Raw genomic sequence first — 121,048 nt, forward strand, 5'->3', positions numbered from 1 at the left:
GAAGTTCAGCCAGCCACTTGTTGCTGCTCCAAAGTTGCGAGCCAGATTTTAAGTAAAGTTTACTAAGCTTTTACGGAATCATACGAATTTATTAGCATGCACTTTTACAGATTATTTTGAGTAGTTGTGTATGAATATTTTATTTGTTTTAAGTGTTTCTTCATAATTTGTACTTACATTGCTATAAAATGTCGAAAATCTTAAGACTACTTTTGAAGTTACCAATTCATAGACATTACCCTACACTATTGTTTTATACAACTTCGTTATAGTGAAAACTAAAACCTTAATTATCGTCGTATCAATTCTCTAGACCCACTTCTCAGGGCTACGACTTTAGAAATTTGCATTTTGATTGATGCAAACGAATTAATCAACATGGCCCTGGTCAACGAAAGTGGTTGAAGAAATGCTTTCACCGATCGAAGCGCCGGCGAATTTAATTGGCCACTGAATAAACTTCTTTGACATGGCAGATCGGTACCGCATTTGGACCATAAACAACCGAATCCATGAGATACACAAGGTGCCGAACTTTTTATTCACTCCACTCATTCACCCATTCGCGCATTCATTGATGATTATCTTAACGGTTAACAGAGGTTCCTCGCATTTTATCACCCGGGATGATGGCGAGGAATTTTGATGTGAATGTTGAGCAGAACGGAAAGTCATCTGGTAATGCTCCATGCTGTTCCCCCCCCCTTCCTGTCCTCACTGCCAATCAATGGCAGAACTAAAAAAGTGCGAAAAATGTGAAAAGTAAGGCTTGTACAAAACGCTGAAGATAAGACTCGCAGGTTTATTGTTATGTCATACACTGCAAAATAAATATGATATATCCATTCAATAAATAATTAAGCAAAATAATGTATGCACACATTTTACATTAGAAGCTCTTGAGAACATATTGTAAGACCATGGAATGTCTTTACTTACCGAGTCGAGAGCCGTTTTTCCAGTGCACCGCATGTTGTTCCTCCATCTCAGGTGAGTGTGTCAGGTGCAATGGGCTGCTTTGGATGGCATGCTGGCGTAGTACCGAGTGTCGGCGAAAAGCACATAAAGCGAAAAGAAAACGCAGACGAAAATAAACTCCGCAAAACCCGACTTGGCCATGTATCAAATGTCTTTCAAAGGTAGTTAAACGCTTCCTACTCCACGCAGAGCCAAGTACCGCGCAGAGTACCTAGTTGGGTCAGAGTGAGGCAATAAACATAAACCAGGCCCAGCCTTCCGCCTCTTTCGCACTCCCGAGGCCCCGAGGTAGGGTACCATCCAAACCGACTGGCCGGCACATAAAGTATTTATAGCTGTCGCTGTCCATCGCTACTTTCGCGCGACTTCCTTCTAACTGAACTTGTGTAACTGAATCTTCAGTGGCCAATCCCCAGTCTCCAGTCTCCAGTCTCAGTCCTCAGTCTCGGTCTCCCCTGTCTTCTGCCTCTTTCTCCGGCTGTCACTCCCTCTCTTTTGCGCAATCTCCCACCTTCAATCGCTTCCCTATGCATACAAATTAACGTTTTAGCACACGTCGCGCTAAGTGGAAAAGTTTGAGCGAGCAAAAAGGCTGACAGGAAGAAAGAATCAAAGAGCTGGAAATCAGAAGACATAACAAATGGGAAGAAAGCAGACAGGAAAAAGTTAAGTACTTGGGACAACAATTCCAAGCAATGCAAATGGTTAACCCATTTAGACCGGGAAATATTCCGCTGAACTTTAAAATGATTATATTATTATTAATTATTAGATTTCAGAGTGTAAGGGAAAAGAGAATTACAAATTTCAAATTAAATAATATTTTATGTAATTTGCGTTAGATTAAAAATAGGATTCCTCGGAAAGGAACAGTTAAGCATTTTAACACTTTGTGTAGTATTGGGTACTAGGTTATGGGCGTTATTTTAAAAGAAATCATATTTACTTAGCCCAGAAAATAAAACCGACTAACCCTAGAATGGGTTAACTATGCACTTTCCATGCCCTAGACTGAACCCTAGGCCCTAGTCGAACTTGAAATCGGAACCCGTTTACCAACCCCTCCCGAAAACAAGTTCTACCCCAAAAGCCGAATGCAAAATGTGGAAGACGACGACAACTGTCGAGAAGTGCAGAACAAAAGTTTGCCGCTAAATTTTCGTGACAGCTGTTGAGCAGCGACAATAAAGAGAGCGGCGAGAGAGATATTGCCAGTACGGGTACGAGTACGAGAGAGCCGACAACAAACGGTAAAGCTGAAGCAGCGCAACTTCGGCAAGCCAGACTCAGAGACTCGCGGCTCAAAGCGTGCGGCTCTCTGCTCATTCGCGTTTCAACCTTCTGCACAAACGGAGTGGCGCTCGAAATCGAGGAGTACGTGAACTGGCCATAGGCTGTGTGGTGTACGATCTTACGAACGTCGGCGATAAACTCGAACTCCGAACCCCCGCTCCCCGCTCCACGATCCACGATCACCGAACCCCGAATCACGAACCTCGAATCACAAATTACGAACCTCGAACCGTTGAAGCGGGACCTCGAAGGGCAGCCCTTTGAGCCTTGTCTAAAAAACCGAAACATTCAGTGCGATTATGTTGGTAGGGGGGCCCTGCACTCCTGCCACACTAAACAAACTATATATGCAGATATTCGTGTGTACATAATGGGTCACTGGAGCGTGCGATATGCCCAAAGTGACAGCAGCAACAACTGCGGCGACTAAACGTGCGACTCATGCGCAAAGCAACTGACAGAAACACAAAGGCGACAAAAGCGAAAAACGGAAAGAACCAACGGCAGTGGGGGACCAAAGGGGTGACCAGGTGACCGGGTGCACAGGTGAACAGGTGTCAATGTCAGCCGAAAACTAAAGCAAGGCTGCTACAGTGCGAGTTCCAAAGGGGGTACCAATTAGGTGCACACTCCTACTAAACAACTGTTTTAAAATAACGAGCTGAATAATTTCTGTTGATATTGCTGATGGTCTAAGGATATGTGTAACTTTAAAATGAGTGCGATGTAATGATTAAGCAAAATTGAAGCTTAGATAAAAATGCTAATCAGTGCAGAATTCGTGAGCAATTGCTGGAACTGTTATTCTTTATCAACAACTTACTAAGAAAACTAAATAAATGACGCAGATAATTACTCACTAAATGAACTTAAGTAAAGAAGTAAATGAACTTATGGTGAAGTGAACCCTGGGAATAGTTACAATAAAAATATGTGAAGTGTACCCTTCACTTCTTACTTTCCGCAGTTCGTTTTATCGGTTGACCACTGTAGTTAGCGTGCACTTGGCTCGAACCCTGTGTGCAACCCCCGATTGTGGAGGAATGGCCACAGGTTGCACTTCCGCTGCCATTGATTTTCTGCGTGTGTGCTTTAATTTGTTTGTTCGTTATTTTCTAGCCACGGCTGTGAAAACAACTTTTACAAACCAAAAAAAAATGTAGAAAAAAATCTGAAATAACAGACATTTCACCCGTAAATTGAAAACGAACAAAAGTGAGCAAGTAACAGCGGGAAAAATGAGAAAACTGAGATAACCGAAACCAATCGGACAGCATCGGTTAACAGTATTAACCAGCGACTGGCGGCGTCTCACTGCCAACTTCCGTTCATTTAAGCAGATTGTTGTTGCAGCCACCAGGGGCAAGAGGCACCCCCCTTTCGAGGTGGAGGGGGGCCGCAGCTCAGTTCACCACAAAAAGAAACTCCACAAAACGCATCATTGGCGTGGAATTGCTTTGACTAATTTCCCAATGAATCGGCAGTTGCGGTTGCGCCCTGTGGCTCCAATATATGTATACATATATCTATATACATATATATATGGGTCCATGTGTGTGGCATGGCTATTAAAGTTGGCCGGGAAGAGAGTGTGAAACCGTTAGTAGGAGCTACTCTGACTGCGGGTCACCCGCTCCTCACCCGCAGCTTGATAAATAGTTTCCCTTCAAGTATTTGCAAATGTGCACTGAGGGAAAATAGTGACCGACTTGGCCCAAATACCAGTGAGAATGGCTTAATTTAGTGCCGTCTCATAGAAATCAATTGATGCCACAAAGGTCTTACTCATGATGAACTTTGAGGTTTAATAGTACAGTACTACTTATAACTTGACTAGACTTAAGACTTGCCTTGAATTTATATATATGGGAAAGCTGACACTTTTTTTTCCTCTGTACATATGAGCTGTCATAATTAATTGAGCCATCATCAGGCAGGCGAAGCTTGAGCACGGCCTTCTGGCCAGTTCTCCGGATGGAGTTGACCCATTTGCCGGCGACCCAATTGCATCTGAAATTGTTGTCTAATTAATCATCAGATTAGTTAGTGTAACAACTTAATTCGACATGCCATGCGAATGCCGCAAACAATTGTGTGAAAATTGCACAAATGCAACTTGCAGATACAAAAACAGGCACACCAGATACATATATGTATGTGCAGGTAGATCTGATGATATTGGGCAACACACCTGGAATGGAAATCAATTTCAGTTGACCAACCTCTACGAAAATGATATGCAAAACGCCGGATTTAGTTTGGTATGCATGCAAATGCACTTTTAATTGCCGCATTGTTTGGGGAACTGCATATCATGGTGTTGCACAGCCCAGCCTATCTTTCGAATCCGCAGCAAATCCCATTCAGAGAATTTCCACACATCCAGCCGGGTTTCACTCGAAACTCTAAAGAAATGACTTCGGAGGCCCGCAGGCCACCACTTTTTGTTTCCCTTGTCCAAAACCATCAACTGAGCACTGAAAATGAACAACGAACACTCTGGAAACCGAACAACAAGTGCGTCGCTACGCCGGCCATCCATCCATCCATCTATCCACGTATCTGTCCATCCATAGATACTTCGGCAGACGTACTGTCAGCGTTTCAAGTCTGCCATTTAGTTGGCCAAGAGCAGAAATGCTGCCTGCTGGCCGAGAATTTCTCTTTTCCAATTTGTGTTGGTTGTGTGCGCATTTCGGTTTCGGCCAGTTTCGCTTGCCAAATAGTTTTTGGGAGCCTGGGGCCTCCGGCTTCTTCCAAGATAAGCCGCTGAGCCACTTAACCCATTGAGCCAAATGGGTTAACCCGCCCCTCGAATCGATGCGAATCGCAGCACTCTGCGTAATTACGTGCCAGAAATTAGCATATTTGGGCGTGCGAACTTTGTCTGAAGTGCACATTTCACTTTGGGTGCAGCAACACACTGAGATACAAATGTATCTCATGAATATACGAAGTCGAAGGTGACAGACCAACGCGGAGAATTCGGGGTAGCTTTTTCGAGATGTGTAGCGATGAGGCATCGCCAGATTCCAGGTTATCTGCAGCTGGGCGGGGGTTCGTTATCTGCCGTCGCATTTGTTTATGGGTCTCTGCCGTAAAAATAAACCAAAATTCCTTTGATTGCAGAACGAAAACAAACGCTCCCAGGCACACACACACGCACCATACCAGCAGCACCCCGTAGGGGAAGTCTTGAATTTGTGTATCGCGTCGGCTGATAAGCTGCTCCGTAAGCGACTTTTATTTTCGGTGGCCCAAGTGGAGGCAGTGCGGCAGTGCCCGCTTCCAGTGGCAAAACAATGCTCGTAACTGGCGCGTAATTAACACACAAAAAACGGGCTAAAAAAAAGCAGCAGTGAAGCGAATTTGTTTGCCAAAAGTGTTTCTTTCATGTGCGTGAATGGAAAACAGTGCCGCCTGCATGAGACACTGAGTGCGGAAATGGAAATGGCCTAGAGCCGCTCCCGATTCACAAGCAACGGATACACACACACACACACACCGCCCAGCGGCGACAGCAGCAACATGGCAGGTGAAGTGCTCCTAGTGCCACCAGCAACATCGCCAGCAGGATGCAATACCAGCAACAGCCAGGAGAGCAGTCCCCATCCCGATCCCGTCCAGCAGCAGCTGAACTCCAGCGTGGACAGCGGCATTGCGGTGCTCGAGGCGGAGTCGCCGACCTTGAGGAGGCGCCAGCGACTGCACCAGTGCCAACGGATCCTCCAGGTGTTGCAGCGGGATCAGCTCACCCACCAGCAGCTGCGCGATAGATTAAGGTGAGTCAACAACATTAAGTCCAAGGCAACATATTTAAGAGCCAGTTTATCAATCTTCTGAAGCATTCAGTCGATCCATTTGATATCAGAAGGGATATATATTAATTTCCATCATTTAATTCGATGACTTAACTATCTGTACCATGTGGCCAGAACGGAAGCCACTGGCAGCTGGGGGATTGGCCTGAGCCAACTTGGGTGCGCATGGAGCCCACAATGTTGCATCGAACTGCACTGGGTGCATGCATCTGCATCTCGCAGACTGCGGGCGGATATCAATTTATGCAAATTTGCCGGCCTCAAAATGGAAATGACAAAATCTCGGGCGCAGTCAGTCAGTCAGTCACTCAGCCATGTCATTCGTACAGCCAGAAGTCGTTCCGTGAGCAGTCGGAGTCTTCTGGGAACTCTTTTTTAGACAATTGTCATGGAGAAACCCGCTGCTTCTGACCACCGAGCTTTCGAATGAGTTCGCAATTTGGTTGGGAAACTGTGGCGGGGAAGTTCCATTAGAATGATAATGACGACCAACCCAGTTCGGCGATCGTAATTGGAAAACCTCTTTGAACTATATTGTTGTCTGTTCACTTTATAGTTGGATAATTGCACTACATAAACGTATATAACTATATTTTTGATGGAGAAACAATTCGGGCCCTCTTCATTCTTGTTTTTCTATAATAATTCAAGATATCATTTTATCATTTTACTTGAAATACCCGTTCATTTAATTACGAATAGAGCATTCCGGAATCGACTGGTTAGGCTGTGGAGCACCCAAGTCCCAAATCTCTGGCCCATTCCATGATAATTTCGCTTTTCCACACGTTGCCCGAGGAGCGGAGTGGCAATCTTATCGAATGTTTCATAATTAAGTTGATTAATGCCAATTAATTGCCGCAAGCTTTGCATGCCCAATGGCAGGGCCAATCGATTTCGTAGGTTTTTTCTTTTGGCCACAAACTCTTGCCACCAACCAAGCGGCGGACATGTGACTGGCAGCTGCCAAGTGGCATTTGCAATTGCATTTGCATAAGGTCCGTTGGACAACGTGGAATGCCAGCGAATATTGGACGGGGTGGGTGGCTCATAAGTGTCCATATTTCAGCGGCTCAATGGGGATTTGCCTGCCACCCCCCACCCTCGGTTGCATGGCCAACAAAGCTCTGACCCAGTGCGCCACTAAGGGCCAGTTCCAATTTGGTTACTCGCCCGCAACGCACACAAATCCTAAAAAAAAAAAAAAAAATTAAAAAAAAAATGTAAACCCTGGAAACATTCGGCCCTAGATTCAACCCAATTGGATAGAGTGTACACCCGTTTGTGACCTCACACCCAAAATAGTCTTGACACTTATCTGCGACTTTTTCGTCGCATACCGAGATATATATATAGTTATATATCTCCCGACGCGAGCGGAACTCTTATCAAATCAACGGTCGGTCGGTCGGCTATATACGCGATCCGCCATAACGAAGTGGACAAACAAAATCCAATATAATGCCCATATACCCCAGTTATATATATTGTGCAAAAAAGTAAACAAAACCGAATTCAACTTGGCTAAAACAAACCTGTCGCCGCTCCACTCGCAGTCGGAGTCAGCTGCTCCAATCGCCAGGTTAACTTGACTTGAAGATCGTTGGCACTGGAGGCCCTTATCCACGTGATCTTAATCTGTTTGTTGTATGTTTTGTTTCAATTTGTGCGTCATGCAGTCGGGATTGTCAACGGTTTGGCCTTTTTGAAGATGGAGCTAGGTGATCGGCGGGCGGGCGATGGCAATTAGCGGACTGAGCAGCATATTGCCCGAAAAGTGATTGATAATCGTCGTTCGTAACTGCAAACAGAAATAACAAGCCAAGCGAAAATCGAATTGTGTGGTAATTATTTATTCAGATATTTCGCCAGTGAAGTTCACTTCGGTTCAGTGGGAAGATTCCACTCCCAAAATACTACTAAAAAGAAAAAACAAACCAATTTACAAATAAAACCCACATCTTTAATGCCAACTGAAGTGAATAGCACGATAATTGAATACATCATTCTTAGAACCACGCACACACACACAAAAGTGAAGCTATAATTTTTATAAATATTAAGATTATGCAACTCCCCACTTCTATAGAAGATCTCACTGAAAAGTAGCAATACTGTCGATAGGAGCTTTGCTAAAAACACATACAGACATTTATCAAGTTTAATTAGTGCTAATCGCAAAGTGCAAAAATAAACACAAAGAAAAAAACTTAGGCAAATAAATTAACGTATAAATAACTGCTAGTACGTGATTCGAACTGCAGACAAAGTTTTTCTAAACTTCTCTCAAGAGATTGCATCTAAACTACGAGATTTGCATACTTAAATGAATAATGTTCTTTGAGTGATTTATGACAACAATTTCATTTATCGTTCTTTGCATTATGCTGGAAATTATTTACCTCCAATAGTCACGACCAATTGCACTGAGTTGTACCCAAAAATATTTATTTACGTGATGTTTTCGCCGGGAACTAATTGTATTACACGTTTACCTATTTCCAATGCAACTGAATACCCGAAACTTAAATGCCCTGCACAGGGTATGATTTACCCATACAACTTCATGTCGAAATCTAGGCAATTTAAGGCGAACAAACAAAACTTTTGATAAGGCTAAGGCCAAAGTATGAATTGGCCGAAAACCAGGTAAAATGCTAACAAAGAGATGATAGCCGCACATGGAGAATTTTCGGCTCTGATAAGTAGTAAAAAATAGTTTAGTGAAGTATTTCATTGATTCAGTATAGTTACGGTTTTCAATGGAGGTGGAATTAAGTCAGAGGTGCTTCCGATAAGTGTGTGTGCGTGTGCTTCTGATGCAAATGCCGCGCAATCGATAGCTTAATTGAATTCAATGCGAACTCCGCAGTGCCTGAAGCGCTGGATGCGCCCCTACATCTGCCTCATGGAGCTGCCAATCAACCGACCCGGAAGCGGGAACCTGCTGCTGGGACTCACCTCCGTGGTGGGTCTCATTGGAGGCGCCTATCTGCTGCAGTGTGGCGCCCAGCAGCTCTTGGGGTGAGTTAATCAAACGGGGAGATAAATCAAAACATGGCATCCGATGGATACAAGTTCGGCTACGTGAGCCAGCGCTGCAGATACAAATGCAGCGCGAGATAAATCCGAATAGAAACTGAAACTAAACTTTCTTGACTGCAACTTCAACCCGGTTACGTGGCCATCGTTTCGCATGACTTGATTGCGTTTGCGTGTGGGAAATGGCCGAGCTGGGGAGATTTGACATAATTGTTGCCATTTCTCCAGTCGCCGTTTTCCACCAGCTACCATTTGCCATTTGCTACTTGCCCCGACGACGGCGATGGCGATGCAGTTGCTCACTTTGGGCATGGAGTGCGTAGCTTCGCCTTAATTAAGGATTGCGCAATCGCCGCCACCTGCCTCCAATTTCTGCAGCACCTGTTGTGCCTCGGTCCGTTAGACGTTTCATAACACTGCCAGTCCAGACCCAGACGAGCTGTCATTGACTCCTCGCGAATCCGGCCACAAGAACGATAGAATCTCGAAGAATGGCCAGCGGAAGTCGTTGGCCAACAAAGGGCACAACTTTTACCGCCCCCGCCAGCTGCTTTTTCCTTTAAAAGCGTCACAAATTGGCAATCACAATTGGCCATGGCTAACAACGCCCACAATTGTTGGCCTTTCGTCACCTTTTCAATGGCATCTTAATTAGCCGTTTTGTTGACAACGTTGTTTGTATTATTATTGCGACGGCAGTTACACATCATTTTTCAGTGTATTAGGGTAATGTGCGTATCGAAACTATAAGGCTCTGGGTAATGCATATATTTAGTTTTTTTTATATTTTTTAAGTAAAGAATACGTACATCATAAATTTGTATCTTAACATCACAGGGTGGAGCAATATTCTTATATATTTAAGCAAGGAAAAGCCTTAAAACATAAACAGGAAAACTAAAGTTTATATGAGTACCATTTTCTTAGAGCTTTCAGTTCGTTGAGTGAATTATAAACTTATTAATTTCCGGGTCTTAAAGACGACGTTTAATGAAGCCAAACGAGTTGTGGAACTGTGGAAAGTCAGCTGCTAAATGCAATTAACTCTGGCGATGGCTGAGTTTAGATATGCACAGAAATTCTGGGTTTTATTCGCCATTAAAGTGAGAAGAAACCAGTTATTTTGGCCTTGTGGCAAGTGAAAAGCCGCGAAACGAAGTGTTTTTAGTGCTTTCAAAACCAATTGTGAGAACAATAACAAGTTGTGGAAAATGTTTAAACTAATGCGATAATATTTACTCACTATTGGGCAGTATTTGCTTGTGGTAAAGGCCGTTGAAAATCGTTATCTTCGTAATAAAGCATGCTTTTAGGCTTAGGAGTTTAATTTGATATTAAATAAATTGAAGATTTGGCGAGGTGAAATATAAAGATATATTCGAGATAATTCATGAATCCATTTAGATACGGTTGATGATGATCTCACGAGAGTCGGATAGTAAACTCGGAGATAATGAAATGATTATTACACTCATATCAATAAAACAATTTACGATGCCACTTGCTCGCTTCTTCTACCAAGAATTTATTAATCTCCGGCTCGAAGTTCTGGGAAATTCTGTAGATTATGCTATCAATGGAGCGTTTGTGAAAGCTTCTGGCCCTGTTGGGATATTAATAACCTGACACAAACTGAGGGCTTGACGCTTTCTTGTGCGGGAATATGCTAATGGTGGACACATGAGACTCACATACATATATTAACCCAGATTCCCAGCACAGATTTCTAGGGAATCTCGAAATCTTGATGCATGAGATCGCAGCTTGAAAACTTCCACGGGCTTTATGCGGATGAAAGTGTTGCCGCTCCGTGGCGCCATTTGTTGCCAAAATAGTGATTAAAACTCGAATCCAGCTAGAAGTCGATTGATTAGTTTATAAACCGCTCACAGCATGCATACATTATATATAGTATTAGTATTTGGCTAGACAAGAACCTAGCCAACTCGTTTGCGGAATGTTTCTCACAATTAGCATTTGGAAATTAATGAAGTTCAGGCCGAGACGGCGAGCGGGAAAAATATTGCCAAAAATAAATTAGTCGACAAATGAATGCAGCAGACAGGCGATGATGCTCGATGATCTTCGACCACGTATGTGTAGCTCCTCCAAAACGGTTCCTGCTCGACCAGGTTTCCAGATCTTGGATCGGATCTGATCGGACCACACTAATCGGAGAAGAAAGGCGATAAATCTGCATGGAAATGTGCGCAGTCATGGCTCCCAGTCCGCCACATAGACATGTCGACCCGTCCGACGGGATCGTGTGCAGGGGGACTCCAACTTACGTCATTGACGAGTTTGTTTAGCGCTAGACAGAGAGAGAGAGGCAGAGAGAGAGAGACAGAGAGCGAGAGAGAGCGGCAGTGGATTCCCGCTCTCCACGATCGAAACCGGCATGGGTTACGGCTGTGGCTGTGCCAGTGCCAGTGTGGTTCTGTGGAGAGGCCACAGCTCCATAGCTCTGGCTATGTGGAGCCATAGAGACCCGATGTCTCAGCTGTTGACCGCCGACTCTCAAAGCCAACTGCGCATAACAAAGGCGAACCTTGTGCGAGAAAGTTGTCAGTGTCGTGGGACGCGGATCGCGATTTGATAGCGAATTGGCATTAAGTGCTTCCATTGGCGAAATCGGTTCAACGCGAGTGCCATGCCAAATCCTAGCAAGCCCAACGGCGCTAATCAGTCGACAAACATTTCGAATACCTGAAAACCCGATCCGGACACCTGGAGAACAGCCCCGCAGACCACACCACACGGCAGAGAATCAAGCACAGATCCAGCCGTCGATCGAGTTCCAGGGAGAATGCTCTTCTCCGCGGTGGTGTTGTGCCAGGTGGAGCGGCTGATGTGCCTGCCCATCAGCTTCGCGGTGCTGGGCTTCCTCTTCATGGCCTGCACCATGGAGGTGGTGCTGCTCAAGCTGACCACCACTGATCCGGTGCTCGGACCGCCCGCCGAGGATTGGGAGGAGAACGGGGGCCCGGATGGCGAGGAGCAGATCTACTACGAGAATCTGGAGAACAACTACGAGTACTGGGCGCGCAGGAGGATGCGATTCCATCGACAGCAGCAACAACAGCAGCAGCAGCAGCAGCAGCATCTGCCCACTTAGAAGACTTAGGCTTAGACTTATATGTGTATATTTTGAATTAGATCGGTTTTAAGCGGCTATACTGACTGAGCATCTCTCCTACACCTTGTGCTTTCAATCGCTTTCGTCGGCCTGTGCTGGTTTTTTGAATGTTTTCGATGGCCGTGTACGGTTGGCTTTTTCCTTAAATTATATTTGTTTGTTTGTAAGCGAAATTGCGAATTTTGCCATTTGAATAAGTTGAGCGGCGATCCGCTGGCCGATTTCTCATTTCGAGCACGTACAAGACACCCAGGAATTCCCTTCTTCTCTCTTGTGTAAGAACTGTAAGTGACTGACATAATCCGAATGCATATCGAGGCAGCCAGACGCACTGCCTCTTAGATTGTAAGCTGTGTGTGATAGATGTACATGTATACTTTAAGCCAGGCCATTTCGCCTAAGTTGATTAAACTCGGTTCGAAGCCCCATTGCCTTTTTGTTTGCCTGGTCCAACGGGTTTGCGTTGTTATGCAATTGGCGGGATTTAACAGCCGGGAGAAAGTCAATTGCCCCATGCAATTGCGTTTGGGTGGGGACTGCCCACTACATGCTAGTCGGTCCAAAAGCCAGAAGCAGCACGATCAATGGCTACCGACTAATTGAGCTGAGTTTCAGCCAACGACCTTCTGGCCGTTGAATGACCCCGGCTAATCACCAGAACCGCGACCTAACTAATCGTCTGGTTTCCACCACCATCCAAATTCTCGAAATAACGCGCGCTTCCTTCCGCCTTGTCTCTTCCAGCAAACTAGCCAATAAGAAGTGGAGGAAGGAGGAGTCCAGCAGCGAGGATCACGCCTGCAACGTCTGCTGTGCGGACCTGGATCTGAGCAGTGCCAAAAAGTGAGTAGAAATACCAGTTTGGCATTGTTGATGTTACTGATATCACAGCATTTCTGCCGAAATCTATTCGTTTGTTTGAACAACAATCTGGCTGCTTGAAAGCCATATAATAAATAATTCGAACAAACACCTATGCAAAGTATAATTTGCAAAAGAATTTGTTGCTTTCTCCTGCATCGTTTGTAGGTATTCAATCCTCTCTTCAACGAACTAAAAAGAAATCAAATTTATTTATGCAAACAAGTGTAGTTAAATCTAAATAACTTTTTTATTATTTCGATACCTCCAGAACTTAAACCTTCCATTTTAAATAGTAAATTTCCATAAAAGGCTCTAAGCTCATAAATTAAAATCCCTTTAAGTGACCTATTATTCAAGTAATGATCTGGGAAAACCTTTTGCAGCTACGTGACATGTTGCACCTGCGGAAAATCGGTTTGCCGCGGGCCGAAATGCTCCGACTGGCGGCCCAAGGACGCCAAGTGGGAGTGCCAGCTGTGCCAGAGCTCCAAGGAGTCGCTGGCCCACACCTCCTCATGGGTGGCCGAGCAAATGTCCTTCAACCAGCACAAGTTTGTCTATCCGATGAGGGCCAGGAGCGAGGTGTACATACCGATTGTGGGCGATGGCAACGACAGCAGCATGCGTGAGTGCGATTCCGGGAAAGGAGTACTTGGACTATCTAGTCTATACTTGCAGAATTCGAGAGCGTTAGCCAGATTGGACAAACCGCCCACATGGACGAACGGGCCAAGATCCGCGAGTATGTCGAGGAGATTGTGGCCGAAATGCTGGGCGGCAATTTGGACCACGTCAAAGTGGGGCAGCTGTCCAAGAGTGAGAACTGTAAGTACCCAGATTGCCTGAGATTCGATTAGAGCAAATGCAATTCATGCAATTTGTGCAAATCAAATTCAATTGGCGCGGCAACATTTTTTGAAATCTCGCTACATACGTATGTTGCCAAGGGCTTAGCAACATTTGTTGCGGGCTGGCGAACGATAACTCAAAGCATACTTTTAGGCAAGCTTTCAGGTGAGAGCTTGCTGAAAAGACTTTCTGCCTCCTGTTTGTTTTGTTTGCTCATTAACCGATATTTGCACCCCTATTTGACACACACACATACACACACATCACACACACTACACACATGCAATCAGACTTGCAACTCTTTGATAAATTCCATGCGAAGCTGAGTAACCTGCTTATCAATGTGGAAAACAGTTTGTGGGCGCGTGCACTCAGGGGAGGTAAGTAATCGGTAATCGATAGTCACTAATCGATCGAGCACGCACGCTGTAATCGCCTGTTTTGTACGCTAACCTTTGCATCGATTACTATTTGTTGTAGGCAGTATTTTTGAAACTGTGTTTAAATTTTAGTTTGCTGTTATACTTATAAATGTATATAAGAACATATATATCTTTTATTTTATCAATGGTCAAATCTCAAACAATATTATATTTGAAAAATGAATTGTCATCAAGTGTTTTACATAAGGTTAAGTTGGAAACATTTGAAAAATAAGGATTTTTAGGTCAAAATTCTTTAAATTTATCACTGATTTATTATTTTAACAACTTTGAACTTGACCATTTATACAACTTTGAGCTAAGCAGAACATATCTTAAAATAAAATTTATTAAATATACACGTTTTTCAGTAACAAAGTACCTGCTAACTATTCAACTTATCACGTAGTTTTCACTTAAAAAAAGCGTATATTAATCGTAACCCAGTAATGTGTATTTCCTACCCTTGATAAAAATTGCTGTTTGTATGTTGAGCCACTCCAACAAAGGCCCTAAAACAAATCTATGAATCAATGAATGCGGCTGTAGTAAAGCTCATATCTCCTATCAGTGGGTCATAACCAGGGAGTCCAATTAAAATGGCAAAATCAACAACCTGCAGCGCTCTCGCTCCTTGCAATCTCTGCCTCTCTTTTCAACTCACTGAAATCGCGGTCAATGCTGGTTGATAAGAAGCGGCAAAGAGTCAGTTTGTCGGTGATAAGGCCGTAAAGCTCTGATAAGGTTTTTTAGCTATTGAAGTGCCGATGACAGCGAGAACATTATGATACTCCGCCTGCCAGGTACTCTTTCGAGTGCGGCGCTGCCCAAAGTCCCAGCCTCAGCTCAGATGACAGACAGCGATAGGCATTAATCATACGCACCGTTGGCGGCTGTTGCTCACCAACAGGTTTCGTGATTGGAAAATTGGCGTAAATGTCTTACTTACAAGACCACTCAAGATGCTGTGTCTGAACACTCGATTGATTTGGTCACGCTCCCAGCTTAGTTCGGCGATTTGGGCGATTTGGGCGGCAAAACGCCTGTAAATTGGTGAATTGCAAAACCAAAACTGCGCCACTCGACCAAATCTCAACACCAGGCCCACTGTGCCCATACAAAATACAAAAACTTGAGTGTGTGAGTGAGCGAGCGTTTAGACGCTCGCCGCTTACCGCTCGGCAATCGCACGGAACGTAACTTCAGTTGCCAGAAGCGACGCGTCGCGATCGTAACGCCAATTCCGCTCCGGCCCAAAAAGTCCGTCCGAAACGCGTGTGATAACATGGAATAAGCCAACAGCATACCTCGCGTAGTCGTGCATAGAACAAGAATTTCGGCCAGCAGATAGAGGAACTTTTCCAGCTGCCAGATAAGGCCCTAAGTCAAATAGACCAAGAGCAACGCATCAAGTGACGAGCTATCTGCAACCTTGACCCCACACTAAGTTGGCAAAAAACATACATATAATGAGCAAAAATTGAAATCAATAATCGTGAGGTAAAACAAAGCGGCAGACGAGGAAGAGACCCTAATCAACGCTAATAAATATTAATGATCCCCCTCCATCCACGGTGTCCCCGCTTGGAGCTGGAGCCCCCCATGTGTAATCCCGAGATTAACAGCGAATTATGATCGTGAAAAGATGATCGCTGACTTTCAACACGCTTCCGTAACCCAAATCGCTCTGCAGTTTATCATTGACCTTAACTAAGTAATGTGTTATCCACTTGTGCACCCAACTTATCGCTGGCCAGTTGGCCGATCGAAGTCGGAGCAGTCTGAAGGGCCTTTATCGAGCACTTGAACCCGCAGTGGTAATACACAGGCATGGCGGTGAAATTAAAAATGAAATAAAGTGGAAAACAGCGAGTGATAATTGCCCGAGTGATTTCGCCTGAACCCTGAACTTTGGAGTCGCACAATAGACTCGGCGGAGATCGAGAAGTGATCTGTTCCGATCCGGTTGGTTCTGTCCGTCTGTCCGTCCGTCCGTCCTAGGGGCCAGTTTGTGGGTCTATTTCCACTGGTGACTCGTTCTGGATACGAAAGTGTGCGTCTGTGACACCTTTTGCACACCTGAATGACTAACGGGGGACTAGCTGGCCAGACATCACTAGATAAAGAAATATGGGCGGCATTGTAACGCAAAATAGATAACTCGGGGTTATTCATTATGCGATGTGGTATTTACCGCAATACGTTAATAGACGTAGCGAAGTCAAAGGAGAATGATAAATATGCGAACCATAGTCGCGATTTTCAGCCCCACTGGAGTTCGGGGAGCTCCGGCTGTTCAAGCGTTTAGAGGAGGCGGTGACATATCAAATTTATGTTTTCAGCTCAATTAGCTGAACAATAAAGCCAGCAAAAAAACCAAACTCAAATATGTGCTCAATATAATTAGCAGCCCAGCCGACCGTTATATCAATGAATGCTCCAAACAAAACCGAAACACAAACGTGAACGTAAACAAATAGGCGAGATATCCACGATTCAGCCGTATCCGATATTTGCGATTGTATCTACATATCTGCATATAGATATATGCATGCAGCATGGACTTCACTTTGGGCCTAGTCACTGGCATGTATGCCGTTTTGGCCGTAATTGTCTTTTACGTGGTTTACGTCATTGAGGTGAAATTAGGTATGGCTAAAACACACACACTTACACACTTACTTACTTTCTTCGCCTTTCACACGCCCATAATCACTAGTCTAGAAGTAACCGAGTTTTCACTTTTATTGTGTTTTTGTATCGATCTCTGCTAACCAAGCATATCTGGTTGTGGCATGTGGTTTCGGCTGGCATTCTGGGTCTTGTAAATTCTGCTCACAATGCTCGGTACTTGCTTTCAGATCTGCCGGCCATCGTAAATGGCCACACCAACAATAATAATAACAACAACAGTGCGGACTCCGAGCTGGCCGACCTCTCGCAGACCCGACTACGCAGTCTCATCGAGACCATCATAGCGGAGACCCTGCGGAGCTCCTCCCTCAGCGCCAGCGGAGCCGTCTCGGAGATCAGCCTGGACACCAGGTCCCACGTCTCCGAGCTGGCCAATGGCAACGGTCTGAAGCGACGCCATCGCACCGAGCACTACTTCGAGCCCAAGATCTACCAGGATCTGCTGGCCACAGCGGTGCTAAATAAGGTAAGCTATCTATCAATCCGCTCACCACCTGTGGTGGTACTACCCCATGTGTTCCATGCCCCATCCCCGGGAGAGCCGGACCATTTCCGCCATTTAACTGGCCCATTCCGGCCAGTTTTCGCTTTCATTCGACCTGCACTTGGGCGGCTTCGATATTCCAGTTGGCCCATCGCCCCAACGGACCAGGCTAATTAGTTGCAGTCCATTGTCTTGCGCGTGCAGACGTTTTAGGCCACCAACTGGTGCACATAGCGGAAGAATAGCTGAATCAATTCCAAAGCTAATTGGATAAATCAATTCGGAACTTGGAAAGTCGCATAGGTTTCATCAGCCCACCACTCAGGATCATGGCTGATCCAGGCGATGAAGTAAATATGGGTGATTGCTGAAGTAATAAACGCGGGTAGCTGGTGAAATGATTCAGTGAGCCATATCAGCACTGGTACTCCGATCTTATCACTGCGTCACTAATCCAGTCAGCATTAAACTGACCAATTGCCTTATCGGATTCTTCCTCTGCAACGTGGCCAGTAATTGACTTCGTCACGGCACTCAATCAATATTGGTCTGGTTAACGATGACGAAACGAGGGAATGGTCGCCAAGTGTCGTTGTAGTTAAATATTGCCGGGTATAATCAGCTTAAGGGCTTTTTTCCTTACAAGCAAGTTGACCCACAACAAATCGGAAAATCGGAAAATCGGGAAATCAGGGGAGCTCTGGGGTTCAACAACACTACTATTGCTATTGCTATTGCACAATGCCAAGGTCTCAATGGGTTAAAATTTTGCGGTTTCTTTGCCAGATTGCGGATAAGGAAGGGAATACAAGGCTGGCGGCGGAGAGTACGCCGGACTTGAGTGGTCGCCACATTGACGAGAATTTCAATGCCGAAGCGCTGAGCACCACGTCCGGAAGCTCCATTGAACCACGGAGTGATTGCAGCCTCACCGATCATGAAATCGGACTGGATGTAAGGGACTTATCACTTGTAGCTTAAACACCTGGTCAACCCTTCATATTTGATTGCAGAATGGCAAATCCCAATCCCTGCAAACGGACTTGGAAAGGGAATCCGTGCTAAGTGACTATATAGCCGCACACATGGTGCCACTGCCGGACTTTTCAGCATCCGTCACCGAATCCGAGGATGGTAAGTGCCTACCCCTCCAACAAGCAAACTATTTCCCAGGTATACAAAGGTGCCTTCACTTCCCTTCCAGATATTGGATCCATATCCTCGGGCATGATCGGAGACGGAAACTGGGAGGACAACTGGCTGTTCAAGAAGAAACGCAGCTCGGCCACTCCGAGCAGCATTGGCATGCTGGTGCCGGCGCCGAGGGAGAATGTACGTGCCCAGATTGGGGATAAGACCACGGACGAGGTGAGCGATCTCTCGGAGATTGGTTCGGACATCGAGGAGAGCTCTCTGGATCTGCTGCGCTGCAACGATCTCAACGATCGTCTGCTGAGCAAGCACCTCATTGGTGGCCAAAACACCAAGATGGTCCTCGACGAGCTCGTAGATCGCACCAGTCTCACGTCCCACACATTGCCGGAGGAGAATGAGCCCGCATTCACAGAGACAACCAATGAGTTTGTGGTGTCCCCGATGGCCATGCCCTCTGATATAAAGGCGCCATCTCCGACGCCACCTCCGCCACCAATGATATTCCAGGATGACTTGTTGAACGAGGAGACAGACCACACTCCCATCGCAGGTAACTTCCATGAACTTTTCCTATGTACATACCTCCATCTATAGAATCTCATTACTCTTGCTATGACTTAACTAACCCCTAACCCAGATGATTAGCTCGCTAGATCGTTGATAGCTTCTTAGGTGTAGCCTGCCCGGAACCCCTCCTTCAGTATCTCAGTCCACTTGTGCGTGATCTTTAAGCACCGGCATTTAGCAGTCGTTTGTGTTACAGCCCAAGGCGAATCCGAGGAGCTGTCCAGCCTCGATGGCTGCACTGGCTTTAGCACAGTCGAGTACATCGATGAGGGGCAGATGCACGATACTGTGCCATCGGTGATCGAGATCTTGGCAGCCATGGCCCTGGGACCCATGCTAGCTGTTCCGGCATCTGAACAGCCTGGTGCCATGACACCCAGTGAGATGCACACCCTCAAAGAACTGAGTGACTTGGCCCTCGCCGAGATCAACGCTCGCACCGTGGACCTGGTGCACGCCCACTCACTGGACATAATCGAAGAGGAGAACACAGAGCCTTCAGAAGCTGGCCCAGAGCAACACCTTGACTTTGTCCCACATCCATCGCTCGAGGAGATTACAACTACTGACCAAGCGGATGTGCTTCCACCTCCTCCACAATTAAAGCTAATATCTGAGATTGAACTGCTGCCGCCTATAGAAATTGTCCAAGATATCAATTGTATGGAAACACAGTATCCTGCAGTAATTGTCCCTGAATTAGAGACTCCAGGACAAACGGCGCCTGTGGAAATTGTTCCGGAGATAAAAACTGATGATGCTACTCCTGTAGAGTCCGTGCAGATTGTGCCAGGAATAACACCTCCATTGGATATTGTACCAGAAGACCAATCTAACGTGGAATCAAATCAAGTAGTTCCAACAACAGAATCTGAAGTTGTCCATGTGCCACTGCATGTGGAATCTGGTCCAGAAATACCAGTGCCATTTGAAATCGTACCAGATCCCGTGGTAATGGTTGACTCCGAACTACACTCAGTGGATCCACCAGAAGCTATAAATTTCGCTTCGCTGGACTTGGAACCGCCAAAGCCTTTGGATTCCGATCCTGAAACTGTGCAAACTCTAGAACCTATCGAGCTCAATCCCGGAGCAGAATCTATCGGAGAGGATCAGGGCCCCGTAACCAACTTGGTTCCAGGTGATCCCACAGCAAGTTTATCAGAACAAATTCCGGAAATGATTGCAGATCCCATAGCAACGACACTCCCTGATCCTAGTCCTATACCTGTCCTAGTAGACAATGGTACACAATTGGATGAACTAGGAACAATTGAAGCTGATTCACATACTACATCAGTCCCAATGGAAACCGTTTCTTTAGTGGAACCCCAGGTGCCTGTGGAAGCTGACGCCGTAGCTCAGTCCGATCCTGTGAACTCACTCGAGCCGCTGGATAATGTTTTAGAGATTCCACCTTCACCAGTGCCAATAGATTCAGAGCCTCCAAATATTGCAGCCGATTCATCGCCACCTTTAGAAGTCGCAGAGCCCGGGGAATCAACTACTATAGAAGTTGCTACAGTGGATTCACCACAATCTATAGAGACGGAACTACCAACGGCCGTGGAAAGTCTAGTCTCAGTAGGATTGCTTAAAGACGGTGAATCTGTCGATGTCATAATAGGATCTGAATCTATCGTAGTAAACCAACCACAAGTTGGAGAAACTGTTGGACCATCAGCTTCTGTGGACATAGATTCAGAAAATCAAACAGTGGGACTAGTTGTCAATGTTCCAGAATCGCAAACAATTTCAGAAGAATTCGTATCGACAATTGATACGATAAGTCCACCATTTCCAACTGAAGTTGCCGTTCAAGTAAAGTCCATTGACGTGGAAACTTCAGAGACTCCAGAAGATACAGAACCTGCCTCAGTTGAACCACCAGAGCCCGTGGATATTGTTTCGGAAATACACAATGTCCCAGTTAACTCATCTAAGCACTGTGAATCGGTCCCTGAAGCGAATGTGAATATACCACCTATGGAAATAGTTCCACATGAGAGTAGCCCATCCATGGAACTTCAAGACGAATTACCTCAAACATTGGAATCTAGTGCAGTGGATCACACAGCAGCACAGCCCGTTACAGTTGATCCCTTACCGGTTACAGAAGTTGGTCCGGACGTAGTTCCTGTGGAACCCCCATCGCTTGTGGAAACTGACCCAGAAACAATGGCAATAGAAAACCTTGATCCTATGGAAGTTAAACCTGAACCAGAATCTAGTACAATAGAAAATCTGACTCCTATCGAAAGCTTATCTGAAGCGGAGTCCATCGATGTGAAAACCCAAATTAATTCGTCAAATCATATTGAACAGCCAACCATATCAGAAGAACCACAACCGACAGTCCCAATGGATACTACACAGCCTATTGAAATCGTTGAAGAAGTAGCATGCAACACCATAGATTTGATAGCCACCACTGAAGCTGTTAATGTTGATCACTCAGAGCCTGGAGAAGCAGCTCCTATAAGCGAAGTACTGGAATTCCATAGTTCTGGAGGAGATCTCCCTGAAGCAGACTCTCACACAATAGAACCATTACCAGCGGAAGTGATCGAAGTGGTACCTACAGTATCTGCAGAAACGCTGGCTCCATCTGAACCTGTTGAGGTAGTTTCTCCATCTGCTATTGTATTGGATATCCAATCCCAATTACCGGAACAACCGGAGCCCATGGAAAATGCAACTCAAATTGAAATTGAGGAAATGGTATCACCAGCACCCGTGGAGATTGTTCCTACCACAACAGAAGATTTACACCAAGCTGAATCCATAGTGGAGACCGTTTGTCCCGTTCCAGCAGTAGAAGAAGTGAAACCCATAGAAGGTTCAACAGCTGTTATAGATAAGGCACCACAGATAGCACCTATTGAAGAAGAACGTTCTCAACATTCGGAAAAGGAAACACCAGAGTCAGGGGAAGTCGGTTTGGACTCACCAAATGTGGCTGTTGTAATAACCACGACTGTTGAAGTAATTCCTACGGCTACGGAAGCTGTCACTATCCCTACATCAGATGAAGCATCAACAGAAATGCCTGAACCTCCTAAAAGTGATTGTGAGACTGCACCTCTGGAAGCTGCAGGAAAAGAACCAAATGAAGCTATAGAGACGCAATCGATCACTGCTGATATCACACTTCATGAAGAAATTGTTTCTCAAGATGGATATCTTGAAGCCTTCGAACCGCCAGCATCAATAGATGTTAATACCCAGGAAAACCTTAACGACATGGAATCTAAAGAAGGTTTAGAAGTTCCTGTAGATGTACCACAATCTAATAAAAATGAAACACTGACAGAACCCATCGCAGTGGATGAGGCAGTACCTGAAGAAGTCGTTCCCCAATGTGCAGGGGTCGAAGTAGAAGTATCAGATCCAGAAGAAGCAACGCCTGCGACCAATAATTCAACTTCAGGTGAAAATCCATCAGTGGCAGTGTCAGAATTGGTTGATGTAGAACCTACACCGCATGAGGAAATACATACAGAATCCGGTAAAAAAGATTTCCAAAAAAGTACTGTTGCAGTGGATTTACTTGAAGGTAATACGGAAGCCGAAGAAAAAGTGGATCCCCTACCGGTTGGAGAAGATGTTACTCCAGACATAATTGCCATAGACCCCCCATCTCTTGTGGAACTTAGCCCGGATACACAAACAATGGCAATAGGAAACATTGCTCCTTTGGATATTATTCCAGAACCAGAACCCATCGTCATTGAACAAACGGTACCTGTGGAAAAACTGGAGTCTATCGTAGTGGAGATTGAGCCTGTAGCAATTGATCAGGCAGCGCTGTTGGAACCATCAGTTTCTGCAGAAGTCCAAGATACAGTTGAATCAGCACAGCAACCAGTTCCAGAAAACGAATCCGTCGAAGAGGATTCACTAAAAGTTAGTATAGGTGGAGAAATAGTTTCAATGGATCCTATTACGCCTGCTGATGTGGTTTCTGAGCAGAATTTCCGCGTTGAGGAACCAATAACTTCTACTGAAGCCACCTCAGTTGAAGTTATACCTTCTGAACCATTCAATACAGTGGCTGAATCGCCAACTATTGAAGATACAACGCCGGAGGAAGTGACTCAATCTGTGGCCGTGGATACAACAGATACCGAAGTCGCATCGGCGGACCCCGTCCAAGTTGATCAAAAGGAATCACCTGTTCATGTCGAAATCGTTTCTCAAATCGAAACTAGCGATCCACAAGAATTACCAAAAGATACTGCGCAGGTCGAAGGTGATGCAGTGGATCAGGCAACCCTTCCGAAAGATTCGGAGGCAGATTCTATCGCAGTGGAGCCATCTATTCCTGTCAAGCAAAACGAAGATTCCCTAGGGGATCCACTAGGAAGTGCAGAGAATGTGTTAGACATAGGACCTGTTGACGTGGATAAATCGGCCCCTGAGGAAATTTCTGGGACTGATTCTGTCGCAGTGGAACTGTCGGATCCTATGAAGCGAACCTTAGATTCTTTAGGAAACACAGATTTGGTGGCAGAGACAGAATCTGCAGGCGCAGATACTGAAATCTGTGTGGACCCAAACACTCGTGCAGAGATTGCAAGCCTAGAAATCAATCAACTGGAAATAGTAACTTCCGAGGTGAAGGAGGAGCCGTTGTTAGAATCGACGACCATCGATGAACAGCCATCGGCTGTTTTGGAGCCCTTAGTTTTGATTTGCCAAGCGGAATCTCAAAATCTGGATCGCGCACTACCAGAGAACCTTGTTCCTCAAGAACAATCAGTTCCTACATCGTTACCAACTAATTTAACCATACAAACACAACCTACGGACTTGGAGACTCAACCATCTACGGAACTTATTCTAGAAACGGAAACTGTGGATGTAGAAGAGGTGCAACCAGTTGACGTGGGAGATTCAACAGTAGATAAGTCGCAGGAAACTAAGGAAATGGTTTTGGAAGTGGAGAGCTCCAAGGGGGAACCTTTAGAAGCTACCGAGTTAGTCACTCCGGAGCCAGTTGTGTACGGAGTACCTAATTCCGAAACGGAATCTACCTGTGCAGATTCAATGATATCTGCTAACTTGGTTCCACAACTAGACTCAGTTCCTTTGTCTGAACCAGAGAATTTGGAACCGCATGCTTTCGAGAACCCCTTTCCAGAATTAGTTTCAAGCACTGAGGATTTACTAGAACCTGCACAAGTTCTTTTACAAAAAGATCCTGTCGATATGGAAAACCTACCCTCTCCTGTGGAAGCCACTACTCAATCTGCAGATACAAACGCCATAGTTCCTGTGGAAACTATTATGAAACCAGAAACGGAAGCCCCATCGCCTATGGATGTTGAAACTACTCAAGATTTACAAGCTGAAGCATTGGAACCCCAAGAGTCCGTGTCTGCAGCACCAGCAATACCAGTGGAGGTTGTTCCTGTAACAGAACATCTCACAGAGGAAACCAAAGATGAGACGGCAGAAATGGTTGCAGAACCAGCCATCCCAGTGGAAATTGTTCCAGAAGAACAACCTCTATCATCAGGAAATAATGTTCCGGTGGAAAAAGAGACTTCATCCGTACCAGTTGAAGCTGCTTCAGATACAGTATCTATTCCAGTGAGTGTGGACAGCGTGGAGCAAAAGGAGAGTAACGCTAGTGAGGAACCGCAGTTTGGTGAAGATATTTTAAAGAAAGATGATGTAATAGTAGAATCAGTAACTGCGAATCCGGATTTATCAAGCGATACCCAACTAGCCAGTACAGACCAAGAATTAAAGGATCCGGGAACAGAAGGTATACACAATCATACATCGGTAGACTCCACCAATGGCGATTGCTTCGCCTTGGGGAAAGCCAGCACCCACAAGTATCTGCGAAGACAGCCCAACATCCGAGACACACCACCGAGCGATGCAGACTCACCCAAGAGATCCGAGCCGGTCAACCTCTTCGGGACCATTTGCAAGTTTTACATGAAAGACAAGCGACTGCTGGCCACAATCGAACGAAGGCGCCGCCGCTCCTTGATCATGCACAAGTACCTCAGCTCCTTCGATTCCCTGGATGACAGCATAGACGAAGTTGCGTATGATTCCCATTCTAGCCTCTTTGAGGAACTGGACGAAGTTAGCTTAGATTCCTCCAAGGACATTCAACCCCCAACGGGCAGGGCAGCGACTCCAGTCTCTGAAGTTGACCCCATTCGCTTCGTAGACAATTGCTTTGCATTTGAGACTGATAAGACTGAAACTGATATGGTAGATGATCTTAGCATAGATACGGATAAATCCGAATGTATAGTTAACATGAAAGATATGCCTAAGAGTGATGTAGATACCAAAATTGAATCTGACAATTTGGATAGTTCAGATACACTGACATCTCCGTGCATTGTTAGTACAACAAACCGAGATGAGTCGCCGGACTTCCAAAGTAGAACTTGCTTAGATATTGACGCATCAGATAGCCCGGAAGATCATTTAAAGCACGTAGAAGTCGATGTCACTGTAGGTGATAATGTAATCTTAAGACTAGATATGGCCAGCCAAACGTCCTGCGATATGGCCGATGAACTAGAAGTAGACGCTGACTCCACCATTGCGTTTAGTTTGAGCGAAATCACATATAACTTTATCAATGAAATTCTCTTCTCAGATCAATTAGGTTCTGAGTCCATTGAAAGTGACGAGAGTGAGCCCTCCACTGCCTGCGAGACATTCAACGCAGATGGTGACTCCGATCAGGAGTTTGTTAGCCAGAGGGTCTTAGTCCTAGACGATCGGCGATCCCTTAGTACTAACACAAGCTCTAACAACAATGTGCACACCCACCTGCATCTTCCTCTAACCCAAACTAACAACCCGACCTCGGGAAGCAGACGCACCAATGGAAAACTAACAAATGGTTCCCTTCGATGGTCGGGTAGCTATGCCACCGAGCTCCCAAACGGTGGATCCTCGGGTGCCCAACCAGACGACGTTGCCGACGACGATGTTGTACTGTTGCGGCGCTTCGTGCCAGGTAACACTCGGTTGTGGCCATAACTGTCATCTCTCGGTGTTTGTTGTTGTCCCTCCCCTACGTCTGCTTAAATACGTGTTTATGTTAGCCAGGCTCTACTGTCCTTTGTGTGTTGTGTCGTGCCGTCGACGGTTGATAATTAGCATTCGGATCAGCCGACCTATTTAACCATGAAACAAGGGGAACTTAAAGTAATTACTAGCTGTCTATGGAAGTCTCTCTTAATCTCAATAACAAATGAAAAACCGGCAATCTCGTAATATGATTAGGTTTTGGAAATATGCCTTATGTATTAACAAGTTTTTGTTTGATTTCAAAGACTTAGCCATTCCAATTCACACTTCCTTGTAATCATAATAGTGCCTAGTAAAATAAAATATTTACTCCTTTTAAAAGTTGTAATAAAGAAGTTAACTACGAATTTCAATCGAAATCAAACAAAAAGAGTTTTACTGGAGAAAATTCAAGTTTTTCATTTGCAACTGGGAAGATCAAAAACTTTTAAGAGAGAATAGCTTAGCACAAGTTAATTACTAGTTAATTACTTTCCGTTCACTGTGATTTTCAAGTTCAGACTCCATAAATTCCTAAACGACCTTGATCCTAACCATTTCCAGGTTCCATTGCGGAACGCGAGGTGAAGAAGTGGTACAACGCCGTTGAGATGCCAAACAATCCGTACTCCCCGGAGGCCCTGAAGCAGCGCATCAGTGGCACCCAGGAGCGCTACATGGATGTGCCCAACATCAGTCCGAGTGCTGAGCAAAAGGCACTGGCGTCGGCGCTGACGGAAAATCCGGATCCGCCAGCGCCCAAAGCGGATTATAAGCGGTAAGTTTGGGAGAGAGACACCTACCAGCGTGTGCTAGGTCTAAGTAACTTCTGTGCATCTCTAATCTTTAGCTATAGCCGCGACTACTACATCAACAATGCTCCCACATCCCCTGACAGCACGGGGAGTGGAAAGGCCGCCACGACCAGCGCAGCCGAGGATGTGGAGGACATCGTGATCAACGAGGTAAATCAAGAACCAGAACCACATCCACCGCATGGCCGCATTTCAAGTGGCGCTCAGAGCACCGCTGCCGACCTCTCTCATTGGACCCTATCCACGCCAGTGCGACGCAGTAGCTCACTAAAGTTCATTAACAGCCGCCCCTTCCACTCGCCCTCCCCCTCGCTGGGCTACGAGAGATCGGTGCCCCTCGAGAGACCTTCGACCTCGGCGTCCCATTACCGCGAATCGAGTTTGGGTTTGGGTGACGACGACGACTTTGACCTGAGATCACAGCGCTCCTGGCGCAGCAGCTACAGTTCTCTGCCCAAGCGACACACGCAGTCCTCGCTGAGCCTGCACAGCAATGGTAGCGGGGTGTCCTTCGGCTCGTCCGTGTCCAAGAGACGTCCAGCGGCAGGTGGGCCCTCCGCCGGCGTGCTCACCCAGTTCGAAAAGCAGCTGCTGCACAAGGACCTCAAGCGGAATAGCTTCCGGGCGGTGTCCGCCACGTCCAAGGACTTTGTCATGAACCCACTCTTTGAGAGCGAGCCGCTGGGCGGGAAGACGGTCCTGCGGCCGGAGACGGAGGACCAGGGCGACTCGGGGGTGGACAGCTGCCTGAACGGCTTCAGCGGTGCGGACGCCAAGTACAGCAACAATAGTCTGCTATTCTAGGAACTCTGGGGATCGTTTGGGTCATAGGCCCCACGGATATTTGCCAAATTACGCATAGCTTAGTCAAACAAACAGATGTTAAACACTAGTCAGTATAGCAAAGCCAATTTCTCTGTACATAGCAATTAGGATGGGCATCGGCGGGAATAGAAATTACAAAAATACAACCATACTGAACACGGGAAATGAGGCAGGCACAGAATCTCCCGCACTGGAGGGGCAACCTATTCCTACCTTTCCACTGCACCAGCACCTGTTGCACCAACCACGCCACGCGAATGAGAGGGTCGAGCTAGTGTTCTGATCGTAGCTTTAGTTAATACCACTTACGTAATGCTAATGCCCTAGAGTATGCAACGTTTGTTTTTAATCATTATACTTGCTGTTAATTTTATGAAATAATATGATAAATCCTGTACCGTATCTGTATGCACACCGCTAACGCTCTTTCCAACGAAACACCATACACATATGCCTAGCGATATCTAGAAATCTATAGTGCAGTAATTCCAAATAAAGCCAAACAATAAACCAACCAACAAACAAAGCCAATACTGAACCACTGAAACAAATGTTTTTAGTATCCGTATCCGTATCCGTATCCCAATAATCCAAACGAATTGGTGAGTACAAAGCCGGGAATTAACCGAAATAGCCATTTAGATCTGACTAACAGCATTTGTTTCGAAGTCAAGTGATTGTAACTACTTGTAAATGATAAATCTTGCCTGCATGCTGCTGCCCTAGCGTCCACCAAAAAGTCCACCACATCTGCTAGACTCTAGATCCAATCCACGCCTACACTAATACTGAATACTAAAACGCCCACACTTCTTATTTCCATCGAATCCTAACCACGTACACTAACCAACAAACAAACCAATGTAAAATCCCAAATAAGAAGACTTTACTCGTTGAGTTTTTGTAAGAAACTGATTTTATTTGGAAATATCTTCGGTTTAACTAGGTGACATGAGAATCGCATCTTAAAGTAAATGGCCTACGCAGAGACCTAAGTAAATAGTCCCCGCCTTATCGAGGTCCCACGCTCGGGCACATCTGCCTATCTTGAGCGGCGAGGACCTTATCTGTGGTCTCCCACTAAGGGACTATTTTAGGAGGCGGGGAACGATCTCAAGTGACTGACTCATGTGGTGTGCACATGTTTTTGAGCAATGCACCCATGTCGCCTTAGATAACAAAATCCTAAATATAATTTATCGCTCTCGATTCATTTACATAAGATATGAACGGAGCCCAAAATTGTAAGTCTTTAAATATATTCGTGTTCATGTGTGAACATTCTGCCAAAGGGCCAGCAAAGCTGAGATGTACATTAGTATATTAGTTGCATTTATAACAGTAGTGGACTGTATTTATTTGATATATGTTCATTTATTTTGCAACTAAGATTTCAATGGGCCTAGTTTTTCTGGCTTTTAATTTTATTGGATTACAATTATGGTTTATATTATTTTTAATTCAACAATTTGTACTCAATTAACTTATTTTAAACATTTTGCTTTTTCTATGTAGAAGTACATTTTCTATTAAACAACGATATAGTGGACTGTATATTTTTATTTGTTATATTATTTTATTGTTTATTTGCTATTGATATTTATAGTACTGGCAACGGACCTGCAAAGGTTATTGCTTGCATTCTTTGTTGCACAGCACATTCCGTATGAAATATATTATTAATACTATCATTAGTATTAAGGCAATAATTAATCCAGCATGTCCGGAAATATGATGGAAATGTAAATCTTTCAATTTTTGATGGTTCTCTTTCATAAATTTAATTTCATTATTCAATCGTTCAAATTCCTCAGTATGATTTAATATTGATAGTTTCAGCGGATCCCAAATAATCTTCGGCACTTCACTAACTTCTCCTATATAAGGTGTTGATAATAATTCTTCACTTTCGGACTGAATGTTATGGTGGGCAACTAGAATTTTATCGTCGGTTCTTGCCGTACAATATGGCGCAATGCTTAAAACTCCTTGCTGAGGCAAATCAAACAATTCAATTTGAGAGCCAGTACATTGCAGACGGACTTTTGAATTCGCAGGAACCTTACCTGAGAATATTTGTATTTAGCCTACCGTGATTAATATCAATCAACAGGCTTATAATGCCTGCTTGAATTTTTTCGCCTTCTTCAATCAATGAGTGTAGCTGTTTCGTAATCATAAAGAATTTTATTGATTCCTTATAAACATAATAATTTTCTTTAAGAACTTCTGTCATGTTCTCAATTCTTATTTGCATACTTCTAAAATTGGAGTTAACATCTTCTGTTGTTCTCTTTAATAGAGTAGAAGTTGAATCAACCACAGATGTTTGTTTTTGAATTAGTTTATCAAGGTTGTTCTGGTTATCTAACAAATTCTTCATATTTTCTTCTAATTGCTCTCTATCATCTTCATCCATTATACCAAATAAAATATGATACAAGGAACCCATAAATTCGAAAGGAGCACGCTTGCTTCTAGATCTAGACTGCATCATAAACAATTTATTGTTTTCTTCAAGTTCCGATCTTGGACATTCCCGATGTCGCTCTAGTTCGTCTTTTTGGCTCTTGGTCAGCCTCATTTTTGTCAACAGACTTTATTCCTTCCAAGGGACAAATTTTAGTAATGGGTCTAGTGATATATCCTTCCTGCATCTTTACTTTAGCCACTCGGACCTTATCATCATTCCCCTTATGCACCTTTTCCACCTTTCCTAAAGGCCATCTTGCAGGATGACAATTCTCATCCTTCAATAAAACTATTTGCCCTTCTTCTATATTAGGAATTTCCTTTTTCCATTTATTCCTTTGCTGGAGCGTATGCAAATATTCACTTTTCCACTTAACCCAGAAATCTTTCTTCATTTTTTGGATAAGTCTCCACCTATCCAAATTTCCGATTTTTTCATCTTCCATTGGTTCGACTATTTCTAAAGGTGGTCTTCCAATTAAAAAATGACCTGGTGTTAAAACTTCTTGTTGGTCCTTCTCACTAACTATAGTGTATAATGGCCTTGAATTTAAGCATGCTTCTATTTGACATAAAAGAGTTGACATTTCTTCGTAAGTCAAAATAGTGTCGCCGATTATACGCTTTAAATGGTATTTCATTGACTTAACTCCAGCTTCCCAAATACCTCCGAAGTGAGGTCCTGCCGGGGGAATAAAATGCCAATCAATCCTGTCCTTTTCAAGCTGCGCTGCAATCGTTATATTTTCTTGTATTGCATTAAATAACTCTTGATCTAATTTTCTTGCAGCTCCTACAAAATTTGTTCCGTTGTCTGAATAGATATTGGAACATTTTCCCCGTCTAGCAATAAATCTTCTGAGTGCTGCTAAAAATGCGTCTGAAGTTAGATCGCTTACCATTTCTAAGTGTATGGCTTTGGTGGCCATGCAAACGAATACAGCAACGTATCCTTTAAATGTTTTTTGGCCACGATTTTTTGAACATTTAACATAATAAGGACCTGCGTAATCTATTCCAGTATTAAGAAACGGGAATGTCATCGTCACTCTATATTTTGGCAAGTTACCCATTATTTGCTGAGCTGTATTTTGTTTATACCTTGCACACGTTACACATTCTCTTAAATACTTTTTCAACGAATTTTTCAACCCGAAAATCCAATACTTTCTTTGGATATAGTTTCGCATTAGGTTTATCCCTCCATGCAATGTTTCCTTATGAGCATTTTTTATTAATAAGCTTGTTAGGTGGCATTTTTCTAAAATGATTGGATGTTTAACATTAAATTCTGCATTGGAATTTTGCAATCTTCCTCCAACTCTTAGAACCCCATCCTTGTCCAAAAATGGATTCAATGACAATATTTTATTATTTGTCTTGATTTCCTTTTTGATTTTAAGGCACTTTATCTCTTGCCTAAACTGGTATTCTTGTTGTTTCTTAATAACAATTGTTTCCGCTATTCTTATCTCCTTTACTGAAATAATTGATGAATAGGCTTTATTTCTTGTTTTCATCTGCACGAATCTATTTATGTATGCTATTATACGTATAAGTTTTTCTATACTGGAATACCTTTCTATTAATTCGTAAATAGGATCATCTATTTTGTCATTTAATACCGTATTTATTAAGACAGGTTCTTCTACAGACTGCTGCCGAGGCCAAAGTTCTTTTGGGTCTGCTAGCCATTTCGGACCTTTCCACCAAAAATCACAGTTGATCAACTGGTTAGAATCCACTCCCCTGGATGCTAAATCTGCTGGATTATCCTCTGACTTAACATGATTCCATTCAGTATTTTTTAATTTCCGAATGTCATCCGTTCTTCTTTTTATAAATTTGATCTTACTTTGACCACTGTTAATCCATGCTAAGGTAATCGTGGAATCACTCCAAGCATAGATCTCCATTATATTGTCAATTGATCCTTTTAGTCTTTGGATTAATTCACTAAGCAGGTGAGCTGCACACAGCTCGAGTTTGGGAATTGTCTTCCTATTTTTTATAGGGTTGACTCTACTTTTGCTAGCTATTATATTAACATGAGGTCCTACTTTAGCATAGACTACTGCAGCATATGCTTTTTCGGAGGCGTCCGCAAATCCGTGAATCTGAATGACTGAAGAACTGTTTGAATTAATCCACCTTGGGATTCGAATATTCTCTAACAACAATAAATTTTCTTTATATTTTTCCCAATAATTTTTATCTTCTATGGATAATTCCTGATCCCATTCACTTTTATTTATCCAAAGTTTTTGAATAAAAAGTTTTCCTGAAACCGTGACTGGTGCCAACCATCCTAACGGATCAAATATTTTTGCTAGCGTTGATAACACAACGCGCTTATTTATATTTTTTGATTCATCATTACAATTTACGCTGAACTTAAATAAATCATTTTGAGGTTCCCATTTTAGTCCTAAAGTTTTAACACATTCATTTTCGATAATATTGAGAACCTTATTGTCCCCTGTGTCCTCCACAGTGGTTAATATTTTGGAATTGTTGGAAATCCATTTCCTTAAGTTGAATCCAACTTTCTGCAATTCATGGAGAATTAATGTTATTAATTTATTAGCTTCTTCTACCGAATCAGCTCCAGTCATTAGGTCATCCATATAGAAATCATTCCTAATTATTGCACTAATAACTTGGTTTTTACATTTATCTGCAATATCTACCAGAACCCTGGTAGCCAAATATGGTGCAGATGCAGTTCCGTAAGTGACTGTGGTTAATTTATATGTTTTAATTTTTTCTTTTGGAGAATTTCTCCATAAAATATATTGATATTTTTGATCATTATTATCTATTTTAATTTGTCGGTACATCTTTTCAATGTCTGCCGAAACAACAAATTCCCATTTTCTCCATTTAATAATAATGTCAAAAATATCTTTTTGAACTCGTGGCCCAACCCACATTATGTCGTTCAAACTTTTGTTATTCGTAGTTTTTGCTGAAGCATCAAAAACTACTCTCAATTTGGTCGTAAGGCTTGAATCTCTAATCACTGCCTGGTGCGGTAAAAAATATTTGCCTTCATCACTCACTTCAATCATGTGTCCTAAATCCATGTATTCATTCATGAATTTAGTGTAGTCAACCTTAAGTTTTTCATTTCTTTTTAGTTTTTTCTCCAGATTCATGTAACGAGCTATCGCTTGTTTCTTTGAATCTCCTAAGGTGACATCCTCCTTGAATGGAATTGACACAATGTATCGCCCATCTGAATCTTTTTTTGTCGTTTTGATAAATTTATTTTCACAGATTTCAGACTCGATATCATCTTTTTCTTCTTCTTCCACTTCCCAGTAGCGATCTAACTCTTTTATTTCTATTGTTGTGGCTACAATGGTTTCTTTTCCTTTGGATTTTTTACATCCAGAAACTATCCACCCGAAATCAGTTTTTTGCCCAAGGAGACCGTCTATTTTTATAACTCCATTTTGCAGAATGTGAGTATATACGTCTGCTCCAATGATTAGATCAATGCGACCCGGTTTATTAAAATCGGGGTCGGCTAATTTAAAGTTCTTCCATTTTTTCTGATCAACATTAATCGTGTTGACTGGAAGTGCCTTCATAAGTTTTGGGAGAATAATTGCTTCAATTTCTAAATTTTTCGGAGAATTTCTTATCGAAATAACCGCTTTGTGCTTGGAGATGCACGTTCCTGTGGAAGATACTCCACTTATTTCAGTATGAGACCGAAATTTTTTCAATTTTAGAATCTGTGCAGACTCTTCTGAAATAATTGTGCTTTGAGCGCCACTATCAATCAATGCTCTTAATTGTTCAAAGCCTCCATACCTCGACTTTACTTGAATCAAGGCCGTGGCCAACAAGGCTTGACCTGTTGTTCTACACGTATTCACTTTTTCTGGATTATGACCTGCAAAGTGAAGTAACGTGTGGTGAGGTTTACGACAAGTCGAACAAAGCTGCTCGCTTATACATTTTTTACCAAACGGATGCCTCAGACATCTTAGGCAAATCCCATTTTTTCTTACCCAGTCAGACCGTTCTGCTGGATTCATTATTTTAAATTTATGGCATTGAATTAAATAATGCCCTGGTAGTTTGCAATATGCACAATTGTCACTATAATTTTTATTCTTGTTATTATTAATCATTTTCTTTACAGGTTTTACTTCCTGTGAGAATGATGATATAGAATTGAGCCTTTGCTCTAAAAAGTCCATGACATCAGAAAGTGCCTGTATTTCTTTTGTCTTTTTAACATGGCTTTCATATAAATTGAGTGATTCTTTATTGAATTTCCGAAGAATTATGTGAGCGAAAATTGCATCCACATCTTCTGGTAATTGTGCCTTTAATTTTATAATATAAATTGACTCGTTAATCGTGTCAATAAATGTCTTTATTTGCTTATTGGATTCTAAATTTAAATTTGGCATATCCATAAGCCTATTCATATGATCTGAGAATATGTTTCTTTTATTCTCATATCGCTTGGTCAAAAACTCCCAAGTGGCTTCATAATTTTCTCCAGAGCCGAGCAGTAAATGAGTAACCACATTTCTGGCTTCTCCTTTTAATGCTGACTTTAGATAATTAAATTTGAGAGAAGGACTGAGATCCTCTCTCACATGTATGAGCTCTGTAAAGAGTTCATTAAAAAGATCCCATTCTTTGGAATCACCAAAGAAAGTGGGAATCTGTATTTTAGGCAGGGTTGGTAACTCCTCCGCCTTAACAACCGTCGACATTTCAGCTTTATTTATTGTGCCACTGAGTCGACTATTAATGGCTGTAATAATATTTTGTTTGTCAAATTCAAGTTCGCTAATTTCTTCTTCGAATAGCGAGCTCTCAAAATGACTATTCACCTGTTCAATCAGGTTATCTATTTTATGCCATAAAAATTCAATTTTATTTTTCCTTATTTTAAGGAAATCTGGACTACTGTCTATTAGTTTAGACGTATCTTCTAGATATACTCGAAATTGGCCAACATTATTTCGAAATGCCTGCTCTACTTTTAAAGCGTTGTTTTGTGCTATACCCTCTTTTTCAGGGTGACCACACATTTCAAGGTTTAATGTAGGGGGAGGGTTTGATTTAGGGACAGTGTTTGATTTAGGGAAAGTGTTTTCTACCGACTCGCCCTTAATTTTTTCATTTTTATTTTTAATTTTTTCTAACACCATCATTATTAAATCATACTGCTTCGCGTTAAAATATTCATGATCGACAACGCCGATCTTTAACAAATTGCTATGATTAGCAATGAAACATTTTTGAAGCTCATTTAATTTTAGAATTTCTACATCTGTTAATGTTGGTTTTACTTCCAACTTTCTAATTTCCAAAATAATTTCGGACTGCTTCTTAAGGAATTGAATAGTCTTTTCTGACATCATTTTGAAAATTTTTTGTAATTTCTTAATATATATAGTACGTGTATATGTATTTTATATGTATTTATATATATATGTGTGTTTGGATAAACAGAAAATTCTTGTTTTGACTTAGCTGATGTCGTTGTTGTTGCTGCTGCTGTTGCTGCTGTTGTTGCTGCTGTTGCTACTGCTGTTGCTGCTTCTGCTGCTGCTGTTGTTGCTGCTTCTGCTGCTGGTAGAGGCTCCTTTGAATTCGACTTCCTTCTCTTCTTTAAGGCTCCGTCGATGTTTAAAGATGATTTTTTTTTTTATTTGGCACGTTTTATTATTTTTGTAGTCCAGTCAGATTTTTTGTTTTTTAGCCATTTATTTCGGCATTTATGCTCTTTTGGCATATACACTGCACTCTATTTATGAGCTGATTTAATGCTATTAGAGCATTTATAAGGCACTGTTTTCAGGCACTTTTTATTTAATTTATGCTCTTATGGCATATACACTGCACTCTATTTATGAGCTGATTTAATGCTATTAGAGCATTTATAAGGCACTTTTGTTATGCACTTTTTAATTTCACAATTGCTGATGTATGGCCTCAAGCACGCCTTACCACAATTTATAATGGTACACAAAGCAACCTTTAGCTATAGACTATAAGGTGCTTGTTTTAAAACATAAAAGATTCTTTTGTATCTTTTTGCTTTTTATATTTATACTCTGTTCCTTACCTTTGGTAGGGGGAAACAAGAGTCACTTATTTTTGCTACCTTTAGCTGTAAGATGCTTAAAGGAGCTGGCCTTTCTCTGAGTTCCTTACCTTTGGTAGGGGGAAACTGCAGAGTCGATTAAAGGCTCGATTGACCAAATGTAAAATCCCAAATAAGAAGACTTTACTCGTTGAGTTTTTGTAAGAAACTGATTTTATTTGGAAATATCTTCGGTTTAACTAGGTGACATGAGAATCGCATCTTAAAGTAAATGGCCTACGCAGAGACCTAAGTAAATAGTCCCCGCCTTATCGAGGTCCCACGCTCGGGCACATCTGCCTATCTTGAGCGGCGAGGACCTTATCTGTGGTCTCCCACTAAGGGACTATTTTAGGAGGCGGGGAACGATCTCAAGTGACTGACTCATGTGGTGTGCACATGTTTTTGAGCAATGCACCCATGTCGCCTTAGATAACAAAATCCTAAATATAATTTATCGCTCTCGATTCATTTACATAAGATATGAACGGAGCCCAAAATTGTAAGTCTTTAAATATATTCGTGTTCATGTGTGAACACCAACACGCACCCACCAAAACCACTGTCAACTACCAAACCGATAATGTTTTACCAAAAGGCTCGAAAGGCAAGCCAACCTGCCACTGAGCAGGATCCGCCGCAGGAATCGGTATCGGTATACAAAGCCACGCCCGTCCAAGTCCTGGATGAGTCCCTGGATTCGCAATCGAATCCCTCGCTGTACTCCCTGCAAACCACGACCACAAACACAAGCGATGAATCCGATACGGTTCGCATTTACGACTTTAACAAGCAGGAAACAACGATTATCAGGGCTGCTCCAGCGGAGCAGCAGGCCAGTGACTCCACCACTTCCTCCATGGAGTCCGCCCAGGCTGCTCCACCTTCGGTTTCTTCATCCATCGACTCATCAGTGTCCCAGAAGCGGGAGCGTCCTGTGGTTCTTCAGTTCGGCCCAGGCGATTCGGCGCCAACATTAGGATCGCCTGCTAGTACGCCCACGCGGGGATCCACTCCGCCTGCTTTTAGATTCCTGCAGCCCAAACGTCGCCTCATCGATCCCAGTCAGGTGCTATCCGTCGACGAGGATGATGTGGTAAGAGTAACTCGGATGGTTGACTTGGTAACGTATGCTAATGCAACGCCCTATTGTTAGCCTGAACCCACAACTCCTGCGGCTGAGAAGCCCGTCATCGAAGATGAGGTGGCCCATTCCATGCCATCTGTTAAGGCTCTGGCGCAGGCGTTCCTCCTGACCAGCAAGCACACACAACCCCAACGAAGATGGCGGGCCAAGGTAAGGAAAATTATATGAATCTCAACCATTAACAGGTAGTTTAATCAAGTGGAATGATCCCCTTTATAGGTTAGAATAGCAGCCCCGCCAGACACTCCAGATAAGCCGAACACGTCACTAGCCAAGCGGCACAAACTGGAGCACGCCGTCTCCATGGCAGAAGTAGCCGATGAGTCTACGATCGCCTCGGACTTATCATCACTCGAAACGTTAGCTCTCTAGAGAACCTTGGTCGAGCTATTACTATTCTAGATTGCATCTCATTTCAGGGATCCTTCCATGCATTCGGAGGCCACTCCACCTATAGCCTCACCGGCGAGTCCTGTGCCCGTGCGCCACGGATTCCTCCGGAGCAATATTGCTTTCTTTGAGAATTTAAAGTTCAAGTGAATATGCGAATGCAGTTTTGCTGGGTGCGACCATTGGTTGATCTTCCCGGAGGGGAAAATGCAATACAATGGCGAAGCACCAAGCCGGCCATACTCCAAACCAAATCTTCGCCAAATACCATGTGCCATGGCCGCCATTTCCCAGTCGAAACATCACGGAAACAAAGTACTTAACTTCAGTTGGCCGTTAGCATGCGCCATTGTTAATTGTAGTTCGTATTTACTATTACATAATTCTTATATCCATGGATACTATTTATTTAGCTCTAAGATATGTATTACGTACTTTTTAGGCGTAAGAGAAACTTTCCCAACTTCAGCTGAATAATGTTACACCTTACCCGTACTAGTTTAAATGTTACATAATTGTACTCAATAAAACATATAGAAAAGCAAAACTGCGGGGTTACGACTTATATTCACAGCACAATCGGATCTTAGGATCTTGCATTTCGTGCTGCCAGGAGTGATGTGGTGCATAGACAAGCCTATTCATCTGGGAAGCACCCAAATCGTGGTAATTTAAAAGTTCTGTCGACAAATACCTTATTATTTTTATCAAGAGTCAATACAAAGTTACGCGCATAGGTATAAAAATAAATTCCGTCGCCTGGGGTTGCATTTGAAATGCGCCAGGCTCATCTGAGAGATTGAGGGGATGCCAGGTGAGGGGTGCCGTTTGGAATGATGATCACTTCGGGTGCAGACATTACCCAACTACTGTGCACTATGGTTGTGATGTGGATGCTCTGCCAGGTAGATGACGTATACCAAGGGTATGACGACACACAAGGCGAGTATGAAGATCAGCAGACATATCCAAGACAAGTCGCAGTCCGATCCGGACCAGTCGATGGCACTCAAAGAGGGTCCAGGAATGGGACGCACAAGCGGAGCGTGTCTGTCCACCATGTGGTTAAGCAGAGCGGCACTTTCCTCGTAGGGTTGCTCCATATTGGCTGTAGACAAAGTTAAGAAATTATGATTTATTACACAATTAAAAGACATTGCAAACAAGATTTATAAAATATTTAAAACACCTCAGCTTTCAGTTGGTGGAGGTATAGATTTTGCTTTATTTCATAAATTGCCAGCTGCAGAATGTGTTACAGTTTGCAGAGGATACAGAATAGTGCCAATAAATGTAACTTAGTTGTAGGTCATGTAGCGTGGAGTGGCGCTGAACTTGGCGTAGCTCTTGATAACCTTCTTGACAGCTTCGAGGAAATCCTTCTCTGTGGCCACCTTGCGACGCGCCCGAATGGCGAACATGCCCGCTTCCGTGCACACTGACCGGATCTCAGCACCAGTCGAGTTGGGACATAGACGCGCCAGTAGATCGAAGCGAATATCTCGCTCCACGGACATGGAGCGGGCGTGAATCTTAAAGATGTGCGAGCGACCGTCCTGGTCAGGCAGGCCGAACTCCACCTTTCGGTCCAGACGGCCGGGACGCATAAGCGCCGGATCCAACGTGTCGGGTCGGTTGGTGGCCATCAGCACCTTGATATTTCCGCGCGGATCGAAGCCATCCAGTTGGTTAATCAGCTCCAACATGGTGCGCTGCACCTCGTTGTCGCCGCCGGCACCATCGTCGAATCGGGCACCACCGATAGCATCAATTTCGTCAAAGAAGATGAGACAAGCCTTTTTGGAACGCGCCATTTCGAATAGCTCGCGCACCATACGAGCGCCTTCACCCACGTACTTTTGCACCAGCTCAGAGCCAATGACGCGGATAAAGCAGGCGTCCGTGCGGTTGGCAACGGCGCGGGCACAGAGGGTCTTTCCCGTTCCCGGTGGGCCAAACAATAGCACACCTTTGGGCGGCTCAATACCCAGATTGACGAACTTTTCCGGGTGCAGCAGTGGCGTCTCCACCACCTCGCGCAGCTTTTCGATCTGTTCCTTGCAGCCGCCCACATCGCTGTAGGTGACGTCCGGCTTGTCCTCAACCTGCATCATGGTAACCGTAGGATCAATCTTGGGAGGCAGCGGAATGTGGATCTGGTACTTGTTGCGGTCGACGCCTACACGCATCCCCTCCTCTATGTCAGTGGGGGCCACCGAGTCGGCCAGGTCCACAACGAACTTGGCGAACTGCTTAACATTGATGATATACTTGGGGTCGTCGGAATCCGCGTTGATGATCTTGGTGCATCGGGCAACCTGCAGCGGCTGCTCGTTTTGCAGGATCTGCTTGTCGGCGGCCAAATCCCAGAGCGCTGGTGGCGCCAGACCCGTGTCGCTTTCCTTGATTCCAGTCAGCTCGTTCACCTGCTTCACAGCCTTCTGAATGTCCTCCTCGATGCTCTTGATGGATTTGTGATACTGGCTCTGGCCATAAGTCTTCAGAAGCTCAATGTCGCCCTCGTCGAGGGACTTGATCTCCTTGTCCTCCTTCTCATCGTGCTTCACCTTGCGCTGGTCGTCGCCCAGGTAGTCCGGCATCTTATTCGATTGCAATTGTACGGGTTTTAAGGCAAAAAATGAGTTTATACGATGTTTTCCTTTTGTTTTACGGCGAGAATGACTGAACAATTTGGCATAGAGATGGGAGAAGCACCGCTAGTGCTATCGACGAATCGATGCATACTTTTCCAACACTGAATTTAACACTAGGAACTATCGATGTGTAGTCACTTTTAACTTCTACTGTTAAAATACAAACCTATAACTTTTCAAAAAAATATTTTACGGTGTTTCAATTTGAAATAAACTAATTAGTAACTGGAGCTTAAATATTAAACACACAAAACTCTCCAATGCTGTTATATTTCTTATCTTATCTTATGGTTAGTTGAAATTGGTAGATATTTGAATTGAAATAGATAAGAAACTTTGTAATTTTTAAAGTACTAATATTGCTTCAGCAATCCAGTAAACATCAACACAGTAAAATCTTTATCATTGATACGCTCTGCACCCTTTACCTTACCTGTATTTTTATTTTTAAATTGAATATTATAGACACTCGCACTGAAATCAGCACTGACCTTTCTTCACCAACAGTGAAAGTATTTCAGGAATTTTAAAAACCGCGGCGAATTGTGGGCTATTTTTCCCCAACTGCATCTTCTGTACTCACCTTCGTCATTGGGCGCACCCTGGGCTCCCTCGTAGAATTGCCCAGCAGCTCTGCTCGTCGATGGTTTCTCGTGATCCACGGCGCCTGAAGCATTCACCGCCGCCACCAGGAGTCGCTCATCCAGCATTTGGCGCGCATCCTCGAGAGGATTGCGTTCGGGAGCTGGTTCCCGCTCAATATTGTGCCTAGGACTGTTGTTCCCGCTGCGGTGGACCGCAGGAAGGGCTTCGAGGCCCCCGTTGCCCAGCAGGACGTTGTGCACTGTGACCGGAATGCGAATAACCCGATGTGCGTGGATCTCATTTTCGCGGTCGATCTTGTTGAGGCGCTTGATGTCCGCCACAGAGGAGTGGAAGCGCAGGGCCAGCGCCTGGAGTGTGTCTCCCTCTTGGACCTTTACCTCCAGCGTGTTCTCGTAGCGGCCGAGGCGGGCGTGGCCATTGGCCCTCCTGGCCAGAGGGAGCAGATCTTCGAACTCGTCGTCATCGTAGGCGGGACGGGCAAAGATGTCTTCCACGTCGTCGGGTCCAATTTCATCCTGATTGTGTTGTTGCTGGCGCCTGAAGATGAGGTGAGAACACCGATCACATTCGGATCTCTTGGAAAAAGCCACAGTCGAGTTGGCGCTGACTTACGCATTGCGACGCATTGTTTTCCTGCTTGCCTTGGCGGGATTTCCTGGCCCAGATCTCGGGTGTGTTCCTTCCCTCGGTCAAATCGCACCTCTTTGTTTAGCTCAAGCCAGTTAATTAACGCAATTAGATTATTTACGTGTAAAGTTTGTTCTCAGCAGCAGCCCACGAAGAACAACAACAAAGGGAAAGCTTCGTCACAGATGACCGAAAATATCGATAGTCCTCTGTTAACGAGCGCTGTTAGCCTTAACAGGGTAAACACAGCTGTTTTCGTTTACAAGCTAATTTATATATTTTTTGAGTTCCTGAAATGTCACTATTTGCGTTTCTCAAGAGCCGCACCGCGTTCTGGCTGAGCTTCACCGGCACGACGACGGGACTGGCCTTCTTCGTCAAGTGGGTGCTCTGCTTCTCACACAGAATTCCCTTGTTTTTACTACACATTTCATACCGTCTCACAGGGATCTTATGCAAGGCGGTCAGTTCACCAAAGAAACCAATGAGACCGGCAAGGTGTTCATTGTCACCGGTGCCAACACGGGGATCGGCAAGGAGACGGTGAGAGATATTGCGAAGCGAGGGGGCACCGTCTACATGGCATGCAGAAACCTAAAGAAATGTGAGGAGGTACGATCTTTATTAGGATAATTTCCTAAAACGCGACTAAATACTTCTCGCATGCAGGCTCGCGAGGAAATCGTGCTGGAAACGAAGAACAAATATGTGTACTGCCGGCAATGTGACCTGGCTTCCCAAGAGTCCATCCGCCACTTTGTTGCTGCGTAAGTCTACCTTAGGCCAAAATTATTTTTATTCCGCAATCCATGTCCGCAGCTTCAAGAGGGAACAGGAGCATCTGCACGTACTGATCAACAACGCCGGTGTTATGCGCTGTCCCAGATCTCTCACCTCAGATGGCATCGAGCTTCAGCTGGGGGTTAATCACATGGGTCACTTCCTGCTTACCAATTTACTGTTGGGTCTACTCAAGGTACCACACAGTTGTACTAGATCTTAAAAATGATTAATAACCATTTTATTCATAGAAATCCTCACCCAGTCGGATTGTAAATGTATCCAGTTTGGCACACACTCGAGGAGAAATAAACACTGGCGATCTGAACAGCGACAAATCCTACGATGAAGGCAAGGCCTACAGCCAGAGCAAGTTGGCCAATGTACTCTTCACAAGGGAGTTGGCCAAAAGATTAGAGGGCACCAACGTAACGGCAAATGCCCTGCATCCAGGTGTGGTGGACACAGAAATCATCAGGCACATGGGTTTCTTCAATAATTTCTTTGCTGGGTTTGTAGAGAAGTGATGACATTAAAACATTTTTAACGAAATATTTATCTTTTCAGACTCTTTGTTAAGCCTTTGTTTTGGCCCTTTGTTAAGACTCCGAGAAATGGTGCTCAGACCTCGTTGTACGTTGCTCTGGATCCCGAGCTAGAAAAGGTGACAGGACAATACTTCAGCGACTGCAAGCTGAAGGAAATGGCGCCGGCTGCCACCGACACCCAAACGGCTAAGTGGCTCTGGGCAGTCAGTGAAAAGTGGACTAAGCCAACGATGATTACAATACAATAGTTCGTATTGTGAAATATGTTTCTGTTACTTCGCATAAATTTTCAGTTTCTTACAGTCTACAAATCTTCCATTTGTTTTAGTTATTTTAACGTGGCCGACTAATAAGAGTTGAAAGCTCAGGGCTTGTATGCGTTCGAACTGACGTACCCCGAAACCGGTTAGGGGCAATTTCTACATCATTTGTTTAAAATAGATGTGTATATCCATTACATTTTAACCCGAGCCTTCGGTCCAAAAGTTTAGGTTCATTTCGGCAGTATGAAACATTTTCGCTCTCGCGAAAGTAAGACGGTTTTCGGCTTCTTGTCGCTATAAGCAATTTTGAATGTGTTCGAATAGTGGTTCTCTGATTAAAGAACACTCATAGAAGCGCGTACTATCAATTTTATCAGTTGTCGTCCGGTAATCGCTGTGGCGATCACTTAAAAACCCGCACAATTTCGCCCGCGGTGGCACTTTGGAATAGACCACGAGAAGGGGCGGACCGCTTAGCCAGTATGGAAATTGTTATAAGGTTTCTGCAAAGCATAGCACCCGTCTTCTTGGCCCACGGGATTGTCGGCATTATCGCCTTCTGCGTGAGGTAAGTGAGGCGCCCATTTAAAATGTAACGCTGAGAAGCGTTATCGACGACGTATGAAAGTGACGACAAAGTACTTATCACCGATTAACATGCATTATTTTAACACACATCAGGCTGTATATGCAGGGCGGAAAGTTTAGGAAGCAGACCGATGAGACGGGAAAAGTGGCCATCGTTACTGGCGGCAACACGGGTCTTGGCAAGGAGACCGTGATGGAGTTGGCCAGAAGAGGAGCCACCGTTTACATGGCCTGCCGCAGCAAAGAAAAAGGGGAGAGAGCTCGCAGGGAAATCGTCAAGGAGACCGGAAACTCCAATGTCTTCTCACGGGAGTGCGACCTGTCGTCCCTGGATTCCATTCGAAAGTTTGCAGAGAAGTGAGTCATGCCACTTCGTAGTGCCTTTCTCTTGAACTAACAATTCACTCACAAACAGCTTTAAGAAAGAACAGAGGGAGCTGCACATCCTCATCAACAATGCTGGTGTGTTTTGGGAACCGCATAGATTGACGAAAGAGGGATTTGAAATGCACCTGGGTGTAAACCACATCGGACACTTCCTGCTAACCAACCTACTCCTCGACGTGCTGGAGAGGTCGGCTCCTAGTCGGGTGGTGGTGGTCGCCAGCAGAGCCCACGAACGGGGTCAGATTAATGTGGATGACATCAACAGTTCTGATTTTTACGATGAAGGAGTAGCCTACTGCCAAAGTAAGCTGGCCAATATACTGTTCACCCGGGAATTGGCCAAGCGGCTGAAGGGCACGGGTGTGACGGTCAACGCCCTTAATCCTGGAATAGCAGACACGGAGATAGCCAGGAACATGATCTTCTTCCAAACAAAGTTTGCCCAGTATGTGGTAGAGTGTGTTCTCTTTCAATGCTCTTCTTATACAAATATTAATATATTTGTTTTTCTTTTAGAACCATTTTGAGGCCGCTCCTTTGGGCCATGATGAAGACACCTAAGAACGGGGCCCAGACCACCTTGTATGCTGCCTTGGATCCTGATCTCGAAAAAGTTTCGGGTCAGTACTTCAGCGATTGCGCTCTGGCTCCTGTAGCTCCCGCTGCCCTCGACGACCAGATGGCCCAGTGGTTGTGGGCGCAGTCCGAGAAGTGGGCGGAAATTGCTCTGTAAATGGGCCACTGGAATAGTGTGATTGGGCTAGTCGCCATTAAAGCCACAATTTCACAATAGCCGTGGTTATTGCAGTACTTACTTAGTACTAAGTTTAATAGGATATACTAGATTTAAAGCCTTGTACTAGATAATAAGAACTATTAAAGGATTGCGAGTCGAGGAACATGATATCCTGATTCATAATAATATCCTACCTGTTTCATGGATCTTAAATAATTTAGCTTGATTGTAACTTTACAAGTAATACGTATAGTTAGTCCCGATGTCCTGATGTCGGTCCCGCTGTCAGTCTATTATTTAGATCAATCTATGCAAAAGGAAAATCCTGTGTTGTTGAATCGCAGTGCGTAAAACCACCACCTATCTACCACCTATCTGATCAGTTTACTACTACAGTCAATAAACCCTAATTTTGTATAAAAACAAAAAAAACATTTTTAGCGCATGTTAATTATAAACATTTAGTGCTTTAGGATTTCGAGCTCTGAGTTCTGCTTTTAAAATATACACTTTTGGAGGCGCTAAGGAACTTCTTTTGACCCACGAAATTATACGGTAACTGTGTCCAGCTCCACTCTTATATAATGATCTCATCCTCCTAATAGGTCCAGGTGTGTTGCTATTTATGGGTCACGCACTCGCTTATATTTCCTCCAGTTGACATGGTGTACTGCACAAGTGACAATGCTGTAAGGATCACCGTAACAATGTAGTCCATGACGAACTCCCTGTCGCAAGTGATGTCCAGGATGATCATGTTTTCGAGCGGTTTTAGCTTCTGGTGAATTATCAAGGAGGTGTGCTGCGGAAATGCAATTGAGAATGAATTGAAGAAGTCGGCCAGGGAAGCCATCTGCCGAAGCAGATCTCACCTCGTTGTCGAGAACCATTGCGATTAGAAGGCGTGGCCTGACCTTCCTCATATACAAGCCCTGGACGATTACGAACAGTTGCTGAAGCTGTACTTCAGCATCGCGGAATCGATCGGTGCACATGCCCAGGATCAGCACATACAGTATCGGAATGCAGACGGGTCCCAAGCAACCGTCCGCGATGATGTAGATCTTGTTCTCCAGCTCGTCTCCGGCAAACAGACTGCATTCAATGAGCAGTTCGGCGTTGAAGATGCAGGTGAAGATCATCAGGTAAACAGAGGTCGAGAGCCAGGAGACGTTGTCCCTAACATGCTTATGCAGATTGTTGATGCGCAGATGGAGCTCGAAGAGCGGGATCAAGCGCCGATGGTAGCAAAGCTCAATATCCAACCGATTCGCATGGTCCTCGATGAAGCGCTGCAGGAACAGAATAATGGTGTGGTACCAGCTGAGCAGGATCAGTTGGTAAACGAAGTAGCCAGCAAAGCAGTACTCCAACAGCACCCAGTAGATGAAGATGGAGGAGAGAAAGTAGGGCTTGTACCACAAGGAATCCAGCATGACGGTGAGTATCCACAGCTTAGCCAAGTACACCACTAGCAATGTGGAGTCGCACTTATACTCCATACCGAACTTTTGCTCCAGCGCGCTGGTTATCTGCAGGATCTCGTTTACAGTATGCTTCAGGAACCTGCGATCCCTCTTCAGGTGCAGGAAGATTAGTAGGCGGCGCAGGACGCCTATCACGATTCCGAGCACGATGAGACTCATCAGGAAGTTCTGCGCCTTGCTGTCCTGCACCAGTGTCATGTGGATGTATATGCCCAGTCCGAGTACGAAGTACTGTAGATACGGGCTGGCCAGCAGTATCACCTTGAGGACAACCACGATCTTGGACCATATTCGATGGTACTGCGACTCCTCCACTTGATTGGTGCGCTCGTTGTACTGCAGCTTGAAGAAGTGGAGTCCGCAGGCGATGGCGTATATGCTCCAGGCACTGCCCTTGAAAAACCACCGATGGAGAACTTGGCTTGGCTTCCTTTGATGCCGGCGGAAGTCGGTCGCGGGCCACATGGCTCCGGGTGAATGTGAGCCAGAGCTCATTGGATTACGGTCAGTATGTTAATCGAATCGACTTCGGGTGTTAGTACTATTCGCATTAACGAAAATGGCCCAATTAAAGTAAAAGGCCCAAACAAAACGAAAGGAGAGATACAAGCCGAAAATAATGAACATGGTTTAAGTAAGTATTGCTCAATCCAAAAATACACCGCGCCCATATTATATATATGTTCATATTTACAGAAACGAAGCTGCTGCCCAAAAATTATCATTTCATTTAGGTTATGCAAGAGTATAACATTGAAGACTAACTACTTCCCCTCGTTATCGCAGAAGCTGGTCATTAAATGTAATTTTTACAAATCGATTGAAGTAAAAACAGAGCCTTAAATAAGGTGTTTTATTGAGAGCTTTCCCACCATCATCATTCAAGACGAAATGAAATGAAATGAAAGCTTAGGTCTGAAACTTATTCTAGTAAGACACTCTAGCGATATCTACATTACCCTATGATCGACGGTTATTATGATTCCATCTATACAGCTTACATATCAAACTTTGGCCGGACGATAAAAACTTACGGAAGCATCCGTTTCCCTCGGCGACGCGGCAATCGTAAACCCTCCAACCTTAAACTTAAAACGATGTTTTATACCGGTCCACGTTAATGTTTCAAGTATGGACATTCCGAGATTTTGATATTGCTCGTATAAAGAAATGTGTAAGGGGGCTGGATGTGGCCAGTCGCCACTTGAAGCTGGTAGCATTCGGAGCGGAAAGATGAGTGCACCCACGGATTACCTGTTCTGTCCGCTGGCATATGGGTCAGCTCTTTCGGCTATCGGAATATATCTGCTCCGGTGAGTTTTGACCACTTTCAGTGAGGGCCCTTTAACCTCAGCCCGTCAGACAATATATGCAGGGAGGTCAGTTCACCACGAAAACGGATGAAACCGGCAGAGTGGCGATTGTGACCGGCTGCAACCAGGGGATTGGCAAGGAGACCGTGCTGGAGCTGGCCCGCAGGGGAGCCACCGTGTACATGGCTTGTCGGGACATGAAGAAGTGCGAGAATGCTCGTCGGGAGATCATCGAAGCGACCAACAACCAGAACATCTTCGCACGCCAATTGGACCTGTGCTCCATGAAGTCCATTAGGAACTTCGCTGCTGGGTAAACAGATCCCTATTAACCTCAATGAATATATAAATAAAGGTACTAAATATAATACTTTTTAGCTTTAAGCGGGAGCAAAACAAGCTCCATATTCTTATCAACAATGCCGGCATTATGGACTGCCCCAAAATGCTGACGGAGGACGGCTTTGAAATGCAAATCGGAGTGAATCACATGGGCCACTTCCTGCTCACACTTCTGCTCCTCGATCTGCTAAAGAGTTCCGCGCCCAGTCGCATTGTGGTCCTGTCCAGCATTGCTCACCGGCTCGGAAGGATTAAGCGTGACGACCTGAACAGCGAAAAGTCCTACGACAGAAAGATGGCCTACTGTCAGAGCAAATTGGCCAACGTTCTCTTCACCAGGGAGTTGGCGAAGCGCCTGAACGGAACTGGGGTCACGGTGAATGCCCTACATCCCGGAGTAGTGAACACAGAACTGTTCCGCAATACACCCTTTTTGGGTTCGAGATTTGGAAAGTAAGTTTGCTAATTGCATCACCCCATCAGTTATTAACTTTCGGCCTGCTTTTAGATTGCTCATAGCTCCTATTATATGGATTTTCATAAAGACGGCTAGGAATGGCGCACAGACGACCCTGTACGCTGCCCTGGAACCCAGTTTGGGAAAAGTATCTGGAAGATACTTCAGCGATTGCAAGCAGAAGCACGTGGGCTCGGCCGCCCAATATGATGATGATGCCCAATTCCTATGGGCGGAAAGTGAGAAGTGGACGGGAATTAATATTTGAGCAATGACACTTTTAACTCTTACCCTGTGTTGTTGAAATACATTTAATGGAATAAGCTAAATGAGTTAGGTGTTCTATTCAGCTTTTGTACAAAAACATTTGGCTGGGAGTCTTGAAACCAGTTATCTGAGTAGTCTTAAATAAACTGCTGTAGTAATTGCACAAAAGGTGGCATAACATAGTAATATCATTTTCAATAAACATTTTGTTAACATTAACATCAGTTAACATTAATGACCTGTATGGGCCACGTTGCCTTGGCGTCACTAGAATCTGAACTATTTGACAATATATAATTTCGGTTTAAGTCATGAGCTGCCATAGAAGCAGGTGATAAACTAATCGAAATTAATGGAATAGAAATCATTCCCCTCGATTGCTGCATCCTCGGACTCCGTTTAGCTGAGTAATGGGTATCTGACAGTCGAGAAACTCGACCTTATCATCTTCTGTTGCTTATAGCATTAGGTATTAATTTAAATTAGACTGGCAAATAGTTATTAAGCTTTTCATGCATTTGCTCGATACAAACTAGAAGCAAAAAGCTCTCACCAAACCCAAACATATTTCGTTCTCTTCTCGCAGTTTCGAATCGAACTCATCGTGAGTAAGCGTTTTGTGGCTGTCGTGTATTTTGGAGCAGATAGCGTCCATTTCGTATAAAAGGCAGCTCCAAACGGACGGCCAAACATTCATTGATAGAACCCCCAAGTGAAACGAACACGAACGGCGACAAGATCTACACTGTATCCAAACAAAATGGGCTGCCTTACCAATTGCTTGTGCTGCCCCCTCCTTTTTTGGCCGTCCATCATCGGATTGGCTGCCTACTTGCTGAGGTATTTGCATGAATATGGTATTTCTACTGCAGAATAATGAGTAATAAGCTCGTGAATTGCGGTCTGTGTTGAAATAGAGTGATAGCAATCAATGAATTTCAGAAAATACATGCAGGGCGGTCAGTTCACCAAGCAGACCGATGAGACCGGCAAGGTGTTCATTGTCACCGGTGCCAACACGGGCATTGGCAAGGAGACGGTCCTGGAGATTGCCAAGCGAGGAGGCACCGTGTACATGGCTTGCCGGGATATGAACCGGTGCGAGAAGGCGCGCAAGGATATTATCAGGGAGACAAACAACCAGAACATATTCTCTCGGGAACTGGACTTGAGTTCGATGGAATCCATTCGCAAATTCGCTGCTGGGTAAGCGCAAAGATGACAGATCGATTAAGGCGTTACTGATTTCCCTCGCTTATTAGATTCAAGAAAGAGCAGGATAAGCTCCATGTCCTGATCAACAATGCAGGAGTTATGCACTGTCCCAAAACACTGACCAAGGATGGCTTCGAAATGCAGTTGGGAGTCAACCATATGGGACACTTTCTGCTCACCCACTTGCTGCTGGACGTGTTAAAGGTATTTTGGGTATTCAGGACTTTCTTAGCACCTTGTTAACCAAACTTCCTGCTTACCGTCCCTAGAAAACTACACCCAGTCGCATCGTGAACGTATCCAGCCTGGCGCACACCCATGGTTCCATTAACACTGCCGACCTAAACAGTGAAAAGTCGTACAGCAGAATCGGTGCCTATACTCAGAGCAAACTGGCCAACGTCCTGTTCACCCGGGAACTGGCCAAGCGCCTGGAGGGAACGGGGGTCACAACCAACTCCCTACATCCCGGTGCCGTGGACACGGAGCTGCTGAGGAATTGGAAGTTCCTGGAAAACCCCTTTGCACAGTAAGATAGAAGACACAAGTGGGCACTAGTTGAGTTTGGTATTAACTCTTTTCCCTTAGGCTACTGGCCAAGCCCCTCCTGTGGGTGCTCTTCAAAACCCCTCGCAATGGAGCGCAGACCACTCTCTACGCTGCCCTGGATCCTGCACTAAAGGATGTTTCCGGGCTCTACTTTAGCGACTGCCGGCCCAAAGAAGTGTCTGCAGCTGCCCAGGACGACAAGACTGGAAAGTTCCTCTGGGCGGAGAGCGAGAAGTGGACCGGCGTGAATTCAACCAAAGTTGATTAAGCAGTTTAGTTTATCCCTCGCCATTTCATAATTTATTATTTAATAATTTGTCATAATGAAGACTAACGCGAAATGTAATAATTTATTTTGAAATTCTTACGGAGTGCGTATTCTACAAGCTAAAAATAAAGAAATGCTCCTAAAAAAGCTTTAACTAACCTAAAATTTGTATTTTGAGATCAACATTTTTGCATTTCTGTATTCGGTGTTAGGTAAAATGATCAAATTTTTTTAATAAAAGTGATGGAACAAATTTGACGATTCATGCTTTATTTTTGTAACGGGTATTTTGAAAGAAGAAGGGTATACCCAACTATTTGAAAAGTATGTAACAGAAGGAATAAGATAGATCGCTATATCTCGACGTTCACACGAACGGATATGACTAGATGGATCGACTTGACTAGTGTGTTGCTGATCCAGACTATATACATACATATACTTTATATTATATGTTACATACTGTTCAGTGAACCTTTTTACCCTTTACTCCACGCGTAATATACCCATTAAATAAATATAAACATCACTGGAAATGCTTTTATTTGTCTGAATGTTTTTCACTATCATAACAAATTATCGAGAATTCAAAAAAATTCATTTTCTCTTGACCTTCGTTAGGAAACTCTCTTACGACGTTCTCGATTTCGTCAGGTTCTCACTGAGAATTAGTGATAATATATGTTTGTGCTGAGGTAGCTGTGCTCAGTAGTATATTAACAGCTGTGCTGTTTGTACCAGAACGCACTCAACGATTGAAATAAGATCTGATAACACCCTAAAATACAAGGAATTGTGCAAAGATATTCAAAATGTGCATTTTCATCGATTGTTTATTGAGCCCCCTGATTGTGTGGCCAGCTATTATCGGCGTGGGCATCTACTTCTTGAAGTGAGTTGCGTTAATTTGTTCATGTAATTATGAAATACATATACCACTGTGCCTACGAAACCATGACTCGCAAATATGCTTTCCGGGTAATAGATAACAGCTTTTCAGATAATTCCTATTGATAATTCCAGGGAGTACATGCAAGGTGGAAAGTTTACGAAGGACACCGATGAGACCGGAAAGGTATTCATTGTGACCGGTGCCAACACGGGTATTGGCAAGGAGACGGCTCTGGAGATAGCCAGACGTGGGGGAACTGTGTACTTGGCTTGCAGGGATATGAACCGGTGCGAGAAGGCGCGCAAGGACATCATCAAGGAGACAAATAACCAGAATATATTCTCTCGAGAGCTGGACCTAAGTTCCCTGGACTCCATTCGCAAATTTGTTGATGGGTAAGCTTAGCACCTAATCTCTGTAAGATTTAAAAACTATCAATTCTATCAATCAGCTTCAAGATGGAGCAACCCAAGCTTCACGTCCTGATCAACAATGCCGGCGTGATGCGCTGTCCCAAGACCCTGACCAAGGATGGCTACGAACTTCAGTTGGGAGTAAATCATATTGGTCACTTTTTGCTGACTAACTTGCTGCTCGACGTGCTCAAGGTAAGTGTGCTATATAATAGTCAAGTGCGTCAGATGATGGTATTAAAAAAATTTTAGAACTCGGCTCCCAGTCGCATTGTCGTTGTGTCCAGTCTGGCACATGCGCGTGGCTCCATTAACGTGGCCGACCTGAACAGTGAGAAGTCGTATGATGAGGGCCTAGCCTACAGCCAGAGCAAGTTGGCCAACGTCCTGTTCACCCGGGAATTGGCCAAGCGTTTGGAGGGCAGCGGAGTCACAGTAAATGCCCTTCACCCTGGTGTTGTTGACACTGAACTGGCGCGGAACTGGGCCTTCTTCCAGACAAACCTTGTGAAGTAAGTGATGGATAAGTGAATTAGAACCTTCCCAGTAATACCTGTTCCATCTCCTAGGTTCTTTTTGAAGCCAATGATTTGGCCGCTTTTAAAGACACCGAAAAGTGGAGCACAGACCTCGATCTATGCTGCTTTGGATCCGGAACTGAAGAACATCACTGGCCTGTACTTCAGCGACTGCAAACCAAAGCCTGTGGCTCCTGGTGCCTTGGACGATAAGGTTGCCAAGTTCCTGTGGGCCGAGAGCGAGAAATGGACCGGCTTAGATAAGCTGGAAGCTAATAAGTAAAGAAGGGCGAGCAGTGTTAGAACAAGCCGTTTATTATACTTTAATACTAGATGCTGTTTCACGAACGGATTAATAAATAAATACATATTTCTCTAGCTTTCATAAAGCATATTTCATATTTCTCATAAGTCGATTAGTATGCCTGCTGGCTAATTAGTTTCCAATTCAGTTGGCTTTCTGCTCAGTTGCTCCCGCCGTGATGAACACTCTGGAGTGGAGCACATGGGTTGTGGGCTCCCTCTTCTCTTGCGCATTGTTTACGGTGTTGACGTATGTGTACTGCATATAGAAGCCCAGAACGACGTCTGCTAATCCGGGCAGCTCCTCTGCCGGGGTAAACTGTAGCCGCAAAAGCACCTTGTTGCCCTTCCGCCAGACGATAAACTTGGGCTCCTCAGTGGACAGCTGCACGTCCTCGTCGAACTCTTTGGAGTCATCGCGCTGGTTCAGAACGAACTCGCTCTCCAACGGAACTATTTCGGCATTGGATACATCAATCACATCTCGTTTTACCTCCCGTGTTGAGTTCTGACGCGACAGTGTGATGCCCACTGCTTTTAGAAGTGGGGACGAAGAAATGGGTTCTTCTTTCGCAACACGAGTGGCCTCTGTTGACAGCTGCGGATCCTCAGGAGGAGATGCAGTCAACAGTCGAATTGTCATATCGTATATAGTCGGATTCGTGAGCTTCAGCAAAATGGCGTTGCTTTTTCCAGCCACCAGTGGCTGCTCGCAGCGCACCATCACCACTTCAGGGACATGGTAGCTGGCGAAGTGCTGGATGCGGTACTTTATCGATGTGGGATGGTACTCCGGTTTGATTAGATTGTGCTCGCACTGGCGGCAACGGAGCGACCGCTTGATCCACAGCGATCTGCGCTGGGGATAAAGACTCCCAACGGCCGTGGGCTGGTCCGCCGGCTGGCTATGTCGCTGAGTAATGGTTGTTACAGTCCGCAAGTTCAAAGGTTCCGTAAAAATGTTCTGCGGCAGGCCCTCCACCTCCGCCGTGGCCTCTGCCGGCGCTATCACGGCTTTAGCCTTGGGAGCCTTGTCGTTCCAGCCGATCTGGCGGCGAATAAGTGAGACGGTTAGTCCAGTGCGATCCGTCAGACTGGGAAACTTGTGCTGCTTGGGTGCCTTGCGCCGCATGAACTCCAGTTTCTCCTGCTTCTCCTGCAGCACCACCGCCTGGAAGTACTCGACCAGAGCATTGAATCGCGCCTGGTACAGGCTCTCGTTATCCGGCCAGGTGCCCGTGGCCACGCCTTGGTCGGGAATGCCCACATCTCGCGTTGTCCATCGGCAGGACAAGCACGACAAATAGTACATCTTCTTTGTGGTGGGCACCGCAGAGGGCTTGCTGCTCGCCGGAACTGGGGGCGTGGCTTCGCCCTTGGACTCGCCATCCTTTGGTTCCTTCGCCTCCTCTGACTTGCGCACCACCGGAACGGTGGATGCTCTGGCGGAAAGGGTGTGCTGGCAGCAGGGACAGTCGAAGCAGTTCGCACAGCAGTTTTTCTTGTGGCGCGCCTCTGTTGAGGGAATGTTTTCCAGGCAGTTGGAGCAGAAGTGCGACTCGATCTCGTGCGTCACGCAGAAGCCACAGCGCAGCTTGGGGCAGTGGCGGCAGAAGAACAGCATGTTGATCGGGTTCAGTATGCCGCAGGAGCACGCATACTTAACGGGACTCGGTTGCATGAAGCTCATCTTGGCGACGCTAGTTTTCTCCTGGTTTCTTAGTAAATTTGCGAATTTTTCCTCTTCTTGCAGTAATGACGACAGCTGTTATATCGATACGTCGAAGACTCGATTATATTCAGTCATCGATGGTCATACTAATGCTGGGCAGCACTGGTGGATTGGCGCTTCTTATTATATGAAATGGATTAGTACTTTTTACAGCCTGATGGTTAAAAAGTATCTTAACCTAACCTAACTAACCAGAAATGGATCGTACAAGCCACTATATTTATCCCGCTCATTTTTTAGAAAAGTTTTAATCCTTAATCCATAAAAGTTGCACAATTTTAAAAAATATCTTATCTATGGATTACGCATCACCTCATTTCGATTTTTAAAATTCCGGCTTGGAGACGAATATTTAGGTACTGTACACGGTATATACTTTCTGTCTAGATTATTTTATAATTGATGAAGAAATGTTTTGCGTTTTAAAAAAGATATGTGCTAAATAAAATAGGAATATAAATTAATGTGGAGTATAACGTGAAACTTCACAATTTGATGATCAACAACGCAAATCAAACTTAATAGGATTCCCAAGGACAGCAAATATGTTTTTGCTTTACAAATATTTTATTTTGAACGATCACATCATCGGGAAAAGTTTATTCTACGTCATATAAGTAGCAACAATGCTATTCTGAGTTCATTAAATCACCTAAGTGGTCAATTAGCACCAAATTGCCAAACTAAATATCTACACACTTTACGGTTCATAAAATTCTTTACGGCGCTTTTCATTCAAAAGTGGGGGCGTTAGCAGCGGAAGCGTTTACAAGATGCTCAAATTTTAAATACTTATGGATTTATCGAGGATATTGTGAAATAAAATAATTAGCGGACTAATACAACTTTATACTTGGACTTGTGTGTCGTTATGTTTTCTTTCAATAAAATTAATTTTGAAATCAGGACTCTCATTCCGTTTTAAAGCCAGTTGATATATGTTTTCAATATTTTGGATATTTTTATTCAGTAGCTTTGCGTATATAAATATAATGTGGTCAGACTTGCGACCGCGTATAAAATAGATAAACGTATAGGTATAAGGTACTTTTTGGTGTGGGAGCCACGCGACTAATGCTAATGCTAAGCCTATGCTATCATCCTCAGTCTGTAGTCTCAGTCCCGGCAGGAGGAGAGCAGGGGAAGCCCCTCTAGCCGAAGAAGTTGGGCACGAAGAGCTTCTTGCGCTTGGTCTTGGTCTGCCGGACGCGCACGATGGGAGTGAACTTGACATTGTGGGGCAAGGAGCCACTGTCGGAGGCGGAAACGCCCTCGCGGCGGGTGTAGCCGGCACTGGAGGCCACCGGGGCGATGTACCCGTCGTCCACGTAGTAGTAGCCCGGACTCAGCTTCTTGAGCCGGTTATCCGTCAGCGGCTTCCCGTAGGTCAGGGCGTACGAGGAGCCACCGTAGCTGTCATAGCGATCCGTGTCGTAGTTCTCGTAGCTATCCAGGTCGTAGTAGGTGGGCTTGGCTTCGGACACTTTGCAGATGATGATGCTGATCAGCAGGCAGATCCACGAGTACAATTGCTGAAGAGGAGGAGGAGGAGGAGGGATGGGTGAGCTGGATTCTCAGTGGAACTTTGCTACAATGGTGCTTACCTTAAGATCCATTGTGCTGGGCTTAGTTCGGCTTAAACTGGTTGTGATTTGGTAAATCCTGGTTGGCTGCTGTGGGTTATCCTTTGATTTCTTGCTGGCTGCTCCGATTGCTCTGAACGTCTGGCGAGTTCTGTATGCTCTGGTGTGAAGAACCCTTGCCTTATATACGCACCGGCCACCACATTCGCACCCAAATGTGAAAATTTGCTTTCGGGCCGAGCCGATGCTCCGGCTGTGACGCAGGTCCGGAGGAAACGCAGCGACATTTTAGGCGTAAGCTGAAGCGTCCAAACTCTCTTCGGTTGACGGCCGGGCTTTGTTTTGAGCATGCGCGGTGGCTGTGACTTGAACCCGGTCTCGGCTCCATGGGATTGGGCGAAGACAAAGGCTCTAATTGCCGGGTGCACTGTTTCGCTTAGCGGGTATCCAGTTTGGTTCGGAAAAGTTTTTACAATGCGGAAAGATACGCTCCCCCGGAATTCTGCCATTGTCTGCGACTATTTTGTTTTGATTCGGATCAATTAAACCTATTAATCTAGATTTTGTCGCTGGGCGACGCTCTGACGTCGGCGTGCGATCGAACGAAAGTAATTAGGCGCTTTTGGCAGCCGCTCGCGGCTGGAAAGGTTTGCGGCGCACGGAGCGTATGAGTAATATGTGTGTACCAGGCGCTGTGGTCGCCGGGTGGTAATTTTTGTGTGGTCACACGCTAAATCTAATGGCGATTTTATTATTTTACCATAAATCAGCATAGACACACAAATGGGACGGTGTCTAAAAATACGGATCAGCCTTTATAAATATCCAACCGCAGTGGCTCATGCGGCGCCTAATCAATTTGTCGTGAAAATGTGCCCGGCTGACTCAGGAAGTGTTAAACACTGCGATTTTCTAGAAGTAATACAAAGCAATTAACAAACAAACTCGACCCGCGACTGCGGAATGCGCTTTGAATTTGAATCAGACTCCAAAAAAAGGGGCATGACTTCGGCTCTTGGGGGCTGCATTCGAAGAAGTGATGAATCAGATGCCAACTAGACGTCTGTAACCCATAGTTGTTGGGCAGACGGGGAACTCGGGAATGGACCTAAGTGGCGACCCAGACCAATTCGCGCTTCATTATCGCCGGCTGTTTCGAAAAGATTCGGCTGTAAATATAAACCCGCTAATTGTATAAATTTATACAATTATATAAATATAAATCGCTGGCCGACGCGGGGGGCAAAAACAAAATTCAGTTGTTTTCCACAACTTCGCGGTTTTTCATGCCATCCAACTGGGGGTAAATATTTTTGCACACCCAAACCGTCGTCAACAACAACAGAAAGGTGCGAGATTTGCCCGCGAGAAAGGAAACATAAACATCCAGTTGAATTTAGATCGCATTACGTGTACGCACGATTGGCTGCACCGGAGCCAAGCGCAGCGGCTTCTGCCTCTTGATTGAGAGCTCCGGAGGAGGCCTGCTGGCTTTTGTCACACCCTTGCTGGACTCCAAGCCCGAAAGACGGTGCAAAATTTCGAACGCCTCGGCTAATTTCCGCTAGAAGTGCGACAAACTTCTGCACTTCAAGTCGCCGTCTCCAAGTGGCTAGTGGCTATCTGCTGCTTAGAAAATTTCCTCGGACTTGATTTCTTTGTTAGCCGAATGTGCGAACGTAAATAGCTAAATTTGCACCCTGCAATATTTGAGTATTTACAGTGGCACATTGTCCGCCAATTCAATTCACTTTTACCGATTTTGCCCTGGTGCGAGTTACTATTAACAAAGGGCCATGGAAATTTTATGTCTGCCACCTAGGGGATCGGTGGATCTTCTGATTTGTTGATGTTTTTCGGGAAGTGTGAGACCACCAGCCAAATCGGTTGCTTTCAGTCCTAATATAAGTCCAGAATGATTAGACCCATGTATTGATAAGTCGGTTTGGTCATCTATTAAATCGGTTCAACGGGCTCTGCAAAAAACATGTCTAAGTGGAGCACGTTCCCGTGGGTTTTATGATGAAGGTGCTCGGTTTATTGGCAACCGATCAACCAAATCGAAAACAAACATTGCCGGCCGTGCAAAATTCTTGATATCCTAACCGAAAAGTCAAACAATTGGAGGAGAAACAAGGGAGCCGGACTGGCAAGGTGTGCAAATATTTGGCTGGCAAACGATGGTACATATTTACCGAGAAAGGCAAACAGTAGGGATCACATTTGTCATGGCTGGTTGGCTTCGGCCGCACGATCGATCTGTTAATCTCTCCTGGCTGCTCCACCGCGAACTGGAGCACATTGCGCAGGCCGGAAGAGGAGATTCCGCTTGTAACTGGCCTTGGCCAACCACCGTTTGCCAATAAACACTAAGCGAACCGGCGACTTCCTTGTTGACAATAATAGTTTGAAGAGATGCTCGAATGCGCTAGCGTAAGCCTTCTATTAGCAGCTAATGTGTGAATGGCAGCCCACTCCCTCCTCAAGGGCTGCTCTTGGAGCGCTCGGAAAAGCGGGTGGCGCTTTCATCTCGCCTAAATGCCAGGACACGCTACTCCGGCAATTGCGTCACTGGCGATTTAACACTCAATTAAGATGCGGCAGGCGAGTCGCCCAGCTGCAATTAATTGCTCATTAGCGGCACGTCTAATGAACCGTCGACTGCGCCACGCTTGCTGTTTGGGAACGTTTTTGAAACGTGTTTTGGGCAAACATGTGTTCACATCACAAGACCATCGTATAATTTCGTCTCCATTCACTACGTGACTTATGATAGCTTATACTGGCTAAGACTAGGGCACTATTTCTTGAGCAGCAAGTGACCCTTGGGCTTCAGTTTGCTGCGGATGAGGCGCTGTTTCTCGGACTCGGCAGTCTCCTTAAGGCGTTGATGTCGCTGCTTGGCGAACTCCAGCTCCCCACTTAGCTCCACGATCCTGGAGGCGATCTCTTGCTGCTTAAGCAGGCGCCTCTTCTGGTTGGCCTACAAATGGAAATGTGAATGATCAGGCCGTTGCTTGAGGCCATTCAGAGGTATACTTACACCCAGCGGCGTGGGCCTACCATCTAAGTACGTGTAGTCGGGCAGGTTGGTGAGCGGGCCAAAGGCATTTGGGTTTTCCGGCAATCCCTTGGCTGCACGCCACTTCTGATCAATGGCACGGGTGGCAGTAAGAGCAATGCTTCGCTGAGCTGCGAGTGTACAGAGTGCGGATGAATTACAAGAGGCTTACAGCAGATTGGGAATTGCTTACCTGTAATTGTGGCGGAGCTGGCCATGCAGATCTTTGTTATTTTCAGCATTATTTATCGAAAACTATACAACAGTGGTTGTGAAAAAACGTAGTTCACATAACCAACTGCAGGGTTGTCACCATTAGGTAAATGAGCCTAACAACATTAGAGTGGTATGGTTTTTGGTATTTTGTTATCGAAAACGCAAGCGTTTGGGGTTTTCATTTCGCCAAAACGCGTTAGTCATTTGATAGTGAAAAAATTAATTAACAAAATAATTTAAAGTGATTTGAGTCAGATCTGAATTAAGCTATGGCCACGAAAACAAATACCATCGAGCGCAACGGCCACTCGGCCAAAAGCTCCACACTGCGGGAAATTTGCGCGCGCGCCATCACAAAATCGGAGTGGGAGGACAAGGTGAGCAAAGTTCCCGGCGCTGAATCTAGCATGCTAATCCAATCCTTCGCATCTCCCGCAGGAGGAGTTCCTGGACGTCATCTACTGGTCGCGCCAGGTGTTCGGCATCTTTCTGGGCGTCATCTGGGGCATTGTTCCGCTGAAGGGCTTTCTGGGCCTCGTACTGTGAGTAGAGCCACCTTTAACCTATAAATAGCCGGAGTCACTTCACCTGATCCATCCAATGCGCCCCCAGATTCGCCGGCATCAGCTGCGGGATCGTCTACCTGTACGCCATCAACTTTCAGAACGTGGACGAGGACGCCTACGGAGGAGTTTGGGAGCTGATCAAGGAGGGATTCATGACTTCGTTCGCCGGATTCCTGGTCACGTGGATCATCTTCTACACGGGCCTGCACTACGACGCCATAATGGCGGCGAAAGGATCTTAATAACACTCCCCAGCAATACCGGATTCCAGGAGCCAGGTCCACACCACGCCACTCTCCACATAAGCCAGCATCTCCTCTCGTTTTGTCCCCTTTGTACTCGCTGTAGATTGTTAAACTTTTAGCCAATTACGTTCATGTAAATGCATTTCTGCTGTGGCCGATTGTCCCAAATCTTTCCGTGAAAGATCCTTTGGCCAGCGGTCTTAGTTGAGAACAGAAGATTCTATATGTATTTGAGTGTCCGAAATGCAGAATGCGATGAATCAACTTTTGGCGTTTTATTAAAAAATATTGGTCTACGGTTATAAGGTAGCTGACAGATGAGCGGCGGATTCTAATCCTAGTATTCCATGGCCACGGCAACCGAGCCGTTGTGCCCTGCCCCGTTCTGCGCCACTGCCTCCTTCTCGTGCTGAAACTTATCCGGCAGCTGGCCGCTTTGCAGGATCTGCGATAGACGCTCCACCTCTGCCAGCGAGCTGGCCCGCTTGATGGCCTCGCGGATGCGCTGCATGTCCTGCGGATTGGCCAGTCGTCCGCCTTCCGATCCCTTTCCCTTGCCATTCCCCGCCTCTGCAGCTATGGCGGCTGCGGCGCTCATCTTGGACTTTCGGCTAATCTCCTTTAGCACGTCCTTGCCCTGCTTGGTGCGGAAGAACTCCTGCGCCGCCTGGCGGTCCTTCTGCTTGATCTTCCTGAAGTCGAGCAGCCGCAGCTGCGGGAACTTGTATGCCATGTACTCGCGGTAGTTGGGCTTCGTGGATACCGGGTTGATTAGCAGGCAGATGGCTTCCAGCTTGGTGAATCCGGCCAGGGGCTCCAAGTCGCTCAGCTCCTGCAGGTTGTTGCCAGTGAGAATGATGGAGCCCAGGTTGGGCACCGCCTCCTCCAGCCCCTCGCTGATGCGCAGGATGCGGTTGTTGTTCAGCAGCAGGCACTTGAGGCGCGGCAAATGCGGCAGGTTGTCCAGCTTGCGCAGATCGTTGTCGGACAGGTCGATGGTATCAAACTGGTCCAGAGTGGCGCCCAGGTTCTCGATTTGTGGAATCTTGTAGCCGCGCAAATCCAGCTCGCGCTCCCGGCATGGGTTTATGTATTGCATCGACTGGTTTATCAGCTCCGGCGTTAGTTTCACCATCTTGGCAGTTGTAGTTTGTAGTGCTCACGTTTGGTCTTTACTCGGTCTTTTTGTACTCTTTTGAAGTTTATTTTCCGAAATGCAGAAAAACAATTCGCTGCCGACGCGAGTTGGTGATGAACAAGTTTGCTATCGCAAGCAATGCCGGTATCGCTATCGATAATTCTAGTGGTAACAGTGTTTTGGTATTTTTTCGGTCTGCCGGGCTTCCACCTTTTAAAATATCGTAATAATACTGGGATATCTCCAGTGCTGCCTATAGGGCGCCCTTTCAAAATTCAAAAATAAATAAATAACACCACTTTCCAATATCGTTTCCGTTTAATTTGAATTTCAATAGATTACAATGATGTTTTAATTGCTTAACTTTAATGAACACGTTAAGTTTTTCTTATTTCGTTTCGGGAATTTGAAGTTGAATGAGAACGGGATACACTCAAAACTCGAAGTGTGTGGTCGGTGGTGGACTGGTTTAAAGTTTAAACGCTTCTCTGAACATTTCCTGTGTCGTTGGTGCAAACTACTAGATCTTCAAAATTGAAGTTGATCGTTTTGCGATAAGGGGAATTAGTTTTCTATAGATTTCGGTTTTCTGTCGTTAAATGGCTTAGTAATTTTTTATCGTTTTCGTTTTCGCCTAGTTTCTTATCGTAAATTGTTAACTCTTTAGAAAATAATCAATAAGATCGTCGGTCTCCGCTTTGTTTCTAAATAAATGCATTTGTTTCTGGCGGCATAACGCGCCTCATAATTTGAAAACGGATTGTCGCTCAAATACTATAAGTATGTGTATAGGCGAGGTAAACAGAAAAGGGGAAATAATAAACCATAAAGTTTGTATTTGGAAGCAGTTATAAAAAATATTATATTTCATTTAGATTTTTTTAGGTTTAAAATAGTTCTTATACACGCAATCGAATTACATAATATGTATAGTGTATCATATTCATTGCGTTATTTTCGTTAGTTTCATTGAAATTGTTGTATAGCACACGCTAAAAATATTTGTAGATTAATTCTGTATATAATTGGCACTTAACTCATTTAAATACATAAAAATATAAAATATAGTACACAAAACATTTTTAAAAATATGCAAAGGTTAATTTGGATAAAAGTATCAGCGTTTGTATCAATAAATAAATCACGTTCATTCTAAATTGCCAAATAAAAACAACACACACGCGGCATTGCACATAAATTAATGGTTCAGTACGATAAGTTGCAACCTTGTTTCCATCTATCCTTCTGTCTCCACCATCTCATCTCATCTCCTCCTCATCATCATCATCATCATCACTTAACGTTATCATCAACCCTACTATCTATCACGTAAAACTGTGGCAGGTTGGGTGAAGGACTAGGGGTCGACGTGAGGGAATGTTGAGCATATAACTAGAACACTTATAAATCAACGACATCCTCCTTGGTGTAGGCCGAGTCTCTAAAACCGCGTCTGGTCGCCATGCTCTGCTGCAGTTCTTCAACTAATGTCTCCTGTGGGGAAGCGGAAGAGTTATTCCATTAGACGGCTCGATTAAATATGAGCTAAACAGGCAAACACAAACTATATGGAATTACAGGCAAAATGCGGCATACTGGCTAATACGACACAACTTAAGGACTAAGCACTATGCAACAAATGCGAATGCTAGACGCACAGGATGAGCACCGAAATCAACGAAGCGAAGAAGCCACCCAATTTTGATCGGTGATGAATACAAGTTATCGCATTGCAGCTCCGGCCTCGGAGATCAAACCTCGAATAGCGTGGAGATCTCCTTGCCGGCGATCCGCTTCACACCACCACTTTCTGCGCAGCTTCCAGACTTGGCGCCCAACTGTCCGTTGCGCATACTGAGGATTTCGTTGCTGATTAAATTGGCACAGGCCTTGGCATGCTGCTTCTCGTGGCTGCTGGATGAGCTGCTGCTAGTGCTGGTGGTGCTGCGCTCTGTGATGGTCTCGGTGCTGCCAGTGCTGCTGGTCGAGCTCACGATCCGTGATCGTGTCTGGCTCTGGTTTAATACTGTCATCGATGTGTTGGCGGTCGTGGATGAGCTGACTGATACACTATTGGAGGTGGAGCCTGAGCCTGAGCCTGTGGAGGACGTGCTCGTGCGCGCACTCGTCGCGTTCAGCAGGGTTCTTGGCATAACGGGCGGCTTTAGGGGGAGTTCTTTACGGGTTACGAACGAGTACAACAAATCAAAATATGAAAATAAATAAGATACAAAACAAAGGAGGTCAAAAGAGGTTGCATCACTTCTACTAAGTGCTAAGTGCTGGACAGGCATTTTCAAGCTACTACTCGTGCGCATGCATAGTGAACAACTTACCCATTCTGTTGAGACCCGCTGCTAGTTCTCGCACAGACTTCTTTTCAAGGGCACCTCCTGAAAGAAAGAAAGCCCAAATAATTGATATATGTACATATATGCAAACATTTTGATATGACCTACCTGGTGTAATGCCCACAATGCTTCCACCGCCACTGGTGGATAAAGCTATGCCCGGCGTGATGCCAACAATTGAGCCACTGCAGGTATTTCCAAATGTCACTACCTCGACGTCATCTGAGCAGAAAGAGAAAAATTAACTTCCTAATCCGCACTCCCTTCTAATTTCTTCACCCACCTTCTTCTAGTTTGTCCGGCGTGGTCTTGCTGGAGTCGGCATTCCCATTGCCTGTTATAAGATCCCCGCCTGCCTTTGGCTCGCTTCCTACAACTGACCAGGGACGCGGCTTCTGCAGAACTATGGGTGTTCGCAGGATGCCGTTGCCAGTCTTTACAATCACACTACCCTCGCCTGCGGCATGGCTTTTGATCGAATCGCTGCTGGGCGAACGCGTTTTGTCCTCTCGGGCGGTTGCCTTAAGCAGATTAGAACTGGGCATGGACGTCTCCTCAGCACCGCCGGCAGATCCCGAGCCGGGACCTCCTTCTGTTCGCATCTTGACCAGCGGGGACTTACGACCCACCAGTGGCGAATACTTCTCTAGATTGTCCGTGGACCGGGAGCGGGTGGCCCATGACGCACCTTTCAAAGAAATGAAAAATTTAGAGCTGCTTCTCATATCAAAAGGAAATTGTTTCCTTACTTTTGAGCAATGGCGACTGGCGCTCCAATTTAATTGGTCGGCGTTCCTCCAGAATGGGAGTGGTCTCCTCGGAGGTCATGTGTCCATTCCCATCGCGGCTCATCGTGGGGCTGTCTACAAACGACAATGAGCTGCATTCCTCCGACGTAGGAGAAACTAGGGGAGTCAGGGTAGTGGGCGTAACAGAACCGGGCCGGAAGAAGTGTTCCAAACCTTCGCCGATTTCCCTGCTGCCCCCGGCACACTCGGTGGTGACCAACGGCCGAGTGGGTGCACGCGTTTTGGCCCGCTTCGGGCGACCTTTGACCAGATGCTGGAGCTGGAACGAGGCGCTGGGCAGCTCGGTGATGGAGTCGCAACACTCATCCACTCCTCCGTCGTCCACAGCGATGCTGTCGGTCATATTGGCGGCTCCCACCAAGGCGGCGGCACCGGCAGCAGCACGGGCAGACAACTGGGAGTTGGAGCGGTGCGAGGAGGGTGACTCCAGGAGGTCAGGGAAGTGGCCCAGGCTGAGATTCTCCACCACGGACTGGGGACGCACCTTCTTTGCCAGACTGCGTCGCTTGGTGGGCAGATGCGGTGTGGCCTGTGGTAGATCAGGAACAGGATTAAGATGTGTCTGGTGTGGATGTTTGTACATAATGAGATGCTTATGCTTCATTGAGTGTGTGAAATCATGAAGATTGTTTTAGGGTTTTTTGAGGGACTCTACAAGGACTACAACTCAAAACGATTAAAGAGATACGATAGATAGTCTACAGAAACGAGCAGTCTACAGAGGATTGGGATAATAAAAGGGAATTCTTCCCCAAAAACAGTGACCAAAACTACCTAAGAAGCCAGAAGAAATTTGGATTCCTTACGTTTTGAAAAAACACTGCCTTTGGGAAGATAGATAGATTGATAGATAGACTTAAGAACAAGACAAAAACTACTTACAAGGTTGAGATATTCCAATTTCTTTTTGTGTTTGTTTGGATTTTGAAATGCAATTATGTAAATGAGTTGGAGACAAGGTTTAATTATAGTATGTTTAGAGAACGAGTACGAGTACGAGTATTTGCGATTTTGTACAATTGATTTTGGTTTGTTTTCGTTTTCGGTTTTGGTTGACAGTGATGGTGATGATGATGATCAGATCAGGGCAGGAAGACACGAGAAAAATAATGAGCATGAGCATTTGGTGTACACATTTAAGCAATTTATTAATGAGATTCGATGTATGTATAGTATGTTGGGAAGTATGTGATGCAAGTGGAGTTCTTTCGGTTTGCATGTGTCGACTACATCCAGCTACTTGGGTATGGAATAAGTGTTCAGTTTTACACATGAATGTACTAAGCATATATGTATGTATGTTTGTATGTATGTGGTAGCTTGTGTTTGGATAATGGTGGGGTGTATACGAATGGTGTATCTCTTCTTATAGGTCTTGGCACTCTACTGTTCGCATATACTCTTTAATATATGATGCGGTTATGGACTAATTCGTTTTATTTGGCTGATTTCGGAGGCGTCTATTGCATCCACTTGGGTAGCGACAGATTTTCAACACTTACAGTGGGCGATTCCAAGCCCAGTTTGGGCAATATCGAGCCTCGTCCACCCGGTCGTATGATCAAACCATCCGCATCCTGCAACAGAAGCACACCGTATATTCGTTAGTCTGAGTGTAGGTCCACTCTAAATAGTTCTTCGATTCGGCAACTCCTCAAAGTGGGTGAAATATTTGTAATCGAATGCGCTGATAAGCAGAGCCAAAGCAGCAGCACCGACGATCAAAATACCAACTGCCTCACTTTTTTGTGGGTCGAAGCGAAAGTGAAACCAGCCGAGGGGCTTAGGGCCATGACATCACATTTCCCATTAGCTGGGGCTGATAAGAGCTACCCACCCACTCGATAGGTTTGCTCGCAGGTCGTATCGAATGTAGCACTTACATGACTGGAGCGACTGCGCACGATGTCCGGCGTCTGCGGTTCGTCCAGCAGCACCGATGGCGACTCTGCGATGCCCATGCCACGGCGGTAGCGGGTCAGGGCATCCAGCACCTCATCAGTAGCCCGATCTGAGATGGCGGCGGCCAGGGATTGTTCGATCTCACTGTGGACAGAGGGGAAATAAACAAAATTAGTTATCAATAGAGAAGGCTTTCGGCCATATACTTCTTAGGAAAGCGATCCGCTCTTTCTGGATCTGTGACCAACTCCTCCAAAGGCTCCTCGTCCGGACACTCCTTATAAGCAGGACTTGCGCCGGAAGACTGACTGCTCTGCCCTGCACCGAAGCAGCAGCACAAAGTGCGCATGAGACCCATTTCCTCGCGACACTTTTTCCCAACAGCTGGAAGCTAACTGAAGGGATGAGCGCTGCTCCGATTCAATAAGCACAGATAAACCTATGGACTTTTGGCGAAACCCGCAACAGAAGCGTTTGGCTCCGAGATCCCGACCACAGTGGAAATGCATTCAGCTGTTTCTGGTTTTCGGGGTCTGTTGTTTTTAATCTTATCTAAGCGGTAGCTCTCCCTCCCACCCATGTGTATATGGGAATACGTAAACAAACAGACATTTTCCAACTTTCGTTGGAGCGAAAAGAGCGCGCAGAGCGTTCCACATGGAGCTGGTTTAGGAAGTCGAGAATGCGAAAAAAAAATAGAGTCATCTGTTGGTTTTTTGCGTTTTTGCTGCCTCTCATTTCAGGCGATGTGCGAATTCTATTGCGAATTAGCATGTTCACATTCACCGAGAATATTACTCATAGTACTTTCATATTTATTTGTGAAAAATAATACTTATATTTAATGTCACGTATTCCGCATATCTCGTTATCCAGATTTAACTATAAAATATTAATAATCTTATGTTCTTTATCTCCGTGTGTATGTATATAATTTGTTTTTCCTTTTTCCTAATCAAAATTCGCATTGAATTAGTCAATAACTCGATTTCTCTCCTATCTCACCTCTTATTTTTTGTATATGTACGAATAGTTTGTTGATAATGGCTTATATTGTTGTCACTCTTATTTATATAAAAACACCTTTCTCCCAACTATTTTTACTCTTTAGTCTACTCTCTTAAATTTGTTAATTAAGTTGGTCGAAACTCACCCAACTTTGTTCATAATCTCGCTGCCGGCGTTGTTGAGCAGACAGATCTGCAGGAATTCCTCGGGCACCACCAAACGCTCGGCAAGAGCCTTTCGAAGATCCTGAACTACGATCTGGTTGCCAAGCGTTTTTGGACACTGCTCGATGCCAGTGCGCATCATCGTCTCCAGGGTCTCCTCCAGATAACTCTTAATCGTGTAGCTCAGTTCACTGGCCACTCGGGTCAGCTTCATTTCGATGGGATGACTGTCGTTGCGAACGGCCTCTTGCAGCTTTGGCATCAGTTGCTTGCAGTTTTCGGCGTCGGTAATCAGGCGCTGCACCGCCGAGGCGGATTCACTGCCTCCCTTGGCCAGCGAAATGGTGTCCTGCGTCTCGGCCACCAACTTATCCACCAGCTGGTGCGTGGAGGAGAGCATGAAGCCGTGCTGCAGGCGGAATCCTTGTCCGGTGGCCCGCTTCAATCCATTGCAGTTGCGCTGCAGCAGCTCCTGCATCTTACGCATCACCGCATCCGTCTTATCCGGGTGGCTCTTCAGATGCGGAGCAATATCGAAAACGGGAAAGGGTATGGTACGCATGCTGTGGTTGTGCTCTAACGCGTAGACGATATCCGCATAGCCCTGCAACGTCACTCCGTTCTTGTCCATATATATGGTACGCAGCCGGTTGTTGATCTGCAGGGCTTTGGCCAGGAGTCGGGCGCCCACATCCCCCATGAAGTTGCCACTGATGTCCAGCTTCTGAAGGCTTTGGTTGCTGCCCAGAGCGTTGATGAAGTCGTGCAGGTCGTGCTTCAGCTTATTCTCCGACAGTACCAGCTCGACCAGCGGGAAGTCGTCCTTCTGGATGAGGTTTACCAGGGCGTCCATAACGGGTGGAATGTGCTTGGGCTTCATGCCCGTTAGACTGCGGGTCAGGTGAAGCGTCCGAATCGAGGGGTTCTTGGAAATGGCTGTCAGCACGGGCGCTAGCTCAGCATCAAGATCTGAAAAAGATTCATGAAATTACATTTCGAAAACAATGGCTATCCTCGTTTGAGCTTACTGTTATCGCTGATGTCTAGGCTTTGCAGAACTCGCACGCCATGGATGCAGGATTCAAGCACATGGGCACCTTGGGCGCCCAGCGTGTTACTGCTGAGATCCAGATAAAGTCCGGCTGTAGACTCGTTGCAGGCCAGGCCAAGCAGCAGGTTCTTCAATGCCTCCATGGGAAGTTTGCAGCCGGCAATGTTGAGGTGCTTTAGGCTGAAGGTGCTGGTGAAGAACTGCTTGAACGAGGGCGGGATCTCCTTGCCCTTCTTCGTGCTGAACGAGTTGTGCGACACGTTCAGGTGGGCCAAATGCGTGGCGCAGCCGCGCAACAGAGCTCCAAACAACTGCAAAGCATATGGGACCAAAAATGAGTACTGGGAATTCTATGGAAATGAAAATGCTTACATTTTCCAGCGTGATGTCAGTCGAGGCCAGATCCAAGTGCTCCAGCACATTGGGTTGAGCCAGGAAATTGTGCAAATTCTGCAAAAAATGAAATATTTTACTGACATCTAGGAATGTTTCGCTTTCCCATGGACTACTTACGGTTATATCATCTTTGAGACTATTACCACTTAGGTCTAGATACGTGAGCGAGTTGGAAATACTTTGATTGAGCGTCAGCGAATGCGACATCTGGTTGACGCCCTTCGAAGTTAGTCCGCAGTGGGCCAAAGCCAGTTTGCACAGGCCCTTGGATACCTTGGCTATGGGACCAGCCAAATGAATGGCACCTAATCCACAGAAAAAACGATATACTATTAGTTGAAGAGCAAAAAGCTGACCAACACACGAACAACGACTGTAGGATGAATGAAAAAAGCATGATGTTTCTTTGCCAATTGAAATAATTACTGATTTGTTTGTCTAATAGATAAATTTGGTTCACATAGAGCAGAAGGCTTACAGACCAGAATGAAGAGTTGTTCTGGGAAAACCTGTGTGGCAATCGTCAATAACAATGGGAGAAATGGTCTCAAGAATCAATTGGGTGGCTCAACAATGGCCACACACGTCGCCAAAATAATTTGCAAACTTAGGGAAAACAACAAGAATGGTAAGAGCAATATAGCAGTAACACAACAACAATACAATGTCTAAGTTTTTAAATAGATGGCTGTGGTGCTATGGTGTCTATTGGTGGCTGCAAACCTTGTACAATCTTTCCAAATAGGGCGCACAATGAACTTGCTCCTACACAAATCGCAAATCAAAATGGCAAACCGACAAACGACAAATCATGGAAACGGCGGGGAAGAGAAACGATAGCAGAGAGGTAGACAAGAATTGGATTAATTGGATTACACGAGGCGGGTCTCGATTACAATTCGATGTCAGTTTGGGGGCACCATTGTCGCCGGGGCAGGGCAGTTGATTGGCATCCCGGAATTCGAGTACGCACCTTTATCCTCAATTATATTGTGGCTCAGATCGATGGTGCGAATGGCGGGATTGCTATTCGTTATCACAGATATCGATAACTTGTTCAGGAAATCCCATCTGCAACAAATTATAGAATGCTATATCAATGATATCCCACTGCATTATACCGATCCCTACCTTAAGCCCAATGCCTCCAGGTGCAGCTCTTCCAGCCACATCGAACGCTTAAGGACGTGCAGGATGCGTTCCAGGGTCTCGTGGGACAATCGCATGTGGGCTGCCTTCAGGCCACGAAAGAACGTGTTGTATTCCAGCGCCGAAACGATGGCCATCAAGTCTCTGAAATCAATAAGCAAGGAAATTAGACATCAATTAGCTAGCAGCAACAATTTGGTGCGACAACTCACTTTGGCTCCAGGTGGTCAAAGTCGCGCAAGTTGAGGACTCGCGTGTCGTGCGACAGATAGATGGTGTCCACATCCCAAGCCACCTCCTCGCGATAGGGAACGCCATGGAAATCGCACATGCAGGCGTACTGGGCACTGAATCCCCCACAGGGACCCACATTTCGGGGATCGGAGGGTCTGAATTCCTCGGAGAATATGGTCTCCCGCTCCGGTGGCTGTATATCAATCTTAAAGAGTGGGGAGGAGCGCAAAATACCAGTTCATTGACCTGATGCAAAATTTGGTTTAAAAAGTTCTAGCAGGGCGTTCAAAGGACTCAAGGGTCCGCCTTTGTTGTGTTGCTGAAGTTGACCAACTTGAAGAACAATGCAAAGTTTCGGACTGCCTGCTAAACTCCTCGAAAACTGTTTCTCTCTGTGCCCCCTCTCCTTTGGCCACTGCTTAAACTTAATCTCGCATTTAACACTCTTGTTGAATGTGGGTTTTGATGGGGCTACACTTCCAGGCGTCAACCCGATGACGCCTGGGTCGCGTGCCCTGCGGCAATTATCCCAGCCAATTGTTGTTACTAGACGAATCGCTAGATAAAAGTCGCTAGACAGCAACCTCTATGGGTTGGGCGGGCTATGGAACCACGTTCGTTCGTGGGTGCCTCGTGGGCGAATCTCAGGCGATTTGCATAAACATGCCGGGCATAATTTACGACAAACTGGGGCCAGGAGCATTACAAATGCATTGAATTATTAACCTCATCTTGCGCAGATGACGACGTTTATGCACTTACAGCCTAATTGGGCAGTGGGCGGGGGTGGCATGCTGACACAGTGGGTGACATACCACATATGTACATGTGCCCTCGGCAGATACACACAATTGTTCGCTAAATATTTAATTAAACATTAATTAAAGCCAGACGTGAGTCAACGCACAGTGCGTTAAAGCGATGGGTACACTGTTTATGGATACATACAACGTGCAACAAGAATCTTTACAAAAGGTCATGCTTCATTGATAACTGTCTATAAACAGAGGGATCTGTTCCCAACCCAATGAAGTTCAGCACACTAAAACCTCTAGTATCCTTAAGTACTCCCATTGCTTACCTTTCTGATGATGTACTTTAGAGGAACTGTCGGGAATATCTGCTTGATGGCCGAGGCCAGGTCGGTTAGAATGACATCAGCGTTCTGCGGAATGAGCACCATCGAATGGAGATAATTACATATAGAACAGTGCGCATAATGACCACTAAGTGGTGGTGCCTTACCGAGCTGAAATTGCCCGCATCGCCGGTGGTAACGAACGAGTAGGGCCGATCGTTGGTCACAATGGAGAAGTGGGTGGACTTCTTGCTCTCGACGCCCACAATGTCCAGGTAGTGGAAATGGCATTCGATCTGTTTGGGGAAATGAATACGCGTTTAAGTTATGATATTGAGGCATTGCAGATGGCTGACTCACCTTGGTGGGCACTTTGGCACTGAGCAAATAGACCCTCACGGGAGTGAAAACCTGCGAAAGGAAAGGAGGAAAGGAGACATGGGTGAAAAGTGTTGTAATTGGCAAAGAAAACACACAGCAGACATGCGTGCCAACATGCCTGGCTGGAGTAAGCAGGGGAATGGGGCAGATGGAGACCATTCCTCAGGCATTCAGTGGAGTGTAACTGCATTATCACGACAACCGGAGACTCCAAACTCAATCAATTTGGCCGGCCTTTGTCTACTAGCGAGAATTGATTGAGAAAAGTTCGCTGCTTTTAATGGAAAATCAAAGTGCGTCGGGTAATTCGTTTAGCTCTTCAAATGTTCAAATGCACGGGCCCAGAGCTCCTGGAGTCGGAGATAATGGTTGAGAGTTGGCCCCATCGACTTTGGTAATTGGACACTTTGTCTCCGCCACCTTGTAAGCCGCTTGCACAAATCAATTTTCCAGCTGTGTGCGCTCTCCAAGCGGCCGTACAAGTGGCCAGGAATGAAATTAGCATAGTCCGGCCCCCAGGGAATGCCCAGGTGGGCATGAAGTCGTGCCCCTTCGCCGCTAAGTATGCTATAAAATATCAATTACGTTTCTGGGCCAGTTACATGCCTAGGGGCAGCTACAAATCGGTTGCCACCATCGGAATGTTCAGGAGGTTTAGCTAAGTAAGCCGTTAGACAGACCGATTAGACTCTCTAGTACTATGCTAAGTATGTATCTACTAGATACAAAGAAGTTTAAGCTGCATTTTTAAATTGTACCGCTAAATTTAGACTGTTTTCAGAAAACAAATATTTTCAATCACTTTAATTTTATGCCACGTTCATTTTTAGCATTAGAGCTTTGAAATGATTAGAAAAAATGATATGCACAATAGTTATTTCCGTTATTTTTAAGCTACATTTTAATTCTCTAGCTACATACTTCTGTTCATATCGCTGAAACTGATTAAATATAGTTAGTATGCATCTAACTGCCCCAAACCCTTCTTGAAAGTCCAATTTGACACACAATTATGCGCAATTCGCGGTCCAAATCTGCAGATATTCATTACATTAATAGCACTTCAGGCGAAACGGTAGCTTCCTTCGAATTTGAGGCAATTAGGCTGGGGGACGCAATTTGCTAGCACAAATTGGACCGCTGGCTGCCCGCAGATGCGGCAATTTGAATCTGGGCCGCTGACAGACGGCGTCTGCTGGCCGTCATCGGATCTCGAGGCCTGGATGTCAGACCAAGAGATCTGAAGTAGCTGGCCTGGCAGCAGGCCGAAAGCCAGGCCAATTAAGCAGCTAGCAGCCAGGGAGGCGCTTCATTCACTTACCAGAACACGATTCTCCGTCTTATCGCCTTTCGTCTCCAATTTGACCATATACTTGACCAGTATCTTTGTGTGGCGACCCAGAATGGACTTGACGCTTTCTGCAAAGAGATAATCGAGAGGAGGAGCTTGAGAATCGCAGTCAGAACGAAAATCACTTGGAGACCAAACGGAAATGCAATTAAAAGCCCCACTGGCAGTTTCGTTCGCCGATGAATTAGTCACATCCGAGGCCGACTCAAGTCGCGATCGAAAACTGCGCCTTGCGATAACAAAACGACTAAAAGCGCTCAAAAACAAAGCAATTTCAACTGGCATTACTCATTAAATGTAATTAAATACAATGTTATATGTTACTAATGACTAGGTTTTTATGTTATAGAATAGATTTCATAAATCGGGTATAATAGATTTCATTGTAACTGCAGTAACAGATACAGATACCATTGTGCATTCGTCCCTTTTCAATTTTATTTATATTCAAATCAAAATGTTAGCTGCATTTCTCGCCGTGCACAACTGCATACATTATATAGATATCTGTATGGATGAATGGCATTATTATATATGTACAAAAGTTTGGGGCCTTGTTGTGCATGCCAAACTCGAGTATTATATCACTGCCCGTCGGTGAAACGAATTGATTCAAACGTATTCAAACGAAACACGTAGTTATAGCAATTTTCAGGCGATAACACCCTTGGAGCCTCCTCCGACCTCCCAAAACCTCCAACCCGATTCCCTGATTCCCCCGTTCCCCGATTCACAGCGACAGCTACTTAGCATATAACCCAACAACACAGTGTACTCTCTTTTCTTTGTGCACACACGCCAGCGATGACGAATTATTTAGAGTGAGATATGCGAGTGTATGGAGCTGAGGAGAAGGAGGAGGAGGAGGTGGGCCGGGGGAAGCCTCCACTGGGGGTGAGCATATTATGTCATGCCAGAGGCATGTCAGATTCCCAAGCACCTCCGACACAAAGCCGGGAGTTATGACTACTCCCCGTCTGGGCACGCTACCGTACAGGAATGGGCACGGAGCAGGAGCACCAGAAATAACAACCATGTGCCAAAGGGGAAACGGGATTGAGATGTCGAAAATTCATGCATAACTGCCACGCCCAGCACTCCCAAGCCCCCCAAACAAAGAGCTAATGCTTATACCCTAGCAGAGGGTATGTCACCCAAGGGCAACATTGTGCTTTTCCGCTGAGGTAATTATATCAATGTGGTGTCTGTAGTTAGTTTACCACAAAGTGGCTACAAGTATCTATTACTGATACAATCGCATATTACAGGATTTTAAGGATCAAGGATTAACAAGAGAGCAAGTCAAAAACGAACTACTTTCAAGATATACTCAAATAATATTTAGATTTCTCTTCTAACTACACAAGTTTGTAAGGGACAAAATGAATCAGAATCTGGAATTTCTCGGGCAATTACCAAATCGCTTGGAGGGTGAAAAGATAGACGGAGAAATATGGCCATTAGCTTTACAGTGGATTTGCATAAAGTGGGCCATAAACAGAGCTGCGGGGCTCCCTCGATCCTGACCACAGTCAAGCGGCGGAAACCCAGAGTGGGCCAAAATAAACAAAGTGACAGTTTGTCTTTATGGCCCATCACTGCAGACAGCGGGAATCGAGGAGGAGTGGATGTGGGTGCCAGCGACAATGAGTGCCAATTGCGCGTTATGGCCAAAATAGATTGTTAAGACGGTTCGGCACGCACGACACACACACGCACACACGCACACCCAGTGTGTGATACAAATCAAGCGGGCATAATCAACCAACAGCTCACTGATTCCCCACTCTTAATTATGGAGCTCAAGCGCGTCGAATGCGAACGAACTCGGGCAGAGAAAACGCCACCAGAGATGGCTTTTCCTGGGCTATGAACTTCGGTTGCCAGTGTGTCAATATCATGTGGAATAGTAGGAATTCACCCAAACGGAAGTTACCGAAGTTTCCATGCTCTTCTTCTGCTGGTTGTCAACTGTATTTGCTTTGTTATCTGATTACAAAGTCCACTGCATAAACCCCCAATCCCAATTTTCCTCCTGCTACAAAGCCACAATCCACACACAAATGAGGTCAGAGTCTTGATATAAAGAAGCAATGAATTCAAGGTTCTCAAGAAAGTATTTACATTGGGCATTTCTATTAGAAAGATAGATAAGGTTGCATTCCTTTTAACAAAAATAGAAAGATTCGATCTATATTTTATAGTTTTTCCCAACATTAAATTGAAAAAAAATATACGGGGCAATGACTCAAATATACTGGGATTATTTGAAACTCATAGAAATGTTATCTATTTCCGGTTGATGTGCACAATTTAGCAATCGTTTCCAAATGCCCTGCAATCTGAAATCATTGTTCAAAACTAAAAGTTTAACGTTATGGAAACGTTATGGATGGCTAAAAAGCCAACATTGGACGCCAACGAGGTCGTGGATGTTTACCTGTTATAGCTACATATATATAAAAACACCTGAACTTGGCACTTCGCTTGATATTTGCCATTGGCCTGGGTCACATTTTGTCTGCCATTTGAGTGCTGCATCGGATTGCAACTTCTGGGCCATGATTAGCTGTCTGCACCGGACATTGTCAGTCCGTTTCTGTCGCGACTCCATTTCCTACTGAAGGAAATTGGACTTTAATTGGCTTTTGTGGTTTCTTTACTTAGTTGGCAAACCTGCCGAACGCTAATTGCATCTTCAAATGAAAATTCATTTCAATTGATGAATTTGTTGAATATATCGTTATAACCTTATTTAAAAACTTAACGATTTAACGGAGTAATTAAACGTGATTTGGGATGCAATTATTTAAAACGTATTTTAACATACATACAACATATTATTGGTTGATTGGTTGAATAACCTTCTTAATGCTTAACCAACTTTCGTCCATCTACAAGATATGTAGATGGACGAAAGTTGGTTATATGGTGTATTCTGGAGTTCAAGGAACTGATTCTCAAAAGTTTGTCAAAAAGTTAATGCTCGACTGGGAAACCTGCAGGCGGCATGGGAAGCCATCGACGGCAATCTAAGCTGGCATAAAAGCCAACGAGTATGACCCAATTCGGCGCATTTTCCACTTTTTCCACTTTTTGCAGCTGCACAGCTCAGCACAATGCCAGAGATTACACGAGTTCAAAATACTCCACAGCCAGATACAATGTGTATCTGTATCTGAGACCGTGAATGCATCTGTGTATCTGTATCTGTAGCCGCGAGTGCGGGCGGGCGGCTGTGTAGGTGCATGTGTCATCTGTCCACAGCGTCTTTTCGTTTAACACCGTGTTTGCAGTTCGTGTTTTCAATCTGTAGAGCTCGCATTGTGAGCGGCAAAGTGTGCGCTTTCCATACGCTGCAGGTTCTAATGGACGTCACATCCTGTGCCTGTGCAAATACAAAGGCTGTCAAAACTAGACGGCAAACAAATAAATAGGAGCACCGAAGTGGACAGGGAGCCATTTCCCAGTTTGACAGCAATTGACCGGGGGGCAGTGGATTCATGGGGGGATTTATGACAGTGGGAAAGGCGTCTCTACACCGGGATATTCAGGAAGAACTTGTCTAACTATATCTTACTATCATGATATCATAAGATAGAGAAGCTGTATCCCCAGCTTATACCAAAGTCGCATAGAAATGGAATTTTCCAGCTACATGAAAGCCGTTTAAGTTGTTTGGACATGTCTAAGTTATATTTATTGAAAATTAAATATTAATAATATTTGAAATATTTGTATTACCATCCACTTGCTATTGAGTTTCAGATACTTTCTTGCTACATGAATAAGAAGTCTAATAATGTCAGAAAACGTTCAATGAAAAATAGTTGATTAGTCTCGAATTACGAGAAATGTGAGTTTGTTAAGTTGGTCTGCAGTAATAGCCCGAAATAACGAAAGAACGCCAGAAGTGACCGGCTAACGGGAAACGCTTTAAAGCCATTCGAAGAGGAAACCAAAGGCAACAATGGCAAGGCCTCTGCCTCGTTTGGCGTCTCTGCCGGCACAAAAGAAAGTTAAACGAAGATGGTTATTTTCGTTTTCTTGGCTCAAGAGTTGCGATTACTTTACGTTATGTTAATTATATTTGCACAATGGAGCGGACGATCACAAAAAGGTAGAAAGGCAGCAAAGACGGTGGGCAGTGGCTGCATTTATTCAGCGATAACAGAAATGCAAATTACAAACTTTTTAGTCCGAAATTCAGGCCACTTCCCCGGAAAGTGCAGCAATCAAAATGTATTGACCCCTGTGCGAAGTAAAGTAAACAAATAAATGGGCCTCAATTTATTGTGCGTGAGTCACAGTTTTCGATCTAATTGTTGTTAACGAGTGACGGCGATCAATTGTGGGCGTGGCGTGTGGCGGGTTTAATTCGCTTGACCTCAAAACGCAATTTATTGTGCGAAATTTTCGTTCGAGCAATAGAAAGCGACAGGTTCAGCAAGTTCTCCTACGACTCGATAGCTCTCTCTCTCTCTCTTCCTCTCTCTCTCTCACCCGCTCGCAGGCCATTCCCCCGTCGCTTTGCCCGAAAAAGAAGTGGGCCAAAAGCAGCTGGCCAAAAGACGATGGTGAGGAGGCTAAGAGCCAGGTCAGGGATGCGAGCGGCGTCATTAACGTCACTTCTTGGGTGACACAATTTCGCCAAACACCACAGATGCTGAGCGAGAGGGGTAGACACCTGGCGAGAGAGCGGGAGAGATAGATAGAGAGAGAGGGGTGTATGGGCGGCGAGAGAGAGGGGAGATATTCGCATTTGTCTATTGGAAAATGGAGCACATGAGCGTGTTTCGGCTTTTCGGCTTTTGTGAATGCGCCGCGTGCGTTCTTTCTTATTTTTTATTATCATTTTTGTGGCTCTTCGAGATGTGGCCAAACTAGTTTCCAAATCAGGTGAAAAATGTATATGCGCCACTAATGAGCAGCGAGGATATGTGGAGCACAGGTATCACTAAAATGGAGCAGCTCGGCTCGAAAAGCGAGAGTGAAACGTTGGCGTTGGAGAACATTAATGGGTCACTGGAACTAAAAACAGAAGCTGGAGAGGATAAAGTGTTGCATGTACTTATATGTATGTACATTGTACATACATACAGCGATTAAGTATGCGCGCTAATTGCGGGCAATTTGCCACTTAGTTGGATGGCAAATGGCCAGCACTTAATTGCTGGCATAATTTATCGACCGGCGTATTGATATCCACTGGATATGCTCTCCATAACTAGGTCATCCAGAGGTCAGCGTTGCCATCGGCTTCTGCAAGACCTGCAAATTGGGGCAGGCCCAATCGAGTGCCTTTGTTTCTCCATCGAGCGTTTGCCATTTAATATATACAAAGCATTTGAATAGCTTTGCATTTCGCACTTTGCTCTGCGAATTTTCTCACACACATTTCTCGGAGGGGCAATCAATTTTATTGCGTCCACTTGGGCGGAAGGTCAAACGATTTGAGACCGCTTTTGCCATTTTTCAGCCGATGGCCTCCCACTTTAAATTCAGGTTATTGGAAGGATGCTTCAGGGTTACGAAAGGTTTATAGTGGATTGAATAGGAGTCAAACTTTATTTGTAGTTAACTATTTACGGTCCTGTTGTGCTGATTAATAACAAAGGAGTGGAATTCTACTTATTTATTCATAAATACTGAAGATGGTTCAATATTCAATGGAAATATTATTTTTATTGCAAACAACCCACCCTGCCATTCAATGGGCAACCGCTCCTCCAAGTCATTAAATTATTTTTATTTGCGATTCCAGTGGATCACGAGGAAGTCCCTCACTAAGCACACTCGTTTCATTTGTTTATTTGCCCTATTGCATATATGTATATGTATATATATTTATGTTCATACTCGTATGTGGCATTGCAAAACAACGATTGTAGTGGCGGCCTCGGGGGCTTTACAATGTGAGCGCTTGGGGAATTGTCTTCTGGATGAGTAAATGCAGTCGAACCGCTCGAGATAAGCCTTTGAAGGCAGGCCAAACAAATGCGTAAACAAACAAATAGAGTTCGCCGCAACAGGCAGAACCAAAACAACAAGAACACCAACAAGAACAACAGCCATCAATAAACTTTCAACAAGTCAATTTCCGTCGAGCAAGGTGCGGTGGTCAGAGGCGTGGGCCACAGAAGAAGGGGGTTGGTTGTGCCAGCTTTATGAAGTGCCAAATGGCCTGAGCAATCACACCTGACCGAAAACCAAACCAGGGGGAACTGGAGATCGATTGGCGGCGAGCAGCGATGTCGGTGTTTCGAAAGGGACTAAAATTAGTCATAAAAACTAAAAAAAAACATAAGATATGCATATTCTGATAGATTTAGTTTAAACTTGCATTCCATAGCATTTATTTGTCATCTACGATTGCAAACAATATGTAAATATCTCTTTTTTTTATAGATCCCTATTTCTGGAGTCCTAAAGAATGAATTCTTATGCATACATTAAGTTTAGGGTTTATTTCTAAAGCAATTGCAAAATGAATTTGTTGAAAACAAAGTCAGAATAGCTAGAATGGAAGCTCTGATTGCAAGTGAATAGTTGGGGAGTGGAGTGCTGATATGTGGAATGTGCATGGCCCAATGACTCACACGGTAAACAAATGAAGCTATAGCACCAGCACCAGTACCACCCATCCCACCCGACCGGCCGTTCCGAGGTGATCTTCTATTGCTCACCTTTGTCGCGATTCTGCTTGACCACGTCCCGTATCTGCAGCTCGATGATGCGGCGCAGGTACTGGTCGATGTGAGTCATCATCTCCATGGTGCGCATTTCGCCCATTCCAGCACTAACGGTGCTCAATAATACGAACGAACAATGGTAATTGCACCAATGGCTATGATATCGGGCTAAAAGTCGGAAGGCGGGCGGCGCGTTCTTAGCGGATTTGCAGGGCTAATTAGCCTTGGTAGTGCGCAGCCACTTTGCGAAGGCAGGCCAGGCACCGAGCGCGGCGATTTCAGCACTGAGCGCTGATAACCACGATCGCTCTTATCGGCCAATTTTAGACTTATCAGTGAGAGTGCGGGAGAGTGAAGGGAGAGTGAAGGAATTTGAGCGAACCGAGGGGAAACTTTAGATAGCTTTACAGGGTGATGGAGTACCACTGTAAACGTAGAAAGTGTTTCACACTATAGCCTAGACACGTAAAATGGATTTGGGTTTATGCCCAAGTTTAAAAAAGCGTTTTCTACTTTATGAAGTATATATTTCCGTATATGTCCGTTCGTTTGTCCATATTAATCATTCAAACCAAACTAATGATATAAGGTTTTTTCTTTGCCTTTTCTTATCATTTTGTATCACAGATTGTCGTCTTTACGAGAGAGGAGCCACAATCTTGGTGGCTTATTTATGAGAACCACTGCTGCCGACAGGTGTCCAAACATTAAAATTAAATTAAATAAATAAAGAAAGCGACGGGGAGATCCCAACAACAGAACCCGGACCAAGTTGCATAAATCAGACAGCCGATCGCGCCCGTTATATAATGCCCAATTCGGATTCGGGTGCATTGGAGCGGAATCAAGTTTATTTTGGACAGGCAACTGGAACCGGAGCAGCGGCAGCCAGCGCAGAGATCATAAATAAAATTGTCAATGCTCCAGTTGGAGCGAGTGCTCCAGATTCCGGCGGATTCCCCTGGCGTTGCAGCTGCCGTGGAAATTCAAATATGTTATAAACGATGGCGCAACACCCCGCCCACTTAATCAGAGTTCGTTAATTGGCAGACGGGAAGCAAGCCCCGTGCCGGCGTGGAAATAGGATAGAACAACAAGCCGGAGATGGATGGCCATGTCAGGTGGGGCATGCAGACAGGCGGCACAAACAAGTCAGGCAGTGAGCAAACAAACAGCGAAGGTGTCAACGCCCACAACCGGGAACAGGACTCGCGAACGGGACACCTGGAGCCCGATGCTCCGACTAGGAACTGGACTGGTGGAAGCCTGCTGTCAATGCACTCAAATTAAATTACTCAGCCCGGTGACGAGTTGGGGCCAAATTCCTAGGGACCGGCACAGTGGTTTGGTCTCGGCAGGATGGAATTGTGTCCAATTAGGAATAGTTGCAATCAACAAAATAAAGAAACACTAACCATTTAGGTGCACTACTTGATTATAAACACGATTCACATTATCTCCGTTTGTTGGTTGATTTTGTTATTTGTTTTTAACTAACTAACTAAGTAAAACAACTAATTACTTCTTGTATTCTTTAAGTTCTTGGAACAGAATATTTTGCACATTTTCTGCTTGAAACGCGATCGATTTGAGCCTGGTTTACTCCGAACTCTTGAAGAAAACATTTTGAAATGGGCCAAGAACATTTTCAGAGTCCTCTTTTATTTAGGCAAAACTTGTGTCAAAACAAAGGCTATGGTATCGGAGCCAAGTGAATGACCTGCTGTGAATTTAAGTTTATTGCGAATAAGGTCCAAATGAAAAGCGTGGACTTCTGCTTTCTGTTATCAGTGATTGCGTACATTCAGTTCAAATCATAGTAAGTGGAACCTAGCGCTTTCCGGATTTCCCTCTGAATTCGGAACCAATGTGGATGTGCTTCACGGCTGACTGCGATTGGAGCAGACACCTGTCACGGGGCATTACCCGGTCTGCATGCCGCCGCTGAGTGATTCGGCTTTTGTCAGATCGGTTTTCACGCCCGCGGAGAAGCCAACGGGCCGGCCAAGCGTTAAGCGATTTCCGTAGGAACCAGAACTTTTGCTTTAATTGGTAACCATGTGGCTAGTTTGTGGAGCCATCGTGTTGCTCACTAGCTGCAATTGAACAATGAGTTTGTTTATTTACAGAGTTCGTCCATTCACTGATATCAATATATCGCGCTTCGAATGTCATTTATGTGAAAAGCCTCGCCGACTTACTGTTGTTTATCGAATGCGTATGTGTATATTACTTATTACACATGTACATAGGTAGTGCTTTTCTTTATTTTCATAATTATTTATCGCTCGCGGTCTGTTGGGATTTACACTTTCTGACTTTGCGTTGCCTTTCAGCTCAATTAACTAGCACGGAATCTACCTACGAACTTTCTTGCATGGGCCCACAAAAATTAATTTAGAAAATGAATTATTTATTTATGATTTATTTTAGTTTTTAAATAATTATCTTTTTGGTTTTTCAAATAACTCATGTATTATTTTTAAATGTGAGTGTTGAAGTAAACGAGTCAGTGCTTCGAAAACTGTGAGTGGGTGGTATTTCCCCGGGGGGTTGGTGGGTGGCAATGTCGCAGTGTTTGTGAGCGTGTGTGCGGGTGTTTGGTGGGGGTGTGTGTGTGTTGGGGGTGTCGCATCTAAGAAAACGGAAGCCGGCGGCCCAAACAGAAGAGTGAAGAGCGAAAACAAAACGTCGACGGTGCGGAGGGGATGCATCTGCATTTGTTTTTGTTCATGCGTTTTCCAAAACAAAGAACGATGATGGGGGGTGGGCGGTGGGTTGGCGCAGAGAGCATGGAGCCAGGGGAGAGGGAGAGAGAGCGAGAGCATTACTCACCGTTGAGGTCCTTGGTTAATTGTGAGCGCGTCGACATTTTGTCTTGCGATATGCGAAATTCTGCGGCGAAAGTTGGGTGAAAATGAAGTCAAACAGGAATGACCAGGAAAAAAAAGGGCCAACGAAATTGGCTCAAAGCGGCTGTTTTCGCTGTTGTTGCTGCTGCTGCTACTGTTGTTGTTGTTGGAGTTGGTGTGTTGGTGGTGGTTCGATTTCAATCCTGACACGCCTTGCAGCCCGAAACTGGATTCTTGAGCTGCTCCCGCACTAAAAACCGCGCATCGGACATTGCGCCTGTTTGCCCATCTTTTCGTTTCGACTGCCTTAATTTATTTTTTTAGCCAACTCTTTGTTTTTCCAGGCTTTTCTTATTCTTATTCACATTATTTGCACACACACGCAGGACTTTCGATTCGGTTTTTCACGCGTTTCCACCCTCGTCGCGGGGTCGGAAAACGGAAAATTCACTGAGTCGCCGCCGCACAGACAGCAGTTGGCTTCTCCTCCGGCAATTGGGCTTAAATCCTCTTGTTTTATTCGTGAATTTAGCACTTTTGCTCCGAGTTCACCAGCATATTTGTGTATATTCGCTTTTCTTTTCACTTCGCCTTCGGCATTTTGGTTTTTTCTTTTCGGCAGCCTAAATAGCAATGTATGAGCGAAGTACCGTTCGGACCGGCGCGCCTTTAATTTATGACTAACTAATTCCGGCGAGTTAAGTTAGTCTGCGAAAATGGCCAACAAATTAATAAATACACGATCCGCACATCCAGCCAGTTTCAGTTTCAGTTTCGACTCAGTGTGACCAGAGCTGGGTGAGGACGATAATTCTGCCTTCGCTGGCGTTTACAGCAGCCGTTTTTGGCATTCGCAGTTAACAGCAATGCTGCGAGCTCTGCTATTTTGTAGCTAAATTTTAGCTTGTGAAATGTCCAGAATTCATATTTAACATATTAATCGACTATGGTTTCATTAGTGATTCGCATTTTGTCATACAGTAAGTGGGAAATTAGAGTTCGCTTTTATAGTTCAAAGTTAGACTATGAAGGTAACCTGTAAAGCAGTGAAGATATACCAAATCACTAGAGTATACAAAAGTACCAAAAATACTACAGCAGCAATGGATCACGCCGCTTTCCAACACAACCCAAGTGGCTTCCTGGTGAATGCCAAACAAACCGAATTCAATTGCCTCAACGATTTCAAGCCGCTTAAATGGCAAACGTGCGCTGTTTATACAAGCTTATTCGCCTGCAGAAGCTCCTGCTGCCGCTCAGTAAGTAGTGTGAACTCCCCAATTCACCTGTTAGCCGCGAATTTACCGCGTGTGCTCATTACGAAAGAGAGTCCGCAACACGACAATCAGCTGTTCGAGATCGAGTTGTGTGTGCGTGCGAAAGAGAGGGGGGAAAAAGAGAGAGAGGGAGAGTGAGCGAGTAGAGGGAAGTGTAAATGCTGACTGTCAAATGCCGGCGGCCTTAGATTTCTCGACTATTTTCAATAAAATTGTGGTAAACCAGTGAAAAAATAAAGCAAATAAATAAAATGCAGGAGCAGGAGATGGAGGTGGACATGGGGGAACCGGCGAAGGCGTCGAATTTGCTGCGGCTCATCAAGCAGCTGCTGGTGGAAAAAGCTTACGATGGCGTGCGGATGTTGTTCCAAAGTGCCCAGGAATCGGAAAAGAACACTCGGCTGCTGCCCCACATAGCCATGGATCTCTACCATGACGTGTGCTTGGAAAACCTTTCCGACGAGGTCAACTCCCAGGAGCCAGAGCTATTCGACTGCTCTGATGAGCTGCTCAAGCTGCTGGCCAAGTACGCCCCATTGCATGAGCTGATGCTGGAACTGATGGAGCGCTTGGAGGAGAGCAGCAGTATCAATGTGTTCGGCGCCTACTTGCGGGCCCTACAAGTGGTGTTGCAGCGACAGGGACGTGACAAACCGCAGGCCGTTGAGTGGAGCCTGAATAGCATCTTCACCCATCTCAAGGATTTGCCCCTGCCCGAATACCTCTCCGAGGGCTATGACGAGACCCAGGCGCGACTCATAGAGCAAAACGAACAGGTGGAGGATCTATTGGCTCACTACATCACCGTGGGACTCTTTCGGGAGCCGCTCCGCGATGAAATCCTGCAGCAGGATGTGCGGACACCCAGCCAAATCTTCAGGGATTGCGGCATCAACCGACGCAACATATTCACTTGCTTCTTCATCCAGCTGTTGGGACGTCCGTTGGCCCTGCTGGAGATGAATCGCGTCAAGGAGGACCTAACAAGATCCTACGTGCAACAGGTTACGGAAAGCCTGACTCAGGATGCCAACCAGTTCCTGGGGGATCCGTTCTATCTGCTAAACCTCGTGGAACAGCGTGCCAGATGGCAAAGGAAACTAGATGCCTCGAAAGGCGTCTACGAGATGAGTTGCCGGAATGTTTTCCTCATCGAGGAGAAACTTCCGCTGCATGCTGTAGCCATGTACTATCACTCGCTGTTCGTTGGTAACCAACTGCCCACCAACGCACCAAAGGTATATGCACCTTTATTCCTATTCGAAACGATTGTCTATCTGGCAGAAGTGCTCCTCAGGCAGCAGGAGCCTCCCCTACAATATTGTGGTCTTCGATTAGTGGAGCATCTTTTGAGTACCTTGCAGCACTCAGTTCCCACCAGCTCCCTCCAGCTGGATGTCCACAAGCGGTTTTGCGAGGCCCTTTGCAAGATTGTGGGCTATTCGCCGCAGGTCGCACTTCGGCAGTTGGGACTTCATGTGCTCAGGCAATTTATTCTAGCCTTTGATGATCATGGAAAGTATCTCATCCTTAAAAATCTGCTGGGGACATTGCAACACGACGGACTAATGGGCTACCTCGGAGGGATGTACAAGGACCTTGTTGACAAGGCGCTAGGACAATCCGGTCCCATGCCGGAAGTTTATAGCGGAAAGCTCTTCCGCGAGATGTTGCGGCTCTGCGTCTGTGTGCTGCCGCATGACGTGAAATCCGATCTCCTTCTGCACTCCGATCGCCTGTGTCATGCTCTGAATATCCTACGCTATTTTGCGGCGAGAGACAAGAAAGATGAGACTGGCTTCTGGCAGGTTCTGCCGGAAATCGAAAAGGAATTGCTGAATCCACTGGGAACAGCGCTTAACTTTTCGATGGCCCATTACAAGGCGTACAAGGAGCGCGTCGAAAAGGGTCAGAGTGCTTCGGATGATGAACTAATGCAGCGCCAACTCAACATGCTCGCCGTCAACATAAGCAACAGCGGAATGGCCGGCGGCGACGCGGAGAGCAAGCTGCCCGACATTGGACGGCAGGAGAAGCTCGATGTGCTGGCCAGTTCCATTACCAGCTTGGAAACGCTACAATCCTTATATCTGCGCGCCAGCGAGATCATCGAACAGTCAGCTCGCCTGCGACGGGTCGCCAATTCATCAAATGCTTAGCTTGTAGTTTGTACACAATGAAAGCGAAATGATAACGTAAACTTTGTGTGTAAACAGAACCGAAAACGAAATCGAAACTTAAACTGATCTATGTGGTCTGGGGGTTCTTGGCTGGGGCGATAATTAACCGACTAATTGAGCCAGTTGTGATGTGCTAACTAACTGGCCAGGGATGCCGGCTTTGCATTGCGATCTGCGCACTGAAATCCAGTTGCACATGGAGTACACATAGGTGTGCGTACTTAACACCTTAGCTGGCAGTGTTTTTCTAATTTTTATAGTCATAGAATATGATCTTGTATTCCATATATATGATTTAGCTAGGCAATAAAAAAAACTCGCTTTCTCAAACCTTAAATGGTGTTACTACAAAGGTTCGCCTTCTTGCAGATGCGACTAGCTCCCGGTTGGCTCCACTGCAGCCGAGACCATTGACTTTTTTAATTGCAAGGAGTTATGGAAAGGATGAAAAGACAGCCAATCTAGATGATTTTAGAGCCCGCGAGGAACAGCGCGAAAGGGAGCGGGATGCGGCTGATCAAGCTGCCGAAAAGGCATCACAAAAGGAAGCAGGCGGAGGTGGTGGACTGGGTGCAACAGGATCAGAGTCAAGAGGCCCAGAAGATAACGCCAAGCAAGCCAAGGTGGATGCCATAAGGGCAAAGATCCTGGACGCCGCCCTGCAGCATGTGCCTCAGCAGGGCTGGACCCGCCAGGCCATCATTCTGGGTGCCGAGGAAAGTGGCTATCCTAGTGTGGTGCACGGCATGTTCCCCGAGGGTGGCTTCGCGCTGGTCTCCCACTTCAACGGCAAGTGCAACGCCCAGCTGGTGGAGAGCCTGCAGCAAAAGACAGATGGCGGCAAGCAGGAGGTGGAGGATCCTCTCGATTTTCTGGTACAAGCCGTGCGCCAGCGTCTGGAGATGGTTACTCCCTACAAGACGCATTGGCCCCAGGCGATGGCCCTATTAGCCCAGCCCCAGCATGCGCCCACAGCCCTGGCCCAGGTGCTCACCCTGGTGGATGACATCTGCTACTACTCCGGAGATCGATCTGTGGATGTGAGTAACGGATAGTCTCGTATGTACAATGCCTGACTTAATCAATGAGCTTTCTCTAGTTCGGTTGGTACACGAGACGTGTGGGTCTGGCGACCATTATGAAGATGACCGAGTTGTACTTCCTGCAGGACAAGTCCCCAGGACATGCGCAGACCTGGGAGTTCCTCAAGACCCGCATGGACGAGGCTGTGCAACTCCAAATGATGCTCTCCCAGACAGAGGGCATGACGCACACGTTCCAACGCTCCTTTAACTCGGCGTTCATCACGGTAAGTTACCAAGCATTAAAGGCATTTGTGATCCACTTAATCCTTCCTTATCGATTTTAGGCGCGTAATATTCTCGGTCTGGGCTACAATCGTAACTAGCACGGAAGTGAAGCCATGTCGGGATCCGATGCCTTGAGTGCCACACGCAGTCCAAAGATTAATAATTCTAGTGGGAACGGTTCTGCTAGCCCTTAAAGATCTACACCTATGCTTACCTTAGGTCCATATGTATATATGTGCATATAAGTACACCCTATAAAACACCCAATGACAGTTTTAAGCTTACTTGTATGTTCTGGGAAGTTCGTTTTAAATATTTTGTTAGATATATTCTCGATTTTTCTCACTTTGCTGATATTCGCAGCCTAAAACTGCAAATAAAGGGGAAACGGGAATGTGTTCATAATTTTTAAAGTTTTTTTCTTTATTAGCGTTTCATATTAACGTTGCCAATTTTCTGAATAGTTGGCTTTGTCCAATCGCTGACTAATCGAGCGCATGACCTTCGTGGCCTCAAACTTGCAGTTGAAACGCTTAAGTGATTTTGCATAGATACAGCTCACGGAAATTGGAGGTTTACTTAAGGTTTAGGTAAATAAAATAAAGGTTAAACAAGCTGACGCGTTTTTTCATACTTTATTTATTTCGTTTAAGTTGAATCATAGCTTATGAAATTGGTTACTTTGTTTCGTCATTCATAGAAGATACGATGGGAATAAGTTCACCTGTCTTTCCAGCTCAACCAACGGATCGGACAACTGCTCCAATAAAAACATCTTGGTTCAGCTGCCATATCACTTGGTTGACTGCCTTGAGATGCCTAAAGATTTCCTGATCATAATGCTGGGTACTGCCATGGTAGGCTTCCTTAAATTACCTTAGTTGGTCATCCTGATTTTTATAGTAATGGACTCGCAATCCGACCATTCTTCATCAATCGATGTGAGTCTGCGTTGCTGAGCATCTAGGTGGAGTTCTTCTGTGCGTTGAAGGGTTCATAGAAGGATGCCTTTGGTTTTGTTGAAGTGGCTTTGCTGTGGTATCCTATTGCACGTTCTTGGATTTGGATTTAAAATCACAGCAGTGTCTGCTGGTGGTTGCTTAAGATTCGATTTTTTGAGGGCATTTTGTAACTCTTGGGTTAAATTCGTACTTGATGTTGGAATGCATTTTTCACATTTACTTCTTATAGGAGGTGCGTGTTTACCTATCGTAGGCAAGGATTTTGGACTGAAATTCGAGATGTTTTTCAGATGGCTTGGCCCATAAGGGGAAACTGTTTTGTTGGCTATGTGCGCTAGTGATATCAAAACTGGACTCTTTGGTTCCGTCACTTCTGAGTAGAGATCGGATATACTTCTCACCATGAAGGGAACGGTTTTCTTCTTGTACTTGCCGTATAAATGATTGATTTCCAGCTCGCTGAGCGCGCTGAGGAGCTTTGGAATGGACACAACATCGCTGTCTCCGAAGAGATCTCTTAACAATCTTACCAGTTCGTCTTGCTCTCCCAATAGGAGCAATACATCTCCAAAGTCCTTGCCGTTGCCACACCACTTGTACTTGCGATTCAGCGCCCTCAACCGAAGGATGTAGTCCTGCATCATGTGGAGTAGCTTTCCCAGAGTTTCGGGAGCCATGGGATCGGACAGGTAACCATTGCTATCGAAATGTGCGCTAGCGCTGAACAAATCCTGATCTGGAAACCCACTTAGTGGCACCTTGTATCTCCTTCGTTTTCTGGATATCATCATCACTTTTCTATAGTTGGCATACAGCAGGCGAAGCAAAATATAATGAGCTGCCTCTGGAGATCGACATAATCTATTCGCCAAGGCGAATATAACCCGTCGATTAACCTCCAGCCAGCGCGGTGGCAAGGTGTCGCAGGGATCGGGATTTGTCTCCCGATCCGGACCTCTTATGAAAGGATTCTCGGCGAGGGGCCGACTGCCCAATGGACAGCAGCTGGAGATGGTGCGCACCGGGCAGTGTGGACAGCTGTAGGGAATCGGTGGACATGGTGTCCGGCGGAGGCGACAGCAGTGGATGCACATCGATCGAGGTGGCCAGAGGTAGAATTGAAACACTGTAAACAAGCCAGCTTGGACCGACTTTCAATTTGGAATTTTCAAAAATGATGCTGATTGGAGCCCAAATAAACGACATTCTTTCGAAACCTAAGCCGCAAGGAGGCACAAACATTTTGAAATTGTCGGTTTCAACGAGCAACTGGCACGAAGATTGATGACATAAAGGGCACTGCTAGAAGTTTGCTCTATAAATATCTTGGTTGTTCTTATAAAAAATAGTTCATATTTTTCTTAGGCTAGCTTTAATGTTTATTGCTATGTAAGATTATCTGCCGCATAGCATTGTCTGAATTGGAACTCGAATTTAGAATGTATTGCACTCGTTCATCATTCTCTTAAAGCAATGAAGATTAATTTAAAGGTTCTAGGTACAGCTCTTCCTGGCTTGGCACTTGCTCCACTTTACTAAATTGAAAAAGGTAGGAAAATAACTTAAAGAATTGGTTTTTTATGTAGTTTACTTACCTGTTCAGAACGTCACATGACTTTGATTTCGACTCGTTTGCCGCTTGCAGTTGTTTCAGCCTTTCTGGAACATCGTTAGTGGCCAAAATCATGCCACCAAGTCTGTGTTTAAGGGCGGAAAATGTTGGCCTGTGTGATGGCACGGAGCTCCAGCAGCTTTCCATCAGTGAAAACCTGAGTTAAGCAAATGTGTTCAACAATTGTGTACTTCGCTAAGCACTGATACCCACATTTCCTGCGTACATCCCTCCGGTCGCTTCATCCGATGACCTTGTCGAAGTAGCTGCAAGAGATCACTGGGAGACACCGACGGGTATGGCATTCCACCGAGAGTGGTGATCTCATAGAGCAGCACACCAAAGGACCAACTAAGAGGGTAAGACATCAGCCACAAAATCGCTTCGGATTTAACTTAAATATATACTTACACATCGCTCTGGCTGGTGTACACCTGATGGGTGAGGGACTCCAGCGCGAGCCACTTGATGGGCAGCTTGCCACTTCCTCCGGACTTTCGGTACACGTTCTCATGATACACATCTCGACTAAGTCTAAAAAGAAATACAAAATAACTTCTCAAATCACTGGAGTTTCAGAGATACCCACCCAAAATCTGCTATCTTGATGCTGCGGTCTACGGAGATTAGCACATTCCGGGCTGCCAGATCTCGATGCACTACCTTGTTTTGGGCCAGAAATTCCTAAAATGGCAAATAACACATGTTACGCTTTTTAATTACATTTAGGAATGGAGTAGATGTAGGCTACCATTCCCACCGCCACCTGTTGGGCGATGTCTAGCAAATCTGCGTATTTCAGTGGTATTCTGGGCTTCGTATCCGATGAGTCGAGGCAATCAAAGTATTCCTTGTTCTCAAAGATTCGCTTCTTGCTGTCCGATTTGAAATCCTGCTTGGAGTCTTTCTTGAGCTGCGGCTTTAGCTTCCGTTTTGACTGGTCCTTCGGATCTTTCGCGTCTTTGGGAATGTAACTGCCACCGATGTTTTCAATGTCCTCCAGGCCATAGCCCTTGTTGTCGGCTGCATTGGTGATTCGGGTGAGGGTGTAGGTCTCACAACGACTTGAGTGCGTTTGATCCGATTCACTCTCCTCTTCCACAGTGGACAGCATCGAGCTGTTGATGTCCTCTATGCGATCATGGATGGAATTGCGAGGGAGTCGGTTAAACCGTCGGTTGTCAATGTTCTGTTCAAGGTTCTTCTTAAGTCCAATTGCGTTTTGCTCCTGCCTGTACTTCCACTCCTCACTAAGTAAAACATTATAGGATCATTAGTTGTCGATTATGTATAAAAAGAACTTACCGTAAAAAGTTCTGCAGGCTTCCAAGGCTGCAGTATTCAATTAGCAACATCATCTGGTTGCTAAAACGAGTCGAGTATCCCACGATACCCACAATATTTGGATGCTTGCCCACGGCCTTGAGCATCTGAATTTCGCACTTGAACGCATATACGTCCTCGTCATTTGGTTCATCTGTGAGAACAAAAATCCAATGAATTATTCAAGGATTTCAATACAAAATGGTACAACCTTTCAGCAACTTGACAGCCACTTGGCGTTTCTTGTAAACTCCACGTCGCACCAAGCCAAAGGCTCCCTCGCCGAGGACATCCTGGAGGAGCACCGAGTGTGGCTCCACCTCCAGCTCGTCCATTACTTCCAGGCTCTCGTTGGCCGAGAGGGTGACCAGCAGCCCACTGCTGTCCATCAGGGAGAGATGAAATTCACTGGCCTTCGCGTCCTTAGCCTCCATTTGTAGCGCTTGAACCTCCGAACGATTTCGTCTGCAGAACGTCAGGGAGCACAGCATCAAAATGCAGCATATTGGCACGATAATGAAGAGTACCAGCTTGACCACGTTGCCCTCTGTTTAATGGATGGAAGTGGTTGTCTAAATATTTCATTTCCTTCAGCGTACGTACCGCTCAGCAACACACCTCGAGGAACCTTGTCCAGCGTCAAGCCGGATACGTTTTTACCGCCTGCCGACTGGGCCACCAAATGTACTTCGAAATGGGAACCCAGTACCGTGATCTTGGGTACATAGAAGTGGCTTCTGTTTTGGTCAAGTGTATAGTTGAGTTCAGTACCTCCTTTGAACAGATCAAAGATGTGAAGTGTATAGTTATCCGGCAGGTATTTGGGACGCGCCCAGGTGATGTTCAGGGCCAAGATATTTGGCAGATACTGCTTCTGGGTCACAGTAAGATTCTCTGGCTTATGGGGAGCTATTAAAGGATGGAACAATATTATTATTATTATTATTAGTATTATTATATAGGACAGTCAAGGAACCTACGGCAGAGTGTGTAGTTATAGGGATACCAATCTAAGCAGCTTGGAGCTGCGATTGGCAGCCACTGCAGATCGCTCTCCAGTCGATTCATTATGTTCACCGTTCTCACGCCTACATGGTACTGTTTGTCAAACTCCAAGTTATCCACCGTGTGCCTGTACAGCTTTTTGCGCTGCAGGAAAAGATTAGGTATTCTCTGGCATTGCAGGGGCGTCATGGCATACTCACATCCCGGAACTGCACCTCCAGTGGCTCGTCCATATTCACGCTGTTGGTTGAATACGACACCATGTCGAAGTAGCAGTTGCTCTCTGGAATATGAAAGTAGGGTATAGTTCGTTGATTGGTTAAACTGATGGAGCTACTCACCCGCCGATGGCTTCCACTCAATCTCGGCAGCAATGTGATGCACGTCGTCCGGCTGGGGGACAAACCGCAGCAGATTCACTGCTCCCATTTTGCTGGGCTGATAGCCTCGGATGAGGGTGGCGAAGGTCTGGTCCTTCGCTATCAGCGAGTAGCTGCCATCTCCGTGCATCGCCAGGGCGGTGATGTTGTGGCTGGAGTTGGACTCCAAGCCCGGCAAGATGAGAAAGTTATCATCAGACTGAAAGCAAATATAATGGAATGGAAAAGAGCGATCTTGTGAGTAAAACTACTTATAATACGTATCATTAGGTCTTGATGACTACATAGTACATCTTTCTCTAGAAAGATGCATCAAATAAAATGTTAAAATACCATTAAATAGTAAATAGTAAGTAGTGTACATCTAATATCTGACCAGGTAAAGCGTAGTCTCTTTGTTGTTGTCCTTGACAGCATCCACCCGGATTATGTATGTGGCATTTGGAGCCGGCTCGGTTTCCCTGCTGTGCTGCACCCAATCTATTTGGAAAACGATTTCCGACTCCGTGCGGCAGATCATGTTCATCTGGTAGTTTTCCTGCACCTTGCGTAAAGCTCCGGGAAATGTCTCATTATGTCTGCAGTCCTTTAAGCAGCTACGGAAATCCTGTCGAGAAATGAAGCATGCACTATTGGTTATGGACTGCGCGAACTTTCCAAGTGTGGTAAACTTACCATTTGGCCTTTTTCCAGGCAATTCTGGGTGCAAGCGGTGACGTTGAGGAGCGTCTTATCGTGGGAGATTTTGTCCATTAGCAACATTTCACCTTGATTGCTGCCCACGAAAAACCAGAAGATAAATGCGTACTTCGCATAGAAAATCAGCATTTTCCTTGTTCTGCTTTCGAAAACCTTCTTTAGTTCTTCGTTGTGTGTGTGTGTTGGAATAAAATGTGTATTTGTTTAAAACCGACTTAAAGTTTATTGCACTTTTGCCACCACGCACTTTAATTCAAGCGTGCGGTCTACCCCAAGTATTCAACACTCAATAACACAGCAAATTCGAATACTTAGTTTCTGGATCCCAGCTTTCGAGATCAATACCGCCGACCTTCTCGGATTATCTTGCTGAACTGAAGAACTTAGAAACTGAGGCCCAAAATGCGATGGTAGAAACCGACGAAGAAGGAGGAATGATGAGAAGCGGCGGACTCGCTGAATATATTTTGCGCTATTTTGTTTTGATTTGTTGTTCACCTCTTCACTGCATCGTATTGTACTGGATCGTATGGATGGGATTGGACTAGGGGTCATTTGAAATGCAAAAATTTGGATCGCTACTCCGTCATCGTAGCGCCAGGGCTTGGGATTGGGCAATCACTTGGCATTCCCTTGGGCAAATGGTTACAATAGAACATTAAATTCAGATAACTCTTGCCAATTTTCATTAGTGATACCACCAACTACGTATGTGTTTCAATCTTCTATAATCTGTTGCGCCAAAAGAGCGTGCATTGCAGCAAACCGATAAATGAGAATGCATTGCTGGTTGCTTCCATCCCTAGAAACCATGTTGGGCGCCAATATTCGAAACTAAGCCAAAAACAACTATGCTAATTTCGCCCACATTGTAGGTTTTGCGTGAGCATACTTTCCTCGATTCCATTTCAATTGGAACAGAGCTGACAATACAGGTATTTCCTTTTAGCGACTTGCAAATGCACATGACCTTAGCTGCCTCTGATTCAGGTTATTCGTATAGAACGCTCGATTACGTCGGTGACTCAATTGTTGCATCGCATTCGAGTACTCGAAACACTCACATGGGAATCTCGAGCATTGCTCTCTGACTTTTCAGTGCCACTCGCTTGTTTAGTTAAATATTGCACGCTCGCGTCGTCGGTTCTGCTCCTCAAACGCGATAACGATCCATTACGTGTGTAAACATTTGCAATGCCCTCCCCTAATCGTTAATTATACATTTATATGGGAGCGTCTAGTTTATTAAAGCTTTACAAGTTTAAGCTAATTAGCCTGTGATACTAGGCCAACTCGGTGGATCTGATCAAAAGCAATACGAGTAACTCCCAGTTAGTTTTATCACCATTCAATTAAACTGAGGAGCTTGTAAACAGCTTCGTTCTCTTTCTGAAGGCATTCAAACCAGTTGCAATTGAAATATCAAAACAATAATTATATATATGTGATCACAATTATCGGACAAACGTAAAAACCGGCTGTTGTTGGCAATGATAAGATCATATCATATTAGATCATATCGCCATTCTAGCCAGACGTCCATATCGAACAAGTCATTATCTTGATTGCTCGAATTTTTAAACACCCCAAGCGAATAGCCATTAAGTCGGAGGTATTTTTTTAACAACTCTAACCGATAGCTGTGCACTCGCGCCATCGACGGATACTGATAAGGATAAGAAATGGTAACTAAACATTGGACATTTCCATTTTTCAGTCGCCGGAGGACCGTGCTACCAAGCAGTTCAACTTTCCGAGTTCGAGATCACTGACACCATGAAAATCGAATGGGCTCCCATAGGGGTTCCCATGGAACGGCGTCGCCAGACGTTTGCCATGGCCTTCCTCATCCTCTCCTTTATGGTACTCTCCTTTGGATCCTATTTCTTCGTTGCTGCCGTGCTGGTAAATACCATCAACTAGTGTTCGAATATGTTCAAAAGTAAAGCATTCTCTTCCAGTACTATGGAAGCCTTTTGTGGCGCACCATTATGGTCATCTATTTGGTCTATGTCTATGCGAATCACAGGAGAACCCACTCCATTATGGATGGTAATGGGTAGGCGTCATGAAATCCCTATAAGAACACTTAAAGCTAAAATAATCCATTTTAGATGGAAGATTAGCCGCAACAATTGGCTGTTTCGGCACTATCGGGACTACTTTCCCGTACAGCTGGTCAAAACCGCAGAGCTGCCGCCGAATAAGAACTACATTTTGGCCAGTTTTCCGCACGGAATTTTGGGGTAAGCTTGTTGACTGATAGTCAATCTTATCGATGCTTGCTTAGGTGACGAAACATTTGTATACCTACTTATGCACATATTGAAACCCTGATAGGACCGGCATTTCCATCAACATGGGTCTGGACATCTCCAAGTGGCTGAAACTGTTCCCGCAGGTGAGGCCCAAGGTGGCCACTTTGGATCAAAACTTCCTGACGCCCATCGTGCGTGGTCTCCTGAGATCTTGGGGCCTGGTGTCGGTTTCCAAGGATGCCTTAGTTTACCTGCTAACCAAATCAAACGATCCCAAGCACAAGGACAATCGGGATGGGTTCACCTCCAATGCGGTGGCTATTCTGGTGGGTGGTGCCCAGGAGGCACTGGACTCGCACCCCGGCAAATATATATTGACACTGAAGAACCGCAAGGGATTCGTTAAAATGGCCATTAGAACAGGGTAGGTAGAAATCGAATAAAACTAAAAGGCATTTTTAATTGTCTATCATCATTTTAGGTCTTCTATTGTGCCCACGTTTTCCTTTGGCGAGGTGGACATCCTGGATCAGGTGGCCAATCCACCGAACTCTCGGGTTCGTCGCTTCCAAGACTTTGTAAAGAGGATTACGGGGATATCTCCGCTGATTCCCGTTGGCCGCGGTATCTTCAACTACTCCTTTGGCTTTCTGCCCAACCGTCGACGCATTGTGCAAGTTGGTGAGTCCCCAGTTCATTTAAATGCCGAATCATTAAATGATTTAAATAAACTTTTCAATATTTCAGTTGGCGCTCCAATCGACGTGGTTCAGAGCGATCAACCAGACGCAGCCTATGTGGATAAGATACACAAACAGGTCATTGAGGACCTGGAGAAGATGTTCGCCAAGTACAAGGATCAGTACATACCGAACTCTAAGCAGGACAAGCTGATTATACACTAGTCGAGAAGTTATTGTCAAACAATGTGATCAAATAAGTGCTTTATAAGCATTTAATATAAAAAATTACTAATTTTATCAGGGTTTTTATTTTATTTGCCGCACAAGCTTTTTAAAACGACGGGAAGTTAACGAAACTTTGAAAAAGCAGCTATCGCTATACAGCTATTATTTATCGATAAGACGGCAAACAGTGTTGATCAACGATCACATGAAATTGGCGTTCAATTTAAAATGAATAACTACGATTTATTAATTGATCTATAGGGAAATAATCTCTCCTAATAATAATCTCTGTTAAACCAGTTTTTTTGAATTTTAAACTACAGCCTTCAGTTAAATAGCAATTATTTCATCATACTAGCATACAACTTAATCCGATAATCGCTATTCGCTGTTTGTAGTATACAAATAACACAGCTTATCACTTAGTTTGAAGATATACGACCCACAACATAAAGTGCTAATTGAATCATAGTGCTATTGAAAGTGGGTAATCTCCCAGGAATCGCCGCATACCTTTGCACCCAGACGGCGATTGCAGGCCGACTTTATAATCTTCATCATTCCAATCGCAAATTCCCATCAGCCCCACACAAAGTACTACTGACTGGTTAGTTGGTTTGTGATTAGCAGGTAATGCGGGCGCCCTGCATGAAGCCGAAAGCCGATAAGGATAAGTATAAGTCTAGTACAGGGGCTAGTACAGCGATGGTCAACGCTGGCTTCCATATCATTCAGTCGTGGGAGAACAGTCGAAAGAGCAGCTGGTGGAGTTTTTTGGGAATTTTTGGAACACAGCAGACATGAAAATCGAGTGGGCACCACTGCGGGTTCCTCTGGAACGCCGAATGCAGATACTGGTCACGGCCTTTTTCACCTCCATGCTTCTGATACTTTTGTCAGTTTCCTTCCTTTTGGTAGCTGGATCACTGGTAAAACACCAACCATTTAGTCATATGCATGAGAATTACAGAACACGAGTTTCCTTTCAGATCTACGGAGGTCTTTTGGTGCGCAGCCTGATGGTAACTTACTTGGCCTACGTCTTTGTGCACCACAAGAAAACCCAATCCGTTGTGGATGGCAATGGGTAAGTCCAGTACTAACGAAACTCTCTGTAAGATTATATCGCTGTGTACATACCTCGCTCAGCTGGATGATAACACGCACCAACCCTTTGCATCGCCACTATCGCGATTACTTTCCCGTGGAGCTGGTGAAAACAGCCGAGCTGCCAGCTACTAAGAACTACATCTTGGCCAGCTTTCCCCACGGAATTCTGGGGTAAGCAACTTGACAGATAGCCAATCTAATCGTTCGAATATAAATAGACACTGATTTGTATTGTAGCACAGGCATTGGCATTAACATGGGCTTGGAAATCTCCAAGTGGCTGGAGCTATTCCCCCAAGTGCGTCCCAAACTGGGCACTCTGGATCAGCATTTCCATGTTCCGTTCATGCGTGAGGTCCTCCGCTGCTGGGGTCTGGTATCAGTGTCCAAGGAGGCGCTGATCCGCATGCTCAGGAAGTCAAATGATCCCAAGCACAAGGACAATCGGGATGGATTCACCTCCAATGCGGTGGCCATTCTGGTTGGTGGGGCGCAGGAAGCCATGGACTCTCATCCTGGACAGTACATTTTAACCTTGAAGAATAGGAAGGGCTTCGTGCGAATGGCCATTCGAACGGGGTAAGTAATGGTTTCAGGTGTAATTTAAATTCCCATTGACATATGTCCTGGTTTCAGCTCATCGATTGTTCCTTCATTTTCCTTCGGAGAGGTGGACATTTTCGATCAGGTGGCCAATCCCCCCAACTCGCTGCTCCGCCGGTTCCAGGACTTTGTAAAGAAGCTGACCGGAGTCTCTCCGCTGATTCCTGTGGGCCGTGGATTCTTCAACTACACCTTTGGCTTCCTGCCATTCCGACGACGCATTGTCCAAGTTGGTAAGTTCTTCATTCTATAATTAATACAAATAAGTGTTAATAATATTTTAATTCCCAGTTGGTGCTCCCATCGATGTTGTAAAGAACGAGCAGCCAGACTCGGAGTATGTGGACAAAGTTCATGGACAGGTCATTGATGCGCTGGAGAAGTTATTCGATCAGTACAAAGACAAGTACTTGGAGAATTCGAAGAGTGCCACTCTAGTTGTTCACTAGTTTTAAAGTGGATAGAGAGTACTGTTCCATCCACTGCATTAAATCATGTTGATACAAATATTCCTATTGAAATAGTATTGAAATAGCAACGAGCTTTTTAATTGAATTTAAACTGGTTATCTCATTTCAAGTTGATTACTCATTGCAAATAAAGAAATGTGCATGCTCACAGTAGTTACAATATCATTTCAGTTCGATGTAACAAAGTCTGCGTGAATCAGCACTTTTGTGAATGAAACACTCGGCTGATAAGAGCGACACAGATCTCTAGTAAAACTACGACAAAATCGGCTGGATTCCTTATCGCAGAACGCACTATTGGGGTACGCACAATGGAATGACTGTTGCGAAGCACCGCCAAAACGTGGAACCTCATCATTAGGTTGGTTCTTCGAGTAAAGGTCAAGAATCGATCGTGATAGGAATGACTGTTTGCCGGCATACCCATATAAACATTGGAATAGTACTGGGTTCCCAATACATATATGATTCAGCCACCGTCGATTGAAAACAACCAGCTAAGATCGAATCAATATTTACAGCCACTTAAGATCCGTTATCAGACTGATTTGACTATAATTTGGGCAAATAAATCGGAGTTTGCCTGGCTACTTTTCAGAGCATCTGCGTTGTGACCTAATCTACCCATGCCCCCCAACTAGTGTGTAATGTCTAGTGTCTGGATTTAGGCAATTATCAATTTGCTTATCACTTAAGTGTGGTTCTCAAACTGTTAACGACACTTGCGGATCGCTCCGAAGAGGCGTCACATTGATAAGGACAAGTACCCCATGTTACACACTGGAATTTGTGTGTGCTGATACCCCATCGCTCAGTCGCTGGACACTCGTCGAAATAGTCGCTTCTTGTGTTGAAGATCGGTTGAACTGAACATGACAATCGAATGGGCTCCTCTCTGGGTTCCGCTGGAACGGCGGCTCCAGACCCTGGTTACGTCGTTCTTCACCTATACCTTCTTCACGCTGCCCATATCGTCCTGCCTCGCCGTCGCTATCCTGCTGGTAATCATTCAGAGCAAATTGGATATTACACACAGAAAAAATGAGAAGGACAAAAACCCGAGATCGGTCGTGATCAGCGTACCACTGAGTATTATCATTATCATTAAAAGATAGCTTTTTGATTTCGAGACAAAAACGATCTCAATGTTGATCGATTTACACGCAATCGGTATCGGATTTAAGATTTTGAAAGAGACAAATAAGATTAAAATCATTTGCATTCTGAGAATGTTTCGTTCTCGATCTGCGTAAGCTAAGCACGATTCGATCCTGGTTAGATTTTGAGATCGAAATTCTTAAATAGAAATAGCTTGAGAATTTCGTGTCAGCATACAGTTTAAATTATAATAATAATAACTACTTACACTGTATTTAAGAAAGCACTAACAATTTGTATCTTTCTTTCATATTTTCAAGTACTACGGCGAAATGTTTGTGCGTAGTCTGCTTCTTATCTATTTTGTAAAAATTTATTTGGATTATAAAAGAAATTACGGCATTATGGAAGGTAATGGGTAAGTGCTGAAACTCGACTATCCCGATTGCTGAGGAGATAATAGCCCCCACTAATTTTCCCCATTCCCCAGCTGGTTATTCTACCGCAGTAATCGAAGATATCGAAACTATTTCCCCGTCGAACTTGTGAAAACCGCGGAGCTGCCTCCCAACAGAAACTATATCGTAGCAAGCTTTCCACACGGAATACTTGGGTAACTATAGATCAACTGATTTCTATATCTTATCACATTTTGATTGCACCGCTAGAACTGGAACTTGCATTAACATGAGCCTGGACATCGGCAACTGGCTATCCCTTTTCCCGCAAGTTCGACCCAAGATCGCCACCCTGGACCATCACTTCAAGACGCCTTTTCTGCGGGACATAGTGCGCTGGTGGGGCATGGTATCGGTTTCCAAGGAATCCCTGGCCTATTTACTCAGCAAGTCAAATGATCCCAAGCACAAGGATAACTTGGATGGTTTCACATCCAATGCGGTGGCCGTACTTGTTGGTGGGGCCAAGGAAGCCATGGACTCTCATCCGGGACAGTACATTTTAACGTTGAAGAATAGGAAGGGTTTCGTCAAAATGGCTGTTCGAACCGGGTTAGTGAGGAGCTCATAAATTATAAGGATCAATTGATTCATTCCTTTGCTTTGCTAGGTCGTCGATTGTGCCCTCGTTGTCCTTTGGCGAGGTGGACATATTTGATCAGGTGGCAAATCCTCCGGACTCCTCGCTGCGTCGCTTCCAGAATGTGGTCAAGAAATTCACAGGCATTTCACCGCTTCTTCCCAAGGGTCGAGGTATCTTCAACTACAACTATGGCATTCTGCCCCATCGACGACGTATTGTCCAAGTTGGTGAGTGCCAAATGCTTGTTCCTTTACTTATAGTTTATAACCCCCATTCCCATCTCTATAATTCAGTTGGTTCCCCCATCGATGTGGAAAAATGCGAGACGCCCGATCCCGAATATGTGGACAAGATCCATGGGCAGGTGATAGACGCGCTGGAGAGGATGTTCGATGAGTACAAAGAGAAGTACACTCCAAACTCAAAGCAGACCAAACTGATAATACAGTGACTCAGTAGAGTATCTTAGAATGTGATTTTTAATAGTATTTAGGAAACTTTTGAAACGCAACACAGTTTTAGACTAATTCAAAGAAAGATCATGTTTTGTTTTTTTCCTTTTATTAGTTACCAATTAAATTTGTTACCTTGTATGTACTTATATATACAAAAAGAACAAGGAGCTGGATTCTCGAATTTTGGAAAAACTTAACTTAATTTCGCATTTTGTGCCACGACGATCATTCTTAATCTCGTTTCCGATTTAACAACTATAAGGAATTGGTGCTACGCTAGAAAGAATCGATCGCAAAATTCCTTTCGAAGGTACAATTTCATTAATTTAGCAACAAATCAGTTTTAGTCAATATTTTATTATATTTCTTTCGGTTCGGTTTGGTTTAGTTTTCGAATTTCGATTTTTAACGCTAAGCAATAGCAATATTAGAAGGGAAAGTTGGGGGAAATATTAAGATTCAATGAGATTACTAGTTAAGTACTTGTGGGTTGGCTTTAAGAATTACCTACAAATATTCAAATATTACGAAAAGTATTCGTCTAAATATATACTTTTTAGAAAGGAACACTTGGCATAACTTGGATTCTCCTCGACTTGGGACTCTCTTGAGTAATATTTCGCTTTTGAATTTTCAATAACAGTTGAGTAAGCCATAGGATGGGCCACCATATCTATCCAGGCGAATCCCGATTGTTGTACTCCTGTAAGGTGGTTCTCATGCAAGCATAACGTTTGAGTACACTATAGTATGATTCTGATTATTGTTAGAGCTGGTAGGGAACTTAGTGAACCCCATAGCACACTCTGGTTAATTTTCCTAAATTCTGCTGGTGAGGCAATACAAAATACGTAATTGGCATATTTGTCGGACGAACTGCCTGCGACATATGTATGTACATATGCAGGTGCCTATAAGAGCCTATGTCCAAAAACTATCTCACTTTGGTGTTTCGCTATAACTCTACTTGATTTCTCATTTTAGGTACTAGCCAGGCTGCCGATTGTGGTTCGTGGAAAGCGCATTCGTCGTTTATCTAAATTTCATATCGTTCTTAATTTTTGGTTTTTGCTTTTGGGTATTCGTTTCGTTTGGTTTTTAGTTTTAAATCAATCCCTGAGTGCATTTTACTTTGCATGTAATTGCGTAGTTGCTAAATCAACTGCTGGTGTTGGCTGTGGCTGTCTTTTGGCTCTTCAACTGGTGGTGCGCAGTGTTGTAAGTTCGTGTTTGAGTTTGAGTGGCTCTGGTTTCTGATTACTGCCAGCGAGTGCGCCATAATTGAATCGACTAATTACAATACCTATATATCTCACAATTACAAATATATGTACGTATAGCAGTGGCGTGCTATTGGCTTTGATTCTGGGGCTTTCTTTTTTCTTTGAGCGCAAACGGTGCATGGAAGATAAAGGGACGTGTCTCGAGTTGGAAATTCTCCTGCGCCTAAACATATCATATCAAAGTTGAACATTTAACATTCAGTATCAGTATTCAGTATACAGTATTCAGTATTCATTACTTGTTATTCGTTAGGTTCTTTATTGGTGTTTCGATTGCTGGGAGGGCCTTACGGTGAGCTCTAGTAAGTATCTACAAAAGGTTCTGCAGGCTCCTGCTGTTCCTGCACTTCTCGGCTGCTCAGCATCTCAGAGCTTCAAAATATATGCTTCTCTGCGAGTCGAGTTCGCATCCGTGGTTGGTTTGGTTTCGATTGGTTTAATATATTAGTTGTGTATATTTAGTATATAGTTATGTATAAATACAATTGAATTATAGTACGTATGTGTGTGTATATGTATGTATATCGGGGGATCAAACTGCATACGCGTTAGCTCTAGTATTAATACATTAATAATACAATTTGTAATTGCAAAGATAACTAACAATATGTATACTTATTCATATATACGTCTCCCTTCCGTAATCAAGTATCAAGTACAATTTATCAATTTCATATTTAGAATAATCTTGTGTATATCCGTACATGCAGGGTCTCTAATCAAATTTTATTTTCTTCAGCATTGCTAACGTTTTTGGTTTCTCCTCGTATCCTAATCCCACTAACGACGAGTCCTCCTCATCGAATCACCCCATCGATTTCCTACCGAATATCTCAACTTTTCAACTATTTATAGCGAAATAACAAGGTTTGTTCTGCCGATGCCAACTAATCAACTAATTTCCATGCAATTCATAAGAATGTTTCACACAATTATCTGGTTTTTTGGGGCTGCTGATTTATCTTTTAGCTAATTGGTTTTTGGGCTACCGAGCGGGCGGGCGGGGCGACTCGGCCACTCCCATAAAAGTATGCTACACAATGTTCAACAAAACTTGCGGCAAGTCAATCGATAAACGACAACATCGAAAGTTATGCGCAAGTAAACAAATATTACTTATCACGAAAATAAAATACGTTCTATAAAATCTATAAAAACTTCACAAATGTATCTGTGTAACTATATATATGTATGTATATGCTATGGTGGCTGCCAGCTGTCCTAGACAGCAACGATGGCCGCCATCTACGAGGCAGTCGGCACAGGATTGAAGTAATGCAGGCCATTGGTCTGTAAGGAGATTCAAAAACGCATATTTAAATCGTTTACAAATCGTATGGAAACCATGTTCACTCCGACTTACCGCCATGTCGTACTCGGTGATGTAGGCGGGAATTTCCAGCTGATCCTTGGTGATGGCCGAGTACAGGTGCTCCACACCCGGAAGCGAGTGCACCTTGGCCTTGATGGCCGGCGCCATGAACGTGGTGAACCACCAGGTCATCATCTTAGTCCAGAAAGTGGGGTGCACGATATAGAAGGCCTTCAGGTTCTTCTTGTACCTAAGCGAATATAAGCAGAATTTAGCACAATGTCCTTTTTTTGGAGGTCTCGAGATAGGAACTCACTTGTAAGGCAACACACTGTAGACCTCACGCAGCCAGTGCAGCGATGGATAGTTGTTCGTGGATGTCAGCGTGTGGAAGTACGAGATGACATAGTCTCCTTTAACGATGGGATCCAGTAGCTTAATCAGATATAGCAAGGCCTGCAGTGCAAGTAGGATTAGTATTTGTCCATGTGGATAGCTGCTTTAAAGTGCTCTTACCTTTTCCAGGTCAATGTTCTGGGCGGGGAACCATTTGCCGCAGAACACAATCACAGGCCGACCCAGGCGGTCCACGCCGCTCTGGTAAAGGCAGCCGATGCCGGACACCTCCGTCAAATCCTCGACTTGGGCGCGACGCAGGAGGCGCTCGTATCTGCAAGAAAACAAAACTCAGCGGTTAATCCCATATAGATTTATAGTAGTAGGTACTAATCTGCTGCTAATTCTGTTAGATGTTTAAAATAACTTATATACACAAATAAGTATATAAGTACACATATAAATATTTAATTGTTGTGTTTATTGATATACCTTACATTCTAAGATCGATTGCAAAATGGATTACACGCACGACTGGTTCTACTTAAGATTGCTTTCATTTTGTTTATTCTCCGGCCTCTAACTTTTCAAGTACTAGACATATAACGATTATGTGAAGCCCACATTGATTGGATTGCTTGGCGAGGGGAGTTCGATCGATTATTATGTGGCGTCACGCAATTCCAGGCCATATAAGCATATATGTACTGAAGCTATTGTGGAGTCGCCTTGGCCGACTGCTTGGAATTCATTTCGCTAAAAACAAAGCCGCTGAACATCATGTTTATCCGCCTGGTGAATTATTAATGCGAAAGGCGTGATAGACTCATGCTTAGCTGGTTTGCTTTTGTTAGCTTAGTTGCTAAATTCCGGCAAATATTTGCCAGATAAAAGTACGAAATTAGAATGGGAATGGGCAGGGAAAATAGGTCATCCAAATTAAGTTCCGAATTTGATGTGCATTCAATTGGCCGGTGAATGAGTGCGCACTTTACTAATGAGTATGAGTCATTCGACAGAGAATCGACGTATATATATATATATATATATGTATATATCGCGTACTCAAAGGTGTGCAAAAGTTGTGCTAAGATGATTAACAGCTTTCGACGCCACACGCCGAAATACACACTTTCAAACTGGTTAATTGAATGCCTCAGCCTCCGCCAAATGCGGACTAATATGAGTCAATTTCAGCTGACTGTGGCTGTGATTAACTGGGCTGGCACCTCCTGGCGCAGTAAACTCCGGTAGCAGCAACCGATAAGCCGTTTACGACTGCGGAGAGATGGCCAGATAATGGGCCAGATAGTGCCCAAATGTGACGCATTGTGACGCAGTGCTAGCCAACTCAATCTCGATCACAATCTCATAATTGGTGTTTGCCCAGCTAAAGATACAGATACAGATACAGCTGCGGATGCGGATGCAGGTAGATTTGGCGGGTGGTGCCCCCTGAATGTGATTATCGTGCGAAATATACAATGAATATTAAAGCGCAATGCTAATCCGCAGAATAAATCTCACACTTTAACAAGTCAGTGCCGCAGAAAAGTAATAACATTATTATTAGATCACATTTCCTGCCATCACACACATTGCATGTTATTATTCGCTGGCACGTACGGAGAAACAAGGCCGAAAGGTTCTATGGTTTTGTTTAGGTTCACTTGCGGCGAGTGAATGGGTGAGCGGATGATCGGGTGAAGGTTGCATGGGTGGGTGGTGCACAGTCAGGGCCAAGCTGCACGGCAAACCAAAGGATGCACGAGTCTAAAAATAGACTTTGTGGCAACTGGGAAGGGGAGGAGTTCAGCTGTACTTAATTAACTGTGAATAGTGCAATGGTGGAACATGAACGTATTCAACTGAAAAACTCTATTAAATGTTCATATCAGTACAGAACCTGATAAGCACAGAGTAAGGCTTCTTTTTATAAAATCAATTAATTTCCCACTCCTTTCCCTTAGATTTTAAACTATCTAGCTCCTGAGTCCACATAGTATGGATCCTCTACCCATTAAATGACTAATTTTGATCGAAACATTCGGTATTGCGATGTAGAATATCTTAAGTTGTTATAACTGCGTAAGTAGCTTCCAACTTTATGTATCTGATAGTTATTGAATCGAACTGGAGCAGTTAGGCTGTATTGCACTCCCACCCACCGCTGACGTCATTAAACCCTTGCCAAGGAGCAATTGTTTACAGGGGTAGTAGGGGCGTTGATTGGCCGTCCGACTCCGTGACTGACACATCGCACCACACCGACTGGCGAGGCCCTTACCTTTCCTCCGGCGACTCCATGAGCTCATCGGGGAGGACGTCGTTCATGTCGCCCGTGGTTTCTTGCATGGGACTGGAGCCCAGGTCAATCGACGTCATGCCTTCTAGCATTGTCATAGTTTACTGAGTTTCGGATGGGTTGTAGTTGTTGCTGGTTTCGCTGGTGGGTGGCACTACTTGCTGTTCCCTTTGAGTTCGTCGTTCGCCTCTCGCGCACAATTACGGTATATCGATTTTAAGTCAAAATAGAAATTAGGTTTTTTTTTCAACGGTTAACTGTACGTTTTGATTTGCTCGCTGCTGTTTTCGAACCGATTTAGAGCATTCAATTGACGTAAAACGAACTGTTTTTTTTCTCCTTTCGCCAAATACTTATTAATAGTTCAGGGTATTTTTCTCCGTTAAATAATACGTATGTGCGGGCAGCGTAGTGGCCAGACTTTTGCGTTGTACGGAAGCGGCTTGTGGAAATGCGAAAATAGAAATAGTTTTTCCCTTATACTTTCAGCTTTTAGCTCGATGCGATTTTATGGATTTATCACCGATTCCTATATGGAATTGGCGCCCTAACGGATATATATCTCAGTGCACGTCCGTTCGCCGCGAGTGAAGCTTTTCGAATGAGCGAGTTGGCGGCGAGTGGGGCTGCTCTTGAATCTTTTTCGCCGCCCCAGCAGCCGCGAAGGAGCGAGGGAAAGGTAGCGGTGGAGAGAGAGAGAGACGCAGTGGCGACGTCGCCGCAAAAGAGCTTACACTCTTGCTCCCGTTCTCTCCCACGCGATGATGCTGCACAGGAAGAAAAGCTGATTCGATTTGCTAAATATTTCAATCGAGATTGCATTACAATTCAAGTCCAAATGAAGCCCAATGGAAGCTCATAAATATCATTAATATATTAGAGGCAATTGTGTTTGTATTGAAAGTAAAGTTAATTTATCTTATACAAATGTATCCCACAAAACAAAAGGCAAATGAGTTGCCTAGTTTGACCAGCGTATTTGGTCTCAAGCTGGCTTTTTCTGCCAGTGTACGCTGCTCGGGAGAGAGTATGGGGTCACTCTCTCATTTTTGGAGCGTGCGCCCTTTTCGCCTCTCCAATGGCAATCAGTTACAACACCAATGCCCAGAAGAGCGAGAACCGTTAGAGGCAGGGCTGCAGCAGCAACAACAACCCAAGGACATCATGTTAGCGGCTTTATTTGCACTAATGTCAGTCGGGCTAAAACAAAACTGTCCAAAAATGAAATCAGTTCAAATGTTTGCGTTGTCAGTTGGCAGCTAAATGCGCAAAAAACGAACACACGAATGCTATTTCGGTTCCACCACCCAACACCCACCGCCCACCACTCACCCATACTAGCTCATTCAGTGGGAAGTACGGGCGTATGCGTGCAATGTGCAACATTTCCATCAGAATGGATGGTTGGCATAAACAACATTACTCTTGACTCATGAATGTGCGTAAACAATTGTACAAGTGTACATTTTGAAAATAATAAGATCAAAACGATTTCAATTTGTACGATTTATGGGATCATTACTCACAAAAAGAATTCAAATCGAGCATAAGGTGCTTAATTATTTAAAAACAAACCTTTGCACTGGATATTAATAAAAACGCAATTTTAATCCAGCTCAGATTTAAATCGAATGTTGGAGATTAAAGAAAGCAATAATAGCGGTATATCTTAATACCAACATATTGCTAATAAGGCTTACACATTCAAATCTCATCTTTGCATGCTTACTATCTATTTTCAAATATTCATATCTACGCTTAAGCGAGACTAGATGACCTCAGAATGTAATTAAAAACTTAACTACGAATAAAGAAATAAAAAAAAACTGTCAATAATTAGATACCCCATAACTGAATAAGTAAGTATAAGGAAAGTAATAATAAATCGAAATCATATTTTCTGCATGTGCCTCGATGACCTCAGACTGAATTTAATCGAGAAGAGGCGCCTGCACAGTGGGGTGCATTCCCCTCGCACGCACACACAAAACAGGCGGCGAGGGACAGTGGAAAACTGGTCCAGGAAGCGGCGTTCAGTTGTCACCAACCCACTGAATACACATGCATATGCATGTACGAACATACGGCTCCCATGAAATCGGTTGAATAAATTAAGATGCCTGGGAGATGTTGCACTTAAATGTCTACAAAATGTGTGCGGGGCATTTGTGCGGTTTCATTCAATGAACTGCAACGGTTCGATATTCTGATTATATAGCCACCGGCCGATCCGGTTACCAGCGGATTCACGAGATATCCACTTCGGTCGAGCTGTCACTTGAATTGTTTTATTTAGGGTAGTCGCCAATATTTGGTACATATATGCATCAAGTTAACGCTATCTAAATGATTAACATTTACATTAATTTTATGACATTTTCATTTTTTCCCATATATATTTATATATTGATCTATAACTTCTTCGATTTTTATCCGTATTTATTATAATACGAGTAGTGCAACCCTAAGATGTTATCTTCTGTTTGACAGACTTAGTTCCAACTGAACACAAATTATCTCCGCTAATAAGAGCATTTATAAATATTCATAAATGTTTACCTCTAATCTTTCTCCACGAATAAAACGGCAAAATAAATATTTTCAGGCGATAAGAGTATCTTAGAGGTATATCCCATATGAATTCGAAAGATAATTAAATTTATAGCCCGATTTAGGAAGAAATGTGTTACAGTTTTTTCAAGTGTAGCTCCTGCTAACTGAAAAATAGTGAACTCTTTTTTTAGACCTTCCACAGAGCTGTAAATATTCATTTGCTGGGGTTGTGAAGATTTCACGCAAACTATGACGCCACACTGCTCAATATTCCTACGTCACAGTTGGCGTCACAAATGAAGAAGGTCACCGAACACTTGGCCAGTCCAATTAGCATTGTGCAGGACGATGGGCAAGCACTTTCCGCTCTCCCCCTCACCACTAAATTCAATTTTAGCCACAAACCGAGCCGAGCTACCGGGTTGCGTGCCAGGGGCCTCTAAAATTTCGTCAAGCGGCGGAATTTACATAGAGGAAAGGCATTTGCCAGACGGTTAAGATATTTCCGGCATGCTCCTGTAATAAAAACGCCGGAGGAAGGGCTCGCTGACGAGGTGTTTATTGGAGGAGCAGGAGCGGGAGGGCCAACCTCTACTAGTGCGTGCTTTTCCGGCCGCTTTATTAGCTGCAGATTCCCCTCACTCCAGGAAATTAGGTGACGCACTGCGTCATATGGTATCATAAGCGATCAAGTGATAAACTAGTTAAGCTCGAAATGAAATACATAGGTATATAGTTATCTAATCATGGGATCTGCAAGTCTGAACTCCACTTAACGTACTTCTGCTTAATCCGAATCTTCGCTTTTAGCCTACATTTGATTTTATTTATCCAAAATTACCCAACGATTGTGATACAGAATAATTTGTTTACAAAATTGAAATGATTCACTCATTAAAGGCATTCAAGACATTTCACTTCTAGTAATGTTTGCTTATAGCTTGTTTACTTTCTCGATTAAATGCTAATGGGAAGATGACTAATCAGAATTTTCTATGCTAACATCTAAAAGCGATAATTGCCAAAAATAATATAATATCATATTATGGGGTGTATGCTGTGTAAAGGCTATTATTCATCTAATCTCGACGTTTAAATCGTGTAAATTAACAATAAAACGATCTATCTTAAATTGTATCTCATATCAAGAAGTAACTGGAATAGCTTACCTTTCCTGGTGCTCAATGCCCTCGACTCCCTCGGAAATGACATTCTCGTAAACTCCGGTGCGTGGTCGATCACTGAGCAGGTGCTGCCGGTCCAGATCACGCTGTTTTGGGTATTGGGTATCAATTGCATTAATTAGTTAGCAAATCAACTTCAGCTCGGATGCTTGAAAATGCCACTCACCTGAAGCTGAGCCTGCAATCCGCTGCTGTACGAGTTCAGGCTGAGACCGTTCATATCCCGAGCTCCGCACTCCAGATCCGAGCTATTGCCCTCCATGTCGTGTGGACTCACGTCTGAATCGTCGTCGGCTGAGGGAGATAAAATATGGTTTTGATAAGTCTTCATAACAAAATCAGTTAAAGGTTCTTGTAATTAACGATTTAGCTTAAAATACATGCAACTAATATATAGGAATTCTAAAAATATACGAGCATTTAGTCAAATATCATATTATGATGTTTTCAAGAGTTGAGGTTTGAAATATTTTCGTAAATTTGACGCTATCTTCATCGAATTGAAACTAGTAACATGCAACTCCTGATCTTTCAACAATTGTTCTTTTTGTATTTCATTTGGGGGCGTTGGGACTTTTGGTCTTTACACGAGAACTCAAACGAGTTGTTTATCATTCTGCGCTGGATTTCGGCTTCGATTTGGATTTGGATTATGCCCGCAGAGCACACGCTTTCTGTAATCTGCGAACTTCAGCGCTGCGGAATGTGAGTCGAACTGAATGCCAGCTCCGGCGGTTGAGGCGGCACAGCAGCGGAGCGGATAAACGCACGAGCGTTGAGCAAAACTGGATGCTGCCCTCTGCTCACCCCCCTCCCACTCACACTTCAGCGCTCGCTTTGCATCGCTCTCGGCGGATAACTGATAAGACTGATAACACGACTGCGACGACATGATTTAGGCCCAGAACGGAACTTGGCCAGGCCAAAACACTTGAGTGACACTAATCGTGATAAGCGCGGCCAGAGCAAGTTAACTAACTTTTGATGATAAGTCAACGTAAGACGAATGCGAAATGTTATTAGCTTTCGCTTACATGTTCAAATAAGACGATGTAGTCGAAGATTAACTAATCAAGATTTTGTTTGTTCTATAAGGGTTATTATGTAAGATCTGATTACGCATTTTACTATATAAATAATTATATTTCACTTGTAAAGTAACTCAAGCCCCAAAATTCACAATTTTAATTGGAAGTTATTGTAATCGTAAACAAAATCTGAAAAGTGTGTTACTTTTCAGTTTTTATCTTCAAATACTTTACAGTCAGTCAAATATGCAATAAATTGATTTTTGTAACGATTGTCTATTGTTTATTCCAAACATTTAACTAGTTTAAAATAATAGAAATTGAATCAGACAATGAATTATAATATAATTATGTTTTTAACGTTTAGTTAAGAAAAATACAAGTACCAAGGTCAAATATAATTAAAGAGATTGGTTCAAAACGATAGTTGTCACAGTAAATTTAAACAATTATCAATTAGTGTATACATTCCCTTAAATAATTTACTTGTAGAACTACAAGCGATTTTAAACTTTCACAAGCAGAAATTTATCCCGAAAGTATGCAACGAAATTTCTTCCTATTCCTAGCACTCAGCTTTCTGTCAGCTAGCACAGTAACTAAGTTGGCAAAGATACATTTTATTCTTGACTGGATTTATGACACATATTTGAAGTAAGCCTGGTAAGTTTCTGTGTGGCAAGCACTTACAAACACGTTAGTTGGTATAATTGGTTCGGTGTTGTGGGTAGGGTGGCCCAAATACCGAAAACTTGTGACTTTCGCGCGACCAATCGAATGCAACTACTGCCAAGTGACCCGCACTCGACCGACTTTGCAGCGTAACTGAAGCCATAGAAGTCGAAAGGCCAGTCAACATAGTAGACAATAGCGAATTTCTCGTATATTGCGCTGGTGTTTCATGCGTTATTCACTTGTGCCACTGCTGTGTTCCTATCTTATCGACAGGCAACAAAGGAACTGTATATACCGCATGTAGAATCATTGCCATGTTGATAGCCGTCTTTATCATCGACAGCCGATTGATAAGCCGGCAGTGAGAAAGCAGTGACGAAAGCCACAATCGCACAGCTACAATCAGGAATGTGATATGTGCTATGTGCTATGCCCATAAAAATGATCTTCACTACAAGATACACTATCATTTCGCTGGGTAATACACTCTGTTCATTGCATGTACTCAGTTCTATAACAAAATATATATAAATCCCGATTTCTAGGATCAAAGGCCAAGTTGCTTGTATATGGTGCTTCGTTACTCACCTAAACGATGACGCATGTGGACACTGTGCTGCGGATTGCGGATGATGCGTATCTGGCGATCGGGATCCGGATGTTGCGGCTCCCCGAACTCGCCGCCAATGTCCTTGGGCAGCTGCCACAGGGCACTGCGCTCCTCCAGCTGATCCCTGGGGAAGTACAGTGGGGCCAGGACCTCGTAGGTGCCGCGCTCGCTGCTGCCCACGCACAATATCACAACCTGCAGGGTGCACTTGTCCAGATAGCGACGAATGGTACCTGTTAGTAGATTTTGATTAGTTCAAAGATTTGGGTTGTGAACGTATATCATTCGGTACTAACGCAGGGCAATGTGGGCTGCCACGTCCGCGGGAAAGCTTTTCTGGTGGGCACTGATGTTGCACAGGGCGATGGTGTGCAGGTTCAGTTCCTTCGCCTTGCACAGGACATTTCTGTAAAGGAGGAACAACATATTTAATTACAAATTAAGGTTATTTATTATAATACAATACAATACTAGAATACTTATACATCATACATGTATTTTACATCGCCTTTACTATTAAGTAAACATTACAAGTATCAACAAGTATCTAAAATCGAAATCTCTGTTTTAGGTATTGGCTTTTTAATGCGATTTTCTAAAAGTAGACTACAACTATTAGTCATACAAAATGTTCTAATCAACATGTTAATGCAATTATAGACAGTCGGTATTGAAGCTACATATCAGGAACAGCTTTTACACTACCAATCAATATTCTGCATTTAAAAAAACTCAAGATAAATCTTTTAAAAAGTATTAATAATTTCTTCTTAACTCAACTATCAAAATATAGCTACTTAGAGTGTAGAAAGTTGCCAAAACTTCAGACTCACCTGTAGCAGCAGTGCAGCGTATTTTCGGCGGCCGTCTTGAACTTTTCCCTGTAGGCAGGTGCCACTGTATGTAGCACGTACTTGGCGGGCAGATTGTATCCACGCGTGATGCGCACATCCCCAGTGCGGCATTCTAAGTGGCAGATTATCAGATATTATATGGAATGGCACTCTTTCAGACCCAACTTACCTTTAACCGTGGTGCTCAGCTCCTCGCGCAGCTGGTTACCAGCCACTGCGAAGATGCGCTCCGATATGCTATTGCTTTCAGTCAGAGTCTCATCGCTGGTGTTTGTGATGGCGTCCACCTCCAGAGTGGTCATGTCCCCATCCCTGATAGATCAAGAAAAAAGTTTATAAGAAATCTCTGACATAGCATTGTTAAGTATTAAAATTGGTCGATATAGGTATTACTAATTTGGTTATCTCCATATGCATACAACTTTATCATTGACAAGTAACTAATCTACATTCTAACTTCTTTACAATCTAAGCAATATAATCTGTATCATGCCAAGTTTAGTTTATTTTTACACAACTTAGTCATATATGTAATTCGATTTTTAAAAGGTATCTTGTGGCAGTCAAAGCCATTAAATTAAATGGTTACTGTGGCATCATGATATTTCAAAATAATTTTTAGAGCTATCTTGTCTTCCATCATTTTATTTGCTACTAACCAGATTACGAAGCGATTGTTGACATCTTTGCAGAGTGGAAATGGACTGCGATTGTGCCGGGGTCCGCCCAGGTTGGAGTAGTCCGTGATCGGCAGTCGTGTGTCTGTTTTCTGTGAGCCACCCCAGGTGGCCAGGTTATCCAATTTGACAGGCTAAAGGTGGGAATTGTGAGAGCTGCTGTTGAAGGCTTCTGCTTGGCAGTACTTACACATGAGCTGGAGCTGGATTCGAATGCTTTGAAGTCCACATTTGAGTTCGTGTCGAGACGCATTGCTCTGTAACGAAGAAACCAAAAGCTGTAGTTAGTTTCAGGCTCACCACCATTAGCTCGACCGACCATCAATCAGTCTTCAACTGGCTAAATTTAGTTGTACCCAAGATAACCTGTTCTCCGCCGTTCCCATTTCGATCGGTGAATTTGTTTACAATCAACTCGTTGTCCGGCTTTAGCCAGTTTCGGCTTGTGTGCGTGGGTTTGGTGTTCACAAAGCTATCTGGGTGCCCAGAACTCCGCTCCGATGAATCACCCACCAATGGTGCGGAGCGACACCTCGCATTCGCCCAAATCTCCGACTACAACGGGCACCGAATGAAATCTATAAATATTTGCATTCTAATTGTCATTGTTAGTTGTCATCACGTAGACGGAAGATCTTAATTCGCGGGTAAACACAAAAAGCTGGAAAAGCTGAAAATGTTTTGTGTTGAGGGTGCGAGATAGGGCTGCAGTAGTGCCACAAGTCTAATAACTTTTTTAAAGTGAGAAGCTATTCAAGCTTGATCTCTGTTGATATTAAATATCACTAAATTATTCGAGCAATATTTAAATAATCGATTTATGATATGCATTTCAATGATATTCTGCCAGTTTTTTGGCCAAATGTTATGATAAAACCTATCATCTCCGACTAAAGAATGTCGTAATGCAAGGCCGACTGCAGCGAAAGTCCCCCCCACACACCCACCACCCACTATTCCTCACCTGCTGCATGTGCGTCACGAGCCAAGTGAATGGTGAAAGCAACAGCAAAAACAAAAGCAGCTACTAAAACGCTGGCGAATGCAAACTGCAGCTGCGCTCTTAATTGCCATATCAAAACGCTCCAGGTGCGGACCCACTGCCCACCAGTTGAGCCCGTCGACCTTTGCCCTTTTCATCCCAGGTGAACAGAGCAGCTCGGCGGATGAGGACCCATCTCAAAATGTGACCCAAATTGGCACTTTCGGAATCGAGCCACTATATATATATATATATATATATGTATAAATAGTGCCGCCCAGATCGCGGCTATTGTCTTTGCGATGTGTGTCGAGTGTGGCTATCGTCGTCGCACAATGCAAAACTTTCCACAGCCACTAGCACTTGAGTAAACACCGTGGATTTGAAGGGAATATCTGTTATCTGGACGATATGACGGTCATTGTAGAAATAAATACTGATCTCACTCAACGTCGCACGAAAATTTGGAACACACTTTGTGGGGAGCAATAGTAATAGACAAGGCTTGTAATATTTATATTCTATCTCAAATAAATACTTAAAACAAATACTCTTTCCTTACTTAGTTAATGGGATATGTGCAATATTCGAACCAGCTCACAATTTCAGTGAGATACTTTTAGGAAGTTGTAGATACTTCCTACATATACGCTGTGTTATCGAGAAAGATACATCATTGCATTGCAAACTGCTTCACGAAACTATTATACCCCAAAAAAGAAACCCCAGATTGAGAAGCAGCTGTCCAATCTAAATTGGCATCTTAAACCCACACCATCAAACGGCGGAGAATCTTAAAACAGATAAGATGGCGGGTAAACAAAGCAGATATATTGCCGGATGAGTTGCATTGGGGGTGTTCCTTCCGTCTATGGAGGAACAATAACGTCATGGCAATTGCCGGATCAGCCGGCAAATAGCAATTAGCCACACATTCAAATGCTCCTCCTAATGGGCAACCGACGGATGATCCATCCGAGCGACAAGGAAAGTGATGGGGAGCGCTTACGTGATCGTTTGTTGATCGTGGGGTTGCATAAGGTTTTCTCCCCCTCCTCACTCCATTCGTTCTCCGGGCGGGGGAGCACCCTGTATACAAGTCCGACGGGTCTAACCAGCAATCAGAATTGACAAATATTTTACAGCTTGTTTGCTTATGGTCGGTTCTGTTGTTTTTGCTCTAAGGTATAATGGCCAACAGAAATACGTAAATTACGTCTCAGCTCGGTTGACTTTTGATTAGCTACGCCGGAAGAACCCCAACCTCCTCGCCCCACCTCGTTTATGTGGAATGCAAATAAACAAAGTGCTACTGGCGTTGACATATAGTGGCCGAAATTGGTCATCACCGGGTGGTTTCATTGTGCTAACTTGCTCATCATTAGATAAATATATTTAATGTGGCAAGAAAGTATAGAAATCATTTATGTACACGTGATGCACAAACAACTGCCACAATTAATCAAATTAATTAATTAATTAAAACGTTTCAAATTCGCTCTTGATTACTTGAAAGTCGTTGGAGTACTTTTCAATTATTTTTCCAGTCAACCAGGCAATTCAAACCTCCTCCAGATTTACACTTGCAACTCTTTAAATCGGAAGCAATGACTTTGCTGGCTGGCACTTTACTTTTGAATTGTTTTGCCCGTCTGCTGCCAAGAGATTCGTTTTAAGCTGCCGCATGTGGTTGCAAGTGGCGCACTGGGTGCTGGCCGATAACTGGCTTTGCAGTTATTCCTCGTATTGCATTCGGCTTGAGCTATCACTGCCAAGCCAACTACACCACCTACACCACCTACACCACCCACCATCCATCCACCACCCACTGGCTGAAGTCCAAATGGGCGCACATGTGACTCCCAGCCCAAGTTTTCCTTCGCCTCGCCTTGATTTGTCTTGCCAGTTGGCGTGCCCGAGTCAATTACATTATTTCAACTGTGCTGCATGACATGATTTCCCCCGCCCCCACCACTCCACCTGCTTTTCCGGGGGGCGGGGCAGGGGAAAATTGTGAAAAGTTGCAGGAGGAGGCAAACAACTTAAATGTAAATATCACAGGGGCAAGGGTCATCCGCATATACTGGTTCAATGATACGGAAATCTGTGAAGGTTATTGTCTTTGTATTGAAAGAACTGCAGAAAATTGCAAAGGCCATAAGGAATATGTATAATCGTAGACGACAAGCAAATTGCCTTTAGGATAGACGACAGTTTAAGATCAATAGAAGGTAAAATCCGCATTATACAACTTGTTTACTATCGAAATGCAGTATGTTTGGCCACTATATATGCATGGTTACATATGACATTATTATTGATTGGATAGCACATACGAACTATATGTTCTGTAAGATAAAAGCAATTAAATAGAATGGTTATACCTTTAATCACATATATGCTATATACTCAGTTTTAGAATTCATTTCAATGGCTGACTCTCCAGGGTACCTTTCAGTCGAACACCGAAGGAGCCTAGAATAAATGCGACTCCCCCATCGCCAGCCGCGTTCCAATTTGGGCCAGCAAGTGCTGGTAGCAACTTTGTTTACACTACACGCTCAATCCGCCAAACTGTTGCATAATAAATGCGAAATTGTCGCCCACATGCCAAGGCCTTTGCCGAGCGAAAAAACAAGGCAGAAACAAGCAGAAACAGCCGAAAATACATACAAAGTACTTGGCTTCAGTTGCCGTAAAAACTACAGGAGGACAGGAGGAGCTCTCCTGCTACCGTAGCCGGAGTGGGCAAACGAATCCAACGGGGCTGCGCTTGGCACGGACCGAAACCGAGCATTCAGATGCCATGCATTAAGTATACGCCGTGTGTGCGCCAGTCCGTGCGGGCTGCACGAGGTTGTTGGCATTGTCCTTTGCCTTCTGATCTCTGGCCCGGAGAACAAGCGCCAGTCCCAAGTTCCCAATCCCAATCCCAGAGCTAACAAACAGTGCCAGGCGGGAAGCGGTCCGCTTTCCGATTTGTGTATCTTCCAGTCAGCGTCGCCCAAATATTTGCTGTTCATATTCATGTCGGATGCGTCATAGGCGAGGCCTAACCTCCAGCTACGAGCTATAGCTTCCCAATCATTGGCTATTAGACGACGCGACTCTGGGCCTAGTTCCACCTGACGTCAGCGGGATTAATTTCCCGTTGGCCATTGTTGAGCGCAAATTGCAGCAATTTTCCCGGCATTATCTTCGACTAAATTGTGTCGAATTGTCGCGCAGTCCCCGAATAATAATTATAATCTGCAGCACAGTCAGCTACTTCTTCATCCGACGAAAGAGCACAGCGAATGCATTTATATAATGGCCGGTTTGTTGGAGCATTAAGTGAATGACCAAATGCCCTGACAATGGTCACATTCAGCGATTGTTGTTCTTGTCGTGCCTGGCCAGCTCCAATGACCCCAATAAGTTGGCCAACTGCCCGAACAATAGCTCCCAGTTTGGGGTTTGGGGGAAATTACATTTCTATTAGGGAAATTCCACACACAACTGTGTGTGCTTGAGTGTGCACACATATATTGTGCGGCGGCAAATGCTAAAACGCTTATTAATAATTGTCAGTTTCTGTTAAGCGAGCACGCACAGTGGGGCAAAGTATGTGCATGCGGGGTGGAAATTTCATTAGTCTGGTATATGGTAAGAACTAAAAGATATATAACTATCATGTTTAAGTTCTACAACTTTATGCTCTCCCATATTGCATCATTTGGGTAACGAAGCTGTTAGATAATATCTTTCAGTGCTTTTTAAGCAAAAGCCCCAATAGCTGGCCGTAAATATTTAACAGCCTATTTGCAATTTTAGGACCGACTTAGCCTAGTTTCTCAGATTTGGACTAAACTAGCGAGCGATTATATGGCCCATGGCGACTGCCCGGGCCATTTCAATATCGCCTGATAATTGGGCTGTGCTGGCAATTAGCTGTGACCCCGACGGATACCCAGTGGGCCATGCAGCTGGCTACGATGATGACTTGAGTGGCTGACAGGCGGGAAAGCCGTCGAAACTGCAGTCATATGCATTTGAAATTCAGCGCACGGCAATCCCAGCGAGGAGGAAAAGCCATGGAAAAGCCAGTTTTTGGGCTCCGGTCAAATGCTGCTTCGCCACTCGCTTAGTTATGTATTTTCGCATAAATTTCTAATGCATTCGCAGCCGATGTTGCAGCACGTTTAGACTACAAGGTGGTGGGAGGCAGCGGGTGGGAAAATTGCTTGGGAAATGCTCGGAAAATGGGGGGCAGGGCGAGGTAAGTGTTCTTGGTGAATAAACCTGTCACTGAATGAACTTAACGGAGCTCGCTACTAAACCGAAATCATAAATAATTAGTGGCATGGCCGAGAAGTGGAAGTTGCACAAGCTCGGCTCCTGAAGGTTATTTCACTCTTTTTTTTTTTGTTTCTTATTCTGTGAGTGTGTGCGCGTGTCTCTTCGTAATTGCCTCTGTATTTGTGTTTATATTCACCCTCTCGTTACAAAAGAACGCTTTTCACTAGCCACAGAAACAAAATCAAAATGCTGTTTATTGTATAATCGAGACCTTGTTTTTGCCTGCTTCGTTTTTTTTCTATTCGTTACTTCACTGACTATTATTTCTTTTTTTTTTTGGAAAATGCACACACAACTTTTTCGAAACGAAAACACTAAAAGACAACACACACACACAGGCGGATGCGTGGGCAAACACTCACAGATACTGCGCACACACACACACACAGATACTCCGTTTACCGTTAAGCGGGCGAGGGGCGGTGGGTGGTAGGCGGTGGAGTGGAGTGGAGTGAGATAAAGGAAAACGCGGTAGTTGGTCGACGGTGGTAGGCGCGGCGGTTATTCAGGTAACTCTCTGCGAGAGTGTGTGCGTGTGACGGTGTGTCCGTGCGAGTGTGTGCTTGCCTGGCTGCGCCTGTATGCGTGTGTGTATATTTGCAATACAAAGTTTACGGGCTTTACGCACTCGGTTCGTCGATCAATGAATCAAACTCCAACTCCGGGTAGCAGCTTTAATCACTTCTCTCGCACGTTTCGCTCAGTGTTCTCCGCGTTCGATTTCAGCTCCTCGGGTCAGTGTGTGTGTGTTGGTGTGCCGTGTTCGTGTGTGTGTTTTCGGTGTGTTGCAAGCTTCAGTTTCTCGGCTCAAATCACTTCTTCTTCTCTTTCTCGGCCACCGCTCGTCTGAAATCCGCGTTCGACACTGAAGTTAGCGAAAGCTTTCGGCCCAGCTTTAAACTTTCGACTGCGCCGAGCAG

The 121,048-nt window shown here is 44.6% G+C and overlaps 24 protein-coding genes across 56 annotated transcripts; 13 read left to right on the forward strand and 11 right to left on the reverse strand.

Moving 5' to 3' along the window:
• The first annotated feature begins 2,249 nt into the window (after window positions 1–2,249).
• LOC117136078 (titin homolog) lies at window positions 2,250–38,675 on the forward strand. Of its 15 annotated transcripts, none has more exons than XM_033296732.1 (17): window positions 2,250–2,352; window positions 5,401–6,053; window positions 13,015–13,113; window positions 13,518–13,759; window positions 13,813–13,959; window positions 14,274–14,363; window positions 17,267–17,565; window positions 18,370–18,537; window positions 18,597–18,717; window positions 18,788–19,288; window positions 25,940–26,305; window positions 26,923–27,136; window positions 27,209–27,323; window positions 37,190–37,687; window positions 37,748–37,888; window positions 37,958–38,097; window positions 38,158–38,675. In XM_033296732.1, exons 2-17 carry the CDS (start codon window positions 5,800–5,802, stop codon window positions 38,276–38,278), a joined length of 3,516 nt encoding a protein of 1,171 aa, XP_033152623.1. In that variant the 5' UTR covers window positions 2,250–2,352; window positions 5,401–5,799; the 3' UTR covers window positions 38,279–38,675. The 15 variants fall into 15 exon arrangements, with proteins under 15 accessions (XP_033152623.1, XP_033152624.1, XP_033152626.1 ...); XM_033296734.1 differs by lacking the exons at window positions 2,250–2,352; window positions 5,401–6,053 and adding exons at window positions 7,308–7,936; window positions 8,965–9,116; XM_033296733.1 differs by lacking the exon at window positions 14,274–14,363.
• On the forward strand, window positions 11,573–12,698 carry LOC117136084. Of its 2 annotated transcripts, none has more exons than XM_033296756.1 (2): window positions 11,573–11,902; window positions 11,943–12,698. In XM_033296756.1, coding segments are annotated over exons 1-2 (309 nt in total). In that variant the 5' UTR covers window positions 11,573–11,900; the 3' UTR covers window positions 12,250–12,698. The 2 variants fall into 2 exon arrangements, with proteins under 2 accessions (XP_033152647.1, XP_033152648.1); XM_033296757.1 differs by having other exon boundaries at window positions 11,573–11,896; window positions 11,937–12,698.
• Window positions 38,676–38,806: 131 nt separating the features above from the next.
• On the reverse strand, window positions 38,807–42,179 carry LOC117136083 (lysM and putative peptidoglycan-binding domain-containing protein 4). The gene is made up of 3 exons (XM_033296754.1): window positions 42,001–42,179; window positions 41,366–41,925; window positions 38,807–39,236 (listed from the first exon to the last, which is right to left on the reverse strand). Exons 1-3 carry the CDS (start codon window positions 42,012–42,014, stop codon window positions 38,995–38,997), a joined length of 816 nt encoding a protein of 271 aa, XP_033152645.1. The 5' UTR covers window positions 42,015–42,179; the 3' UTR covers window positions 38,807–38,994.
• Window positions 39,308–40,844, reverse strand: LOC117136079 (26S proteasome regulatory subunit 7). Its single transcript, XM_033296748.1, has one exon. It carries the CDS (start codon window positions 40,726–40,728, stop codon window positions 39,427–39,429), a length of 1,302 nt encoding a protein of 433 aa, XP_033152639.1. The 5' UTR covers window positions 40,729–40,844; the 3' UTR covers window positions 39,308–39,426.
• Window positions 42,180–42,251: 72 nt separating the features above from the next.
• Window positions 42,252–43,708, forward strand: LOC117136080 (retinol dehydrogenase 12). Of its 3 annotated transcripts, none has more exons than XM_033296750.1 (7): window positions 42,252–42,396; window positions 42,462–42,627; window positions 42,685–42,782; window positions 42,835–42,991; window positions 43,047–43,306; window positions 43,363–43,590; window positions 43,672–43,708. In XM_033296750.1, the coding sequence occupies exons 1-7, from the start codon at window positions 42,311–42,313 to the stop codon at window positions 43,691–43,693; spliced, it is 1,017 nt and encodes a 338-aa protein (XP_033152641.1). In that variant the 5' UTR covers window positions 42,252–42,310; the 3' UTR covers window positions 43,694–43,708. The 3 variants fall into 3 exon arrangements, with proteins under 3 accessions (XP_033152641.1, XP_033152640.1, XP_033152642.1); XM_033296749.1 differs by having other exon boundaries at window positions 43,647–43,686; XM_033296751.1 differs by lacking the exon at window positions 43,672–43,708 and having other exon boundaries at window positions 43,363–43,654.
• Window positions 43,709–43,800: 92 nt separating this feature from the next.
• On the forward strand, window positions 43,801–45,505 carry LOC117136082 (retinol dehydrogenase 12). Of its 2 annotated transcripts, none has more exons than XM_033296752.1 (4): window positions 43,801–44,174; window positions 44,288–44,551; window positions 44,610–45,038; window positions 45,098–45,505. In XM_033296752.1, exons 1-4 carry the CDS (start codon window positions 44,089–44,091, stop codon window positions 45,312–45,314), a joined length of 996 nt encoding a protein of 331 aa, XP_033152643.1. In that variant the 5' UTR covers window positions 43,801–44,088; the 3' UTR covers window positions 45,315–45,505. The 2 variants fall into 2 exon arrangements, with proteins under 2 accessions (XP_033152643.1, XP_033152644.1); XM_033296753.1 differs by having other exon boundaries at window positions 44,610–45,026.
• A 431-nt stretch (window positions 45,506–45,936) lies between these two features.
• LOC117138315 (uncharacterized protein CG1339) lies at window positions 45,937–47,269 on the reverse strand. The gene is made up of 2 exons (XM_033300332.1): window positions 46,190–47,269; window positions 45,937–46,119 (listed from the first exon to the last, which is right to left on the reverse strand). The coding sequence occupies exons 1-2, from the start codon at window positions 47,267–47,269 to the stop codon at window positions 45,937–45,939; spliced, it is 1,263 nt and encodes a 420-aa protein (XP_033156223.1).
• A 752-nt stretch (window positions 47,270–48,021) lies between these two features.
• On the forward strand, window positions 48,022–49,327 carry LOC117136756 (retinol dehydrogenase 13). The gene is made up of 4 exons (XM_033297792.1): window positions 48,022–48,117; window positions 48,167–48,430; window positions 48,496–48,912; window positions 48,968–49,327. Exons 1-4 carry the CDS (start codon window positions 48,038–48,040, stop codon window positions 49,182–49,184), a joined length of 978 nt encoding a protein of 325 aa, XP_033153683.1. The 5' UTR covers window positions 48,022–48,037; the 3' UTR covers window positions 49,185–49,327.
• Window positions 49,328–49,872: 545 nt separating this feature from the next.
• LOC117136296 (retinol dehydrogenase 12) lies at window positions 49,873–51,417 on the forward strand. The gene is made up of 5 exons (XM_033297140.1): window positions 49,873–50,023; window positions 50,126–50,389; window positions 50,446–50,602; window positions 50,668–50,927; window positions 50,987–51,417. Exons 1-5 carry the CDS (start codon window positions 49,944–49,946, stop codon window positions 51,213–51,215), a joined length of 990 nt encoding a protein of 329 aa, XP_033153031.1. The 5' UTR covers window positions 49,873–49,943; the 3' UTR covers window positions 51,216–51,417.
• A 510-nt stretch (window positions 51,418–51,927) lies between these two features.
• On the forward strand, window positions 51,928–53,430 carry LOC117137083 (retinol dehydrogenase 13). Of its 2 annotated transcripts, none has more exons than XM_033298311.1 (5): window positions 51,928–52,107; window positions 52,239–52,502; window positions 52,559–52,715; window positions 52,773–53,032; window positions 53,090–53,430. In XM_033298311.1, exons 1-5 carry the CDS (start codon window positions 52,028–52,030, stop codon window positions 53,319–53,321), a joined length of 993 nt encoding a protein of 330 aa, XP_033154202.1. In that variant the 5' UTR covers window positions 51,928–52,027; the 3' UTR covers window positions 53,322–53,430. The 2 variants fall into 2 exon arrangements, with proteins under 2 accessions (XP_033154202.1, XP_033154203.1); XM_033298312.1 differs by having other exon boundaries at window positions 51,940–52,029.
• LOC117137082 (dynactin subunit 4) lies at window positions 53,333–55,116 on the reverse strand. Its single transcript, XM_033298310.1, has one exon. The coding sequence runs from the start codon at window positions 55,029–55,031 to the stop codon at window positions 53,487–53,489; it is 1,545 nt and encodes a 514-aa protein (XP_033154201.1). The 5' UTR covers window positions 55,032–55,116; the 3' UTR covers window positions 53,333–53,486.
• Window positions 55,117–56,029: 913 nt separating this feature from the next.
• On the reverse strand, window positions 56,030–59,314 carry LOC117138206. Its single transcript, XM_033300140.1, has 2 exons — window positions 56,678–59,314; window positions 56,030–56,605 (listed from the first exon to the last, which is right to left on the reverse strand). The coding sequence occupies exons 1-2, from the start codon at window positions 56,687–56,689 to the stop codon at window positions 56,225–56,227; spliced, it is 393 nt and encodes a 130-aa protein (XP_033156031.1). The 5' UTR covers window positions 56,690–59,314; the 3' UTR covers window positions 56,030–56,224.
• A 56-nt stretch (window positions 59,315–59,370) lies between these two features.
• LOC117138209 (39S ribosomal protein L52, mitochondrial) lies at window positions 59,371–60,036 on the reverse strand. The gene is made up of 3 exons (XM_033300144.1): window positions 59,911–60,036; window positions 59,700–59,848; window positions 59,371–59,639 (listed from the first exon to the last, which is right to left on the reverse strand). The coding sequence occupies exons 1-3, from the start codon at window positions 59,957–59,959 to the stop codon at window positions 59,457–59,459; spliced, it is 381 nt and encodes a 126-aa protein (XP_033156035.1). The 5' UTR covers window positions 59,960–60,036; the 3' UTR covers window positions 59,371–59,456.
• An 82-nt stretch (window positions 60,037–60,118) lies between these two features.
• Window positions 60,119–61,008, forward strand: LOC117138208 (uncharacterized protein RAB5IF homolog). The gene is made up of 3 exons (XM_033300142.1): window positions 60,119–60,310; window positions 60,372–60,475; window positions 60,546–61,008. Exons 1-3 carry the CDS (start codon window positions 60,203–60,205, stop codon window positions 60,739–60,741), a joined length of 408 nt encoding a protein of 135 aa, XP_033156033.1. The 5' UTR covers window positions 60,119–60,202; the 3' UTR covers window positions 60,742–61,008.
• On the reverse strand, window positions 61,005–62,013 carry LOC117138207 (probable U2 small nuclear ribonucleoprotein A'). The gene has a single exon (XM_033300141.1). The coding sequence runs from the start codon at window positions 61,877–61,879 to the stop codon at window positions 61,082–61,084; it is 798 nt and encodes a 265-aa protein (XP_033156032.1). The 5' UTR covers window positions 61,880–62,013; the 3' UTR covers window positions 61,005–61,081.
• A 700-nt stretch (window positions 62,014–62,713) lies between these two features.
• LOC117138204 (F-actin-uncapping protein LRRC16A) lies at window positions 62,714–84,098 on the reverse strand. 7 transcript variants are annotated; one of them, XM_033300136.1, is made up of 21 exons: window positions 83,284–84,098; window positions 73,727–73,824; window positions 72,385–72,435; window positions 72,192–72,320; window positions 72,028–72,111; window positions 70,925–71,151; window positions 70,695–70,856; window positions 70,537–70,634; window positions 69,681–69,868; window positions 69,540–69,617; window positions 69,145–69,478; window positions 68,098–69,085; window positions 66,926–67,088; window positions 66,545–66,619; window positions 65,925–65,945; window positions 64,983–65,571; window positions 64,517–64,921; window positions 64,342–64,455; window positions 64,219–64,275; window positions 63,640–64,058; window positions 62,714–63,376 (listed from the first exon to the last, which is right to left on the reverse strand). In XM_033300136.1, exons 1-21 carry the CDS (start codon window positions 83,318–83,320, stop codon window positions 63,284–63,286), a joined length of 4,410 nt encoding a protein of 1,469 aa, XP_033156027.1. In that variant the 5' UTR covers window positions 83,321–84,098; the 3' UTR covers window positions 62,714–63,283. The 7 variants fall into 7 exon arrangements, 6 of the variants coding, with proteins under 6 accessions (XP_033156027.1, XP_033156025.1, XP_033156028.1 ...); XM_033300134.1 differs by lacking the exon at window positions 83,284–84,098 and adding an exon at window positions 80,443–80,563; XR_004459185.1 differs by lacking the exon at window positions 83,284–84,098 and adding an exon at window positions 80,443–80,563 and having other exon boundaries at window positions 63,284–63,376; window positions 63,541–64,058.
• A 327-nt stretch (window positions 84,099–84,425) lies between these two features.
• Window positions 84,426–88,346, forward strand: LOC117136788 (ubiquinone biosynthesis protein COQ9, mitochondrial). Its single transcript, XM_033297844.1, has 4 exons — window positions 84,426–84,559; window positions 87,127–87,797; window positions 87,857–88,066; window positions 88,127–88,346. The coding sequence occupies exons 1-4, from the start codon at window positions 84,499–84,501 to the stop codon at window positions 88,163–88,165; spliced, it is 981 nt and encodes a 326-aa protein (XP_033153735.1). The 5' UTR covers window positions 84,426–84,498; the 3' UTR covers window positions 88,166–88,346.
• LOC117136787 (glomulin) lies at window positions 84,600–86,819 on the forward strand. The gene has a single exon (XM_033297843.1). The coding sequence runs from the start codon at window positions 84,829–84,831 to the stop codon at window positions 86,734–86,736; it is 1,908 nt and encodes a 635-aa protein (XP_033153734.1). The 5' UTR covers window positions 84,600–84,828; the 3' UTR covers window positions 86,737–86,819.
• Window positions 88,347–88,718: 372 nt separating the features above from the next.
• Window positions 88,719–90,135, reverse strand: LOC117137283. The gene has a single exon (XM_033298655.1). The coding sequence runs from the start codon at window positions 90,121–90,123 to the stop codon at window positions 89,062–89,064; it is 1,062 nt and encodes a 353-aa protein (XP_033154546.1). The 5' UTR covers window positions 90,124–90,135; the 3' UTR covers window positions 88,719–89,061.
• A 264-nt stretch (window positions 90,136–90,399) lies between these two features.
• LOC117137282 (tyrosine-protein kinase receptor torso) lies at window positions 90,400–94,713 on the reverse strand. 2 transcript variants are annotated; one of them, XM_033298654.1, is made up of 14 exons: window positions 94,025–94,713; window positions 93,726–93,956; window positions 93,311–93,548; window positions 93,170–93,252; window positions 92,945–93,113; window positions 92,583–92,873; window positions 92,176–92,511; window positions 91,947–92,118; window positions 91,393–91,891; window positions 91,231–91,325; window positions 91,053–91,175; window positions 90,855–90,992; window positions 90,625–90,798; window positions 90,400–90,564 (listed from the first exon to the last, which is right to left on the reverse strand). In XM_033298654.1, exons 1-14 carry the CDS (start codon window positions 94,175–94,177, stop codon window positions 90,510–90,512), a joined length of 2,757 nt encoding a protein of 918 aa, XP_033154545.1. In that variant the 5' UTR covers window positions 94,178–94,713; the 3' UTR covers window positions 90,400–90,509. The 2 variants fall into 2 exon arrangements, with proteins under 2 accessions (XP_033154545.1, XP_033154544.1); XM_033298653.1 differs by having other exon boundaries at window positions 92,568–92,873; window positions 94,025–94,712.
• Window positions 94,714–95,190: 477 nt separating this feature from the next.
• On the forward strand, window positions 95,191–97,286 carry LOC117138017 (diacylglycerol O-acyltransferase 2). 4 transcript variants are annotated; one of them, XM_033299821.1, is made up of 7 exons: window positions 95,191–95,660; window positions 95,766–95,953; window positions 96,010–96,107; window positions 96,163–96,294; window positions 96,389–96,730; window positions 96,788–96,987; window positions 97,054–97,286. In XM_033299821.1, the coding sequence occupies exons 2-7, from the start codon at window positions 95,825–95,827 to the stop codon at window positions 97,209–97,211; spliced, it is 1,059 nt and encodes a 352-aa protein (XP_033155712.1). In that variant the 5' UTR covers window positions 95,191–95,660; window positions 95,766–95,824; the 3' UTR covers window positions 97,212–97,286. The 4 variants fall into 4 exon arrangements, with proteins under 4 accessions (XP_033155712.1, XP_033155713.1, XP_033155714.1 ...); XM_033299822.1 differs by having other exon boundaries at window positions 95,191–95,379; XM_033299823.1 differs by having other exon boundaries at window positions 95,191–95,369.
• Window positions 97,287–97,918: 632 nt separating this feature from the next.
• Window positions 97,919–99,482, forward strand: LOC117136805 (diacylglycerol O-acyltransferase 2). The gene is made up of 6 exons (XM_033297870.1): window positions 97,919–98,143; window positions 98,204–98,301; window positions 98,364–98,495; window positions 98,562–98,903; window positions 98,961–99,160; window positions 99,219–99,482. Exons 1-6 carry the CDS (start codon window positions 98,015–98,017, stop codon window positions 99,374–99,376), a joined length of 1,059 nt encoding a protein of 352 aa, XP_033153761.1. The 5' UTR covers window positions 97,919–98,014; the 3' UTR covers window positions 99,377–99,482.
• Window positions 99,483–100,226: 744 nt separating this feature from the next.
• On the forward strand, window positions 100,227–102,192 carry LOC117136046 (2-acylglycerol O-acyltransferase 2). Its single transcript, XM_033296689.1, has 6 exons — window positions 100,227–100,398; window positions 100,816–100,913; window positions 100,986–101,108; window positions 101,164–101,505; window positions 101,564–101,763; window positions 101,830–102,192. The coding sequence occupies exons 1-6, from the start codon at window positions 100,270–100,272 to the stop codon at window positions 101,985–101,987; spliced, it is 1,050 nt and encodes a 349-aa protein (XP_033152580.1). The 5' UTR covers window positions 100,227–100,269; the 3' UTR covers window positions 101,988–102,192.
• A 1,317-nt stretch (window positions 102,193–103,509) lies between these two features.
• On the reverse strand, window positions 103,510–120,846 carry LOC117136045 (protein GDAP2 homolog). 4 transcript variants are annotated; one of them, XM_033296684.1, is made up of 13 exons: window positions 120,757–120,846; window positions 114,999–115,065; window positions 114,791–114,942; window positions 114,301–114,443; window positions 114,111–114,243; window positions 113,574–113,683; window positions 113,256–113,510; window positions 111,131–111,258; window positions 110,950–111,050; window positions 105,103–105,256; window positions 104,903–105,042; window positions 104,638–104,836; window positions 103,510–104,564 (listed from the first exon to the last, which is right to left on the reverse strand). In XM_033296684.1, exons 2-13 carry the CDS (start codon window positions 115,059–115,061, stop codon window positions 104,520–104,522), a joined length of 1,623 nt encoding a protein of 540 aa, XP_033152575.1. In that variant the 5' UTR covers window positions 115,062–115,065; window positions 120,757–120,846; the 3' UTR covers window positions 103,510–104,519. The 4 variants fall into 4 exon arrangements, with proteins under 4 accessions (XP_033152575.1, XP_033152577.1, XP_033152576.1 ...); XM_033296686.1 differs by lacking the exons at window positions 113,256–113,510; window positions 113,574–113,683; window positions 114,111–114,243; ... (2 more) ...; window positions 114,999–115,065; window positions 120,757–120,846 and adding an exon at window positions 112,683–112,787; XM_033296685.1 differs by lacking the exons at window positions 113,256–113,510; window positions 113,574–113,683; window positions 114,111–114,243; ... (2 more) ...; window positions 114,999–115,065; window positions 120,757–120,846 and adding an exon at window positions 111,552–111,594.
• Window positions 120,847–121,048: the final 202 nt, after the last annotated feature.

This window comes from Drosophila mauritiana, chromosome 2R (genome assembly GCF_004382145.1).
Source record: "Drosophila mauritiana strain mau12 chromosome 2R, ASM438214v1, whole genome shotgun sequence".
NCBI classification, from domain to species: domain Eukaryota; kingdom Metazoa; phylum Arthropoda; class Insecta; order Diptera; family Drosophilidae; genus Drosophila; species Drosophila mauritiana.

Coding starts and splice junctions, on each gene's coding strand:
- LOC117136082 (XM_033296752.1), top strand. CDS start 44,089: ATGGAAATTGTTATAAGGTTTCTGCAAAGCATAGCACCCGTCTTCTTG. Junction 44,175..44,287: donor ATTATCGCCTTCTGCGTGAG/GTAAGTGAGGCG, acceptor AACACACATCAG/GCTGTATATGCAGGGCGGAA. Junction 45,039..45,097: donor TTTGCCCAGTATGTGGTAGA/GTGTGTTCTCTT, acceptor TTTTTCTTTTAG/AACCATTTTGAGGCCGCTCC.
- LOC117137082 (XM_033298310.1), bottom strand. CDS start 55,031: ATGAGCTTCATGCAACCGAGTCCCGTTAAGTATGCGTGCTCCTGCGGC.
- LOC117136045 (XM_033296684.1), bottom strand. CDS start 115,061: ATGCGTCTCGACACGAACTCAAATGTGGACTTCAAAGCATTCGAATCC. Junction 113,511..113,573: donor GGCAGCCCACATTGCCCTGC/GTTAGTACCGAA, acceptor ATCTACTAACAG/GTACCATTCGTCGCTATCTG. Junction 111,051..111,130: donor GATTGCAGGCTCAGCTTCAG/GTGAGTGGCATT, acceptor TACCCAAAACAG/CGTGATCTGGACCGGCAGCA.
- LOC117138315 (XM_033300332.1), bottom strand. CDS start 47,269: ATGTGGCCCGCGACCGACTTCCGCCGGCATCAAAGGAAGCCAAGCCAA. Junction 46,120..46,189: donor CAATGGTTCTCGACAACGAG/GTGAGATCTGCT, acceptor GCATTTCCGCAG/CACACCTCCTTGATAATTCA.
- LOC117138204 (XM_033300134.1), bottom strand. CDS start 80,548: ATGGGCGAAATGCGCACCATGGAGATGATGACTCACATCGACCAGTAC. Junction 65,572..65,924: donor AATTGGAATATCTCAACCTT/GTAAGTAGTTTT, acceptor GATCTACCACAG/GCCACACCGCATCTGCCCAC. Junction 64,922..64,982: donor CCAGTCGCCATTGCTCAAAA/GTAAGGAAACAA, acceptor TTTCTTTGAAAG/GTGCGTCATGGGCCACCCGC.
- LOC117136296 (XM_033297140.1), top strand. CDS start 49,944: ATGGGCTGCCTTACCAATTGCTTGTGCTGCCCCCTCCTTTTTTGGCCG. Junction 50,390..50,445: donor ATTCGCAAATTCGCTGCTGG/GTAAGCGCAAAG, acceptor CTCGCTTATTAG/ATTCAAGAAAGAGCAGGATA. Junction 50,603..50,667: donor TGCTGCTGGACGTGTTAAAG/GTATTTTGGGTA, acceptor TACCGTCCCTAG/AAAACTACACCCAGTCGCAT.
- LOC117138207 (XM_033300141.1), bottom strand. CDS start 61,879: ATGGTGAAACTAACGCCGGAGCTGATAAACCAGTCGATGCAATACATA.
- LOC117138017 (XM_033299821.1), top strand. CDS start 95,825: ATGAAAATCGAATGGGCTCCCATAGGGGTTCCCATGGAACGGCGTCGC. Junction 95,954..96,009: donor TCTTCGTTGCTGCCGTGCTG/GTAAATACCATC, acceptor ATTCTCTTCCAG/TACTATGGAAGCCTTTTGTG. Junction 96,108..96,162: donor TCCATTATGGATGGTAATGG/GTAGGCGTCATG, acceptor AATCCATTTTAG/ATGGAAGATTAGCCGCAACA.
- LOC117137283 (XM_033298655.1), bottom strand. CDS start 90,123: ATGTGCATCCACTGCTGTCGCCTCCGCCGGACACCATGTCCACCGATT.
- LOC117137083 (XM_033298311.1), top strand. CDS start 52,028: ATGTGCATTTTCATCGATTGTTTATTGAGCCCCCTGATTGTGTGGCCA. Junction 52,503..52,558: donor ATTCGCAAATTTGTTGATGG/GTAAGCTTAGCA, acceptor TCTATCAATCAG/CTTCAAGATGGAGCAACCCA. Junction 53,033..53,089: donor TTCCAGACAAACCTTGTGAA/GTAAGTGATGGA, acceptor TCCATCTCCTAG/GTTCTTTTTGAAGCCAATGA.
- LOC117136078 (XM_033296746.1), top strand. CDS start 8,980: ATGCGCCCCTACATCTGCCTCATGGAGCTGCCAATCAACCGACCCGGA. Junction 14,364..17,266: donor GGCGCGTGCACTCAGGGGAG/GTAAGTAATCGG, acceptor ACTTGCTTTCAG/ATCTGCCGGCCATCGTAAAT. Junction 17,566..18,369: donor CCACAGCGGTGCTAAATAAG/GTAAGCTATCTA, acceptor TTTCTTTGCCAG/ATTGCGGATAAGGAAGGGAA.
- LOC117136787 (XM_033297843.1), top strand. CDS start 84,829: ATGCAGGAGCAGGAGATGGAGGTGGACATGGGGGAACCGGCGAAGGCG.
- LOC117136788 (XM_033297844.1), top strand. CDS start 84,499: ATGGCAAACGTGCGCTGTTTATACAAGCTTATTCGCCTGCAGAAGCTC. Junction 87,798..87,856: donor CCGGAGATCGATCTGTGGAT/GTGAGTAACGGA, acceptor AGCTTTCTCTAG/TTCGGTTGGTACACGAGACG. Junction 88,067..88,126: donor TTAACTCGGCGTTCATCACG/GTAAGTTACCAA, acceptor TATCGATTTTAG/GCGCGTAATATTCTCGGTCT.
- LOC117136080 (XM_033296749.1), top strand. CDS start 42,311: ATGTCACTATTTGCGTTTCTCAAGAGCCGCACCGCGTTCTGGCTGAGC. Junction 42,783..42,834: donor ATCCGCCACTTTGTTGCTGC/GTAAGTCTACCT, acceptor CCATGTCCGCAG/CTTCAAGAGGGAACAGGAGC. Junction 42,992..43,046: donor TACTGTTGGGTCTACTCAAG/GTACCACACAGT, acceptor TTTTATTCATAG/AAATCCTCACCCAGTCGGAT.
- LOC117137282 (XM_033298653.1), bottom strand. CDS start 94,177: ATGCTGATTTTCTATGCGAAGTACGCATTTATCTTCTGGTTTTTCGTG. Junction 90,993..91,052: donor TACACCAGCCAGAGCGATGT/GTAAGTATATAT, acceptor TTACCCTCTTAG/TTGGTCCTTTGGTGTGCTGC. Junction 90,565..90,624: donor TCATGTGACGTTCTGAACAG/GTAAGTAAACTA, acceptor TTTTCAATTTAG/TAAAGTGGAGCAAGTGCCAA.
- LOC117138208 (XM_033300142.1), top strand. CDS start 60,203: ATGGCCACGAAAACAAATACCATCGAGCGCAACGGCCACTCGGCCAAA. Junction 60,311..60,371: donor AATCGGAGTGGGAGGACAAG/GTGAGCAAAGTT, acceptor CATCTCCCGCAG/GAGGAGTTCCTGGACGTCAT. Junction 60,476..60,545: donor GGCTTTCTGGGCCTCGTACT/GTGAGTAGAGCC, acceptor ATGCGCCCCCAG/ATTCGCCGGCATCAGCTGCG.
- LOC117136756 (XM_033297792.1), top strand. CDS start 48,038: ATGAGTGCACCCACGGATTACCTGTTCTGTCCGCTGGCATATGGGTCA. Junction 48,118..48,166: donor ATCGGAATATATCTGCTCCG/GTGAGTTTTGAC, acceptor TCAGCCCGTCAG/ACAATATATGCAGGGAGGTC. Junction 48,431..48,495: donor ATTAGGAACTTCGCTGCTGG/GTAAACAGATCC, acceptor AATACTTTTTAG/CTTTAAGCGGGAGCAAAACA.
- LOC117138209 (XM_033300144.1), bottom strand. CDS start 59,959: ATGCTGAAAATAACAAAGATCTGCATGGCCAGCTCCGCCACAATTACA. Junction 59,849..59,910: donor CAGCTCCGCCACAATTACAG/GTAAGCAATTCC, acceptor GTACACTCGCAG/CTCAGCGAAGCATTGCTCTT. Junction 59,640..59,699: donor GTAGGCCCACGCCGCTGGGT/GTAAGTATACCT, acceptor TTCCATTTGTAG/GCCAACCAGAAGAGGCGCCT.
- LOC117136083 (XM_033296754.1), bottom strand. Junction 39,237..41,365: donor GGGTGCGCCCAATGACGAAG/GTGAGTACAGAA, acceptor CTTTGTCTACAG/CCAATATGGAGCAACCCTAC.
- LOC117136079 (XM_033296748.1), bottom strand. CDS start 40,728: ATGCCGGACTACCTGGGCGACGACCAGCGCAAGGTGAAGCACGATGAG.
- LOC117136805 (XM_033297870.1), top strand. CDS start 98,015: ATGAAAATCGAGTGGGCACCACTGCGGGTTCCTCTGGAACGCCGAATG. Junction 98,302..98,363: donor TCCGTTGTGGATGGCAATGG/GTAAGTCCAGTA, acceptor TACCTCGCTCAG/CTGGATGATAACACGCACCA. Junction 99,161..99,218: donor ACGACGCATTGTCCAAGTTG/GTAAGTTCTTCA, acceptor TTTAATTCCCAG/TTGGTGCTCCCATCGATGTT.
- LOC117136046 (XM_033296689.1), top strand. CDS start 100,270: ATGACAATCGAATGGGCTCCTCTCTGGGTTCCGCTGGAACGGCGGCTC. Junction 101,506..101,563: donor AAAATGGCTGTTCGAACCGG/GTTAGTGAGGAG, acceptor TTGCTTTGCTAG/GTCGTCGATTGTGCCCTCGT. Junction 101,764..101,829: donor ACGACGTATTGTCCAAGTTG/GTGAGTGCCAAA, acceptor TCTATAATTCAG/TTGGTTCCCCCATCGATGTG.